Source organism: Marmota flaviventris, chromosome 9 (assembly GCF_047511675.1).
Source record: "Marmota flaviventris isolate mMarFla1 chromosome 9, mMarFla1.hap1, whole genome shotgun sequence".
Lineage (NCBI taxonomy): Eukaryota > Metazoa > Chordata > Mammalia > Rodentia > Sciuridae > Marmota > Marmota flaviventris.
In genome coordinates, this window is record NC_092506.1 from 104,340 (window position 1) to 237,731 (window position 133,392).

A 133,392-nucleotide genomic window follows, 5' to 3' on the forward strand; every position below is an offset into this window, starting at 1 on the left:
AGGCGAGCACACTACCACTTGAGCCATATCCCCAGCCCCTATAATGCTAATTTTTTTGGGGGGGTGCTGGGGATTGAACCCAAGGCCTTGTGCATGCAAAGCAAGCACTCTACCAACTGAGCTATATCCTCAGCCCGCATTCTGCATTTTCACAGCAGAGAATCTGAAGCCCCAACAGCTCTGTGCCCCAACCATCCACCCAGCTCCTCCTGGCAGGAACTGATGGAAGCTGCACCCACTACAGGGACACCAGTTGGGACTGGGAGGCAGCCTACCAGCTTTGATCACACAATGGACCAGATCAGGGGCTGTGCTGTCTCAAGGGGTCTATTGTGGCCTGGTGGGATGGCCCCTGGCCAGCCAAAGGCCATCATGCTTTCCAGAGTAAGAGCTTCAAGGCAGGACACAAGATATAGGTCAGGGCTATTAAGGCTCCAGTGACATCTGTGGTCCCTGGAGGTAAGGGAGACAAGCCTAAACCCTCAGGGATCTTGCCCCTCATCTGCCTAGGGGCTAAGTTCTGAGGAAACCTACAAACCAGAATTGTAGAGGGGAAGCTGAGTGCTGTAAAAACAAGGTCACTAACTGGAGCTCAGAGGCTGAGGGGAGAGCGTAGGTCTCCAGTGGGGACATTGAAATACACAGGTCCACATTGTTTTTGAATGAGGAATCTCATTGCACTGGCTCAGAAATTCCAGACAAGCTTGCAATCAGCCAGCACCCTGGACAATTGGCCTGTTTACTCTCACAACAGCCAGTGTGCACACAGGGCTGGCACCACCAAAATGATCAGACATCACCAGGGAGAGTAGTCAGATATCAGGGTGATTGGACTTCCACTCAACAGTTCTCCCAGAGGAGATAGACTCTGCTGTGCACCCCAATGGGGATATCCTGTGGGTATGATGACAGAATACTGTGCACTATGACAGAATACTGGAGAATCCTGGACATATCTGGCTGGGTACACACTGTCTACTGTGACTAAGAGTCCTGGACACAGGAATGGGATAATGTTGTCCACTGCAGCAGAGTCCTGGATATAGGATTGGGTGGAGCCCCCCATTGTGAGTGAAAGTCCAGAACATAAAGGACTAGGTGCATACTGTCCATTGTGACTGAAATCCTGGACACAAAGGACAGAGTACACACTGCCCGCTGTGTCTAAGAATCTCAGACACATGGGGCAGGATTCACACTTTGACTAAGGGTCCTGGACTCATGGATCTGGGTGCACACAAACCTGTGACTTACAGTCCTGGACACAAAAGGCTGGGTGCACACTACTCACTGGGACTGAGAAACCTAGGCATGAAAGGCAGCATGCACACTATTTGCAATGTCTGAGAATCCTGAACACCTGACCACTGTACTGGACATATGGGGTCAGGTGCACATAGTCCACTATAACTGAGAGTCTTAGCCAGATAGGACTGAGTGCTCACTCTCCACTGTGACTGACAATCCTGAACACACAGGATGCCCATGTTTAACATGATTGAGATTCCTGAACACAAATCTGGGTGCACATGGTCCTCTGTGACTGAGAGCCCTGGATACACAGGGCTGGTGCATACTGTGCACTGTGGATGAGAATCCTGAGCACTGGACCAGGTATTCACAGTCCACTATGACTGAGAATCTTGTACACTTTGGGAGGGGTGCACAATGTCCACTGTGACTGGGTTCTGAATGCAGGAACAGGTGCACACTTTTCACTGTTACTAAGTCCTGAACACAGAATCAAGAGGACACTGTCCACTATCACAGAATCCTAGACCAGGGCTGAATGGAGATCATCCACTCTGACAGTCCTTGACACAGGCCTTGGTACAGTGAAATCTCTGGACCCACAGGCCTGAAGCAGTCATTACTTGCTATAAGTTGGTCCATGCTCACAGTAGCACTGCCCTCCAATTCAGTGGACTGAGGGTACCTTCCTGAAGGTAAACAGAGTGGAGGAGTGCCTCAGAGATCTCTGGAAGCAGGATCCTGGGCAGTGACTGTTGTCCTCCCTCCATCGTCCTGGCCTGTTATTCTTCTGCACCTGAATTTCAGACCTCAAGCTACTACCTACCTGTGCCTGCAGTTGCCATGCTGCAGCCATTCTCAAGATTTAGCTATGGTTCTGTAGGGCCCCAGCCTGTAGAGCACAAGTGTCCTAGAGAAGCCAGAGGAAGGACACACCCTCAGCAAGGACAGGCAATGCCTGCTTTCTGCAGGTGTGACGTGTACCTCCTTGTGCTCCAGGAGCCAGCTGATAGATTTAGGGGAAGATGCAGGTGACCAGAGTGAGTTGAGACAGGAAAAGGAAGGCTGGCAGTTGGGCTCTCATTTTTCTCTTGAATTTACAAAAGTTTGCAGGAAGGCACTTTGATAGAAAAACAGGAGAAAAGCCATACACTTAGAGGTTCTGAAGTTTGTGACACAACCCACACCCCTGAGTATAGCATGTGGTATTTGTTATAATGTAATAAGAGAGATCAAATAGGACAGACACAGGAGCCAAAGCAGGTTGATACTGCACAAGGTGGACGCACATAGGGTCCCCGCAACATCTCTGCTCTGGTGACCCTGCGTCTTCCCTTCTGGAGTGCCCCAAGGCCCATGAAGACAAGGGCTTCAGCGGTCACATGTGTGCTCCCCACCTGCACCAGAAAGAAGAGACAGCACTAGGGACTGTGGCCGCCTTCTGTCTCCTCCCTAGAAATCTCTCGCCCTTTACTCAAAACTCACTTGGGAGACCACACCAGAACCATGTCTTAGATGGGAACAGCTAAGGAGGTTATACCCAGCACATTGCAGATATCTTACAGAAAAGGAGGGAGTGAGACTTGAGCTGACAAGTTGCTGTCTCAGCCACAAACCCATGAGGACCAGAACCATCTGTTGATGAACTCCTGGTCCACAGGCCAGTTCACTTGTTCAGGGAATTATGCTTTCCTACCTTAGGGATCCACCTGTATGTCCAACTTGCTTGCACAGTAATAGCCACAAAAAGTACCCTGAGCCGTGTTATTTAAAAATTCATCTTGGGTATGTTACAGTTTAGATATAAGGTGTCCCCCAAAAGCTCATGTGTGAGGCAAGGCCAGAAGTTTCAGGTGTGAAATGATTAGATTATGAGAGCTTTGACCAATTAGTGGACTGACCTACTGATGGATTAACTGGGTGATAACTGTAGGCAGGAGGTAGGAGGAGGTAGGTCACTGGGTGTGTGTCTTGGGGGTTTATATTTTGTCCCTGGCAAGCAGAACTCTCTCTCTGCTTCCTGTTGTCATGTCCTGAGATGCTTTCCTCCACCATGCCTTTCCACCATGATATTGTGTTTTACCTGAGGCTCAGAGCTATGGAGCATGCTAACCATGGACTGAACCTCTGAAACCATGCGCCAAAATAAACCATTCCTCCATTAACTGTTCTTTTCAGGTCTTTTGGTCACAGTGCGGCAAAAGCTGACAGAAACATACTCATATGGGTAAAGGGTTATTCTCAGCCAGCCATTACCACCCCCAGGTTATGCAGTCCCTGGCCTGATCCCTGATGGAAGTCCTTCCTTACACGGAATCTCACTACCCAATCCCCATCCATTCCCAGCTTCATCTGAAACTCACCCACCCTTGACTTGGTCCCCATTATCTATATGGGTCCAGGTCATCAGACGGGGTATCAGAGGGGAGATAAACCCAGGATCTGAGGGTCTTTGCGTCACCAAGGAAATCCCAGGATGGGACTTTGAGGGCCTGGGCGTGTAACTAGAGAGCCTTCCCCAGCTCCGGTTCTTTTGTGCCAGGTCCCCAGGAGAGAGTTCCTGGGTCTGTGCCTGAGACTGCCCCATAGATAATCTGGATATGCTCATGTCCAACCCCACACTCAAATTTTTCAAATGCAAAATGTCTCAGGGATAGAGGAGAAGGCGGCAGGAACTATAGGAAAATGAAAAGCCATTGACAGATTCCCCTGGACAGAGATTCAGGAGGGGTAGCTTGAGGGGGCCCAAGGATGGATTAATTGATGTTAATGCTTCAGAGAACTCAATGTCACCTTTCTGGAGCCAGGGGACAGGAGATGGGATGTTCAGGGCTGGGTGTGGGAGAGGGAACATTGTTTCTCCTGCTTCCTGGAGAAAAACTAGGTCCCAACATAGGCTGCAATGTATCTTGGATAGAAGAGGGTCAGCGGGAGGAGCTGATCCTGCACCCGGGCTCAGCATCAGGGATCACAGATCAGCAGGGGCCCACCATGCTTGAGTCCCTGTCAGACACAGGTCAGCTTGATGTGGGAGCAACTGGGTTCCAGGACCTTGCCTGGCAGCATGACTGTTCTGTCAGTGTGATGTGGGATCTGATCCCTCTGGTCCACTTCTCTTCAGAGAGAGACAAGGAGAGTGAGAGTGAGAGCAGGAGAGAGAGAGAGAGAGAGAGGGAGGGAGGGAGGGATTGGGTAGAGGGAGAGGGAGGGAGAGGGAGGGGGAGGGAGAGGAAGAGAGAGAGAGAGAGAGAGAGAGAGAGAGAGAGAGAGAGAGAGAGAAACCACAAAAAGCAAAACCAGGTGAACACTGAGTTGGCAAAGGCATCAAAACAATGTAGTAAGTAGGTGACATTTTTTAACACCTAAAAACTATAGACTTACAAAAGTAGTCTTTACATCATCTGGGGAAAGTACTAAGAATCAACCCTGAAGAAGTAAGCATCTTGGCCTTTTGACTGTACTCAAAACACAAATGAAGAAAATCAAAAGTCATTGTGAATATTGCAACTGAGTATCACAACAGCCTTGTACTGGGAGAGTTTTTTTACACTCTTAATGACATTAAAACAGGCTCTGAGCATTAAGATGGCTTCCCTGGGGCACATGCTGATAAGTGGCACAATCCCAAACCCCATTCTCAGCTCCCCCACCACCTTTACCACATCTAAGACAAGGAAGGAGGGGTCTCAGTCCTTGACAGGGACAGTGTTCTCTGAGGCAGATGTTGCTTCTGGGGATGGGATACTGCCCCAGGAGCGGCTGAAGGGTAACGAAGCAGGGTGAGGGGGCATTCACCCAGCTGCACCTAGTCTTCATCCTTAGCCTGGACCCCAAACCCATCTCAACCTCTATGAACTCTGATCACAGACTTCTGGCCTGGAATGGGTTTGAGGCCAGGGTGCATCCTCCTCAGACAATGGAGTCTGGGTTTTCCCCAAGAGCATTTGCTAACTTAAAACTCATTTTCCAGCATCCTGGGAGCTAGAAGTGGCCTTCATCGGACCCTCAAGGTGTTTTCTGGTTCATCCCAGGCTCCAAACGTGGCTTCTTTTAAGCCCAGAGGGACCTCTGTCCAACCTGACCCTTCATCCATGCAGGCCTGAATAGGAGTCACCCTTTCCAGACCAGACAAGGGTGTTGCTGAAGGCTGTTGGTATCATTTATAGCAGTCTCCCAGGAAGAGACCAGCTCTGTTGGTCCACTAGAGCTGCTGGAACCCCACTTGGACAAATGGGCAAACACGTTGCTCTTTCAGCAAGGCTCTTTGAACCTGTAGACCTGGCCCAAAGCTTCACAGAGCACAAAAGTGAAACCAAAATTTGGAACAGGACTCAGAACATAGTGGGTATTTTGCCAGGTCCAGAGACTCTCAGGACACTTGGAGATTTACCTTTGTAGCTAGAAGTCAGTCTCCACTCCTTTCCTTATTTCTCTCATCTGGACTGCTGATATTCTTGGTAGCAAAGGAGAGAAAAACTCAGGTTTTCATTTTTTCCATGACTCTCCATTCCTCTCAACCTTCTTTTTCTCTTCAGGATCCCAACTGTGTTCAACCAGACTAGGCCAGAATGTGTGCTCACAAGACCCACCAGCCTCAGCGTCTGAATCACTGGTACCTCAGGCCTCCACACCTGCCTGTTTCTAATTTAGGAAGGTCTGAATTATCTTCTAATTTGCTCATCCTGATCCCACATAGAATCTCTCTTCACATATCTGACTTGTGGCCTTCAACACAATTTGATGTGTCTTCTGCCAGCAGCAGCGGTTAACTTCTCAGCCTAAAGACACATTTTAGACATTATTCGCATCCCATAAATGCCTGCTTTCTCTGATGTTATTTCTTTGATTATCATTAACTCACTTCCCCTGTCTTCTCTCTTCCACTCTTTCCTTCTTTTCTCTCTCAATGAAGAAAGGCAGTGTGAGAGAAACTTGACTTATCCTCCTGTTTCTTCCATGACTTTCCATTCCTCACAAACCCCCTTTGTCTCTGAGGTGTCCTGGCTGTGCTGCCAGAAGCTGGGCCAAAACACCTGCACTAAGGCCAAACCCCAGCCTCAGCCTCTGAAACACAATGTCCCTCAGACTTCCTCACCTACTGTCTCTGACTGGGAAGATGTGAATTATCCACCACCTTGTTCCTCCTGATCCTGCATGAAAATTCTCATTGAAGGTTTGACTTCTGACCCCTGAACATACTGAGGTTTCTTTGGACACCAACTGTAGTTAACTTCTCATCTAGAAAAACAATTTGACAGGCTACTACCATCACATAAACATTTTAGTTTCGCCTAATCTTGTTTCTTGCTTGTTATCCACTCATGTGTGTCACAGTCCTGGGAATCCAACCCCAGGCATCACACATGGCAGGGAGAGGTTCCACCGCTGAACTCATTCACCGCCCCGGGAGGTAAGCAGCTCAAGGATCAGAAGGCTGCCTTCCCCAGCACCACTAAGACCAGGAGAGACGGCCTGAGGCAGGCAGAATTCATTTAGACAGCCTAAGAGGAAGCCCAGGCTTCCTGTGTGCCTGGGCGTGTTTTCTTCTCATGGATAACTCAAAGGATACTCTGGCCAGTGGGGAGTATCTCAGTGGAAGCTGAGAATGGAGAATGGGAGGATGGCAGGCTGCAAGGGATCCTAGACAGCCTCATGAGACTATCTCATAAAGAGCTCACTACAGCCAGGGCCAAGAGTGGCCAAGAGGCAGTGCAACAACCTTTAGTGTCCTTGTGGACACAGTGCTGTGGGTTGCGCAAAGCATGGGAGCCTCAGTCCTGATGGCTGTGCATGGGACCCAGTCTGCCTTTGATGCACCAGTTCACAGAAATACATAAGTGGATAACAATAGAAGATGGCAATAGAACAGTGGGAATCAACAATTGTGCACAGGAATCTCTGGGAGATGTTTACTGTAGACCACCTGAACTTGGGACAAAATTGAAAAAAACACCAGGGAAAGTGTGAAAACTGCCAGTGAACCCTATTCCCCTCTAACAGAAGAAGTAACTGAAATTAAAGAGGCACTTTCAGGAAACCCAGGACTGTGAACAAACCTTTTTATGAAGATTATCGGCTGATGAAGATAAAACCAAGTGACCCTTCAGAACTGGATGACTTAAAGAGTAAAGAGGCATTTGAAAAATATGCAAAAATCTATTGAGGAGTGAAAATGGCACTATAAGTAAACTAGTGTGGAATAGCTTCAGCATATGTGTCTTAAGTTAGTGGGGGAGAAAAGACTTAAAGAGGAATGATTCTCAACACTGCTACTGGAGGAAGATACCCTTAACTTCTCAGTAATTGCAGATAAACACAATGTGCACCTTTTACAATTCCTTATGATTTTTAGAGTAGGCTTTAGGCTCTGGTATTCAGAATTCATAAAATCATCATGGTAAAAACTACTTATAAAATTATGTAATTCAAGGACAATCTTGTTATAAGTCTATATAGTATTGTAACTTGCTTACATCCATCACTGGATTTGGGTCAATATACTTAAAGATCTTCCCATTATAAAAAACTGGGAATGGAGAAAAGTGTTCTTTGTACAGTGTTAGAAGAATAATACTGTCTTGGTTTTATAATATACTGCATTTGCTGGTGTTGTTTTTATGAACTGAAGCCACAGTTTTGTAGTAAAATAAAAAACAAAATATTCAGCTTCAAAAAAAGCAAAAGGAGACTGGCGCTGTGAGGTAGCATGCCCCTGGTTTCCATCCTCATGTCCACAAAAAAAATGTCTTGTGCTCTTTGTCCTTCTTTTACTCTTTCATTATTCATCTTTCTTGAAAGGCAGCATGAAAGAGAAAAACTTGACTCTCCCCTTCTTTTTCTTCTCAGTTTCTCCACTGGGTTGGCTGATCATAGGCCTTTACACCTGCACTCACATGACTCTCAGCCTCAGCTTCTGGCAAAGCTGGAACCACAGGCCACCACTCCTGCTGCAGGTACCACAGGTTGCCACATCTGTTGCTGGTATCACAGGCTGTCACACAGACCTTTCTTCCAGTACCAACTCTAGCTCAATTCTCCACAAGCAAAAAGTTGTATAGGTTACTAGCATCCCATAAATGTTTTTTTTCTTTGCTTTATATTTTTTTCTGATCATTATCCATCCATTCACTAATTTATACTGCAGTCCTGAGAATCCATTTCTAGGCATCCCAGAGAACGGCTCTACACTGAGTTTAATACCCAGCCATGGGAGTTACCACCTCAAGGTAGAGGAGGCTCCATGTTCCCCAACAATTTAAAGATTCCAGAAAGAGAGGCAGAATAAGAGAGAGACACTTGACTTTTCATCCATGGTTTCTTTCATGACTTTCCATTACTTTCAGCCTTTCTTTTTCTCTTCAGACTCATGGCTGTGTTCCCCGAGCTAGGTTTCTACACCTGCCTTAATGCACGCCCTGGTACCACCTTCTGGAATTGCTGGTTTCACCACCAACCACCAATACTTGATTCTGATCATGAAAGGTCCAAATTATCTTCTAATTTATTCATCCTGATCATGCACAAAATTTCTCCACAAAGATCTGACTCATGTCTTCTTGAACACACTTTGATACATCTGACACCAACCACGGTTAACCTCTCTGCTAGAAAAAAAATCTGCCGGTTATGAGCATCACATAAACATTTTTGTTGTGCCTCATTTTGATTTTTGATTTGGTTTTGTTTTTGGTTCCCATTTATTCAGTCATTTATATTGCATCCTGGGAATCTAATCCCAGGCATCACATTCCAATGATAGGCTCTACCCCTGAGTCCTCTGCAAATCCCTGGGATGTTAGCACTTTGAGGTACAGAGGACCCTGTGTTTCCCTACAATGCTAATCTCATAATTGACAACCAGAGGCATGCTGAATTTGTTTGTTTCACTTAAATATGAAGCCCAGATTTCTTTGATAACTATGTTTGTATTTAAAAAAAAAAAAATGGCCCAGCGACTAGGAAGGCCGAAGCTGGAGAATATGAGAATGACAGATTCAAAGTGATCATGGGCAGCAATGACAGAACCTGTCTCAAAATAAAACATAAAAGAGGAAGGAGCTGTGAACTATCATGCACCTCTGTTCAATCCTCATATATGAAAAAATCATTTGTTCTCTTTTTTATTCCTCTTCCACCCCTCACTTTCCTTATTTCTTTCTTTTCTGCAACTTTTCTTTTCTGAAAGAAAGGCAACACAAAAGAGAAAAACTCAACTTTTCTGTTTCTTTGGTGATTTCTCATTCCTCTCAGCCCTTCTTTTTCTCCTCATGGTCCCACTTTGTTTGCTCAGGGCAGGCTGGTACACCCACACTTATGTGTTCACCCAGCCTCTGCTTCTGGAATTGCTGTTAACCCAGGCTTCTAAAGCTACTCATTTTCGATTTTGTAAGGTCAACATCATCTTCTGATTAGCTTATCCTAATCAAAACCTAAACCTAACCTAAACTCTGACCCCAACCCTCTAACACTTTCACTAACCCCAGCCCCAACCCCTTCCCCAACTGCAACCCCTGACCCAATTCTAATATCAACTCCAACACTACCTACCCACAGATGGCAGCAGTTCTCAGATCCACAAGACAGACTCCTTCAGATGCCAGTTGAAAGCAGCAGGTTCCCAAGTGACCTAAACTCCTGTTCAACTTGGATACAAATGAGAGGTTCCATGACTTCCTTCTGTTTGAGTCACTTGCTGAAGTGGCTCACAGCAGCCAGGAAAGCAGTGTACTTAGTTTTGCCAATTCACCATTAAGTATATCTTTCAAATATCTCTTAAATAATATGCTTCAACAGGCAGATGATAACGCACACAGGGAAAGGTAAGTGGTAAAAGGCATGTAGCTTTCACGGCCTCTCCAGACAGCACCCTCCCCGCACCTTCAGCAACAGAGTGCCCTTCAATCATGTCCTTTTGCTTTGTACGGATGCTTCATGAAATAGCCATGATTCATTAAATCATTGTGATCAGCTGAACCTTCAGCTCCTCAATCCTCTCCAAATGAGTGGGAATTCTCAAGTTCCAACCCTCTAATCTTAGGCTTGGTTCCACTGCACCCAGACATCCTGGGCACCCAGGAGCCCTAGACCATCATCCGCCTCACGGGCATCCAACAGACACTCTGCTTCATAGATTTTAGGATCAGGAGCTAACTGCAAGGAAACCGGAGCAGAGACCAAATGTGTATTTCTCATTAGGGCATGACAACCAAAAAAATTGAAGAAAATTTTTGCTATATGTTTATAGATACCTGTAATAATATAAAATGTGCAGCCTGTGTGTGGAATAGTTTGCTGTTTCCTCAAAGAGTTGAAAATAGAATTATCATACCATTCAACAAATCTGCTCATGATATTTATTGTCCCCCGCAACGAACTGAAAGGAGGTGTTCAAACAAAAATGTGTGCATGTGCTTTCCATCTATTGAAGTCATGAAAATGAGGGACAGGCTTAGAAAGAGTTCCAGGGAAAGAACATAGGTCTGAGTGGAAAGGAGAATTTCCCTCAGTTGGGGCAGGTGGTGAGAGTGAGGGCTGATCACCATGGAGAAACCTGCTGATGTCCCGAGTTACAGGTCATGGGGTGGTCACCTAGGAGTGGCCCTGCATTGAATACAATATACTGCAGTGTTTCATGTGGAGGTGCAAATCTGGTAGAGAAATTACCACTGGGGAATGTGAAAGAAAAGATATAGAGCACTTTGTACCACCACTGCAGGGTTTCTGTAAGCCTAGCACTATCAGGAAGTCAACTGCTTTCAAACAACCATGTTGATACTATGCCAGAAACCAGACGCATCAAATGTCATTAGAGAGGCTGACCCTCAAAAACCCAGTTCAGTCAAAGCTGTGACATCATTGCACTTGTAAGAAAGTCTGTCAAGAGGTGCAACTGTGAGGGCACGTTAGTATTAGAGGTTACTTTTTAGAAGTTATATTAGCAATAGGAGGCCACTGAATGATTATTACACTTATATGAGAGAACAGAGTATGGATATTATGTAAGTGAATGAAGGCCACTGTCTGAATGTTATTATTATCAAGTGGTCCTGGTAAATAATATCACTATTAGAGGCCACTCTGTGAATATTATAATAGTATTTTGGGAAACAGTATGCATACTATGTTAGTACTAGAGGCCACAGTGAAGATATTGTATTAGTATTAGAAGCCACATGGGCACATTAAGACCACAGGAGAGATATTAGTAATTGAGGCCAAAGTAAAGACATTAAATTAGTGTCAGAGCCCTCACTGAGGATAACATGTTGCAAAAGCAATGGGAAGGATATTATATTAGTGAGAGAGGGGCTATTAAATGAGTTCCAGAATCCTCATTCAGAATGAGTGTCAGAGAACAAAATGGAGATGTTATATGAGGGTCAGAGGCCACAAGCATGATATTATGTGAGTGTCAGAAGCCACAGTGGGGAAATTATGTGAGTTTCAGAGGTTTTAGTTATAAGAGACAGCAGCCTCAGTGAGTATGTTATTTAAGTATCAGAGGTCACAGTGAAGGTAGTATATGAATACACAGTGATGATGTTATGTGAGTGTCAGCGGCCACAGTGAGGATATTGTGTCAGAGGTCACAGTAGGGATATTATGTGACTGTCAGAGATCACAATATATTATATGTGAGTGTCAGTGGCCAAAGTGAGCATATTATAGAAGTGTCAGAGCCCACAGTGTGAATTTATTAATATTAAAGGCATGTGCAGCTATTATATTCATTTTGGATGCTATATAGTATGGATAGCAAACTCATATTAATAAGAATACAGGGCAGCTATTATATTAGTTTTAGATGCTATAGTGTGGACAATATATTAATATTAAAGACCACAGTGTTCTCTCTCTCTCTCTCTCTCTCTCTCTCTCTCTCTCTCTCTCTCTATATATATATATATATATATATATATATATATATAATATATATTCATTCTATGCTATTGATATCCCATGGATATTAAAGTCCAAAAGGCAATTTTTTAATATTTATTTTTCAGCTGTAGTTGGACACAATACCTTTATTTTATTTATTTTTATGTGGTGCTGAGGATCAAACCCAGGGCCTTGCAGATGCTAGGAGTGTACTCTACCACTGAACCACAACCCCAGCTCAGAAAGGCAATTATTTATTAGTTTTATATGTGGTATTATGGAAATTACATTAATATTAAAGGAACAGGAAACTATGATATTAATTTTAGATGCTGTTGTGGATCACAAATTAATATTAAAGCATACAGGGCAGCTATGATGTTAGATTTATCTGCTATAATATTGATATAAAATTAATATTGAAGGCAAAAGGACAGTTATTAGTTTCAGACACAATAAAACAGATGTTATAAGAGCATTAAAGGCTACAAGTCACCTATCATATGAGTTTTAGACATTATTATGATATTTTGTTATTAATAAAGGCCACAGGGCAGCTATTATATCAGGTTTGGAAGCCAAAGATTGGATATCATATTAATTAAAAATCACATTAAAAACCACAAGACAAATATTTTATTTTTTCTGGAAGCCACAGTATGAATATTATATCTAAAATGAAGGCCAAATGGCAACTATAAAATTAGTTTTAGATACAAGTATATGAATTTCATATCATTAAAAGCCACAGGGAAGCTATTAGTGTCAGATATTACATACTAATATCATATTAGTACACAGAACCTATTTATTTGATTTTAGTTGCAATATTATGTATATTATATTAGTGTTAAAGGCCACAGGGAAGTTGTTATATTAAATGCTATAATATGGATATAAAATGAAGATTAAAGTCCATAGGGCAGCTACTCTATTAGTTTTGGGTGCTATGCTATGGCTATTATGTTATATTACAGGCCATTGGGCAGTTTTATATCAGTTTCAGCTGCAATAGTATGAATATATTATTAGTAATAATCCCACAGGGGAGCTATTAGTTTTACTTGCTAAAATATAGATGTCATATTAATATTAAAGGCAAAAGGAAAACTATTACATCCTTTCTAGAGGACACACTCTGAATATGATGTTAATATTAAGGGGCAAACAGCCACTTTGGATTAGTTTTGGATGCTATAGTATGGATATTATATTAATAACAAAACCCACAGGCAGCTATTATATTACTTTGAGATGGTATAGTATTGATATTATATTAGTATTAAGGGCCACAAGAATCAATTTTATTAGTATAAGATACTATAGTATGGGCACAAATTATTTAAAGGTCACACCACAGCTATTATAGTTTTAGATGTCATATATAGACATAACATTAATATTTTAATTAATTAACATTAATATTAAAAGCCATAAGACAGATATTATATCAGTTTTTGATGCTATAATATGGCTATCATAGTAAAGGCTAGGAAACAACCATTATAACAGTTTTATGTTGTAGAGTTATATTAATATTAAAAGCCTTGGGGAAACTATTATATCCATTTTAGAGGCCACAGTATGGGTATTAAGAGAAAATTATAGGCCACATGGCAGCATAAAATTCGTTTTAGATGCTATAGTTTGGATATCACAATAGTATTAAAGGCCAGAGGGAAGTTATTATATTACTTTAAGATGCTAGAATATGTATATTATATTATTTTTAAGGCCAGAGGGCAGAGCTACAGTATCAATTTTTTTTATTAATATCAAAGGCAATGGAAAAGGTATTGTTTCAGTTTAAGGTGCTATAGTATGACTATTACATGAATATTAAATGTCATAATACAGCTATTATATTAGCTTTAGATGCTATAGTACAGATATCATGTTGCAATTAAAGGCCACAGGGCAACTATTATACTAGTTGAGGAGGCCACATTATGGATGTTATGTTAATATTAAAGGCAAAATGGGGGAATGGGGTTGTAGTACAGTGGTAGGAGTGCTTGCCAATACTAATATCATATCCATAATAAAATAAAGGCCTATCAACAAATAAAAATAATTTTTTAAAAAAGATCTCAAGGACAATGTCATATTAGTTTTAGATAATATAATAAGAATATATATAAGTATGAAGGCCACAGGGCAGCTATTATATTAGTATTAGGTACTACACTGTTGATATTAGCACTAAAGGCCACATTACAGCTATTGTATTAGTTATGGATGCTGTAGTATAGATACTATATTAGTATTAAAGTCCACAGGGCAGCTCTTATGTCAGTTTTATATGCTATCATAGGGATATCCTATTAGTAATAAAGGCCAAATGCAGCTATTTTATTAGTTTCACATGCTATAATGTGGATATTACATTAGTAATAAAATCCAGAAGTCAGCTGGCATCAGTTTCAGATGCAACAGTATGGATATTATATTATATTAGTATGGAAGGCCATGGGGACGCTATTACATTAGTTTAAGATACTATACTGTGGATATTATATAAGTATTAAAGCCACAGGGCAGATACAGTTTTAATAATAGATGCTTCACTGTGAAACTCATATTAGTACTAAAGACCAGAGTTCAGCTATTGTATTAGTTTTACATATTATAATATGGAGATAATATTTACATTAAGGGCAGCTATTATTATATACATATATATACAGTTTTATATATATATATCTAGTTTTAGATGCTAGAGTATGGATATCTTTTTAATATTACAGACCACAGGGCAGCCACTGAACTAATATAAGATACTATAGTATGGGTATTATTACATCAATAGTAAAGGCCAAATTGCAGATATTATATACTTTTAGATGCTAGAATATTGATGTGATATAGTATTAAATGTCACAAGTAGATATTATATTAGTTTCAGATGATATAATATGGATGTGGTATTAATATTAATCACCACAGGGTGGCTAGTATATTAGTTTCAGATGCTATAGTATCAATATTATTTCAGAGTTAAAAGCCACAGGGAATGTGTTATATTAATTTTAGATTTTATATTATTCATATTTTATTAGTGTCAAAGATCATAGGGCAGCTATTATATTATTTTTAGATGCTACTATGTGGATATTATTTAGTATTAAAGGCAAGAAGGCAGCTAATAAGCTAATTTTTGATGTTATGATACAAATATCCTATATTATTAAAGGCCACAGGATAGTTATTACATTAGTTTTAGATGTCACAGCATGGTCATTATATTATTATTTATCACCTACAATATTAGTTTTATGTGTTATGTTATGGATGTCATAATAATATTAAAGGCCACAGTTTTAGATGCTATACTGTGGATATTAGGAAAAGACATAGGACAGCTATGATATTAATTTTAAATGTTATATTATGAATACCATATCAGTACTAAAGGCTACACAGTAGCTATTACATTAGTTTTAAATGGTATAATACAGATAAGGGATTAATATAAAATGCCATAGGGGAGCTATGATATTAGATACATTTGCCACAATATGGATATAATTTAATATTAAATTCCATATTTTAGCTATTATACTAGTTTTAAATGCTATGATATGGAGATCATATTATTGACAAATGATTACAGGACAACTATTATATCCATTTTACAATGTATAGTATAAATATCATATTAGTATTCAAGGCCTACAGAGCAGCTATTATTTTAGTTTTACAATATATAGTAGAATATTATATTAGAATAAAAGGCCATAAGGCAGCTGTTATTTCTGTATCAGAAGCCAGATTATTAATATTATATTAATATTAAACATGCAGAACACCTATTATATTAGCTTTAGTTGCTATAGCATGGATATCACAGTAGTATTAAAGACCACAGTGCAAGTATTATACTAGTTTTGGATGCTATAGTATTAACATCATCTTAGTATTTAAGGTCACAGGGTTGCTATTATATTAGTGAATAAAATCCGTTCCCACCCCTTTAACTGATGTCAGCTGAATTTATCTTTGACATCACCAGAAGTGGAAATTCAGGAAAAAAAGAAAAAGGAGTCAAGGAAACCACTTTCCAAAGATTACAATACATACATTCATCTAAGCAAGCACTGCTGCAGCCCAGGAACCAGGCATGGAGGATCTATGAACACTCCAGTCTCTGATGGCCATATGTCCCCCCACACTCCACACATAACACCTGACATGTCACCTATATGCCTAGGGGCTGGGACACAGGCCAGAAATGGAGGCAACTGCAGAAGATTCTGGGAAGCGTAGTCTTTGAGACAAAGTGACTTTGCCAGGGACTGGCTCTGTTTAAAAAAACAAGTCAAGGGGCTGGGGTTATAGCTCAGCAGTACAGCGCTTGCCTCACACATGTGAAGCACTGGGTTTGATCCTCAGTACCACATAAAATGAATAAAATAAATAAAGATATTGTGTCCATCTTTAAAAAAAAAAAAGTCAAACTGTGCATGGTATCAACACCTGTAATCCCAGCTACATAGGAGTCTGAGGTAGGAGGCCAATTTGGGCAATTTAGCAAAACCCTGTCTCAAAATAAAAAAATAAAGGGCCATGGATGTAGCTCAGTAATAAAGCACCCTGGGTTCAATCCCAAGTATTGGGGGGAGGAAGAAATGAAGTTGAAGTGGCCACCATCAAAGTGAGGAGAACCTGCAGTGCAGAAGTGACAACCCCAGTAGAAACTGCAAGCTGCAGGCCACCTTTCCCAACATTGCACAGGGGGATTCTGGTAATGCAGTCCATCCTACCAGTGCCTCTCATGTTGCAGGCACTCCTGGGATCTCGGACCTCAAGGATTCTCGATAGTGCAGTTTGATGTTCTGTCCACACAGCCCCCACCCCAGAGGCCCGGGGTGCAGGGAATGCACTGGGGATTCTGAGTAGTCTTATTCTGTCATTCTACCAATGCAGCCCTTGCTGCAGAGGCTCATGGGAGTTGCTGGCCCCTGTGGATTCTGAGTAAAGCAGTCCAGTCTTTTGCCACACAGCCCTCACAGTAGAGGACCATGGGAACTGCAGGGCACTCCTGAAGATTCTGGGCAGTGGAATCTGGCATCCTGCCTGAACAGTCCTTATCACAAGGACTTTGGAGCTGCAGGTCCCCAAGGATCATGGGTACATAGTTTGGCATTCTGCCCAACCAACCCTCACCACTGAGAACAAATGGGGTCCTTGGTGTACCTGATGGGAAAGAATTTTAGCCGACACTAGTCAGAGACACAGAGATTTATTTAGGGAAGCAGATGCACATTCAAGGGAGAATACAGGCCGTCTTGAGAGGGGAAAGCTTTGGGGTAAAGCAAGGAATACACATTTGAGAGGGAGTTTAGGACATCTCCAGAGAAAGACAGCAACCCCTTGGATTGGGGTTAGCAGCAATTGGGGATTGGACTAGAATTACTTTTTGGCAGGCAAGGACAAGGGCTAAGGCCCTGGTCTGGGCTGCAGGAGTCCCTTACTTTGCATTCTAAAGGCTCATGGGCATCTCCTGCATTTCCAAGGTAATGGGTGCTTTTCTATTGAGATTCAGCATATCTTTCTTTTTCTGTATCCCCAAATTCCTATTTTATATCCACCCAACCCTCCTCAAATAGGCCTCAGGGAGCTGCAGGATCCTGAGGACTCTAGATAGCAGAATCCAAACTGGAACCCCAAAACTGACCCTAATCTTAATTCAAATCTGAGTTTGAACTTTACCTTCCCCTTGAACTTGACCATGGACTTGACACTGAGATTCACCTTGACTTTTGACCTTGAATTGCAGCCTAAGCTTGATGTTTAACTTGGCCTTAAACTAAGCCTGAACTTGACTTTGAACTCAAGTTTTGACTTCTGTCTTAAACTCTGGCCTGAACTTGACCTTGAACGTGAACTTGACCCCAAAGTGAAACACAATCCTGACCTTAAGTGCCCTCGTCTTTTTCCAGGTCTGAGGACTGTCAGAGGTGTGATGGGTTATAGGTGAGCAGTGTGATGGCCTTCCAGACACTGGACTCCAAGGCTCCTTTTGGAGTGTTGACCCAGTCCTGTGGTGGCTGCCTATTGATTCTGCAGACCCTCCAGCAGGGCACACTCCAAGGTAAACTTTCAATTAAAGCACATCCCCTCCCAGCACCTGACACCCCTCCCTATTCTCTCTCACCCCCACCCCCACATGCGGGCACCCACCATCCTGCCCACAGGCCCCACCCCCTTGCATACCTGCAGCCTCAGAAGCTCTGTGCCTTGGGTCACTGCCCAGCTGCTCCTAGTGGACACTGGGGTGGACTGCATAGGGAGATGCCAGCAGGACAGAGTGCCAGGCTGACTTGAGGGGCCTGTTGAAGCCACATAGGGTGATCTCCACCCTCATGGCCCTGGTGGCCCAGGGGCATCCCACAGTCCAGGAGTCGAGAGCTACTACTCCACTCCAGCAGTACACCCAGACTGGGTGTTGCCCTCTAGCAGTGCACCCAAACTCCCCTGAGGTAAGGAGAACAGCCCTGTACCCTCTAGGGCTCTTGCTCCTCCATCTGCCCAGTGGTCTAAACTCTGAGACCCACCCCCTTACAATAAACCAGGGATGCAAATGGAGAGCTTGGTTCTGGGAGAACAAGGCCACTGATAGACTGGAACTGAGAAGCCAGGGAAGGGAGAGTGGGGGTCCACCATGTGGGGGACACAGGCCAGCCTGGTTTACAACCTGGCCCCCTGTCCTGCAATTTAGCAATTCTAATGGCCCTTGTACTCAGCCTTCCCTCAGTGCAGTTGGGCTGTTTACCCTCCTCACAGAGGTGTGTATACAGGGTTGGGCCTGACTGCACAAGTCTTTGTGAGCTCACCCTGCCCCTCTTATGATCCAGAGCAGTGGTCTGGAGCCTGAGGGCAGTCCATGGACCATACACAGGCTGGACGCTGCCTTTGGGCTCCTGGCGCACTGCCTCTGCCTCCATTCTTCGCAGCTTGAAAACATCAGCCAGCAGTAGACAGAGCTGAGGAAAAGGTAGGAGGCAGGTCCTGGGGCCAGTACAGACCCCAGCGCATCTGCTCCCCCAGCACCAGTCCTTGCTGAGTTCCACTCTGAGAAAGATCCCTGCAGCCAAGGAGGGCAGACACTGAGAGCTGGAGGGCAGAGCTGACTGCTGTCCACCTGCACTCACCAGCCCCTGAGGCCCCCAGATTCCAGCCTGGCCCCACCCTGCTGACTCTGAGCCTCAGTTTCCTCATGTGAAAACACAGGACAGTCAAAGTACCTGTCTTAGCAGTTGTGAGCATCCCAGTGAAGCCAGATTTAAAGTTAGGTAGTCAGTGTAGTTAGGTATCGGGTCTAATATCGAGTGAAATCTAAAATGGAGGCCGTGCGGAGAATGACTCAGGGAAAACACAGGACAACTCATGGAATGTTAATGAAGTCCCGAAAAGGCCCTAGGCCAAAGTCCACCTCAAAGAAAGGTTAATGAACAGCCCCCAGCAAAAAGGTGCTGACTCAGAAGTCCTTCCTGACCAGATTACTTCTTTGGCCCACCTGTGTCCCACCCCTGGGTCCTTCCCACCTACATTCCATCACTGAAAGAACTATAAAAAGGGGAGACAACATCCCTTCCACGGATTCCACCTCTTGGGTCCCCTTCTTCCTCCGGGAGAAGTCTTTTCTGCTATCCGTTAATAAACTTCTAATTTCTACTCTGACCTTGCCTCAGCGTGCTTCTTTGGTGTTATTCTTCAACATTGGGGAAGCAAGGACTCATCACCGGTCAACAGTGGTATCACCAGGATAGTGCCATGGGATGTGTCAGGTCAGAGTATGCTGAGGCCTGTGGGGGCAGGAGCAGCGTTTCTCCTTGCCTCCATGCCATGGCCTGAGAGGGCTGGTGAGGGAAGACCTGATGTGGCATCTAAAGGCTCATGGTCTCCCCGGCTCTGGCAGCACAGTGAGCACTTAATTTCTGCTCTTTTTATCCATACATCGTGTGGGCAGGAACCACATTCCCCCTCCAGCCAGGCTTGACCCTCTGTAGGTGGTGTAGGACCACAGGCTCAGCAGCAGAGGCACATGGAGCTTCTGGGTCTCCTTTGTGATGGTGAAAACAACCTGAGAGAAGCAGAGAAGGCACCAGGAGAGAGTGAGGGTCCGCACAGGAGCTGCCTGGCCCTAGGGCTCCCTGGGAAAGCAGCTCGGACAGTGGAGCAGGGTCTGCTGGAGCCCAGTGGTAGACCGCGATTTGGGGAGCCACTCTAAATGACCCACGCCTTCCAGTCCTGAAGCAAGAGGCTGTGACCAATCACTACATTTTGCGGTGACTTGGGTGTTGTCCCAGCCCAGGAAGTAGAAGTGTCTTCAGGCGTAGGCGTGTCACCTGTGAGGTTGAGCTACACTCACCTATTCTTTCGTAATACTACCCCTTTGCTCTGTTTGGAATAGAATGTTCCATGGAAATATCCTTTGGTGTCCCCTTCTCTTGCTCTGCCTTTGGGTGTGGCCTTCCTTGATGTCAGTCAAGCTGACAGCAGATGTCAAGAAACTAGACTCAACCCCCTGAAACCTGACCCCTTGCCTCATTTAAATGGCTTCTCCTCAATTAAAGGGTTCAGCACATGCGCTCGCTCTCTCTCTCTCTCTCTATTTCTGACCCTTAAGGTCAGAGAAGCCATCACAGGACCCAAAGAAAAAGGTGTCTCTGTCTCTTGTGTGATTATTTCGTGCAGCCCAGTTCCCCTGGAGTGACCCTGAATGGTTTACTCGTGAGAAATGTGACACTGCAACCTTCCTGAGGGCTGAGGATGGGGATGAATCCTTCCCTGGCATGCTGGATATGAAGGTGAGGTGCCTTAACTAGCTCCAGGTGAACAGGGGGACAGGAAGGCAAGGCCCAGTGAGCTGGAATCTGGCCATATGAAAACCAGTCTTTAAAAAGGGGATGAGTCAGCCCCAGCCCACCTCCCCCAAGCCCTGACCTGAGGCAGCTATGCAGTCTCATGATGCCTTAGGTCGTAGGACCCCTTTCTTGTGGGAGCTCAAAGCAGCCCTGAGAGGTGGGACCAGTCTGCTTTGAGGCCTGGTCAAGGACCTGGCCTGCAGGTCAGTGAGTCAGGGGCTTCACACTCTCCAACAGCCACAGCACTCACCTCTACATATGGGTAGCTTTCCTGCCTCCTCTTCTTCCAGTAGCCCTTGGTGTCAAAGGACAGCTTATAGGTACCTGGTTTCACCAGGCCTGCCTCAAGAGCCCAGGGCAGTGGCCACCCGGGTCTGTGTAGCTGAGGAGAAGATGGGTTGCCGAGATCCGATGCACAGCCACCCTTCCCCAGCCCTCCTGGGTCTGTCTGACCCTCATGGCCTCAGACACAGCCTGATGCATATGTGGCTGAGCAGATATTGAGGCAGTTTCTAGGGACACTGCTGCACTGCCTATTTAGAAAATCAATACAGAAATAAAAAGGGGAAAATCTCCCATCGTTCACTGATAATCACTTTGTATTTGACATATTTTTCTAGATTTTCTCTATGCTTAAATGTTTATTCACAAGCTTCTTTTATACAAAATGTAAAATAGACAATACTACTCATGCTTTTTTCTAACTTGTGTTTTTCATACATTATACTGCACATGGCTTTCTGGGTCAATAGCTGTATTTCTACATGGTAGCCTATTTCCAACCAGATAGAAGGACCACAAGGTGTGGGCCAATCCTTCATCAAGCTTCCTGAAGTTTTGCCTCATCACCTCAAAACACTTGCATTCTTCATACCATCCCACAGCAATTAGGCAGGAAAGTGCATACACCTAATTGCGGGGTGAAAACGGTGCTATATAACCCACCAGAGGAATGCTGGCCAGAGCAGCACTGTGTTCACTCATACAGGACTGGGCCCCTCATTCCCCAGCTTCTATGAAGGGCTGAACAGGGAAGGAATAGCCCCCCACCCAGACCCTGAACCTTTGGACCTCACGTTTACTCAACTGCAACTCACAAAGTCAACATCATTAGTAGTCCATCTGCAGAGCTGCTCCCAATGGGCACAGCATCCTACAACTCCCAGGAACTCTGTATCTTCATCAGGGGAAGAGCCTGTCTGAGAAAGGGTCCTGGTCACCCTTGCTCTGTCCCAAGAGACAAAGTCCAGGAGACAGTGCTGGCGGGGCCAACACAAACAAGTACCTTCCCAGCACCCATGCCAGGGGTCTCTGCTTCCTGCTCTAGAAAATGCACATTTTTAAAAGGTTCATATCTCACTGGGTGGTTATAAAAGCTCAATGAATTGATGTGTGTGACACGCTTCAGACCTTGCCTGACTCAGCAAATGCTCAAAAGGGCAGCTATCCTCACTATGGCCCAGGGTGCAGGTATCAGAGTCTGCTGATGGGACATTCAGCATGGAACATGCACCTTTCATCAAGTTCAAAGAAGTCAGTAAAGATTAGACCCCTGGCGTCCCATGCCAAGGGCAATGGCCATTAATCTGGGAGAGCAGAGAGGACCCTCCGACTGCCTGAGAGGCCAGGTCAGCACCTTGGGATGAGAGTGAGAGACAGATGAGGAAACAGCAGGGGCAGAGCCCCAGGAAGCCTATAAGGGATTCCAGGGCAGTGGCCAGCAATGTGCCCCAGACCACATGGCAGGGCAAGCAATCCTGGGCAGGTGCAGATTCCCTTATGCCATATCTGCCTCCTCACATGGGGACAGTCTACCTGCCTCATTTGATGGGGTATGACTAGGAAACTAGTGGGTCCTCAGAGACAGCTGTCAGTTAGGCTGTCTACAGGCTGAAGCCAGATGCCAGGGTGTGGCCTGTGTTGGGACCTTTTACCTCCCTTGGAACCACGGCCATTATTGGGTGTTGGCTGAGGCAGCCTCATGGGTTAGCATTTCTGTCTACGTGACCTGGCTGGATTGGCGTTCGCGGGCTTTTGACCTTAGTCCCGCCTAATGGTTTAATCTGAAATCTGCCTAGGCCCCTTAGTGACAGTGACCGTAACTGCTCCTTATCGGTTTTCGCTACTGTCTCTTCTTACTCCTTCTATTGCCACAGTCTGGCTGGGCACACAATCACGAGCCACCACACAGCTTGTAGATTCAAACAGCAACTCTTTATTCCCGAACTCACACCAGCCGTCTACAATCACGTTCTGGGGAAATCCACGTTCTCTCCCAAATCCACGTTCTCTGCCCAAATCCCCCTCCACTGGGCTTCTATCTCCAAAATATACTGTCTGAATCCCGTGAGAACTCAAGGGGAACTCAGGCAGCAGGATACGCCCTATTCCCAGCAGGAATAATCTTAAACCTTAAACCTGGAACCTAAACTGGGAACGCCCTAAACACGATTATCTTAAAACCGGGAACACCCTAATCTGCCTTGGTCCTTGAGCAAGGTCACCTACATTCAATGTCGCTGCAACATGTCAGCAACATGGGGTACGCTGGCAAGGAAATTGTCATACCTACTTGGCTAATGGCTCCCAGCATCTCCCCCCTTCTGATTAATTAAACAACAAGCAATGTGGCTTAAGGACCGTGCCTGGTAGGTTGTCCAATTCAACATATGGTTCTTACCCGTCATCGGAAAACTGACCTTTAGGCGTCAGCCTCCTGTCTTAGGTTGATACCACTGCAATTGAATCATACCCGTCACTGACTACCGGTCCAGCATACAGCCATACTTGTGGATAGGTCTATGCACCAGTGGGGGGGTGAGGTTCTTTGCCTCACCTCTGTTGGCCCCCAAATTTGGCCTTGGTGCCAGTGGGGGAGTGAGGTTAATGTGGCTTATGGACCGTGCCTGGTAGGTTGTCCAATTCAACATATGGTTCTTACCCGTCATCGGAAAACTGACCTTTAGGCGTCAGCCTCCTGTCTTAGGTTGATACCACTGCAATTGGATCATACCCGTCACTGACTACCGGTCCAGCATAAGCCATTGGCCCCCAAATTTTAGACCATCACTAGCAGAAGGGAGGAGGATACAGAAATGCCACGACACCAAGCCAATTGACGGCTCCTTGGGAAAAAATTGCATCACTGGTGACACCATCAGCAAAGATATGTCAGCACTACCACAATTAACATGGGGTGCGCTGGCAAGGAAATAAAAATTGCATCACTAGTGACACCATCAGCAAAGATATGCCAGCATTACCACAATTCGCTGCACCAAACGATAGTTACATAGTCCAGGCAAGTTCTGCAAGCAGTTCAAAGCGGAGGAATCTATCAATATGTCCATTTCCTCCCAAAGTAAGTTTCCTCCCAAAGTAAGTTGACTCTTTGATTGAGCATTACTTGTTGAGTTCTTCACCGGCACTGGGATGGAGATAGGAATTCTGGCAATGATGCTAAAGAGACATTATCCTGAAAAGAATTATTAAATATAATGAAAAGGAAAGGTGAAAGTAAACAAACAGATCTGTTAACCTACTTTAAAAACAATCCTTAACAGCCTTTTACCTAATTTAAACTAGTAAACAAACAGATCTGTTAACCACCTTTAAAAACAATCCTTAACAGCTGTTTACCTAATTTAAATTAAACCATTTAAATCACGTGAATAAAAATAATAATAATTCGGATCCATTTTTTCATGAGCGCTCCTCATATAAGAAATATGGACATACGCACATACAGACATACAACACAAAACACAAGAGTGTACACAAACGTACAACACATAAGAAAATAGTAAAGGCCTTGTAGCTTTATCTAGGTGAAATCTCCATTGCAATGTTTAAAAACTCCACAGTCAAAAAATAAAACTGATCAGAAAAACATTAACCTAGGTTTGTATGAGCTCAAAAAATAAAAATAGAACCTTATGATGTGGAAAAATGCAATAATAAAATAGCTATTGAAAAAAGCATCCTGGTTAATCACTGTCGCAGATGTAAGAATGGCCAAGCTGGAGTTCTGGATATCAGCTGTTATGGATTTGAGTCAAATCATCTTCTTTTCGATCTGTAGAGACTGTTTTAGTTAATCTCTCTGGAATCCAAATGGGCTGCTGTTCTCCCTGTGGAAAAACACAAACAGACCCCCGACTCCAGACAATCACTGGGTCAGGACCTTTCCATTGTCCTGTTAGAATATCTTTCCAAAGTACTTTAGGCTTATGTACATTTTTTGGATACATATGTCTTTCTGCAGCACTAAGTCCTGATGAATCCAAATTTAAAAAGTTTAGAGTAAAAAGGGTTATTTTAAGTTTATCTTTGGGGGATATATACCCCTTTCCAATTCCCTCTTTTTGCTTTAATAAGTATGTCTGTATCTAATAGTTGTCTTAGCTTTTTGCATTTTCTATCTGTAATACCTTACTTGACATTTTTCAACCATTTTCTCTTATTTCTATCTTTTAGTTTAGTTTTTTTTTTTTCCCCCTAAGGTTTGTATATTTACCCTTAGTTGCTTATTTTTTTCCTATTTTGTGGGTTTAAAATTCTTGTCTTCCTACATTTTTTTATCTTTCTACATCTTCTTTATCTTTTTTCTTTTTAACTTTCTATACTTCTGTCTTTAAAGTTTTTCACTTTAAATTTTTAATCTTCTTTATCTAAATATCTTTTATCCTATTATCTTCCCATTTTTTTAAAGTAATGCCTTTAAGATTAAGCTTCTTTCCTCCATCATGAAGGCATTTTAACCACCTTTAATTTAACCTTTTAAAGCCTTTTAATTATCATCTATACTGTACTTTTAAATGTACTTTTTCACCACCTACAACTTCACTCTTTTAAACGAGACTTAGATTCTGTATAAATCGCTTTAATGTTAGTTTACATGGCTGCCCTTCAACCAAAGGCTTTTTTTTTTTTTTTAACTCCATTGAGAAGCTTTGTCTCAATCTGCCATGTACAAATGCCTTTTTCTTTTTTCTTCCTTCTCAAGCGTTTAAAGTAAGTCTAGTTTCCTCAAAATCTTTTTAAACGGCATTTTACAACTTTTTACTTTACCACACAGAGATTATCTCATCTAGAAACATTTCTTTTTCCTTTAACCTTTTATATTAAAATATATTTTCACATCTTGAATCTTTTTCTCTCTTTTTTAACCGTTAACCCTTTTTATAAATTCACATTTTGAAACAACTCTTATAAAATTTCTGATTTAGACAAATTACTCCACTTTAATAAGATGAGACTTTCATGTTTTTTATGATACTATAATACTATAATTGAAACCCAACTGAAAATTTTTCTACTCTTTGTATATAAATTACACATGATAGAATCTTAACACTTAGTAACCTTGTTTTAGCAAAGACACAGACACAAAGCAATATTAAACATTTTTCCATTTACCAAATTATGAAAACACACATAATGATTAAATATATTACCTTATGGAACTTAATAAGTAAAGAGTACTTGATTTCATATTTAGTGGTTGATATTTTAACACTTTAGCTTTGTAAATTAATCAGATGTCTGTAAAAACCAAGATCTTAGACAAATGTAGTAAACAGAATTAGCCATCTCTTTCTTGTTGAAGAAAAATCCTTCTATAGGATACCATGATGGTCCCATTGATATACTTAATAACTCGTCTTTAAAAAGCCATGGGCTACATTTTTGTATTGTATCAACATATGCCTTAACTGTTCTTGGTCTTACTGGGGTGCCTCTTTCCTCTAACAATTTCTCTTCCTCGGAGGCGAACAACTTCAAACCTTGAGTCAACCATTTTCCCCAGTTTGCCTGAGAAAGTTCTAGGAACAGGCAACTTGAAATAAAAACAAAATAAATCAAAACGAGAACACATTGTTTTTTGAATTGGTCACCCATTCTTTCTCCCTTCCTCAAGGGTGAGAAATTTCACTTACCTCTAAGCTTCAGAAGTTCCCCGTACGGGCCACCAAATGCCACAGTCTGGCTGGGCACACAATCACGAGCCACCACACAGCTTGTAGATTCAAACAGCAACTCTTTATTCCCGAACTCACACCAGCCGTCTACAATCACGTTCTGGGGAAATCCACGTTCTCTCCCAAATCCACGTTCTCTGCCCAAATCCCCCTCCACTGGGCTTCTATCTCCAAAATATACTGTCTGAATCCCGTGAGAACTCAAGGGGAACTCAGGCAGCAGGATACGCCCTATTCCCAGCAGGAATAATCTTAAACCTTAAACCTGGAACCTAAACTGGGAACGCCCTAAACACGATTATCTTAAAACCGGGAACACCCTAATCTGCCTTGGTCCTTGAGCAAGGTCACCTACATTCAATGTCGCTGCAACATGTCAGCAACATGGGGTACGCTGGCAAGGAAATTGTCATACCTACTTGGCTAATGGCTCCCAGCATTCTATCACTATATAACCTTGTCCCTGACACAGTAAAGTTGAGATTGTTGCACCTTCATGGTTGACTCATCTCCCGACTCAGTGTGATTGTGGGCCAGGTTGGGTGGCAGGCCTCGTCGCAATACTTACCCTCTCGCTCAGCCCAGGAGACACTAGCTGGTCTAGTGTGCTTCACTACCTCTGTCTGAGGGCGGTTCCGACAGCTGGTGCCTTGGAGACGACCGGCTGGTCTCCCACGTAACCTTGTCACAGGGGGTGACAGCCCTGATCGAGGGAGGCAGGGTCCATACCTGGCAGAACCAGGCCAGCTCATACTGTAGGTCCTTGATGGCACTACTTGTCAATTCCAGAACATCCTGAGGGAACAGGCCGAGTTTGTGACAGGTCTTTTGGCTGAGGTGACAGGGGTGGAGGTGGTCTGAGGCTCCCTCTGGGGTCCTGTGAGTGGACACAGATGAGCCTCCATCCCAGAGCCATGCGACTGCCAGCCCTGACAAGTCCCCTCCTGTGTGCCTGCACCATCCCAGGTGCAAGATCAGGCCTATCCCAGGTGACCCAGTCCCACAGGTACCAGAGCCCACTACTCCCCAGTGAGTGAACACCTGTTCTACTTGGCCAGTAGTGTGCACAGGTCATGTTGGACCCTCCTAGCCCCTCCTCAATCGGGTATGTGTCCTGTATAGTTGGCCTCTTGGACCAACTATACTTGGACCTAGCTCATGCACCCTCTGCTCCTCTCATTCTGCACCAACCCTTCTAGCTCTCTCTGGCCATTCTTCACCTGTGGCATCTGAGCTCTCTCTGATCTGGTCCTCCATGCCAGCATCCCTTCATGGTTCCAACCATCCCTATAACACACCAGGCTTCAGTGCCTGTTGCACTCAGGCCTGCAACTCCAACACCTGGGTGCTTCCCACGCACTTCAGAGGGGCCCCTACAATGCTCAGAGCTTTAGCCTCAGGTCAGGATAGGTGGTGAAGCACACCAGGCTGGAATGTTTTAAATAGAGATTAGGTGCCTTGACACAAAGCTAATCCTTTGGGCCTAAAGTTTTTGTGGTAGGCAGAAGGTATTAATATTCAGTCAAACTTAGAAAAGCTGCGGTACTTCCCAGGATGAAGTACCACAGACAGCCCCTGCCCCATGTGTGCCTCTATAGTCAGCTGGGCATCAGCAGTACAGCCAGGAGCCCCTGCACTGGAAGGATGTTTCCCTGGATCAAGTGGCCTCCCCTTGCTGTCCTGCCATGGACTTCAGGAACAGTATTCATGTCTGGGAGGCAATGCTGTGTCTATCTTCAAGGGCCCCAGGGCAGCCACACCTGGGCTGCTAGGGTCCAGCCATGGGCCTAGAAGTCACCAGTCACCCTGGCTGGCCAGGATTCCTGTGTTAGCCAAACACCGCTTGTCCTGTATCAGCCATTACTGATTCCACCAGCCAGGTGGAGGGGGCAGAGGGACCTGCCCAGTGCCAGAAGCCTTATAGGCAAGTGACAGAGGAGCCGGGAGGTTCTGTTGCAGGCTCCAGCCTCCTGATTCTTCAGCTGACTCACTGTCTTCTGCTTCCCAGTTGGCCCATGGGTACCAAGGACTCATTTACTTTATTTACTACTGTCTCCATCCACATCCGAGACAGTCCTAGCAGAGCACTGCTACATGAATGAGTGGATGTTTCAAGCTTGTTATGGTTTCAAGTTCCCCCAAAAGCTCACACATAGGGCTGGGGTAGAGCGCTCAGCAGTAGAGCGCTAGCCTAGCACATGTGAGGCCCTGGGTTCGATCCTCAGCACCACATATAAATAAATAAAATAAAGATATTATGTCCAATTACAACTCATAAATAAATATTTTTTAAAAAGCACACACGTGAGACAATGCAAGGTTTGGAGAAGAAATGATTGGGTTATAGCCTTAATCTAATCAGTGAATTAATCCCCAATGGGATTAAACTAAGTGGTCACTGGAGGGAGTGGTTTATTGGGGGCATGGCTATGGGGTATATATATTTTGTATCTGGAGCGTGCAGTCTCTCTCTGCTTCCTGATCACCATGATGTGAGCTATTTCCTTCCGCCACCCTCTCCCACCATGTTGTTCAGCTTCACTTCAAGCCCTGAGGAACCGGCCTTCTATGGACTAAGATCTCTGAAACCATATGCTTCCAAATAAATCTTTCTTTCTTTACACTTGTGCTGGTAGGGTCCTTTAGTCATAGCAGCAAAAAAGCTGACCAAAACAGAGCTCTGTTCGGATCTCAATCCTGTGACACCCACAAAGGCCAGACATGTCCCTGGCATCCACAGCCCTACATGTTCCCCATCACTGACTGTCCAGCCCTAAACCACACATAGGGGGCCTCCAAGTACTGCAACCATCCCCCAGGCCTGTGTCTGGGTCTGTCACCAAGTGACAGAGACAGGCCTACAGGTTCCACTCCCCATCAAAGAGCCTGCTCCCCACGAAGCCCTGGGCCTCCTAAATAATGCACCACAGGTTTCTCCTTATAAAAGCTGCATGGACTGAGGAACAGGAGGACCTCGGATTCCAAACCCAGAGGCTAGCCAGGGCCTCAATCCTCGCTCACCTTGATGAACCACTGCTTCAGCACCTCACGTGCCCACTGGCAGGCCTCACAGCTCTCTGGTAACCTTTAAATGTGCTGTTGTGCACTGAAGAGAGCACAGAGAGTGGGAGACAGAACACATGCACCCACGTATCACAGGACCCTTGGCCAGAAACAACTGGCTTGAAGACTCCAGCAGCTGGGCCCACCCAGGCCAGTCGATGGGATACATGGAAGACGAGGGCCTCATCTTCCTCAGAACCCACCCACAGCCTCAGAATAGTAAAAGGAAGGAGACTCCAGCCTCCCCACACCTCTTTGCCTGCCCTAAGGGCTGAGCCCCACTTGGGAGGAAAGAGGAACTCAACAGGAACTCACAACAGGACTCGTTTTTCCTTTTTGCAGTTTCCAAACTTCGCCTGCATCTTGCTCATCTCCTGCACCTTCTGTGGAGAGTCTTGCCAGGTGTCTGTTTTGCACAGACACTGCTGCCATCTCCCAAGTCAGTGCTCTTTCTTCCTCCCCATGTCCTCAAGTGCTCCTGTGGGCACAGACTCAGAGTTCAGCAGGGCTAGGCCTGTATGGCTGCGGCACAGGTTGGGTGTTCTGACCACAAACTGATCTTGCCAGCCTCATATATGCTGAGGACTTAGGCTCATTTTATGTATAAACAGCAAATCTGCAATCTTGACTTATTCTGGACTTTCTAGGAATGCAGCTTTCATGCAAACTGAGAGGTGGGTATTTTGTTCAGGATTCCACCAGGGCTGCTCTCCACCCTGGAAACCCTGCCAGTGCCATTATCTGAGAGACAATGACAACCACCCACTGTGGCCACACTGTGGCCATGGTGCAGTACACACTGCAGCTCTGCCTGGGTGTTTGCATGTCAGAACACTCTCTGTTACTACTTCCCTTCACAGCAGTTTGGAAAGTGTCCTGATTGTTTTCAATTATGGATTCAGATTATATTACTTTTGGATTTCAGTGGAGAGTAGCAGAGGGGCATTGTTAAGGATTATAGAAAGAGATGTTAGGTCTGGGGGACAATAATAGCTGGGGTCTGCAGCCCCACACTGAGGTCAGGCACACTACCAGGTCAGTGCCTTGAGGGAGTTGATGAGGGCCAGATTTCTGAGCATGTCCCTGCAGTCATTCCTGATGTCAGGGAAGGGCTCCCTGAAATGCTGCACCATGTACCAATGTGGTTGTTCTTCCTGTCTTCCACCTTGTGAATGTCAGTCTTGCTCTGCAGGTCAAGCCTGTCTTCATCAGATATTGGCCTCAATATCTGAAAGGCAGCAGCACACACAGCATCTAGGCAGAGGAAGAACAAATGCTCTGTGGCTCTAAAAACAGGTGAAAAATCCAAGAACTCCCATCATGGAGAACAAAGGCTGTGCAAACAAACAAGCTCCAAAAACAGGATGGGCTCATGTGAAGCTTTTCCTACGATGACACATTCACCCTTTTTCCTTTTTCTTTTTTTGGAATGAGGATTGAACCAAGGGGTGCCTACCAGTAAGCTACATCCTCTGTCCTTTATATTTTTTTAGAGAGTTTTTGCTAGATTGCCAAGAGTCTTACTAAGTTGCTGAGGCTGGCCTTGAACTTGTGATCCTCCTGCTTCAGCCTCCCAAGTCACTGGAATTACAGGTGTACACCACCACACCCGGCTATGGGTGACAAACTCAGTACATGGGCCACTGCTGGTCTTCCTTTGCAAGTGACAGGCATGGCTGATCTATGCCTGCACTGGGACTCCCAAGACTTACTGTCAGCAGATCCCGTGGGTGTTAACCATCGCCTGTGTGGCCATCCATCCTCAGATGACAGGACCTGATTAGAAAACCACAGACTCCTAGAGCTAGGTACGGTGGCACATGCCTATAATCCCAGTAGCTTGGGAAACTAAGGCAGGATGATCACGAGTTCTAAGCCAGCCTCAGCAAAAGTGAGGGGCTAAGCAACTCAGTGAGACCCTATCTCTAAATAAAATACAAAAGTAGTAGAAGATCCAGAATCAGACAGAAAGAATCCGCTCTCTTGAAGCCAATCCTATTCCACACACCTGGGAAAAGTCCAGCTCAATAACCCTGTGCTGCTGCTGCTGCTGGTTCCCTTCCCTTCCAGACTCATTAAACATACACAGAATAACACAGTTCTGGGAATCCTCACATGCCATAACTCACTTCCCTCAGTGAGGATGCCTCTGGGCCTGGGAGGCAGTGACAGATCTGGCACTCCGCGCAGCTCGGCTTCCTTGTGCCTCCTTCCCACAAGTTGGAGGGCAGCAGCCACATCTGCACAGAGGGATGAGCCCTCCGGGAGCCACAGGTAGCTGTCTCCTGCCTCTACCTGGCCTTGCAGATGAGCCCTCCGGGAGCCACGGGTAGCTATTCCCTCCACGTGGCCCTGAGTATCTCCTAGCCAGGCAAAGGCCCCAGAATCTTGCTCAGTATCCCTGGAGGCTCCATCTTGATGTTAAAGTCCTCACTCGCTTTGACCCGTTTATAATGAAGAGCAGGATGCCACAGTGACAGGCCCAAACAAGGACGTGGGCACAAAGGGCTTTGCTCTGACAATACAATGTGTGTGGGTGGGGGGTGGAGTTAGGTTCTGAAAGAGGGGTCTGCAGGGGCTGGGCAGGCTTTGAAACCAGCGCTCCTGCAGGGGAGTGTGCAGGGTTCCAGAAGGAGCCATGAACCACCAGGTGGCAGCAGGGGACAGGAGGAGAGGCGCCAGGCCACAGTGGGAGTGTCTGGACTCTCATCTGAAGAATGACTGCCCTGGGACAGTTCAGCTCGTGGCCCGGGAGCTGAGCCCCTTCCCACAGTGGCAGGTGCTGGGACTATCTGCCCTGGCTGACCTGGCCATAGAGGGAAGACATGTTACCAGACTACAGCTCTTCCTCATTTCCTGCTCTGACCAGCCCCTACTGGTGGCTCCTTGTCACTTCTCAGGCCACCTTCCTTTCCCTGGACTCTATGGCCAGGTCCCCTCATTGCAGGAAGCCCCCCAACCCTGTGTCCTCACATGCCAGGACTTTCTCCTGCCTGCCACTCCATTTGAATAGTAGGGAGGTCCCGGCCCCTGCCCTTCCCCAAGTACGGAAGGGGCCACACAGCACATTGAGTAGAGGGGTCAAGGGAATCACAACTCTCAAGAAAGGTCTGGGCCCCACCACCAGCATCCTCACGACCACTTGGGCATCCGGCTCCACTGCCCCTCCTCACTGACCCCCACACAGGGCCTCCCTCACCTAGGCTCACCCCCTCCCTTCACCAATTACCCAGGCTGGTGCTGCTTAGCACCTGGTGGAGGATGAGGACATGCCTGGCCCAAGCTTACCTGCCAGGTCCTGATGGACAGGTCGGCCAACCCCTGGGCAAGGTGCCACCAGCTAAGGCATAAAAACCTGGAATCTACCAAGGCAGCTCCGGAGACTGTGGCCATGAAGGGGAGCAGCACACTCCTGCTGGTGGTCCTCACCTTGTCCTTCATCTGCGGTGAGTGTGGCCACACTTCCAGCACATTTGGGGGGCGGGGTGCCTGGGAAGCTAAAATCCCAACATCAGGTCCCTCACCATGGATAGTGCCTGCCTCCAGCACAGACCACCCACAGAAGTTTCCTGCTGAAACCAAGCCTCCATTCAGACCACCCCAGCTCATGTCACCATCATGCCCAATGTCACCCCCTGCAGCCCAATCCAACCTGACCCTGACCTGCTGAGCACCAGTTCAGACCAGCTGTACAGCAGGCGACCCCTATGTCGACCCCTATGTCGGGTGTTGACTTTCCTTCCCGGGAGTGGAAATAGGAGAAGCTGAGATGGGGGGGGGGCGCATCTGTGGCGGGTGGGGCTGGGGGCATCATGGAGGAAGATATACGGAAGGGCAGAAGACACAGAACTTGTAGGCTCTGTCCTGGCATCGTCTCCCTTCGCAACACAGGGCTGACGACAGGGGAGGACAGCAGTGAGTTTTTCATGGACTTCCTGCAAACCCTGCTGGTGGGAACCGCAGAGGAGCTCTATGAGGGGCCCCTGGGCAAGTACAACGTCAACGAGGATGCCAAAGAAGCACTGACAGAGCTCAAGTCCTGCATTGACAACCTACAGCCCATGCACAAGGCGGAGCTGGTCAAGCTACTGGTACTGGGGCCGGGGGTATCCCATTCTCTAAACATCTGCAGTCCCAAAACCCACCCAAGGCATGGCCTGTGATTGCCAGCCCACCCCCACAGATACCCTAACCTGCCTCAGCTGAGGTGGACGTCCCATACTCCCCAGCCCACAGAGAAACCCCTAGGTCCCTTGGACCTGCTCCCTCACAACCTGTGGGATAAGCCCCCCAATGGCTTGTGCACATACATGCTCAGACACACAGGTGCACACACACAATGCACACGCACAACCTGCATGCACACAACACCTCCCAGCTGCAGGGAGGGGTGGGCTGCAATGTGCCAGAGCCCTTCTCCCCCAGAGATGGGTCTGTCTGCTGCAGAGAGCTCTGGCTCTGCAGTCACTAGTCAGTGGCTTTCCAGTCCATACTCATCTGCCTTCCAGGTACAAGTGCTGGGCAGCCAGGATGACGCCTAAGTGGACCTCAGACAGGGCTCCTGACAGCCACAGGACCAGCCACAAAAGTAGCCACATGCATGCTGCCTCACTGCTTCTTTACCATGAATAAATTTACCCTTGAACCACTAAATCAATAAAGCCTCCTGCAGCCCAAGCTCTGGTTCCTCGTCTCTCCCCCCACTCAGGGACATACGAAAGGGCACATCAAGAGTATACTCGGGCCAGGCACAGTGGCACATGCCTGTAATCCCTGAGATTTGGGAACCTGAGGTAGTATAATCACAAGTTCAAGGCCCTAGGCCACTTAGCAAGATCCTATCTCAAAACGAAAAATAAAAAGGGCTATAGATGTAGCTCAGTGGTATAGTGCCCCTGGGCTCAATTCCCAGTAACAAAATAAAAATGTCCACTTGGGGACCTGGCCAACATAGACAAGAGCAGTCACCCGCAGGAGCACAGACATGAAAGGAACCCCATCCAGAGGGATGCACGAGAGCAAGGGCACAGGGCTGAGACTTGACCCAGGTAGACACCACCTAGGCAGGAAACAGCACAGAACACAGGCAGGCAGTCATGTGGACACAAGTGGCCTGCAGAAGGGAGATGCTCTGCAGTGGAAGGCCAGGGCAGGAACAGAGAAAGCACTCAGGGCTACTCTGAGCTTGAGACCCTGGATGGCAGCCACATGCACACTAGTGGAATGCAACAAGGGCTACAGGCCAGCAGGGTCTGAAGGTCAGCCTGCAGAACAGCAGTGTACTAGCTCTTGCCCACTATGATCAACACAGATCCTAAGCTTAGATCCAGGACCCCCAACAGCCAGAACCTTCCAGCACCTTTTCCATAGCTCAGTGGATTCTAGTGGGGGCGATGCTGAGTGGGATCATCAAGCTGGCTCCTTGGCCACCCAGGCTGTGGACCATGTGATCTCACTTGCTCTGTTCCACCCCCATGCACCTGTCCCAGATACCGGAGTCCAGGCCTGGAGAGGGTGAGGTCCCTAGTAAGGGTGGAGCCTGGCAAAGGTGGGGTCTTATGAAGGTGCTGGGATCCCAGGGAGGGAAAGGTGGGGTCTGGCAAGGGTAGGACCATGGGGTTCCAGGGGAGGCTTGGGCCTGGTTGGGGAATCCAGGGTGAGGATGGGGCCTTTTGAAGGTTGAGGGTCCCTGGCAAGGATGGGGTCCCTGGTAAGGACGGGGCCTGGGGAGGGTGGGGTTCCTGGGGAGGTAGGGGCTAACAAGGGGCCCGGGTAAAGGCCATTGTCTCCATCACATACATTGTGACCTAGAACACCCCATCCCACAGAGCCGCATTCCAGAGCTCAAGAGCTCGGACCTTCCCCAATTCTTGAAGCCTGTGGAAGAGAGGGAGGTCCTTCTCTCCATGCCCCTTTCTGGGAACGGCCTGGCATTGAGGCCAGGGGGACAGGACTACCTGTGAGGAGGCTGGGTCACAGGTTGCTCTGAGCCTGCTCCTGCAAAGAGGTGAGGTCTCCCAAGCAGGCCCCTCCCTGCCCACTGCACAGCGTCAGCCAGAAAGCTGCCCACCAGTGTCCACAGCTCATGTTGTGTCCCACCCAGGATCCTCTGAGTAGGAAGAACTTGCCCAGGCCCCCTTAGAGTCCGTCATGGGACAGAATAGATAGCTCCTCTGGGCTTGCACCAGAGTCCAAAACTCCTTACCTTGGAGGTGTGAGCTCACTACACTACACCAAGCAGAAAGCTCCCACTGCCCATAATTGCTCAAAACCCTACAGAGGAGGCCTGTGGTTCTGTCCCATTAGTGACAGCAAGCCCAGAAGTGGGGACATAGGAAGCTAGGGTGAGATGGGCCAGGGCCTCCCCAGCACCTGGTCACCCTCTTATCCATGGACAGAGGCAGCTATGACAGAGGAGGTATGGGTAGGCACCTGGAGACCCCATCGCCCCAGGGGGCCCATCATGGCCCTCTACAGCAGCCCTGGACCCAAGTACCTGATTCCACCCACCACGGGTAAGAATCTGAGAGCTTTGGGGGGGGGGAGGGCAGGGGGAAGAGCCAGGAGCAAGGCCTGGGATGGCCTGGGGTGGGCTTGGGTGACCTCAGTGGCCCAGGGCTTAGTCCCTGACTCCCAGTGGGGAGGAGGGGTCTGTGGCTCCAGGCTGTTCAGAGCCACTGTGCCCACAGGCTTCATGAAGCACACACCCACCAAGCAGCGTGCTCCGGCCTACAGCTTCCGTGGGGCCCCCATGCTCCTGGCAGAGAACTGTTCCCCAGGGCCCCGCTACAGTGTGAACCCTAAGATGCTGAGGACTGGCAAGGACCTTGGCCCTGCCTACTCCATCCTGGGGCGCTACCACAGCAAAACAATGCTAACACCTGGCCCAGGTGAGTGACCCCACCTTGGACTCCTGACCTGAGCCCTTACCTTCCCTGCTGGGTGGCCAATGTTGGTAGCCTAGTGTTGAGGCCAGGGTATGCACTAACTCAGTGGGCCTCACCTTTCCTGTGCCCTTTCTGCAGTGGGCCAGGCACCATCTGGTGTGAGGAAACAAAAACCTCCAGTTTGGCCCTCATTTGGAGTCTTGGGGCCAGGTCCACATCAGACCTTACTCCCCCGGCTCAAAAACAACCCCAAAGTCAGTATTTTCATCCTGGACACTCCTGACCACCCTCATTCATCACCCACATGGGGGCCCAAAGACCTCATGCCTGGAATGTTGGGGCACACTCCTTGAGTGCCACAGCTGGGGGTATCCACATCCTTTTTGTTCGTGTACCTCCTTCCACTGCCCGCCAGGTGACTACTTTCCAGAGAAATCTACCAAGCATGTGTTCGACTCAGCACCCAGCCACTCCATCTCTGCCCGAACCAAGACCTTCCGAGTGGACAGCACCCCAGGTCTGCAGCAGCCCCCACAATAACCTGTCTGACTGGAGTTGGGTCCCAGAAGGGGGCAAACGAACAGCCCAAGAGCTGCTCTCTTAGGGTGGAGAAGGCCCGGAAAGGAGCTAGTAGGCCACATTCTGGTCTGAGGCTTCTCCTCATCCATCCCACAGGCCCTGCTGCATACATGCTGCCTGTGGTGATGGGGCCACGCACGGTGGGCAAGGTCTCCCAGCCCTCCTATTCCATCAAGGGCCGGAGCAAGCTGGGCAGCTTCAGCGACGATCTGCACAAGGCAAGGGTCACACCAGCTGAGGGCAGAACACAGACCCCGTGAACTGCCTGGTCCTTCCTCTCAACACCCAGGGCCCACCAGTGGAGCTCTGCTGAGGCCCCATGCCCCCTTTGCCCTCTATGGCTTGTCACATGCTGGGGCTACACTTAGTAGTGAGGAGGGACCAGGGCCCCAGCATGGGAGGTTGTGGCACCACTGAACACAGAAGGGGTTTATGGGATGTTGCCCAGAGGAAGGAAGGAGAAAAACAAGCATGAGCTATTTTGGGGGAAGAGGTTCCAGCTGTGGAAATAGCTGGCAGGGTGGGCATGTGAAGCAGCATCAGGAGCACACACCAGGCCAAGGCCACTGCTCTCAAGCTCAAGAGGACAGCATCCCACCTGAGAAGGGGCCTCATACACACGACAGTGGTGTGCCCAGGGTTGGCACACAGTGGGAGATTACCATAGTGAAGCTAAAATTGAGGGGGTGACATCATACAGTGGTGTTCCATGAGCAGTAGGGTGTTGTTCCAATAGTGATAGACAGCTAGGAGCTGTCCCTGGTGACTCAGGGCCTGACACCTGTCCCTGCCCTCTGGGGCCATGTGCCTAGGGCCGGCCAAACCTGTCTAAGCCCTCTTCTTCTCCCAGACCCCAGGTCCTGCGGCATACCGCCAGACTGACGTGCAGGTGACCAAGTTCAAGGCTCCACAGTACACCATGGCTGCCCGGGTGGAACCCCCAGGGGACAAGACCCTCAAGCCAGGACCTGGAGCCCACAGCCCTGAGAAGGTCCTGGACAAGCAGACTAGAGGGGGTTGGGTGAGGGTCAGGGGACCCAGTCCAGAGTGGGGGGGGGGGGAAGGGCCTGTACCCTGCAGGGGCTGCTGAGGCCATGTACCCTCAGGACCCTGTAAATTTCCACTATTCACCCAAAGGCAAACCTCCAGGCACAAGGACCCCATGCCCTAGCCCTTTCCTCCAGCTGGCTGGCTCTGCGTCCCAATGCTGTGCCAGTCAATGCTGAGCACTGTGTTTACAGACAATGTGGCCTTGAGCCTTGAGCTATCTTGGCCCCAGGTTCAGGAAGAACAGCAGCCCAGCCCCAGTCAGGGTTTAGGATCCTCCTCACAGCCTTTCTTCTCCTAGGTGATCCTTACCAAGCCTTGTGCCCCGATTGTCACCTTCGGCATCAAACACTCTGACTACATGACACCCCTGGTTGTTGACGTGGAATAGCCCCAGCCACCCCTGTCAGCCTGTACATATCACCTCCCACAAGAGATCTGCAGGGCTGACAGTGAACTGAAAGCTCCATCAGTTGGGCCATGGCTGGCCTGGACCTGTGGGGCAGAGCATGCTTGTTTGGACAGTTGCGAAAGTGGTATTTTTCTATGCTAACTTCCCATTTGCTAATCTTGTTTCCTGCTGTGCCTGAATTACTTAATAAATCACGGATTCCACTTGTAAGGTTCTACCTTGGAGGAAGGATCAAGCTCATCCAGAAAGGGGCAACTAGGGGCTATCATTGCTGGCCCACACAGGGCCCATCTGGCTTCCTGACCAGTAGTCTTCCCAGGGAAATAGGAAGGCCCAGGAGCCTTAAACCTTGCCCAACACCTGTGCTACCCTCCCATGAGCTTTATCCCTCAGTACAGCCCTCCCTCTGAGAAGTGGGGTCTGAGCCCCTACCCTTGAATCTGGACTACCCTGAATTATAATAAGGCACAGCAGAAGTGGTATTGCCTGACTACCCCTCATGGGTAGTCAAGCAGACTAGAGGGGGCTGGGTGAGGGTCAGGAAGAAGGAAGAGAGGAAGCTTAATGTATACAATGCCACATGCAGCATCTAGGGCAAGCAGTCCAACCAGGTCCTCAGTTCACACCAGCTGAGAGAGCATTCAGGGGATACAGCCCCAGCCCCATATCTACCAGCTGAGGCCTTATCATGGCAGAATGGAGAAAGCCATGCCATGATGCCACAAATTCTGACCACAGTGGCAGTGAGAAATGTAGACTATTATTGCAATTTTAAGATGCTAAGTCTCAGGGCATCTATTAGGCATTAACAGCTAACATGAGGAGAATGTGAACAGATCACTGGCATCTCAGCTGGGCTCCAAGAGAGGGATCTGCAGAGGCTTCCAGCAGCCTGAGGCCAGGCCTCAGGAAGCAAGGTCTGGAATTCCCTTGGGCTTTGGGGAAGGTCAGTGCTGGGCAAGTGGCCCTACCCAATGCACCTGTGATACCACCACCTGTACAACATAAAGCACAATACAGTTGCTGACTGTCACTCAGCTGAGTCCATGCCAGGCTGCATATTACAAGCATTTCATGCGCATCCCCTTATCCCTTAAAAGGTAGCACTAACATCTTCCCTACTGGAAAGGCAGAATCTTGGACAGAGAAGGGACACAGTGCAGGAGGTGGTAGGTCTATGTCTGTACTGCCGCAGGTGGTCCTGCAGGAGCAAATTAGGAGGACAAGGGGTTCCCCGAAGTCAGGGAAGGGAGAGCCTGTGGACCAGGGTAAACTCGAAGACTCTCTTGGATCCGCAGGAAATAAGAACAACAAAGAATATGTGCTTCCTTCTTCACAAAGCTATTTATTCCACATTTTTATTGTTGAGATGTGCTTGAATTGTGGCATAGCCTGGCAGCTTGTTCTCACACTGGGCCCCCATACTGGGCTCTCACCCCTCACATTGGACCCCCAAGACTGTTTCTGGAATACTGGTATTGGAGACCAAGTCAGCAAAACCCACTTACCCATAGGGTCAGGTGCCAGGTACACAGGGCTGAGCTGGAGGACCATGGTTAGAACCCTTCAGGAAACTGGCCTGACCCAGTGGCAGTAGGGCTGCCATCCCATTTCATAAAATTCATAGAATGCAAGGAGAAGAACAAGGAGCAGACAAGTAAACTAGAAAGGAACTACAAAACAGACCTGAAAACTACTGGAAGAACTGTAAGAGCTGTGGAGATAGAGGAAGACCTGAGGCAGAAACCCAACTGGGGGGTCTCGGAGACAGCAAAAGCACTTCTCCAGGGGAAGGTCATCATGAAATACAGGTCTAAATCCTTAGTATCACAGGCAAGATAAGTGGGCCCTGACCATGGCAAGTGTGTCCTGGCATCTGGTGGTTCCCATGGTTCGGCCATGTTCTCAGCAGTGCATGACCCAGGACGACGGGGATGTAGAGCTGGCATATGGATGTGCCCTCTACAGTGCCTGTAGTGACCAGGTGGCGACACAACACAGGTAACTGCTACCATGTTTGGTGATGAACCAAGGGCTAAACCAAAGTTGTGGAGGGTGACAAGGGTGACAGGGCCTATGAAGAGATGCCCAAGAAGGAAGCAAAAGCCAGAACAGCCCAGCTGGGAGAGTGTCAGGGAATTAACAAAGACACAGAGAAAGGAGGCAGTGAGAACTGACTTTGTGCTGGAAAAGAAAAAACCAAAGGCAGCAGATCCTCCCCCTCTAGAGGCTTAGGGGCTCAGCCAGGTGCAATGGAAGGGCCAGGAGATGAAAAAAGGGGACTGTGGTGAGGACCTGCTAAATAGAGAAGGAGGAAGTGACAGGTGCCTGGGACTGTGGCCAGAGTAAGGCAGGGCCAGGACACTGAGAGGACAGGCTACGGCTGTTCTGTGTCAACATGGAGCTCAGAGACGGTTGGATGGACAGGCCTCACGATGTGGCACACTAGTGGGGGACAGTGAGCCAACAGTCCTGGGGAAGAGAGGGAATGACTGGGAGACAAACTAGAATGAAGACAAAAAATGACACTGAGCTGCAGGGCTAATTCCTTAAAGATACTTTTCATGTGAAGACAAAGGTGCGGACCCTCAGTAGCTGCTGGCTTGGCCAGCCCCATAGTTCAGTTTGTATTGGCCTAGAGCTGGCCAAGTGAGTGGTGAGGGTCAAGGAAAGACAGGAGGAAAGGGCAGTCTACAGAGTCAGGGACAAAGATGATAGCTCAGAGCAGCCCCACAGCAAGTTATGGGAGGGAGGGCGACTGGCTGTGGGAGGCAAGGTAGGGCAGAGCAAGCGGAGGGGTAAAGTTCTCACTACAAATAGCACAAGGTCTCTCAACAGGTGATCTCCACCCCTATAAGGAGGGTGCTTACAGGGAAGACCTCCCCAAGGAACTGCCTGACTTTGTAAAGCCACACTGGCCTGTTTCTTGATTATTTTCCAGGGGATACATCTTAGGCACTAGGGAGCTCCTAAATCCTGAAGACGTCATTTATGCTCCTAGACATACAACTATGTGACCCAGAAGGCTCCCAGCCCAGTGCCTCCAGGTAAGGTTATGATGCACTCCTGCATCCACAGCCCCTGATCTTCATGGGGAACTGATCTCATCCAGGAACTTGAGAGCAAAGTCCTTAGAACAGGGCTCTTGGCCCACACTGGTCTAAATAAGTACTATATCCAGGCTTAGGACCCTTCATTGGAGGAGACAGCTCAAATGGGGTTCTCAGCCATACCAGCTCCCTGTGTCAGCCTCGGGCTGTTCAGATCACAGACACAGCCTCATCCAGGCATAGACAACACAGGACAGAAAAGCCTTAAGATATCAGACCCCTGAGGACTGGGAGGCTCAGAAAAGAGCGGCTGGCCATGAGTAGACTCATTCAGGACTCAGAGCTGCTCTGCTCAGAATGGGTGTCTCTGGCATCCAGGAGTAGGGATGGGGGCTGGGCCTTGGTTTCCCCTAGGCAAGGAAAGGGTCCCCTTCACAAATGGAACCAGGCAAAACAAGTTCATCAGGTCAGAGGCAGTCACAGTTCCCACCACAAAGGAAGAAGATTCCTGATCATGATGATAATTTCAAAGGAATATTTTGTAGATTTAAGTCCTGAAGAGCCCAGGATACCAGGTGAAGAAAACCCTGGCTGCCCTTGGCTCCCACTGGTTCACGTCCTTGCCCTTGACAAGAGGTAGGAGAGGATGAAGAAGGCCACGATCAGACCCAGAGCCATACCACACAGAAGCTTCCGGTTGTCTCGCCCAGACCGTGCCATCGTGGAAAAGCGCTTCATGCTTCCAGTGAGCAGGCCAGTCATGCTTGTGAAATCCGAGTCCTGGGGAAGGGGATCCAGCAGGATCACATAGAGGCGGTACCTTGACCACCCACCCACACCAGCACTGGAGAACAGAGATTGTGTAGAACACGATGTGGAAACAGAGCTGGCTGTGACTCGTGCATACTGTAGACCCTTACCATGCCGTCCAGGTACCGGTTCTGGTCTTCTGCATCCCTATCGATGTCTAGGGCCAGCTGGTCAAAGAACACAAAGGGAAGGATCAGGCCAAGGCAGACACAGAATGTAGCACTCACCCTCCCTTAAAACCAGCCAGAACTCTGCCCACACTCTGCTAGATAAGGTACCACCAACAAAGACTGGAAAAGTCCAGGTATCACCTTGAGCCTCACTCAGGTGAGCCAAGCCAGGGACAGATGGAACAAAGAGTGTGGATGACTGCCCCCCAATCCCTCTGGGCTCATCTATCCACCCTCTGAGGCCTACTCTTCCACCAGGTGGAGGGGAAAAAGGGCCACCACTGACCGATTTGAGTCTGGTAACCTTGGAGGCCAGGCTGTCAGCCATCCGCTTGTTCTCCCGGTCTAGAATCTCCTCCACAGCACCAGGGTTCTGAGCTGAAAGAAGAGAAAGGCTGAGGAGCTGTATCCACTCATGAGTGTAGTCTCTGATCCCTCTACTCTAATTGATGCTGGCCTAATCAGACACTTGGGGGACTGGGACAACTTAGTCTGCTGAGAAAGTCCAACCCTAACCCAAGTTCCAGTAGTTGAACCATGTATGTGTGAGACTGGCTGTTAAGCACATGTCACGAAAGCACACATCCTGCATGCACACCCAGGTGAGGGTGGGCAGGCACCCCCAACACACTCGGTCCAACAGTCCTTTGCTGATACTGAGCAGGAACCTGAGTTAATCCCAGAAATGCTAGGAAGTTGCAACACTTGCCTCCATGGATATCGCCATCTTTGAATGTCAGACCCGTTCTCAAAGAAAAATCTGGTAGAAGCACAGAAAAGAAAGAAAGAGCGCCCAGAAAGGTGGCAGGAAGACCCTGCAGGGATGCGCTCCAAACTACACTCGGAGGAAATGACAAGTAACCAGACCAGAATATCTGGAAGGACCTTTACCCCTGAGAAAACGAATGAAGCCCCTAGCTCCAAAATGTGAGCAGATGTGAGCCCACCTTGCGTCCCACACAGGGCCTCCTGCAAACCCAAAGCACAGTGGGTGCAGGAACCTGACTGTGATGGGTAGGACCAGATGATGCAAAAGGGTGAGAACCGCCTTCCCCCAAACAGAGTACAAATTCCCGCTGGTCCAATGGACAAGAAGAACCGACATGAATCGCAGCCCCAGGAATCACTGGGGTGTACAGACTCCAAATAAAGGGGTGTCAAGGCCCGGCCAAGCACTTCATGTTCATTACTCCCTTTAGTTGACACAACAGCCCAGGCATCACCATCTCCTTTGGGAGAATAAGAGCTCTGAGAGGGGACCACAGGAGGTGCCCTAGGCCCCTAGTCCACGGAAGCTTGCCTGGCCCTTTCCCGCCACAGCTTCTGCCCCTAAGGACTGGCCCAGCCAAGACCCCTCCAGCCTCCAGCTCACCCACATGACACAAAGCACCTCCGGCTTCCGTCCCCAAGCCGCCTGAAAGGCCCAGCCTCCAAGTCCCCGCGCAGAGTCCTTCCACCGAGGGCGGCAGACAGAGACTCGGCCCCCGGCCCGCTCTAGTGCGCTCACCTCGAGTCCAGTCCGCCATGGCGCCCCGCTCCAGTCTCGAAGCTAGTCCCCAAGACCACCACCCGTGCCCAGGACGTGGCTCCGACACCTAAAGAGGCTTCCGGCTCCGCCCCTCGTAGGCCACGCCCCTTTGACTCCAGCTCTTCCGGTTTATGGGTGGTGTCGCGTGGGAACGGAAATGACGAAGGGGGGCGTCCGCTCTCACGACCTCCGGTGGGTGGATGCTGTTAGTGCTCGGATGAGGTCTGTCAGCGGGGTCCTTCCGGCCAGAAGCTCACAGGTAGGCACTGGACGGAGGGACGGCCCGGGCCCGCGTTCTAGCAGGTGGGTTAGAGTGGGACTCAGGTGCGAGCGTGGCGCCACCGAGCCCGGTACCGTCTCTGTCAAGTGGAGATGGGTGCCGAAGACACGGCGTAATACGCAGCGGTGAGAAGTACGCAAAGAAACGAAGGAAGGACCGGTGCGGGGCGTAGGAGCCTTGGAAGCGGCGCTCGCGAGAGCCTGGCACAAAGCCGGTGCTCGGTGACCTCTCGCTAAGAGTGAGGGGCTGTGCCCCAAATGGAGCACAGCCTGTGTGTCACTTAATGCTCAGAGCAGCCCCTAAACCGGGCGCTTCTAGCAGTGTGCCTGGGTGCCGCCCACGGCAGCCTTGGCTTTCGCCTTGACCGCCCCTCCCGCTCCCGCCTTCTCTCGGCCTACCAAGGCCATCGCACGTCGCACCTGCCGCTCCTTCGGCTTGGCCGGGCCTTCCTCCAGACCTTTCCTGGCCGTCCTGGCTCCTCAAAAATGGCACTTCCTCGGGCCCTCTGCAGCCCACCGGACACCCCTTTAAAAACAGTCCTAGTCCCCTGAGCGCCTCACGCCGTCTGGTTCGCTTTCCCCCGTCTTCCCCTCTGGAACGCGAGCTCCACGGCGGCAGGGACCGACGGGTCCCGCCCTCCTGCGGCCCCAGCGTCTCTCACGCGGGAGGCGCGCTGCAGACTCCAGTCTGAGCGGGGAGCGGCCCGGGACTGCCAAGTCCCGCCTACGCCCCGCTTGATAGCCTGCGGGGCGGGGTCTCAGGGCCTCTCCGTCTGCACCCTCGCACCCAAGACGCCGGGGCACAGAGGAGGGGTCGCTGTTCGGCTCCGGGGCCACGCGGACCTGGGTCGGCTGGTCACCGGGCCGGGCTGCGTTGGAGGCCAAACCTGGCGGTCTCGGGTGCCTCCGGCCGCACCTGCGGGGCCCAGCCACCTGAAGCCGCGCCGCCGGAGGCCCCGCCCCACGCAGCCGGTCCCGGCGTCCGTCGCGCGCGGACGCTGAGCTTCCGGGCTAGGGTGGGGCCGGCGGGTTCGGCGGTTGGCCTCTGCCTGGCCCGCGCTTTGCGGGGCAGGTTCTGGGGACCATGGAGCCCCGGGCGGTTGCGGATGCCCTAGAGACGGGAAAGGAAGACGTGATTACGGAAGCTCTACGAACGTACAACCGGGAGGTGAGCGGGCGCCGGCGGAGAGGGGCGTTCCGGGGAGGGATCCCGTTGCCTGTGCGCGGTGGCAGGGAGTGTCTAGGTGCGGAAGGGAACCCTTGGCAGTGCGGCGGTGGAGTGGGAGCCCGGTCTGGGGTGCTGTGGCCGAGGGGCGTTCCGGGGAGGGATCCCGTTGCCTGTGCGCGGTGGCAGGGAGTGTCTAGGTGCGGAAGGGAACCCTTGGCAGTGCGGCGGTGGAGTGGGAGCCCGGTCTGGGGTGCTGTGGCCGAGGGGCGTGTGGGTGGACCCTGCCATCGGTTCAGAGTGGTGTTTGCTGCCTCAGAATTAGAGGCAGGGAGGCCAGCCCTAGAAACACAGGCCCTACCTGCGTGTGGATCTGACTTCACTGGGTCTCTCTGCAGCACTCCCAGAGCTTCACCTTCGACGAGGCCCAACAGGAGGACAGGAAGGTGGGTGCCGGCCCAAGGGGAAACGGTGCAGGGATGGGCTGCCCAGGAAGAGGGCCTAGTGGAGTCGCTCTTCTTCCTGCCCACAGAGACTTGCAGAGTTGTTGGTCACTGTCCTGGAGCAGGGGTTGCCACCCTCGCACCGTGTCACCTGGCTACAGACTGTCCGTATCCTGTCCCGGGACCGCAGCTGCCTGGACCCATTCACCAGTCGCCAGAGCTTACATGCACTAGCTTGCTATGCTGGCATCTCTGCCTCTGAGGGGTCTGTCCCAGAGTCCCCAGATATGGACGTCATACTAGAGTCCCTGAAGTGCCTCTGCAACCTCGTGCTCAGCAGTCCAGTGGCACAGACACTGGCAGCAGAGGCCCATCTGGTGGTGCGGCTAGCAGAGCGTGTGGGGATGTACAGCAAGAAGAACTTCCCACATGATGTCCAGTTCTTTGATTTAAGGCTCCTCTTCCTACTAACAGCACTCCGCACTGATGTGCGCCAGCAGCTGTTTCAGGAGCTGCATGGCGTGCACCTGCTGACCCACACACTGGAGCTGACACTGGGGATGACCCCAGAAGAGAGCCCACCTGATCTCCTTCCTCCCCAAGAGACTGAGCGGGCTATGGAGATCCTCAAGGTGCTATTTAATATCACCTTTGACTCCATCAAGAGGGAAGTGGACGAGGTGAGTGGTGGCCTGAACCCATGGGTGGTTGCTAACTCAGCTGGGACATTTTGTGGACCTGCCTTCCACAGTACCTTCAAGTTCCTGGGTGTCAGGCATGGTGTGGACCAGGTGTGCAGCTGAGAAGGTACAATGGTTAGTGCCGTAGTCCTGGAGTGCAGCAGTTGGGACAAGTGGGGCTTTCTCTCACAGAAGCCACTTTCTGTCTTTGTCAGGAAGACACTGCCCTTTACCAGTACCTGGGAACCCTTCTGCGGCACTGTGTGATGGTTGCTGCTGCTGGAGACCGCACGGAGGAGTTCCACGGGTGAGGACAGGGCCAATCCTGGTAGGAGGGACATGCTCTGATGTCTGGATTGCGACCCCCCACCATGGCACTGGACCAGAACCACGTGGGAGCCCAGACCCTACCTTAGAGTCTGTATGGGCAGGACGGTATCCTTGTGTTTACATGGAGCCTTGGGTGCTTCTGTTGTGTGAGTAGGATAAGAGCCATGAATTTAGGGCCAGGGTGTTGGGCAGTGGCCAAGGTTGGCATGGTATTAGGGCAGTCTTGGTGAACTGTGCCTGGATTGGCCTGTGTTTCCAGAGATCAATCAGTACTTCAGCACACAAATGTTGGGGCAGATTGCCACTCTGGGGACCACCATACACTTGGGCATACCCCTGAGATCAGTCCCTACCCTTGGCTGTGATCCCTAGAACTGCTCTTCAGGCTCCCGGACTATGGCTCACATCTGTGGCCCCTCCAGAGATTGTACCTGCACTTAGGATTAGCCCTGTCAAGGCCTCTCTCCATCTGTCCCCAGCCACACAGTGAATCTCCTGGGGAACTTGCCTCTCAAGTGTTTGGACGTCCTCCTCGCCCTAGAGCTGCATGAAGGCTCCTTGGAGTTCATGGGAGTGAACATGGATGTGATTGGTGTCCTCCTCGCCTTCCTAGAGAAGCGTTTGCACCAGGTAGGCAGGGTACCTGCTGGGCAGTCCTCTGCAGTGGCTCTGACCTTGGCTGTTTGCACAGCTGTGGTCATTGTTTCTACATGTGGACAACCTTATTCATTCAAGGCTTCATTTCTGCCCACTGCTACAAGGAGTCGAGAGTCTCTCAGGTTCTAGCAAGATGCTAGCAGTCACACTTTGTGGTTCCCTCTTTAGTAATCTTGAGAAGCCCCTGCTTGTGACCCTCAGCCTCCTCATATCCCTGTGCATGGGCAGCCCCCTTGGTCATAAGCATAGCTGTCCCTCTTAAGGAGATTCACCAGGGATTTCCTGGTGAGCCCACAGGACATCCAGACAGCTGGAACTCTAGTCCTACCAGAGCTTACAGACATTAAGCCAGCAAAAGAGCCACAGACCAAGATTGCCAGATCTCTGGGAGCCATGTTGCTGCGGTGGAGTATGCTTGCATGCATGTGGACTGAGTGAGGAGGGTGGCTGCCTGTCCTTACTGCTGCAGCTGCTGGTGTTATGCTCTGGGAGAGAACAAGGGAGGCCGGCAGTGATAGGAGCTCCCTGCTCGCTGTCCAGGAGGCACAGAGAGTAAAGGTTCTGTTGTTTCTTTTTGCTGTCATTTTCTGAGAGCAGGATGCCAGTGGTGTGTAGACAAATTGGAATACTTTGTGTTCTGCTTACAACCCTGGTTTATAGATGGTAAAGTTAGACTTAAAGCATTGAGTTGTTGGCTCCAACTCATAAAGCTTTCAACTAACTTCCTGAGTTTGGGCCTATTCCCATCCCTTTCGAAACTGACAGACACCTACCACCAGCTCCTGGCCCTTGGGGACTCCCAAGCCTCTGCTTCCAGGACTAGCCAGGGCATGTGTAGCTGCCACCCTTCACCCCAAGTCAGATGGAGTACTGCCCAGTGACGGGTCCCTCTGCAGACCCACAGGCTAAAGGAGAGTGTGGCTCCTGTGCTGAGTGTGCTGACAGAGTGTGCCCGCATGCACCGTCCAGTCAGGAAATTCCTGAAGGCCCAGGTACTTGGCAGAGAAGCCAGAGCTTGTGTGTGTGTGTGTGGGGGGGGGGGGTGCGCGTGGCGGGACCCTGGTCACAGACTTCAGGTTGCTCCAAGCCTAGGCTGAGTGCCAGCCACTTCCCCAGGTGCTGCCACCTCTGCGGGACGTGAGGACCCGGCCTGAGGTTGGGGAGCTACTGCGGAACAAGCTTGTCCGCCTCATGACACACCTGGACACGGATGTGAAGAGGGTAGCTGCTGAATTCCTCTTTGTGCTGTGTTCTGAGAGTGGTGAGTGTGGGAAGCCCAAGCCCCAGGCCTGCCCTGCCCCAGCCATATTCACCCACTGACCTGTATCCTGGCCCCCAGTGCCCCGATTCATCAAGTATACAGGCTACGGGAACGCCGCAGGCCTCTTGGCTGCCAGGGGCCTCATGGCAGGGGGGCGGCCTGAGGGCCAGTATTCAGAGGACGAGGATACGGACACTGAGGAGTACAAGGAAGCCAAGGCCAGGTGTGTACCCCAACACACTTGGGATTCCCTTCACCCCCGCCTCCATTCCTGCTCCCCACCCATCTAGACTCCTGTGGTTGGTGGGACAGGATGAGGAACGGAAAGACCCTCCGGAATCTGATACCTGTTCCCAAGGGATGTTGTCCTGAGCATGCAGGGAGGGCTTGGGCACCGGGAGCGGGCAAGGCAGGAGCTTCTCCTCCTGGAGGGAGTTTTCTCCTGTGGTTGCATGCTCCCCTCCCTCCACCAGGTAAACCTGTATCTTGCCACTCTAGGCCTGAGCAGGAAGGTGGGCGTCCACCTACCCATGTAGCCCCTCTTGTCCTGGAGAGTTACTAACACATTGTCCATTCCCCCTCTGGGATGCAGCATCAACCCTGTGACAGGGAGGGTGGAGGAGAAGCCACCCAATCCTATGGAGGGCATGACAGAGGAGCAGAAGGAGCATGAGGCCATGAAGCTGGTGAACATGTTTGACAAGCTCTCCAGGTGTGTTGGGAGGAGGAAGAATGGACCCACATCCCAATGTGAGACCAGAGGAGGGCTTAGGGTCCTGAAAGGCTGCGTGACTCATGTTGGAAATCCTTGAGCAAAGTTGAGGTTAGACTGATATTGTGCCAGTGTTCAGGTGATGAGAATGAGGCCAGGAAAGGAAGGGACTGCTCAGGGTCTTGAAGCCAGGGCAGCAGCTGAGATCTGAGCCCAGTCAACACAGGGTTCTACGCGGGTGGCCCCGGCCTTCCAGCACACCAGGCCTCTTCCCCAGCCCTACTCACCTTTCCCCAACAGGCACAGAGTCATACAACCCATGGGGATGAGTCCCCGGGGTCACCTCACATCTCTGCAAGACGCCATGTGCGAGACCATGGAGGGACAGCTCTCCTCAGACCCCGACTCGGACCCTGACTGAGGACAACAGCTCTTCTCCCCCGCAGAACTGGTGCTGCTTCCAGAGGCATCCTTAGGGCCCCAGCCTGGGGAAGCCACACCCACCTCTCCAGCATGGAGACACTTTTCTACCCAAGCTCTGCTAGTGCTTCGCCTGTGGTCTGATTTCTTATCTTTAGGATCTCAGTGGTCTTGTCCTGCTGTAAACCTGGGAACTCAGTCTTGACTTTCACAGATGAAACCATGTCTTTGATAAGTGCTGAGGATGCAGGGGTGGTGGCCGAGGACAGGGCCTGTCTTGACACACAGGCCAGCATGCCTTGGGAGGTGGGGCTCAGCAGGGGAGCACACAAGGCAGCTGTCTGAACAAGCTGGTGTGTGGGGCATGTGCTGCCTTTCACAAGGGAAACAGTCTGCTAGAACATGTAAATGTGTCAGGAACACTGAGCACCCAGGTAAGCGCTGTAAGCTCTGCTGTCTGTCCTCGCTATGGCCTCTTCTACTTTCTTCTTGGCCCTGGCTCAGTCACCCGCTACAGTATCCACACATCTGAGCTCTCACTGGTTGTGACAACTGACTCAATGCTATCCACTGACTTAGATGATAAATACTTATGTGGAGGCAGATGCCCCTCATAAGGCTGTAAGTTGAAATCTCAAGATTTCTAAGAGCCACAAAAACATCACAGAATAAAGAAGTATTTCGGGTGAGACTGTGTGTGAGAGAAAGAGAATATGTGTAAAATATCAAAGGACCATCAAACAAACCACCTTTGTCCTTTTCAGAAGTAAATACTTTTCCTAGATCACCATGCATATTTTGTCATCACTAAGGAATAAGGTCACGGGACCCCCTTACGTGTTTAGTTAAGTCTGTCCCTGTCAGCTCCAGCCCAGGGCAGGTACAGCTCAGGGACAGGAAGTACTGCCCTGGAAACACAGAGCCTCCAGAAGGGAGACAGGTGCTGGGTGGGAGAGGGGGCTGAGGTCCCCTCAGGATGAATCCAGGAATAGGTGAGAACAGTGCTGTCCCCTGCCCAGAGAGGGAGACGCCCACACCCCAAGGTTTATTTTCCACGGTCATGTCAACACTTGCTGTTCCTTTGAGGGAAACAAAAAAGGAAGATGCCATTGTTTAAATACTAAAATTTATTTCATGCTCCAGACTTTCTCTAATTAAAAATAACCCTACTGCAAATACCAGCATGCTACAAGACCCGGTACACCACCAGGGCCCCGGGAGGGCTGCTAAGCTCTAGGCACTGTAAAAGCAAATCAGGTCTGAGATTCCAGTTGTCTGTCAGTTCAAGAAGGTCACCATCAGAAGAAAGCTTTCTGTATTAAGAGCTTCTACCGGTGAAGAACTGGACACAGCAAACAGGCCATGCAGTTCCTTTCCATCTGTGACTGGGTGTTCCTGAGTATAAACACCACCCTACCTGCAATACAGTCTGAGGGCAGCCTCAGATGTCCACTGTGTCTGCAGGTCACATGTCCTGGTTTGGCCAAATTTTGTGAACCTACCAAGGTGTCTGCAAGCATATGGTCTCACTAGAAATGAGGTGTGAGTCTCTCCTGTTGCCATTGCTCATGCATGCGGCAACCATCACCCTCCTATCTGTCCCGTCCATCCAGCTAGAAGAGAAGAGAGGAGATCAATTAAGTGTATATACCCAGGCAAGCCAGCACATCTCAAGCCTGGGTTGAACACCTTGCTGAAAGCAAGCAAAATATTTCATGAAATGCGCTTTTCTCTGCAAAAAAATTAGGTCCCAGCAGGCTTGGCAGAACAAGGCAGATAAAAGGAGACCCATTCTGAGGATTTTAAAGTTCCCAGTTGAGGTGTACTGATGCTTACATGCTCAAAAACATTACTATCTGACTCCTTGGGTAGCAATTAAAAAATAAATCCCTGAAATCATGACCTATTTTTCATAACTTTCCGTGAAACCAAGAAATCACACAGATTAAGTCTTGTAGGGCCATTTCCAAAAATCAGTAAGGGCTATTAGTCTCCTTTTATATGGGAACGGGACTCAAACCAGGAAGAGGCTTCAGGACAAGCCTGTCAGGCTGACATGACCAGCTCTCCACTGCCCTGCAAGATGGCCAGGGGAGCACCTGCCTCAATGACATTTTTTGCTGAGTTCTCTGCTTCTTGAATGGAGTGGCCAGTGTGATTATAACATTGGTGGTCTTTACTCCTATCTATAGTGAGATGAGAAATGGCACCAGCCTACATCAGCCCTCAGACCCAAACTGGAATGAATGGCCATAAATAACAGTGGTAATGATGTCTAATGTGTGTGGAAAGAGCAAGTGCTAAGTCTCATCCTTAACAAGTCTCAGACTGCAACCAGAGGCTGGGGCTTTTGCCAGTGGAGGCAAGAAGAAGGTGCTTGCCCTTGGGCAGTGTCAGACCTGTCTGTAACCTTAAACCTGGGCTTTAAATGCTATTGACTCCTCTAGAAGTTACATGGTTTTCCTAGGAACCATCTAGAAAGCATCAACACTCTGGCTGTCTACCCTTGGAAGGCTATACGGATAACAACTCACATGGACCACTTCTTAAAAGCATCCCAGGTGGGGCTGAGGTTGTAGCTCAGAGGTAGAGCACCTGCCTAGCATGTGTGAGGCACTGGGTTCAATTCTCATCACTGTATATAAAAAAATAAAAATAATAATAAAATAAAGGTTCATTGACAACTAAAAAAAAAAAAGTATTTTAAAAATCCCAGTTTGAGCACCATCCCACAGAAAGGGCAGAGAACTTCAGCTTCTCAAAGTCCTTATACATGGGTCATCTCAGTCATCCCAAGCCTCAGAGGGGAATATGGCTGCTTTGTTTTAGGAAGGAAAGGCAACAGACTAGAATGAGCAGAACTACCATCCCTCCTTAGCCACCATTAGCTCTGAGGCCTCAGGAGCATGTACTTGGCATCATTTGTTCCTCTCAGTGGAGGTGGTGGACCCAGGTTAGTGCCCAGTATAAGACCAACAGTAGCATTGTGGTCTGTACCTTCCCAGTCTCCCGCTGGACAAGGTCCTGCATTTCTTCTGTCCAGCCCAGAAGTTCCACCAGCCTTTCTACACTGTGAATCACATCCCCCAGCTGAGCCACATCCCTTCTGCGAGGTCGCCAAGTAAAGGGTCCCACCAAGTCCCGGTTGATGAGCAGCCGGGGCACTGAGCTCCCCACAGCCTCAGACAAGCTGGCAAAAGGCTCCACCTGAAAAATAACCCAAACATGAGGAGCACAGTATCCATCCCACAAGCCCATCAAGTCACCACACCATGGCCATGAGACCTAGAGGGACAGGAGAGATCACCATGCACCAAGCTCAAGCAGCCTCCCATGCTTGATCTGGATGATCCTGTCCTCCCAGGCCTCCCTCACCTCTTGCTATCCCCACCTTCCTCCTTCCTGCCAACTGTGTGGTGCGCATCTTCCTTCCACCTGTCCACCTCTCTACTCGCCCTGCTGCAACACTGTCCTGCAAATCTTCTCATCTGGCAGCAGAGGCCTGGAGCTGAGTTACGACCCCTCCTCAGCCTTCACCATCTGACTCTAGAGAGACGTAAACCATCCAGCTTCTGCATGTGGTTCTCAAACGGAATTCAATCTCAAGAGTAACAACATAAAAAACAGATACATACATAAATGGTAACAAGGGTGGTTTAGTATCTAGGAGGGAAATGCTCAATTCCTGCCTTTCATTGGGAAGGTTTCAAATGAATTAAAGATTTAAATGTAAACAAAAGCAGTTCATGAAGAAAATTGAGGATCTATAGGTAAGGATGGGAAAGGACTTTTTAGGAATGGTAACTGAAGTAAGATAAGACAAATGAAAATGACAGACTGTATAAATGCTATCACAGTGGTATCTCCATAAAGCCACTATGTAGAAAAATATTAAACTCATCATCGTAAACAAACTGCAATATATACAACATGACAATTTATACTTCTACTTGCTAATTTAAAAACATGTAATTTAGGAACTTATTTATTTTGCTAATTTATAACCCAGTGAAAGATGGGCAAGAGATAGAGGAACTGCACTATTACAGAAGTGCAAGACCTCTTTTAACTGATCAGACTGGCAAAAAATTAAAGATAGGAAATTTTAGTATTGGTGAGGATATGTGCATATGGCCCCTTGCACCCTGTTAAGGCACTGTATTGGTACTTCCTGGAAACTGAGTCTTGAATATGCATCAACATTTACCCTTTAGAAGTATTTCTGTGAGTGTAAAAATGTATACACTTGGATATTCACTATAGGCACTTTCACTATAAAATTATATATGGATATGTTTCAGAATTCAGAATATTTAAGATTCTGAAAAAAGATCTTATGGTTTATGTACCATATATTGTGTCATAGCTCAAGAAGATCCAAAGCAGTGCTCCATAAGCCAACACATCAATATTTCTTCACATAGCAGACAAGGAAAAGCCTGTGCCTTCCGCTGGAGGATCCAGCTCACACTGGCACGCACTGGCAGGCTAGCTTCAGCTGGAACCTTGCCCTTCCAGGGCAGCTGCAGCACCTACCACACAGCTCCACGTGCTCACACCAACATGGACAAGCCAGTCAAAGAGCGGGATGTACAGCACTGTACAGAACAGCAGCACACGAGGACAGACCAAAACACACACAGTTGGGATGGAAATACAGCTCAGTTGGTAGAGTGCTTGCCTTGCAAGCACAAGGCCCTGGGTTCAATCCCTGGCACCACAAAACAAACAAACAAAAAACACTAACAGTTGTTGATGGGATTAAAGATGACACTTGGCTTTTTATACCTTTATATAATGTATGGATAGTGCTTTTATAACCAGAAAAAAAAAAAAAAACACACAACTATTTTCATTTTGCTTCAAATAGAAAGATGGCTAGTGGCCCCAGTGTCCACACCTTACAGCTGGCTCAGCCCATATGCCAACTACCATGGCTCCCACAGCCCAGTCTTTGGCACCTCTGAGTGGCTTTCCTATGTCCATCCTCCATCCCAGCTCACATCTGTTTGCACCTCAGGCTTTCCTGTCCATTCACTCCAAACCCCAGCTCCTACCTCAGTCTCTGCTAGACTCCACCCCCATGCATACATCTCCTGAGGATCCTCAAACCTGCCTACCAAAAAATACAAGCCATAACCCTGAAGCCCTGTGGGAGTCCAGGCTCTCCCACAACTCCCATTCTGGCCTGCCTTCTGCCTTCACATCCAGACTCCAAGGGCTCCTGATGGCTTTACCTGTCTATCTGCCAGTGCCAGCCAATCACCACCTGCAAGAGCCTCTGCTGGGTCTGTCCCCTGTGCCAATTCACAGCAAAGCAGCCACAGGAATCATCCTGTGCAATAACCCTGCCAGATCCCTCAGCTGACACCTTCACAAGCAACCAGGCCACTCCTCCAACCTTCCTGCCTCACCTGGTATTTTTCCCATTGCACATAACAAGCTGCAGAATTTCCTCAATTTATGCTGTGACTGTCCACAGGGCTGGGACAGGGCCTGGTTCTGCAGGTAGCAACAGTGATGCCCACAGCATACACTGGGCCTCTGGCCACTGGGGAGCCCCTGGTGGTGTACCCAGTCAGGCACTAGCTTAGTTCATAGTCTCATTTCTTGCTCCACATCTTTTAGAAATTTCTTATCATTCAAACTGAGATGGAGGACAGTTTCTTGGATGTGTCTAGCAGGCATCTCCCAGGCACCTCACCACAGGTACACAGCACCCCATGCAGCATCCTCACTCCCAACTGCCCCAACCAACAAAACCCTGATGCAGGCTGAGCCAGGAGCCTCTCCACCTCAGGCCACAGTCCTCCCACCCCGCAGGTGCCCATCCCTCTGCCATCTTCAGGACTGGCATCATCCCTCACTGTACCCTGACCAGCCACATCCCTTGGAATCCCCACACCACATGCCCTCCCATTCTCCCCATCCTCTCACACAGCTACTCCCCAGGCCTACAACATTAGCTGGATCCCATCGCCTTTAGCACCCTGGGCTGACCCCTCTGCACCGACCTCCTCCCTATCCTCCAGCCCATGCCCCCAAAGCCCCTTCACAAACCTCCAGGGAGGTGCCTAGGATGAGCAGCAGATCTGCCATGGGGAAATCAACCACATGCAGCAAGAACCTCTGGGGTAGTGGCTCCCCAAAGAACACAATATCAGGCTTCACAATGCCAGTGCAGACTGGGCAGCAGGGCACCCTGTCGGCCATCACGTCGGCCTGGGGACACAGAAAGAAGGCAGGACCAAGGAAGATGCCTTTTAGGAGGGAATAAACTCAAGAAATTTCAAACAAGCACAGAAATTGAGAATAGTGCAACAGACCCCAAGTGACCAGTTTTAGCAATTACCAACAGTTTTTATGTAATCCTCCAAAATGTTGGAGTGGTCTGGCATATATACACAATGGAATATTACTCAGCGATAAAAGAGAATAAAATCATGGCATTTGCAGGTAAATGGATGGAGTTAGAAAAGATAATGCTAAGCGAAGTTAGCCAATCCCCCCCCCCAAAAAAACAAATGCCAAATGCTTTCTCTGATATAAGAAGGCTGATTCATAGTGGGGTAGGAAGAGGGAGCATGGGAGGAAGAGACGAACTCTAGATAGGGCAGAGGGGTGGGAGGGGAAGGCAGGAGGCATAAGGTTAAAAATGAGGGTGGAATGTTATGGACATTATTATCCAAAGTACATGTATGAAGACACAAATTAGTGTGAATATACTTTGTATACAAAAATTGTGAAAAATTGTGCTCTATATGTGTAATAAGAATTGTAATGCATTCCTCTGTCACATATAAATAATAAAGAAATAAGTACATAGATAAATAAATACATACAAATCCTGGACCTCACCTGGTTTCATCCACAAATCCCCTCACAGGCTGAATGTCTAATCCTGCTCTGCACCTGAGCTGGTGCCAAGAAAACACCTGGTGGACCCCAGGCCTTGGACAGTGCTCTGTGGGCATCTGCCCCACAATGGGAAGGCAGTAGGATGCTTAACCCTGGTCAGAGCTGAAGTGACCAAGGCAGACCTCAGCCCTGCAGGTGTCAGGCTTCCTGCACTGGCCCCCCAGGACACCTCCCAGAGGACCTGGGACCCCTTCCATGCCTTTCTACACACACATATATATTGGGGTTCCATAAAGAAACATGCGGGGGTTGGGGAGGTTGGGATGCTGACAGCACTATGGCTAGTCTGAAGTTTACAACACCTACCAGAGCTTCTCTCCCTCTTACAGAACGGCTTCATCTGGTCTCTGTTACCTGCAGTACTATGGTTCTCAAGTCTGTGGTTTCCACCCACACCTCCTTCCTGCGCCTCCTTGGACTCGGGCCCAGGACATCTTCCTAGACCCCTCCATCTCCACCTCCAAACAGCCCTGCCTCCTGTAGCTATCTCATTCTGTTCACTGTGTCTGCTCGACCCATGGCTTCCCTATCTCTTACCCACATTACCCACCTCCCCATAGTAGGCTCCTGACCCAAGAAATTCAACTTGCTGCCCACCTAATCTAAGATGCGAACCTTTCACATCCCTTTCCTGCTTTAAAATTCTTCAGTATCTATCCAGTGCTAATGTACATGCTTTAATCCCAGCGACTCAAGAGGCTGAGATAGGAGGATCGCCAGGTCAAGGCCATCCTCAGCAACTTAGCATGACCATCTTAAAATAAAAATATAAAAGGGCTGGTGGGTGTGGCTCATTGGTCAAGCACCTCTGGGTTTAATCCCTAGTAACCCCCCACACACAAAAAAAGAAAACACCCTGGCTTGCCACACTCCAGTTCTCCTCTGCCAGGAAGGGCCCCAGTCACTCTCTTCCCATAGCTGTGCAAGAGCTTCTTCCTGCACCTGGCACTCCGTTTGTTTTTGCATCCACAGCACCCCCCCCCCCAAATGCCTGGCACTTAGTAGACTAAACTGATGAAGAAACCAGTCATTCAATGGATGTGTTGATGAAAAGATTAAACATGCACCTACAGTTTCCACTATGTGCTAGACTCCCATTTCCTGATTTTAAAACTTACCACTGGGCTGGGGCTGTGGTTCAGTGGTAGAGCGCTTGTCTCATAAGCATGAGGCACTGGGTTCAATCCTCAGCACCACATAAAAATAAATAAAATTAAGATATTGTGTCCATCTACCACTAAAAAAAAATATTTAAAAAAAAAAAAAACTTACCACAAAGATACAGTAACCAATACAGTGTGGTACTGGCCTAAGGATGTACAAATATACCAATGGAATAGAACTGAGAATTCAAAAAAAATCCACACATTTATGGGCAACTAGTTTTCAACAAGAGTGAAAACCATTCAATGGGGAAAGACAGTCTCTTTAACAAATGGTGCTAAACAACCTCACACTATCTATAAAAATTAACTCAAAATGGATCAAAGGCCTAAATGTAAGAGCTAAAAACCAGAAAACAGGCAAAACTTCATGAACTTGGAACTAGCAATATTTGTTTTAGATACAACATCAAAAGCATGCACAAAAAAGAAAAATAGATAAACTAGAACCCACTGAAATTAAAAATATTTGAATAGCTGTGCATGGTGACACATGCCTGTAATCCCAGCAGCTTGGGAGGCTGAGGCAGGAGGACGGCAAGTTCAAAACTAGCCTCAGCAATTTAGTGAGACCCTAAGCAACTCAGTGAGACCTTGTCTCAAAATAAAAAATAAAAAAGGCTGAGGATGTGGCTCAGTGGTTAAGCACCCTTGGGTTCAATCCCTGGTGCCAAGAAAAAAAAAAAACAATCAAAACATCAGTATATTGTAAGATATTACCAAGAAAGGGAAAAAGACAACCAACCCATAGACTTGCAAATCATGTATCTGATAAGGATCCAGTTTCTAGAACATAAAAAGAACTCTTACAACCCAAAATAAAACAACAAATTCCACAAAAGCACAGGTGCTGTGGAGAAGAGTATGGCAGTTCCTCCAACAGTTACCCAGAGTTCACATGGCACTCAGCAGTTGCACTCCTGGGTGAAAACCAGGAACCTGAGCGAGACAGCACGTGAAAGTGTTCACACAGCATGGGATTTATCTTCTACTTATTTACTGTTGCCGAGGTGAGATCCAGTAACAGACAGCTGCCTCTTCAAGTGCATGGTTCACCTGCACTTCGTACTTTCGCTGAGCTGCTGTGCTCATATTCCCCACTCTACCCTATTCTCTAAGGAATCCTAAGAGGTCTAACACAGGTATCACTGTTGCTTCATGCTCAATAGTGAAAATTACGAACATCAAAAGATATCCTGTAATAGCTGAGTGGCTAAACCTAACACTCTACAGTTAATACGAAGACCAAAAAGAGCAGGCAGAACTGCAGACACTGACAAAAAACATGTGTGCTCATGTATGCACATCTCTCTAAAGCCCTAGAACAGTTAGGTACAGTGGTACACGCCTGTAATCCAGCAATTCAGGAGGCTGAGGCAGGAGGAAGGCAAGTTCAAAGCCAGCCCCAGCAATTTAGTGAGGTCCTAAGCAACTTAGTGAAACCGTATCTCAAAATTTAAAAATAAAATGAAGTCCTAGGACATTATATACTATTATGATTTTCCCCCAAAAGCTCATGTGTGAGACAATGCAAGAATGCTCAGGGGTAAAATGATTAGATTATTATAAGAGGTGTGAGCTAATCTGCAGATTAAATCATTAATATGGATTAACTGGGTGGTAAACTAGGCAGGTAGGGTGTGGCTGGAAGACGTAGATCACTTCAGTTATGCCTTAGGGGTTTATATATTGCCCTTTCTGCTTCCTGGTTGTCAAGTCCTGAGCTGTTTTCCTCCACCATGCTCTTCTACCATGATGATCTGCCTCACCTCGTCCCAGAGCTATGGAGTTAGCCAACCATGGACCCACTCTTTAAAATCATAAGCCAAAATAAACTTTTCCTTCTGTGTTGTTGCTGTCAAGTCCTTTGGTTACAATAACAAGACAGTTAACTAAAACATACACCAAATTGTTAAAGGTGGGCAGTAGGAACTAGTTGAAAGGAGATTCATTCTGTGCTGTCTTAGTTGTTTATAAGCATGTATTATTTTTCTAAATTAAAAGTAAAGAAAAGGGCAAGTGAAGTGGAGCACACCTGTAATCCCAATGACTTGGGAGGCTGAGGCAGAAAGATCACAAATTCAAAGCCAGCCTCAGCAAATGAGCGAGTCCCTAAGCATCTTAGTGAGACCTCTCACTAAGCACCCTTGGGCTAAATCCCTGGTACCAAAAGAAAGAAAAAATATTTTCATGCTATTATACCACTTTTCCAGATCACCTCCACTCCCATGAATTGCAGAAGAGAGAGACTATCAGTGGAACAACTCACCCAGAAGTCCTCCCCGGGGCAGGATCTTCCGCAGACTGTGCAGGTGGCTGAAGCAAAGGTCCCATGAGCTTCAACTAGCTTCGCGGTGGGGATGCCAGACACTGAAATCCAACCAAAGCAAGCATTGCAGCCTTGGGCTGGCATGAGCACCAAGTCACAAGCATGACTTTTGGATGTGGCAGCATCCTGGAAGGGATCTCAGCCCTCAGGAAAGCCTGGTGTCCCTGCCTATATTGCCAATAGTGATTCTCCACCAACAGAGTAAGGCACAGGGGCTCCCAGCTGGAGCCAAGCCACATTTAAACAAAGCCTTCACTGGGCACAGTGGCACACGCCTGCAATCCCAGCGGCTCGGGAGGCTGAGTCAGGAGGATTATGAGTTCAAAGCCAGCCTCAGCAATTTAGCAAGGCCCTAAGTACTCAGTGAGACCATGTCTCTAAATAAAATGCAATAAAAAGGGCTGGGGATGTGGTTCAGTGATTAAGTGACCCTGAGTTCAATCCCTGGTACCAAAAAAAAAAAAAAAAAAATTCAGTACAAAGGCCTGGGGTATTGCTCAGTGGTAAAACACTGGGCTAGCATGCATAAGGTCATGGGTTCCATCCCCAATACCAAAACGAAACAAACTCAGAACAAAATCCATCAGATATAAATTCAGATAAAATTATGTCTGATATTGCTGGGCACAGTGGTGCATTCCTATGATCCCAATGACTTAGGATGTTGAGGCGGGAGTTTCACAAGTTCAAAACCAGCCTCGGAACTTAGAAAGACCCTCAAAATTTAGCAGGACCTTATCCCAAAATAAAAAAGAAAAGGGACTGAGGATGTAGCTCAATGGTAGAGTACCCCTGATATTCTACAAAACAAACTAATATATATGTGTGTATGCGTGTGTGTTTCTAATATCTAGCAATACTCATCCTATTCTAGAGACATCAAGTAAAAATGAGGGTATAGATACATTTCCAGAAATTTGCTTGGTGAAAAAATAGACAAAAAGTAATGCCTTAGGAATTTCTCTGTTCCTGGTATCAAGGTCCAGGCAAAAGGCCAGTCAGTGTAGACAATGACAATGAATGATTTGGTGTGGCTGATTCAAAAGGAAATAAAATGCTAATACCTCCAGAGTACTTCCCCTCCTCCAACCTGTTGCCAAAGTTACCTGCCTCCAGGGAACTGTTCCTCCCAGCAAGGAGCTGTTAATTGCCGGAAAAGGCTCAGGGCAAGGAACAGGTGAGCGGGAGTGGAGCTTCACCCATGGGGCTGTGGCAAGACACACCCATGCAAGAGACACTGACCCTCGCACCCAGGAAGGGTGAGGAAAGCTCTGCCACATTTCTGCAACTAAGCGCCTCAGCACCCAGCCGACTGAGCGCCTCAGCACCCAACTGGGGAGTGTGACTCAGTCACGGGTAAGGTTGGTCTCCCACAGTTAATAAATACCCACTGGATATTGCCCTTCCTGCCTGTACCCCTGGGCAGCTTGATACCTGCTACTGGATCACTCCACCTTTTGATCAGGTAAGCAAGATGGGAGAAGGGGGCATGAAAACAAAGGAAATCTAAAATCTTTAGAAGAGGCAGGACACCCTCACTCCTTGGGTACCAGCTTTGGACACCCTCTCTACGGAGGAGCTCCCATCTCTCTCTTCTATCCTTTAAATAAAACTTTGTATTCTTGCCTCAGTGTTTCTCAGGTGTTCAATCTTCCACCTGCAGGTGGCTTCCTACATCCCCATCACTGTCCTAACTGCAGTGCTGAAACTCATGGCCAGGCGGCTCCCACCTTCCCACAAGGCCAGCTCTCCTGACCCTGGGTAGCAAAGCCTCCACAGTGTAGCCGCTGCTGCCTCTGTGAGTCCAAGCCAGAGATTTCATCTCACATGAAACAGCTCCTGAGCAAGGAGACACCTCTTGGGATCAGGCAGCTTGATGCTGGCTCACTGACTGCCCTGCAGCTGCCCCCACTACACCTAACCCAGGTCCCCCCAGATGCTTCCCTGAGATGCATGGCCTGACCTGTCCCCTCTTGTGAATCACTGCTGTCCTGACCCAGACAACACTGAGGGGCCATTAGTGGTTCGAGAGAGTACCAGTTATTTTTTACAGTCTGTATCTTCTAGAGATACTCATTGATTTGCTTCTAGATTGTTTCTAGATAAAATTTACAATGTGATGGACTTGCTTGAAAACATCCTGGAGGTGAGAAAGAAGGTGGGGAAACAGACAAACAAGGACTGGGCCATGTGTCAGATATGGAAACTGAGTGGGAGGACAGAGGATTTCTTATACTTTTTATTTCTGTATGTTCTACAGATTTCTTCTCCCCGCCCCCCCCCCACCCCACCCCCTATTGGGGATTGAACCCAGGGGCCCTGACCAATGAACCACACCCCAAGCCCCTTTTTTTTTTTTTTGAGACAGAGTTTCACTAAGTTGCTTAAGGCCTCACTAAGTTGCTGAAGCTGACTTTGAATTTGCAATACTGTCTCAAGTTTCCTGAACTGCTGGGATTACAGACCTAACCACCATGCCCAGCTCCGCGTATTTCTTAAAACAGAAAAAAATGAAAGAAATATTCATACCAGATTAGCAAAACAATGTCAACTTAAGTTCTGTCCAAAACTCACAACTCTGCAGGAAGACAGGCCCACAGGGAGGTCCCAACAGAGGTCTAGTTGGCTCAAAACAGCACCAAAAATGAGGTATTGGCAATGGCCGGAGCCCCACCTGGAAACAGGCACAGATGTGACGTGGAGAGGAAACAGAGGCTCACCTCTCTCAAGTCCATCGATGTTCTGTGTGTAGAGACGCAGAAGCAGTCCCTTGTCATGAAGCAATCGGAGAAAGTAGTGAGTGGCATTGGGCCTATAGTTTCCAGGGTACAGCTCCTTGGCTAAAGTGAAAAAGGGCTTGGGGTTGTGGAAAAAAAATTCCAGTTCAAAAATGGCTTCGGGGTATGGGATGTTGTACTGCTGGAGGTTGCTATAGAGGCCGCTCCCTGGAGATCTGCAGAGTGAGAAGGAAGAGGTTCTGAGCCCACCAGGAGAGGGTGGGGAAGCCTCGGCAAGGGTTACCGGGTTACCGTGGTACCTGAAATCTGGAATGCCGCTGGGTGTGCTGATGCCAGCCCCCACCATGACCACCACCTTCTGACACGCTCGCACCCGGATCAGCTCAGCGATGTCCTGCAGGGACAGTTTCTCTTTCTCACTGTTGCCTCCACTTCCAAAGATGCCTGAAGCACCCACAGACAGTGAGATGGCCCTTCGTCCACTTGTAATACTGAGAGCAAATGCAGAATAGAAAGACAACCAGCTTCACGCTAGCAAGAACGAGCACACTCTACCCTTCCCACCGTCAAAAAGGTCATGCACATCACTTCAGTCTCCCCAAAACAACCAACTTTCTCACCATGGATGACCACTGGCTAAAACAGAAAGCAGTCACAAATCAGAAATCAAGACTATTTGGCAGCAAAAACTTTCAGTTAATAGGCACTGTGTAATCAGGAAAGCATCATTTGTGAGTGCGGCTATCAAAGCAGTGCTAAGAACAGAAGTCCTCATAGAAACTCAAGCCAGGGCCAAAAGTATTCTTTGTGAAGGCTCTGGGGCACATGTTCCACAGAGCTACACACCTTAAGGTACATGGAAAGTGATGAAAATACAGTGAGTTTAAAGTAATTCTCAGGTTTTGCATCAAAATATTATTGGGATAAAAGCTGGTCTCTCTAAAGACTATTCCAGAAACATCCATGCCCTGACAGGGGTTCAGAGTGCTGCACAGAGTTCATCTTTAATGTCTGCAGATGGGGGCAGCTCAGATTAGCAGCTAAAATTACACAATCAGGCAAGGCAGAAGGTATACTGCAGCTCAGGGTTCTCATTGCAAAGCTCTAGAAAGTTCTTAAGTCACCTCCAGAAGCCAAGAGCCAAGATTGGGAGTATGGAATGGTCTTTCATAGTAAAGGGCACAAAACACACAGAAAAACAAGTCACAGGCTTCAATGAGGCCACAGGACTTTGTAAATGACTCTACATCTGAGCAGACAAGAAAACAAAGCAATACAAATGACACAGAGCCTGTAGCAGCACCTGAAGGTCAGGGCAAGAGGCACTGCAGCTGCAGAAACCCTGGAGGCCTCCTGAGACAACAGTCTTGGCTTCTAGAGCCTTCTGGACAACTCACCAAGAATCTAAAATCTAGTGGCAAAAGAAATTCCCAACTGCAAGTCTGGGCAAATAGTCTGCTTCTCATAGGAAGCCCTACAGCTTCTGTGTTAAAACCCATGGTGGCAAAGGTTGGTTTAATGGCAGCCAGTCTTGCAGATAATCTCTGTAATAAGAACTGGCTCTACAGAAGCAAGTGTCTGTCCTGGTACCTGCTCTATCCCCAGCACCAGAATAGGGCCTGTACAGAACAAGAGCTCAGTAACGTTATCCTTGATGAAAATCTCTTTATTAACCTTTCAATATGTATCACATGAATTTACCATTATTTACTTGAATATCCCCCCATTACAAAGCACCTAAGTTTATATCCTAACAACTACGGACCTAAAGATTTTTCCATATGTAAGCTCAATTCCCCATGTAAGGATCAGAGTGCCTGCCTAGCATGTGCAGGGCCCTGGGATGGATTGAGTGGCATTCCAAAAAGGGCAGTTACTGGGTGTAGTCACCTACACGGCAGTTCTAACTGCACGACCTTACGCAAAGAAGGCCATTAAAACGTTACATGCACATACTTTTAGACCTAAAGTCCCAATACTAGGAATTTATCCAAAAAACAAGGTACCAGCCAAGTAATTCGGCACAGCGTCATTCGTAAAAGCTACAGATGAGACACTGTTTCAACACGTGAATGATCAAAGCAGTTATGAAATATCCACGTGAAGGACTTCCACAGACCAGTATAAGGGCCGAACTGCCGCGGACGGAACCACTAGACGCGGTCAAGAACGGAAGAGGCCCTGCGCGCGACCCGGGCCCCGGAGGCGCACCTGCCTGGCTCCCGCAGGCCACGAGCACAGACGCTATCCGCCCCGGCACACACCGGCCGCCAGGCGCGGGACTGTGGGGCCCGCGCGGGGCCAGGCCGCCCACCTCCCGGGCCCCACAGTCTGAGAGAGGCCAGCCACGGTCGGCCCCACAGCGCCATGATGTTCCTTCCGCAGGCGTCCGCAGGTCACGTGCCCGCGCCCCGCCCCGAGCGCCATCCCGGTGAGCTCCGGCCCCGCGAGCTCGAGTCCCGCCCCGTGCCGAGCGCCTAGCTGTGCGCCGGAGCCCCACCGCGCACACGACCCCTGCGAGTTCTTGTCATGGCCCAAGTCCCATCCCCGTGACGCGCTTCCCTGTCCCTGCGAGCTCCTGCCCCACCCAAAGAGACAACCCCGTGTGAGCTCATCCCCCGCCCCAGCCCCATCCCCGTGAGCTCGTTCCCCGCCTAGAGCACCCTCCTCCTGAGCTCCCGCTCCTCCTCCACTCCAAGATTCATGCCCGCCCTGCCCCTGCGCGCTAGGGTGGAGGTGGACGGAGGGTGCGGTTGTTTCCCGGGTCTGCTGGGCTCTGGCCTCTGGCCCGAGCCGCGACAAGACATTCAGCCGCCACGGAGATGATAACTCATCCTTGTCCCCGCCAGACACTCCCAGGAAGGTGCCAGTACCATCCGCACGGCCAGTCGGGGCCGGTTGGCCGCTGGCACCCGTTCTCTTTAATGTCTCAAGAGCAAGGCCTGGTGCCGGAAGCCGGGACAGACCCCGGAGAGAATTTTGCCCCAAACGCGTCAGAGCGTGGTTACCCTGGCGACAGCGCGCCGCTGGAGCCAGCAGCGACGCTCCCGGCACGCCCCGCGCCACCCGGGCCGGAAGTGAGTGAGCACTTCCGGCCGCCATCCCCGCGGCCCTGACACCTCGGCGCTTTCCCTGTCCCGACTTCTTGCTGCCATCATGAAGGATGTACCGGGCTTCTTACAGCAGAGCCAGAGCTCCGGGCCCGGCCAGGCAGCCGTGTGGCACCGTCTGGAGGAGCTCTACACGAAGAAGTGAGCACCGAAACGAGGGGCCAGGGCCTGTCCGAGACAGGCTGTGGGCGCTGGGACCCGAGGCGGGGAGGCCCGAGGAAGCGGGACGTGTGGGGAGAGTGGACGGGCTGTGCCAGGGAAGGTCGGTGCAGTCCTGAGGGTGGCGGCCTGGGACGAAGAGGGACGACAGCCCACCAGGACTAAGGGCCAGAGCTGTAGGGGTCTGGGATCTAGGGTTCACTGCTTTCCTGCCCTCGGCGCTGTGACTGGGGCTTCTGAACTCTCCCTTCTTCTGGTGGCACGACAGGGGTTCGGTGCTGGCCTGTGCTTTTGCTCTTGATTCAGTCACAAGCACACTTTCAGAGCCAGAGTGCCACCCTTGTGGGGAAACAGCTCTTGGAGACTTGCATTTGGCCAAGCCCTAGTGTGAGTGAATCTACAGTTAGTTTTCTTATGGTCTGAAACCAATGAGCCGAGGTTTTCCTTTGATTCTACAGCTGATCACACAGGGTGCAACCACTGCCGCTCTCCCATTGTTTCTACTTTCTATAATATTTCACACTGGGCTTTGTGCCTCCAGAGATCTCAGAGTTTGAATTCCTTCAGAAACAGGGTGAGCTTCAGAACAATTTTCTGTTGCTAAGCACCAACCTCTATTTAGATGAGTAGAGTAAATCGTTAGTTTTGGCCTAGACCTTGCTCAGGGGAAACACATCTGCTGTAGGAACCTTCCTGATGGATATTTAGCATAGAATCTTTCACAGCATGTCTTGTTTGTTATTAATGGTGTTGGGCATTGAACTTAGGGTTTCACACATGCCAGGCAAGGGCTCTGCCACTGAGCCACATCCCAGCCCATGCACAGCATGTTTTGATGCTGTTCAGTAGCCTGCTAATAGCAGTTTTTTGGAGAAAAGTATTAGTATTTGGCAAAAAATTGCTTTGTGGGTAGTATTTGTATTTATATATATTTATATTTTTTAGTTGTTGAACCTTTATTTTATTCATTTATTTATATGTGGTGCTGAGAATCAAACCCACTGCCTTACACATGCTGAGCAAGTGCTTTACCACTGAGCCACAACCCCAGCCCAAAGTACTTTTTATTTTTTAAAGCATTTTATCTGTACTGTTAAATATTGGCCTTTTTTTTTTTTTTTTTAAGAAATGTGTCAATGTCCTGCAAGTATATTATTAGCTTATTTCTTCCTTCATGTCCCATTCATGAATGAGGAAATTGAAACTTGGTTTCCTCAACTTCTTTGAGATACCCACCTAATGAATAAGAGAGACTAGATTTCAGTTTAGCTGTCTGATTCCAAAACTCTTGTTTCCAGTTGAACCTCCTGATTTTTTTGAAGTAGTCTAAACAGAAATTCTCTGTTTCATAGCTGGGAAACCTGTGTTTTAGAGTAAGTCAGCTCTATGTGACATAAACATTGAGTGAAAAGAACTGAGGTCTATTACCATCTGTACTAGCGTTCTTCTGTGCAGTCAGGACTGGTGAGCTTTGTTATCTGCTGGAACACTGAGGTTCCAGAGGTCTCATCAACCTTGGTTGATTATCTGAAGGGCCTTGTGTTTTCCAGGTTATGGCATCAGCTGACACTTCAGGTGCTTGATTTTGTGCAGGATCCATGCTTTGCCCAAGGAGATGGTCTCATTAAAGTAAGTGATTTGTGTCATATGAATATTATAAGAATATACTCAAGGACTTTTCACAATAATAGATGATAATGATAATGAACTACACATATTCAGAAATAACTTTGTCTCCAGGAATGTTGTGAGGAGTTTGCATATTTATTCCTACTCTTCACATCAATGTTGAAAGACAAGTAGTATTCTTATCTCCTTTTCTTTTTTATTGTGGAAGCAGGCATAAGGGGTTAAGTAATTTTCCATAGGTCACAGCTAATAAGCCACAGAAGAGCATTCAGTTTCTAAAATTCTAAACCAGGGCTGGTGTAGCCCAATGCATGAAGTATGTGCTTTCCATCCCCAGCACCACCAAACCAAAAAAAAAAAAAAAGGAAGAAGCAGCAGCAGCAGGCACAATGGCATACGCCTATAAACTCAGGAGGATAAGATCAAAAAAGATCCTGAATTCAAGGCCAGCCTGGGCAACACAGCAAGACCCTGTCTCAAAAAGTAAATAAATTTCAAAAAATAAATAGAATTCTAGCGTAAAATACTGTCTTATAGTGTGCCCTGGTAAAAAAGAAATTTTTTAATTGCCACTTTTGGAAAACTTTCTCAAAAATGGAAAATAAAAACCAGTTAGGGGACACAGTAGGAAACAGAAGAGAGATATTGCAGTAGGTCATTTTCTAGGTAACCCCTTTACTCCTCTCCCTCACCCGTGTCTGACTCTGCTTACACAGACATCTGTCCTGAGTAATGTAGAAGACAGGGCACCTTTTGTACGTTAGTTGAGAATGGGTAGTTGGAGGGGGGACTGCACAATATCATGCTGCCTCAATAATAGAGCACTTTTAGAATTTTTTCAACAGGAGGAATAAAGAGGATACACACTATTCCTAGCCCTCTTCAGATCCCTAACAAATCCCCATGGGTGTGTTCACACATGAAGCCTCCTCTTTGAGGTCTTTCCTGACAGCTTACTCTTTGATGACTTTCTCTGATTTTGAGTTAGATATTGTTATATTATAGCTAGCTTATAATTATAGCTTATTTCTCCTGAATGTTACTTTATAGTGCACATAGTAAAGGTTACCACCTACCTTATCATCATTTTTTTCTTTTTTTTTTAGTTGTAAGTGGACACAATGCCTTTATTTTTATTTATTTTTATGTGGTGCTGAGGATCGAACCCAGTGCCTCACCCGCCCCAGGCAAGCGCTCTACCATTGAGCCACAACCCCAGCCCCACTATCAATTTTTATACCCATCAATTTGACATTTTTCTACCCAAGGAATTTTCAGTTATCTGTGAGCCTGAAGATTTTGCTGAGCATTTCATCTTCTGAATCATGTGGAAAATGAAAAAAGAGCTGGGAGTGCTTGTACTTGTCTGTAATTCCAGCAGCTCCAGAGGCTGAAATAGGAGGATCATAAGTTTGAAGCCTGCCTTAGCAACTTAACTGAGACCCTATCTTCAAAATAAAAAGGACTAGGGATATAGCTTAGTGGTAAAGTGCACCTGCATTAAATCCCCAATCCAAAAAACAAGTCCTAAGACAGATCTCAATACTTGCACTCCATGATTTTACATTATAAAGACATATAGTTCATAATTATTGCTATGCTTTGCTTTCTTATCTTTTTTGTTATTTTTCTTTTTAGTTATGCATGACAGGTGGATGTATTTTGACATACGCATACATGGAGTATTACTTCCCACTTGAGTGGTTATACATGATTTGGAGTTAAACTGGTTGTGTTTTCATGTATGAACATAGGAAAGTTATATCCAATTCATTCTATTGAATTTCCCATTCCCATCCCTCTCCCGTTACTTTCTTATCTTTAAATCACTTTTACACACATGACAAAGAATTTGTTCAACCTCAGGTAATGTGACATTCAGGTCAACAGACTTGTTTTCTTTTTTTCATGGATAAAATAGTCCTCAAAAATTGTTCAGAACCAGCCCACATAATTGTAACATGAATGGTGTTCATGAATTTTTAGTCACCAGAAGAAATTTTGAGTTCCTGGACTTGGTAGACTTCTTTGTTTAAATAACTCCAAAAATTATTAGAGGTGTTAGAAAATTAAAACAGTGACAACTGGGCTTCAAGGAATGAAGAGGTGGATGTTTGGTGTGGAAGAGAACATTCCAGATAGGAACAAATTACACCGTGTTTCAAGACTACTTCTGAAGGACACAGAGTGGGAGGCACTGAAGACTGGCCTCTGTCCTAAATTTTTAATGTAAATGAGGATGATGTCTTTGAAATTGTTCCTGTAGTACACGGGTTACTTTGTTTAGCTGGATGTGTTCCAGATGTAAATATCTAACTGCCACAGGGACATTTCCATCTTTCTCCCTGCATATCCAACAGGAAGTTCAGGTTCTTCTTATCCAAACTGAAGCTTCCTTCTCCCTACTTGGCCCACACCAGGCATTCCCTTTTCCTGCTTCTCTGGTCACTAGCCCAGGGGACACTTCTCTGACCAGCTGACGTCTGATCAAGTCTGATTCAACTTACTGACAAACGTCTCTCAGACCCTTTATCCATCCTCACAGCTGTTGCTCCCCTCTCTGCCCTGAACTGGTATCACTTGTCATCTTCCTTGCAGTCCTCTCTGTCCTCAGTCCTGCTTCCCTCCCTGGTTCAACCTTGCCTTTAGAACCGAGACCAATCCTCAGTGCCTCCCACTCTGTGTCCTTCAGAAGTACTCTTGAAACTCGGTGTAATTTGTTCCTATCTGGAATGTTCTCTGCCTCACCAAACATCCACCTCTGCAACTGCTCTTCATTCCTTGAAGCCCAATTGTCACCATGTGGGAATAGCCTTTGGATCCTCACATTTGGCTGACCTTCTTATATGCCTTTTTCCATTTCTCTTAAACTCATGTTATTGTCATTCATTCATTCTCCACTATCCCAGGAGACCCCTGAAAGCTCAGGATTTACCTCATTCTGTGTCTGCAGGCCTAGCCAGGGTTTGAGGATGTAACCCAGTGTATGTGAGTGGCTACGAAATTTAGTAATGAGACATAACTAGCCTATAGCCTTTTAAAATCTGAAAGAACTCTGTTCTGTTGGATTAGTGGACATTCCAGGTGGACAGTTTTTTGTACTTGGAGTACCTTGGAGAAAGAATATAGGAATTGGTCTTTAGAACAGTGTCCTCATTTCCAAAGCCAGAAGGAAACCCTGCTCGTGGGTTTTGTTTTGTTTTGTTTTTAATAATACATTGGTAGTCATGTATATGAGGTTAAGTTCTAAGGTGGGTGTCCTGCCATCAGCAAACATGTACGCAGCACTTATTCTGTGAGTAAGTACATGTGGTGAGCATTGTGGTTTGGAAACCCAAAACTTAATAAGAATGGTGTTTAGAGTCTGATTTTGCCCAATGAAAGACATCCTGTACTTACTCTCCACGATTGGTTCCACAGCTTTATGAAAACTTCATCAGTGAATTTGAACACAGGTAAACTCTTTTTGTCACTTTTTTACTTTGCAAATGAGTCCACTGATACTCCTTGACACTCAGAAATGGGGTATTTTATATTTTAGGGTGAACCCTTTGTCCCTGGTAGAAATAATTCTTCATGTGGTGAGACAAATGACTGGTAAGCCTCGCTTTATTTCATAATGGAGTAGATTCAAATGGTAAAGTTCCTTCAACTATAATTTAATTGAAGTATAATCGGATAGACATTATCAAGCCCTAAAGACTGTCCTGCCTAAATGTGTCTCAGCTGCTAGAAACATACTATTGATGATCTTCTGACTTAGTTCTTTTTCTTCTAGATCCTAATGTGGCTCTTACATTTCTGGAAAAGACTCGTGAGAAGGTGAATGTGGGATCTGAACAGTACTTTCTGGACTATTTGTGACTCACAGTTTGTGTCCATATTCTTAGAAAGCGTTTGTCTTCCAGCTTGTGGGTTGGGTTACTGCACAGGTAGGGGCTCGCCTTGTGGTTGGTTAGCTGTCCTGGTTTTTGAGACTCCACTGTGCTTCAACATCTTCAGGTGAAAAGCAGCGATGAGGCAGTGATCCTGTGTAAAACAGCAATCGGAGCTTTGAAGTTAAACATTGGGGACCTGCAGGTCACCAAGGTGAGATTCTGTAAGAGATGTCTCTGACTTAAGAATGTCTACTTAAAAATGCTTTTGAGGTTACAGAAAAGTTGGGAAAGTAGCACCGAAAGCTCTCATGCCTTTGGCCCAATTCCCCACTGCTTTTTACTGCCTTTGCCTCATCTTTCTGTGAGTGCATGCATACTTTTTCCAAATCATTTACAAGTAAGTTGCTGATATGATGCTCCTACTCGTCATCAAAAGAGCACTCCCTGTGCCCCTATTTGTCCCTCTTCTTAGGACTCCCAGGGCCTCAGCTGGGTTCACTGTGACCAACGGCAGCATCCCCGCCACTGCAGGTCATGTGCTGCTCCCCCATTCTCTCTCTGCCCCCTAGATTGTTGTTGAAGTCTCCTGTCTGGATTTAAGCCTTTCTTATTTTCACTTTTATGCAATTTGGAGGACAAGTGTCAATAAGAGTGGCAGCAAAAACCACACATGTGGTTAGTCCACCTTATTTAACCAGAGCCTGGGTGTATTTTTTGTTTTGTTTTGGTAATGATAACATTAAAGAAAATTTAGCAATAATAATTAAAGTGTTCATGTTCTCATTGTTCTCATTGCTTCCCAGTCCTAGCCCATATGCATACTTGTTACACTTTGTTCTAAAGCACTTAAGACACACCAGAAGCTATAGAGAACTGTAAGGAATACTGTAATGGGCACTCTCCTGCCCCAGCCAGCTCAGGACTAAAGCAGCACACATGCTCCTCCCCAACCTGACACTTTCAGTCCTGCTACTTCATCCTCTCTTAGTGGGTAGATGAGTGTCACTGAGTCAGAGTTGAGTCACTGTGTTGATACGTGTAACCAGTTCATTTTTACTCGTATGTAGTGGTTCATTGTCTAAGAGTTTCACAACATACATATCTGGTCTCCTGTGAAGGGATTGGTTACTGATGGCTTATCAGCCATTCCATTCATGCCTTTACTTCTGTAAAATTGCCTCTGTCTTTTGTCCATTTTTCTATTGTGTTCTACCAACCAATTTGTAAGAGTTCTTTATATTTCCCTGGTCATAATTCCTGTGGGATTACGCATGCTATAATTGTCTTTTCCTAGTAATAAGTTGTCTTGGGGGCGTCATGGTAACTGAGACAGGAGAAAAGGCAAGTTCTGGGAAACGTAGTAAGACCGTGTCTCAAGACATATAGGATTTGGGGGGTAATTCAGTGGTAGAAGCACTTACCTAGGCCTGTGTTCAGTCCTCAGTACTACCAAAGAAAAATACACACATACAATAAATATATACGAATATTTATATATCACCTATGTACTTTTTGCTGTGTTTTGTATAAATTGAAGGTTTACATTTCTCCATGTTTGCCTTGGTGGCTTGTGCTTTTCATTTTTATATGACATTAAAAATCTTTAAAGTCAGAAGACAACTTTACTACTTGTGTGTAGGAAACAATTGAAGATGTTGAAGAAATGCTCAACAACCTGCCTGGTGTGACATCAGTTCACAGTCGTTTCTACGATCTCTCAAGTAAATACTATCAAACAATCGGAAACCATGCATCCTACTACAAAGATGCCCTGCGGTTTCTGGGCTGTGTCGATATCAAGGATCTGCCAGGTACGTGGCCTCTATGGTTCATGTCACACTGGAGCACGTTCTCATGTAGCAGCTGTAAGATGGCAGGGAAGCTTGCCCACATGGATTCATCCCTTTGGGAAGAATAGGTGGAAAGATTTCTTTATGCTTTAGTTTCCACATCATATTTGCCTGCAGCATTTAATTCAGATGACAAGGCTGGTTCCTCCCAACCCCTGTGCTCCTCCTCCTCCTCCAAGTGTGTTGTTGTCCAAGTCAGAAATCTTATAGGAAGTACAGCAGTGTAAGTACTTCCTCATCCCCTGCAGGATGACGACTGCCTCAACTCCCTGACGCTGAGACCCTTGTTCTGAAATTGAATCTCAGATCCATGGGAATGAATTATAGTCGTTAAAGGGACTGAGTGTGGAAATAAGTAACCAGAGAATTTAGAAAGACAACTTTTACATAATTTAGATGTTTCCCACATTGTATAGAAACCACCACTTCTTAAATGCGTTGATGAAGTTTTGATTGTTGTATCTCGAAGTGTATTGAAGAAGCAACTAATGCAGTCAAGAGGTATAGGACTGGGCTGCATGGGGCAGCAAGCAAATGAATCATAATTTGGAGGAGAGGGGCTGCCTGACTGGGATGTGAGACAGTGGAGTGGCAGTGTGACTCCACAGCAGGCGAAGTGTTGGAGGAACTCATTACTTCAGGAGGTTGTACACACTGAAGAGCAAAGAGATGCATATATTTAGGGGAAAAGTAATAAATGAACATTCTTTCCACAAAACTTGTAATTGTGATCCCTGATGTAATCAGGTCAGTCCAGCACTTTAGAAGAATCAACCATACGAATGCTTTGTGAGGTTACCATTACCAAGAATGGCTTCTTTACTTTTTGTTATATGTGCTTTTTAATGCCGAACTGGACTAGTGTTTGTTGACTTGGGTTTGTTGCCATAGTGTCTGAGCAGCAGGAGAGAGCCTTCACACTGGGACTTGCAGGACTTCTTGGAGAGGGGGTTTTTAACTTTGGAGAGCTCGTAAGTTGATCCAGGCACTGATTCCTTGGCATGGGTTGGGAAGGGGCGCAGGGAGGAACTGGCCTTCTACCACCTGTACTGTCTGTCCCCACAGCTCATGCACCCTGTGCTGGAGTCCCTGAGGAGCACAGACCGGCAGTGGCTGATTGACACTCTCTATGCCTTTAACAGTGGTGATGTAGACAGGTTCCAGACTCTGAAGACTGCCTGGGGCCAGCAGGTGGGTCCATAGGCTTCTGGCCCTGCTTGTCCTCTCACATGCCCACTGTCCAAGAGTGTTGGGCTAGCATCTTCCCCACACACTGCAGGCACCCAGGCGACCCTGGGCATGGAGGAACCGTGGCAGGCCTGGCCTCACACAGAACAAGGCGTCTCATGGGCAGTGACTGCACTAAGGAAAGGTAGAGGGTGTGTGGGGGAACAGAACACAATGCACTTTTCATCTCTGCTGAGTGGAGTGGGTGTCAGAACCCTCCCAGCAGAAGTGCTGTGCTCTTTGTGACCTTGGGGTGGGTGGAAAGACATAGGAAGAACTGAGCACTTTGCTGACAGATGAAGTGTGAGCAGACAGGTGATGGAGTAGGAGGAGGTGTGCTGGTGGGGAGAAGAGCTCCAGGAGTGGGCATCTAGGTGGTAGGGATGGGCTCTGGGTGGTGGGGACTCTAATGTTAGACGTAGATATTACTAAAATGTTAACTGTCATGGGAATCATAGTTGTCTTGTTTTTGTACTTTTCTGAAACTTTAAATTTTCGCAAAGTTTACAACAACTTACACCAGTTGTATGCAATGGGGTAGGGTTGTTAAGGTGCTATGAAGAGGCAGAAGCGTCAGGCCCGGCTGTTCCTGGTGACACATCACTGTCTCAGCAAAAAATGTACCACTCAGAAAGGGAGCCATAGCCAGGCATGGTGGGCTGAGGCAGGGGGATCACTTGAGCCCAGGTCTTTGAGACCAGCCTGGGCAACATAACAAGAACTTCTCTTTAAAAAAGTGAGGAGGGAGGAAGCTGGCTAGCCATAGCAATTTAGAAGAAGAAAAGATACTCAGAGGTGCACGCTCCCTATGCCTGTCCAGTTCCTGTGCCAGGGTGTGAGCTGCCACTCATGTGGTTTAAGCCACCTGTCCACTCTCCCTGGCTGGCTTCACCTTCGCTTCACCTCTGTGGAGAGCCCACACACTGCATGGGTCTTGCAGAAAGTGTTCTCGGTTCCTTGCAAGCCAGTCTTTCATTATAAATTGATCACTTGCTCTTTGATCTGTGTGAACTCCAAGACTCGGGGTTCTCCTCAGACTGCACTTGCACTGTGCTCATAAGCAGGCAGTGCTACCAGGGCTGCCCAGGATAGGTCCTTTGTCCTCTACTAGCAGTGCCTTGTGCCATGAGTCTTGAAAGGCCTTCTAGTGTTGAAACATCAGTACATAACTCTTACAGATCACTTCTCTAGAGAAACAGCCTATCAGTCAGTCTTAAGATTTCATAAGAAAGGGAGACTTCAGGTCACTTGACTGTTAATGAGCCTCAGCAGTCTGCAGTGTACATGTTTGGATCTTCCCCGCAGCTTTTTTCCATCCACCGTGTAGAAAGAAAAAAATTGAGAACCCAGGTAAGGTCACTTGGTGAGCACAGACATGAGAGTCAGCTCCTCTTTCTGTGCTTCACAGCCTGACTTAGCAGCCAATGAGGCACAGCTTCTGAGGAAGATCCAGCTCTTGTGCCTGATGGAGGTAAGTGGCACCAAAGCCACTGTTGTGCTTCAACACCTCGGTCAGTGAGCAGTGAGTCTCCCATCTCCTGTGTGGTGTTTCTTCCTCATTGCCCCACTCCTCGTCTTCCCATAGCTGGGACAACCCCTCAGACAGGTCTCCCCTTCTGGGTAGTCTGAGCTGAAAGAGCTGCCCCTTCCTCCCGATGATATGGCACATCCTCTCGGGTCTAGTGCTTGTCTGTCCTTCCCCACCAGAACGTGAACTTCCTCAGGAGATGGAGGTTCTGTTTTTGGTGCCCCACAGTGTCCCCTGGTCTTGGGATACATGATGGCTTCAATTACCTGTTCAAGAAATAAGTAGTGGCTATTGTTGAAAATTCCTGCAAAGCTTATTTTCACCTTTAACCTTATTATTAAGCGCTGAAAGTTTGTTCCTAGTAGTAAGACATATGACACATTAAGAAAATTTTATTGTATGGGGTACTCAGAAGATGGTCTGTGTTTTTAAAATGTATGTACCTATCAGATCCTATCAGATCTCAGCCCATTTTTGTTTGGAAAAACAATTTTAAGTAGTTAATCAGCTTTTTTTTTTTTTTTTTTTTTCAGATGACTTTCACACGACCTGCCAACCACAGACAGCTCACTTTTGAAGAAATTGCCAAAAATGCTAAAATCACAGTGAACGAGGTACAGTTCTTAGGCTTGGGGTATCACAGCAGCAGAGCTGCTACCTGTCAGAGCAGGGCACTGGGTATCTGACAGGAGCCCTCCCACACAGGTGGAGCTGCTGGTGATGAAGGCACTCTCGGTGGGGCTGGTGAGGGGCAGCATAGACGAGGTGGACAAGCGAGTGCACATGACCTGGGTGCAACCCCGCGTGCTGGATTTGCAGCAGGTGAAGCCACTGAGCCCCTGGTTTGCCTTTGTTGGGTTGGGTTATGTCTGTGCTGTCTTGGTTTTATGGGGACGGAAGTCACTTAGGAAGAAGGCGTCACGGTACACATGGTTTGGGGAATGGATTATTGCTGTGGGGACTGAAGCCTTTTCTTAGAACCCAGTTGATGCAAGCCTAGGGTCTGACTCTACACTTAGAAGCTTATTGTGACAACGGTGTTGGTTGTACTGATAAAGCCTTTTAATCTTAAAAAAGTCTTTTAATCTTAAAATTGGTGCTCTGATCAAACATGTTCCTGGTTTCATGATCTGAGCACAAATCCATCTTATTCATATTTGCTGGAAGTTTAATCCTGTGGATTTCCTCTATTCTTGCCTGTTTTCTTTAATGCAAGTTTTTAAAATATTCTTGTGATAAGAATTGACCTGGGTGATCCCATTGCACACCCCCACCTCAGCTCTGATACCCTCAGTTCTGCCCCAAGAATGAGTTAGAGGTTAGACCTGCCCCATTTGGCCTGCGGGTCCTGCATATCTTAATGCTCATGTGGCCCTGATTTGCCCTCAGATCAAGGGAATGAAGGACCGCCTGGAATTCTGGTGCACAGATGTGAAGAGCATGGAGATGCTAGTGGAGCACCAGGCCCATGACATCCTCACCTAGCACCCTGGTGCCCTGTGGCCCCACCTCACCTGGGAGGCACTTCTGTGGCCCTGAAGCTGGCAACAAAGATCTGCATTGAATTGGGGTGTGGATTTGGATCCTGTTGGGAATAGGGACTACTCACTGTAAAAATGGTGGACTGTCATTTATGGGAGCCCAGCCACAGGGGAAGGCTCTTAGGTGGGGGTGTCTTAACCTGCAGTGGGGTAGGGGTCTCCAGGCCTCAGGAGGGAGGGCAAAAGTGAGTGGGAAAGCTCTCAAGTCTGCAAACACCCCAAGGTGGGTCTCTGTCCCATCCACCCATGTGTGCATTTTTTCCAGTGCGTTCAGGATGTTTCTGTAATAAACGCCTTCACTTTACCCTGCTTATGCTTCTGTTCTTGGTCTTACCTTCCAGGACAAGCCTGAGCAGAAACTAGGGAGGGCTTGGTGGGGGTGTGGTCTTGGCTCCCGTCCTGCCCCATACAGGGGACTGGGGCAGAGCCTTGCTCTTGGCTACCAAGCAAGTAAGTTCTCTTTATCATCGGGAGAGACACAAGGGTGTCCATTCCCTCCTCAAGCCCACTCAGGATTCCTCTCAGACATAGGTTTCCACACCAGTGCCACCTTTCCTCACTGGTAGCCGGCCACTTCTGTACCCCAGCATGCCCCATTGTTGACACTGAGCCAGCTCCCAGACAGTCCAGTGTTGGGTGTCTGCAGGAGTCTCCCTGCAGTGCCCGGGCTGGACATGGGTACATAGAAGAGTCAGTGTGAACAGAAGGTAGAAGAAGGAGTTTAATGTGCTTTTCTAGGACTGCCCAGGTGGCCACAGGGTCTTCATGCTACAGAGCTCTTCTTGTAACTCTCCAGATGGGACAAAACCCAGCCTGCTGGAGCCAGGAAGCTCACAAACATGGTCGAGATCCCCACAGCCTGCTCCTGGTGGAGGAAAGCACATGAGCCCATGAGGCCTGGTCACTGAAGGAGACTGTCTGCCTGCCAGTGCCCCGCCCCCTCCACTCCCTCTGACTTGGGCCAACTGGGTTTCTCCCACATGCCTTCAGGCTGTTCATGTGTACCCTGTACTGACCTCTGCTGTTGTCCCTGAGGGCAGCCTTGAAGACCAGGAGGAAAGCCCTGGGCTCTGGGCCCAAGACCCTGGCTGCTCTCCACAGAAGGACAGCAGTACACACTCCCCTCCAATACCTGTGGCCCCACATGCAGGGTGCCGTGCTGTATGGAATGGCAGAAACAACTGAGATTTAAACTGCTTGTAAATAAGTACAGGCCTTTCCATGAAGGATAATTCCGTTCAGAAGCCTGGTGGGGAGGTCAGCTTCCACCGGCTGCACCTGTGTGTCTGTGCATGCCTGTGCCCCATTTGTGCAGAGGGACCCCACCTGGAGCCACGCCTTCTCACTGGCTGAACTTAAGAGAGCCCCGACCAAATTTCACTTTCAGTTCCCCCCTGAAAAAGCCAGGGTCAGGCCTCCCACCCCTCTATCTTTCTAAAGCTAGATTGAGGGCGGGGTTAGAGTCCCTCCTGTCGACTCTCACCCCCAGAGGCTTAAAGGCATATGCAGCCTGGACTCAGGTCTTAGCTACATGACCTTGAGCAAGTGACCCTGTAAACCTTGATTTGTTTATTCTTAAAACACTGCTCTGGAGTCAAAAGTGTTAACGTACATTTTGGCTTTCACCTGTACTCTCCTTGAGCGTCAGCATCCCAGCTCTTCCCCTTTCACAGACAGCAAGGTCCGCACAGCATTGAGTGTCCTCTGACCACTGGCCTTTGCCAAAAAGTGAGAGGCCTGAGAAAGGGAGCCTGGCCCACCACTGAACTCGGCAGCCACTTTGGGAGGCTGTCCTGCAGGAAATGGCTTTAGGACCCCTTTCCTGGCATTCAAGACAATTGTCTTGACAGAAGCACTGACATCCAGCACCATGGTCGCCTCCCCATTAATAGCCTGGACTTGTGTTTTTGCCCCCAAACCTAGGAAATGGGCCAAGTCCTCAGAATGACCTACTGCTGTCTTAGAGGTCACTTACCATAGGAGAGGTAGGTGTTCTGGCCGGCTTGGCAGAGATGTGGGCCTTGGGAACTGCCCAGCATCTGAGGGGGGCTTGGAGCAGCTGTGTGATAGGGGGCAACCTCAGCATGGTTCTGGGGCCGAGTTCCTTCCCAAGTCAGCTAGGTGTCCCGAGGGCTGAACGTCCTCTGCTCACTTGGTGTCAGGTCTTTTTATAGCTGGAAGGAACTGCAGCTGTCCCCTCCTGTCACAGGACTTGGCAGAGAGTAGGACTGGGAGAGGCCGGGCCTGGTGTGCTGTCCCCGCATGACACCAAAAGGCTGTGAGCCCTTAACAGTGTGGATAGATGTAGACCTTTCTAGAGAGAACTGTCACTTATTTGAGGAAAAGGAGGACTTCAGTGATAGAGAAGGTCCAGAGGAGTCAGGCTTAAGAATGCAAGAAGGAGAAACTGATGGCTAAAGGTGAACCTTAGCTCTTAGGGTGCCAGCCCCTCAGTACCATGCAGAGTTTCTGTAAAATTCTCCAACCTGTGGATTCCTCATGCGGCCCAGCCTCCCCTTCTTATATTCCAGGAGAGCAGGCACTGACCGCACAGCAGAGGAACAGGGTGAGGAGTAGACACTTTCTGAGTGCCAGCTATGGGCCGGGACACTGTCTGACCCCAGACTGCTGTGCCCAGTTAAGGCACCCAGGGCTGAACATGCTGGGCTGTCCAGTCCCAGTGCACAGGCCACTGAGCAGGCTCCATAGCTTCCCAGGCTTGCTCCTTGCTTCTGCAGATAGTGGTTGTCCATTCCTTTGCACTGCAAACAGTATCGGTATATCACTGATACAGTCTCTGTCAGTTCTAACCCCACTGCTGCCCTGGGGGCCTGTCTACACTGCCTCCCCACAATTACCATGAAATGCAAGTTCAGTTCCCCAGCATAGTTCTTGGCTGCTGGTTTCCCTCCCTCCTCCAGCCCCTGCCCGACCTCCAGTGGCACCAGGCTTCTCCCAGTCTCTCTATCCACCTCTCCAACCTCACCTGGCCATAGTCCAGATAGCCTCAACACCCCCAGCTGCTCCTCATTAATCATGATGTCTGGAATCTGTTAGTACGTGCTCAAACCCCACTTTATGGTCCCATTTCTAAGGCCCTGCAGGGCACTCTCTCCTCCCTCACCCACTTCAACTGTGCAGACAAAATGTCTAAGCAGCAGCCTCAGTGCCCCCTGGAGCTTACACTCCAGGTCCTGCCTACCAGCAGCACCACAGCCCAGGGTACTGGTTCCTCACCCTCCCCAAGTCCCACTTCAAACATTTCTTCCACCCCAGCTCCTCCCCCAGCACCACGTCTTGTCACTGCCTCTGCTCCACATCCCCCAACGGGCTCCACTGCCATTTCCCACACAGCACACTTCCATCCCCATACTGGTGCATCGTGTTCTCATGTGTCTCAACAGATCATGAGACTTGGTTCAGATGACATCTCCTCAGATAACATCTTGCTCACTGTCTGCTTCCTACCTAGAGCAGAAGCCCTGTGAGGCTGTGTATCCACCACTGAATGTTTGGGGCCCAGAGCAGCAGAATATGGCTTAGCTGAGTTTTCAGTCAGTGTGGGACAGTTGGGGCATCGGGATAGATGGATAAGGGGATAGATGGAGTGGGTTGGTGGGTAAGTGGATAGACGGGTGGGTGGGCAGATAGATGGATGGATGAGTGAAATATGTGAATTGTGGATGGATGAGTGAATGTAGATGGATGAGTGGATGGATGAGTGAATGTGTAGATGGATGGATGAATGAATGTGTGGATGGATAGAAGGATTAGTGGATGGGTGGACAATTGGAAAAGTTGATATAAGGATGTATGATGTTTCCATCATGAGCCAGGCACTGTGCTAGATTCAGGAGATGCGAAGCTGAGTCAGGCATGAGAGAACGTGAAGGGAAGATGCTCCACCATCAATGGTGCAGGATATTGTCATGATGGTAATAAAGGCCACATCCCAGAGGGTGTGGGAGACCAACCTTACACGTGACTGGGTCACACTCCCCGGCTGGGTGCTGAGGCGCTCAGTCACAGAAATGTGGTCGGTGTCTCGTGCATGGGTGTATCTTGCTACAGCCCCATGGGTGAAGCTACACTCACCTGTTCCTTTGTAATATAACCCCTTGCCCTGGTTAGGATAGAATCTTCCATGGAAGTGCCTTGTGTGTGTCCCCTTCTCTTACTGTGCCCTTGGGTGTGGCCTACACAGGTGTCAGTCAACCTGCTGACAGTGGACATCATGAAGATACTCAGCCCCCTGAAACCTGACCCCTGGCCTCATTTGAATAGCTTCTCCTCAATAAAAGGGGTCAGCGCATGCTCTTGCTCTCTCTCTGCGGACCCTTAGGTCAGAGGAGCCGTCACAGTGACCCCAAAGAAAAAGGTATTGTGTCTCTTGTGTGGTTATTTCATGCAGCCCAGTTAGCCCAGTTTAACTGGAGTGACCTCTGAGCCCTTTAGTCGCGAGAACAGAAACCCGGCAAGAGGGTACTCTGGTTGTTTCCAGACCAGATTAGGGGACATCAGCCTCATCCATGGCCATCACCAGCTCCCCCAGACTTGGGCATGGTAACTACCCTTCCTGAAGACAGTCATGCCCTTGTCAGTTTATTTAGAATGATGGTGACAGGGAGCATTATTTTTGCTCCTCCCCAGAAATCACATCGCACTCTAAATGTGGGGCTCCTTCCAAGGCTCTCCTCCTGCCTCCCAGGACCCAAGCCAGATAGTCTTCCTGGGACTTTGCTTCTCAGGAAGGGACTAGTCCCTGGAGGCCAAGAAGGGGGAGTGTCCTGAATGTTATCTCTGGTAGCACTGGGCTTCTGATGCCAGCCTCAGGTGGTAGAGGGCTCTGCCCCTCCTCTGTGATAATCCCTTCCTCGTGAACCTTTAATTATAGTCTTGGGGTCCAGCGAAGGATAAGGCTCAGTACCTGAGCATTTGTGCAGAGGATCATTCTCCCAGCAGAGGTGTTTCTTCTTTCACAGATAAGGAGTGCCTCTGGGGGTAGGGGTGGGGTTCCATTTCTGCCCTCCTGGACCTCAGCTGGGTTGGGTGTGGGCAGTGGAGATGCTCACTGCACCCCGGGGCATCGTCAGCCCAGCCTTGTGTGGGTGAGGCCCCAGTGAGGGCCAGGCCAAGGGGCAGTGCAAGGAGAAGATGCTGCCAGGAGGGCTTCACAGGAAACTCCAGCCCCTTATCAGGCCTCCTGACCTCTATGAACTTCCAGAACTTTCCAGGCACTACCTGGCAGGCCTTCCTCACTCCTCTAGTCACTCAGCTCCTGGACCTTAGACCTATAGCTGTGAGCACTGGGCCTCACCCTAACCTGCTTTTAGAGCCCAGTTTGAGCCACTTGTGCTAACCCAACACCCAGACCCCTGCTGCCCTCTGCTCAGGGCTGCCACAGATGGGGATCATGTCGCAGCTTCTCCCTCCTTCACCCCAAGACCTGGACCCCCTCCTTTCCCAGGCCTACCTTTTACTTGAAGGAAAACAATGTGTCCAGGAGAAGGGGAAGTCAGCCAAGTAGGCTACAGGGTGAGGATGAAGGTCCCGTGTAGCAGCCAGGGAAGCTGAGGTGGGGAGAAGGCACACAGCCGACCAGGCCCATCCAGCTGGTCCTGGGGTTCTCAAGGTGTCTGCTGGGCAGAGTGGCCCTGCTGCTGGGATCTGTCTCCCCTCCTTCATCCAGGCACACTCAGCATGTACCTGTGGAACCTGCCCTGGACATGCCCCTGGTGCAGAGGGGACCACCACCTTGCACATGTTCCCTGGCAAAACTGTGAGGCCCCCTCAACCTGCAGAAAACCCTGGGAGATCTGAGTGGACATCATGAGCACAGGGCACCACCCTGTGTCCAAACTGGGAACCACAAAGCAGCTGGAGAAAGCTGCTGCAGAAGGTGGGGGCGTGGCCCTTGGTGGGGGTGTGGCCCTTGCAGCAGGGGCCCCAGAAAGGATGCACATGCACTGAGCACTTGCAGGGTCTCCTTTGTATACTCACAGGCATTCTCACTCATGCATACCCATCCTCTCACACACGCACATGCACATGCACATACGCACACACTCACGCACACAGTCTGCTGGTTTGCTTCTCTGAAAACTCCTGACACAGTAGGCAAAACCCAGCCATCAAAGAAGACAAGCTCTTCTGACTTTTCACCTTTGCAATAGAAATAGCATCTACTATGCTTCCTCTTCACTGGATGTCTATCTTCAACAGAATGCCGGTTCTCAGAGTGTGGGCACTGGAGCAGCACAGGGAAACGCTTTTCTTTTCTTTTCTGCCACGCCCCCACCTTCTGCAGCAGCTTTCTCCAGCTGCTTTGTGGTTCCCAGTTTGGACACAGGGTGGTGCCCTGTGCTCATGATGTCCACTCAGATCTCCCAGGGTTTTCTGCAGGTTGAGGGGGCCTCACAGTTTTGCCAGGGAACATGTGCAAGGTGGTGGTCCCCTCTGCACCAGGGGCACCCAGGGCAGGTTCCACAGGTACATGCTGAGTGTGCCTGGATGAAGGAGGGCAGACAGATCCCAGCAGCAGGGCCACTCTGCCCAGCAGACACCTTGAGAACCCCAGGACCAGCTGGATGGGCCTGGTCGGCTGTGTGCCTTCTCCCCACCTCAGAGTTCTTTTCTCTGACATCTGCTGTGTTAGGTGATGCCTACTGCGACCCAGACATATCTCTGTGATCAAAGGCACATTCCCTGGTGTCTACCAGAGAACCCAGGCCCACCACCGCTCCTGGTCTGCTGTGTGACAAGGCATCACACACTCAGCAGCCAGGAGCAGCACATTCATTATCCCAGTGTTTCTGCTGGTCAGAGTCTTGGTACCCACCAGCTGGGTCCCATGCTCAGGTTTCACCAGCTGACTGCAAGGCATTGGTCGGGCCACACTTCCCTTCAGGCTCAGGTCCTCTTCCAAGGTCTGCCTGATGGAAGAATCTCTAGGGTTGAAAGACTGAGGTGCTATGGCTGCTGTTGGTGGGACTCTCCTGCTCCTGGGGGCCACCCAGAAAATTGCCCCATGGTCCTGTCAGAGAGGCTTCACGTACTATTGGCTAACTCAAGACAAGCAAGAGAGTCTCCATTCTGCCTCAAACTCTCTGGGTTTTTCAAAAACATTTTCTTTTCCTTTAGAAAAGTTGTGAAGACAGGACAGTGTTTCCACACAGCCCACCCTGTGCCCTTCTGGAACTGTGCTCTTGGGAGGGAATTGCTGTGCAGGTGAGAGGGAATAGCTCTCACCCGAGGTGCAGATCTGTGTGGTGCCTCCTTGCAGGGATGTCTGCACGGTTCATGTGGGTTCCTGTGCAAGGAGACGGTATGTCTCCCTCATTATCATTATTTATTCATTCATTTGTGTTGCATGGACTCTTGGCACTTATTGCATACTTAATTGGGCTATAATCAGCTCGGCCTTATTTTGTCGCTCAAATTGTCCTGGCTCTGGGTGTTGGAAGCTCTTCCTTTCAGATCTGCACCCCTTGGTGTATCCTCATATCTGTAGAGTGTTTTTAACTTGTTTATTTTGAACTCTTTCTTACTTTCTGGCATATAAAACACTCCAAACTTGCCTTATATATTTCCTGCCCCAGACCTGATCCCTCTTATTGGTGAAAGTACAAGAAACACAAATCTGGACACTAGGTGGGTAAAGACATTGTGCGCCTGACAGCTTCACAGAGTAAAATGTTGCTGAGGACAGGGAATCCTAGGGTGGAATGCAACACAATGAAAGGATCTGACAGAGTTACACGTGTATGAGACCATCTCACTGAAGGGACAGCAGTGATCTGGGACCACTCAGTCTCTGCAGCTAAGTGACTTGGGAAATGGTGGAGTCCGAGTGACCAAAGGCGAAAGAGCTGCAGACCCCCTTTGGTGAAGTGGTTTCCTGGAGCAGTGTGTGTGTGTCTATGTACCTACCTACCTACCTGCCTATCATACATCTGTTTATCATCTATCGATAGCATCTCTCTATTGTTTATCTATCCATTCATCTATTATCTATTCATCATCTGTTCTCTATTTTTGTATTTTTCCGTCATCTATCAACCTACCATCAACCATCTATCTTCCTATCACCTGTCTCTGTAATGTCTACCTGTCTTATTCATCATCTATCATTTATCTACCATGCAAATTCGTAGCAGAAAGATAACTAGTGGGAAATGTGAATGAGTGGCAGAGACTGCCACTGTCTTCCCAGGCACACAGCTGGGCTCAGTCCACGCTCTCCTACTGTCAGGTTAGCTGTCTGACTGTGACTGAAGTGAAGTGGGTGACTTCCTTCTGCCACATCAACCTTCGCACTCTACAGTAGAGTGGGAGGAGCAGTGCCTTTGTCATAGACAGGAAGCCAGTCGAGTGACCTGTAGCAGAGCTCTGCCACAGGCATCTATAGGGAAGTGAACAGGAGGAGATCTACTATGTACTCCAGAGTAAAAAGACATCACACACTGGTTATTAAGTGGGCAAAGCATGTTCAAGCACAGAAGCAGGTCACAGTCAGGTGGGCTACACAGAGGGCTGGCCTTAGCAAGGCAGTTCACTGCATCTTCTGCAAGGCTTCTGGCACCTGTAGCCATATTGAGAAGGGTCATTCTGTCTGAGTCCACACTGCTGGGGGCCAGAAGGCCCTGCCTGTTTTCACTCTGGGCCACAGAGGACATGCCACTGCCTACCTAAGTGGGTGGCTGCCTCACAGGACGGTTTAGCCTCGAGGAGTTACTGATGGGAGCTGTGGAAGCTCTGTGCTATGGGGAACAGCGCTGCGATGTGGAGGAGAGCAGAAGCGCTGCCCTCGGTTGGCAAACAGGATCTGCCCCTGAGGCTGGGTGTGGCCACATGCGTCAGGTCTGGCTGGGTGCTAGGATTGAGGAAACCAGTCCAGGACTACAGATCCCACCACCCCCTCCAAGTAAAGAACTTTGTGGTTCCCTTGCTCCCCAGATGTGGCTGGGGACCTTTTCAGTGCCAGCTTGCACCCAAACCCAGGGCACAGCCTGAAAAGCTCCAGAGGGAGATCTATGCCTGGCCCCACCATGCCCCATGCCAGCTCACTCCTCTGACCTCTGCACCTGCAGGTGCTCCCTGAACACCTGCAGCACCAGTGCCGAAGGGTGGGGTAAAAACTCCCAGCAACCGCCAGAGACCAGAGAGGAGCTTTGCTCAGTGGAGAAGCTGGGGGTGGGGGGAGGAAGAGTTTTAGTTTTGTTTTTTTCTTTATTTTGTTCTGTTGAGGTTTTTTTAATTATACTATTTTTATCCTTTTTCATTTTCTTTTTTACATTTATTTTATTTCTAATTTACTCTTTTCCCCTTTTGTTGTGGTGGTTGTTTTGATTCAGTGTTCTCGTGTTTTTTTTGTTTTGTTAGTATGAGAAAGAAACCAGGGGTGCTCTGCCACTGAGCTACACCCTGGGTCTTGCTGGTCTTTAACTTGAAATCCTCCTCCCTCGGTGAAAGGCCAAGATTTGCACACACACAGCAGTGACAAAGATGAAGCAGTTTATTGCAAACGGCTGCTAGCTTAGATAGAAAGTGAGAGTCAGTTATCTTAAACCAGGAAGCTCCCGGGACCAATCATAGTAAAGGTCAGGTCATCACCTATGGTGCACACGTCCGCCCTGCATAAGATTCATGGGGGGCATGAACTGTCCACGAGTACAGAAGACGGGGAGGGCCTATTAGAAGGTTTTCAAAACAACTTGTTATCCGCCCACTGGCAACTTGCCCACCGCCATGTTTGAAAGGCCCAGGGAGTTCTCAGGGAGACTCCCAACACTCGGCCTCCCAAGCTTCTGGGATCATAGATGTGCACCACCACACTCAACTTGTATTTGTTTTTGTTTGTGGGGTTTTAAAATTTTTTTGCTTATTTCACTGCGCTGGGGACCAGGCCCAGGGCCTCATGCACACTGGGTGGGTGTTCTGCTTCTGACCTTGTCTGCAGCTCAGCTGAGAGTAACTGTGCCCAGATCCAGCCATGGCCCAGTGCCACTTGAACCTTGGCAGACACTTACTAGGGGGACAAAATCTCCCATCCATCAACTCATGCCCTAGGTGGGCACAGCTAGAGGCAGGGGCTGAGGTCCTGGGCTGCAGTCATGTGGACTACACAGAGGGCTGGCCTTAGCAAGGCAGTTCACTGCAACCCCTGCAAGGCTTCTGGCACCTGTAGTCATCTTGAGAAGAGTCATTCTGTCTGAGTCCACACTGCTGGGGGCCAGAAGCCCTGCCTGTTTTCACTCTGGGCCACGGAGGACCTGCCACTGCCCGCCTAAGTGGATGGCTGAAAGGAATGACAACTTTTGCTAACATCACACTACACGAGTATGCTACATTGGTTACTCACACCTGTTCCATCACTCATTTCTGACAAGACTGGATATGAGGGTCACAGAGGAGGCTGTGATTCCCAGCCTCCATGTCTCCCCCCAAATCTGCACCAGTATCTAGTTAAAATATAAGAGCTTAAGCCCTTTGCCACAACTGGACAATAAGCATCAGAATTGCTTTTAAGTAACAGACCCAAAGTCAACATAGCCCCTGGAAATCCCATTACCTGGTAGAGACCACCACTCACATTGTAGGAACAACCACAGAGGGTGAACTCTTCACATTATGCCATCTATACTACACCTGCCTGAATTAACAGTGACCCAACTCATGACATCTGCAGAAGCAGTGGGTCTCTCGAAATCCAATATGGTATACACTGTGTCCAAATCCACAAATCATGGTCAGAGAAGCCATAAGGAGATTACACTGCAGTGTCTAGCTGGAAATAAGTTCAATATTACACAACAAAACTAACCCAGGATATGTAGTCAGGAGAAAGGCACTTACCAAGAAGGCCATCACATACAGGCAGAAAAGAATTCCTCCTAACAGATGCACAAATATCAACAGAGAAACACAAGAAACAAGAAAAACAAAGGTCATATGATACTATATGATGATCATAACTTGCCAGCAACAGATTCTAAAGGCATCAAAGTGGATGGAAAGCCTGATAAAGAACTCAAAACAATGATTTTTAAAAAGCTCAATGAAACCCAAGAGAATACAGATAAACAGTTGAATGAAAGATGATGCAAGATGTGAAAGAGAAATTCAGCAAAAAGACAGAGGTAATAAAAAAGAACCAAACAGAAATCTTGGAAATGAAAAGTTTAATAGGTCAGATTTAAAAATTCAGTTGAAATCCTCAACAATATTCTAGAATAAGTGGAAGAAAGAATATTGGAACTTGGATAAGTCTTTGAGAGAATACATTAAGAGAGAAATAAAGGGGAAAATCAGAAAGAATGAAAGGAACTTTCGAACTCCCTGGGACCGCATTAAAAGATCAAATATCTGTAAAAGCAGCATACCTAAAGAAGGATAATTAAATGTCAAGGCATGGAAACACTATTCAATTAAATAATAATGGAAAATTTCCCAAATTTGGGGAAATACATGAATAGTCAGATATAGGAGGCCCCAAACAGACATGACCAGAAAAGAACATTTCTATAACATAATCAAAGTATCAAAAGTACACAACAAAGAGAGAATGTTAAAATCTGCAAGAGAGAAGTGCCAAATTACATTTAAAGTAAACAAATCAGATTAATGTAAGATTTTTACCTGCCCCCCCAAAGGCCAAGAGGGTATGGAATGATGTTTTTCAAGTTTTGAAAGAAAACTGCCAACGAAGATTATTATACTCAGTAAGCCTACCCTTCAGAATTGAAGAAAAGACAAAAAGACTTTCCCAGATAAGCATAAATAAGTGAATTTATGACCACTAACCACCATTACAAAAGATGCTTAAGGAAATTCTACACCTAGAAGAGGAAAAAGTAATCACAGACTTCACAAAAGACTAAGTTTTGCTAGAAGAGTGAAATGAGATATAGGGAAAAAATAAGATTATCATATAGTAAACCATCAAACCTACAAAGATGAATTCAAGAGAGAAAGAAACAAAGAATATTCAAAGAAACAAAGAAGGATTTTTTTAAGAATCAACAAAATTGCAGAAACAAGTTTATACCTTTCCATAATAACTCTGAATACCAATGGTCTTAATTCTCCAAATAAAAAACACAAACTGGCTGAATGGATTATAAAACAAAACCCAACAATTTGTTGTGTCTAAGAAACTACCTCACCAATAAAGACACACAGAGACTGGAAGCAAAAGCAAAATGATGTTGCAAGCACATGGAATCCAAAAGCAATCAGAAGTAGCTACACTGCTATCCTACAAAATAGACCTGAAGGCAAAAATAGTAAAAAGAGACAAAGAAAGTCACTATGTGATGATGCAGGGATCAATTCCCCAGAAGTTGCAACAATTACATGTCTGTATTTATTGAACGCTGACAAACCCAATTTCATAACACAAACACCACTAGACCTAAAGAGAGAGATAGGCCTTTATACAAATATCACAGCGGACTTCAACATCCCAGTGTCTTTAAGATAGATCATTCAGTCAAAAACAAAGAAGCACCAGAGTTAAATTCACTATTGATCATGGATATCTCCAGAATATTACACCCAACATCTGCAGAATACAGTTTCATCAGGACAAGGAATTTTTTTCTAGAATAGAGCAAATATTAGGTCACAAAATCATTCTTAACAAATTTTTAAAAATTGAAATAATTTCTTGTATCTTTCCTGATCACAATGGAATAACTCTAGAATCAACTAGAGAAACTGTAGGAATTCTTCAAATACACAAAGACTGAACAATGGATGTTGGAATGAGCAGCAGGTCAGAAGGTAAATTTTAAAACTCCTTAAGGGCTGAGGTTTAGCTCAGTGGCAGAGCACTTGCCCTGTGCATTTGATCCCTGGCATTGCCAAAATATAAGAATAATAATCCTTGAATTGAAATGGAAGCACAGGGGCTGGGGATGTGGCTCAAGTGGTAGCACACTCACCTGAAATGGAAACACAGTATACCAAAATCTGTGGCACCCAGCAAAAGCAGCACTTATCAGGAAGTTCATAGCAATAAACACTGCATTAAAATAAAAATATCTCAAATAAATAGCCTAGTAATGTATCCCAAGGTTTTAGAAGAGCAAGGCAAAACCAAACCCAAAATCAGTAGAAGGAAAGAAAGAATAAAGGTCAGATCAGAAGAAAAATGAAATAGAGACAATGCTGGCTACTCTGAGGCTGTACCCAAATCTTTGCAATCCTCCTGAATGGTTTTCTAGATAGGACTCCATAAACACAGGAAACAAGCAAACATTGACAAACAGAATCACATCAAACCAAAGAGCTTCTGCACAGCCAAAGAAACAATCAGTGGAGTGAAGAGACAGTCCCAGAATGGGAGAGATTATTGTTCAGCTCTTCATCTGACAGATTAATATTCAGAATATAGGAAGAGCTCCAGAACTTAACAATAAAAACCAAATAATCCAATTTTTTAAATGGGGGAATGACCTGAATAGACATTTCTCAAAATAAGAAATATAAATAGGCAATACATATTTGGAAAAAAAATACTATCATTAGTAATCAAGAAAAATGCAAATCAAAATTGCAATGAGAGGGGCTGAGTTGTGGCTTAGTGATAAGAGTGCTCACTAGTGCTTGCCTAGCATGCACTGAGTTTGATCCTCAGCACCACGTAAAAATAAAATAAAGATATTTTGTCCACCTAAAACTAAAAAATAAAGTTTTTTAAAAATTGCAATGAGATAGCATCCCACCCCAATTGGAGTGGCCACTACCACAGAAACAAAAACCAACCAATTCTGGTGAGGATGTAAGAAAGAGAACTCTTACACCCTTGGTGGAAATGTAAATTAGCCTGCTATCATGCAAAGCAGCACCAAGTGTCACAGGAAACTAAAAGTAGAACAGCCATGTAATTCAAGGATCCATCTACCAGGCCTAGGTATAAGTGTTCTGTGTTTGGGATTGGGGTCTCTGATGACTTTATGACTGGGGCATGCTTGGTGGCTGGGGAAGTTTCTGTGCAAAGACACAGGCTGCCTGGCTGCTGTAGCAATGCCTTCCATGAGGAGGCTCTGTGCTAGAGTCTTATCAGCCTTCACCTCATCTCAGGCATACAGCTTCTAGGAATAAAGGAACTTGCTTTCTAGATAACTTCAATGTTTCACCAAGCTGGCTGTGCCTGAACATGCCCCATAACAGTAACTTAAAAAAGCAGACTTTCTTGAGAGCTACACAAAGCTTCTAACTTTACACATTGCAACTGAAAAATAAGCTGCATAATGTTGCTAACTCTGTAACCTGCCTAATGACACAATGAACACTAATGTACTACTGATGCCAGTGACCTCATGTAACTTACTGTATAAAGCTGGCAGCTTGAAGGAGAGCCATTCTACCTCTGTACCTTGCTACTGTCTCCTTGTTTTCTTTACACCTAGGCACGCTCAGTGCCATCATCTCTGGTGTGGATGGACATGCTGTCTGCAAAGCTAGGTGGGACTGAGGACATCACACCCAGTGGAGTAAGTCAGTCACAGGGAGACAAATATCCCTTGTTTCCTCTCACACATGGAAGCTGAAAACAAAACAAAACTAAAACAGCGAAGCCAAGCAAAAGCACTACAAAGACCACTGTAACTGGAGGGGGAATGTCACCTGCATGAGGGTGGGACGCGTGTGCTGTACGACTGCATCAGGGAATCCAGCCAATTTGTGCAATTAGTGCAATAAATAATTACAATTCAAAAAAAAAGGAAAGATGGATGGTCCCAGCTAGAAAGCAGGGTACTTACTCCTCAGCCACATAATGCCTCCCATGCCCTCAAGGTCCGGGCTGGGAGGCTGCGAGGAGCTGGGAATCAGAGACAACCCACATCTGACTTCTGTAGCTGGGGTGTGCAGAATGGCTTTTACAAATTTAAAGAGTTTAGTTTTAAAAAAAATATATAAGAATATGTGAAAATTTTAAAAATAAAAATATGGCATACCCAGGCTCTAGCTAGAGTTTCAAGGATGAAGTTGAATAGAAGTGCTAAAAGAGGACATCCTTGTCTTGTTCCAGTTTTTAGAGGGAATGTTTTCAATTTTTCTCCATTTATTTTTTTTAATATTTATTTTTTAGGTATATATGGACACAACACAATGCCTTTATTTTTATGTGATGCTGAGGATCGAACCTGGGACCCAGCCCATGCTAGGCAAGCACTCTACCACTGAGCCATGATCCCCAGACCAATTTTTCTCCATTTAGAATGATGCTGGGCTTGGGTTTAGCATATACAGCTTTTACAATGTTGAGGTATGTTCCGACTTTCTGCAGCTTTTCTAGTGTGTTGAACATGAAGGGGTGCTGCTGTATTTTGTCAAATGCTTTTTCTGTGTCTATTGAGATGATCATATGATTCTTATCTTTAAGTCTATTAATATGATGAATTATGTTTATTGATTTCCATATGTTGAACAAACCCTGCATCCCTGGGATGGACCCTACTTGATTGTGGTACACTATCTTTTTAATGTGTTTTTGTATGTGATTTGCTAGAATATTATTGAGGATTTTTGATCTATGTTCATCAGGGATATTGATCTGAAGTTTTCTTTCCTTGATGTGTCTTTGTCTGATATTAGCCTCATAGAATGAGTTTGGAGGGGTTCCCTCCTTTTCTATTTCATGGAATACTTTGAGGAGGATTGGTGTTTGTTCTTCTTTGAAGGTCTTGTAGAACTCGGCTGAGAATCCATCTGGTCCTGGGCTTTTCTTGGTTGGTAGGCTTTCAACCGCATTTTCTATTTCATTACTGGAAATTGATGTGTTTAAGTCATGTATGACTTCCTCATTCAGTTTGGGTAGGTCATATATCTCTAGAAATTTGTTGATGTCTTCAAGATTTTCTATTTTATTAGAGTATAAGTTTTCAAAATAGCTTCTAAATATCTTCTGTATTTCAGATATATCCATTGTGATATTTCATTCTTCATCTTGTATTTTAGTAATTTGAGTTTTCTCTCTTTCTCTTCATTAGCATGGCCAGGGGTTTATCTTTTTTATTTATTTATTTTTTAAAAACCAAATCTTTGTTTTGTCAATATTTTCAGTAGTTTCTTTTGTTTCAATTTCATTAATTTCAGCTCTGATTTTAATTATTTCCTGTCTTCTGCTTTTGGTGTCGATTTCTTCTTCTTTTTCTAGGGCTTTGAGTGTAGTGTTAGGTCATTTACTTGATGACTTTTTATTCTTTTAATGAATATGCTGAGTGCAATAAACTTTCCTATTTGTAATGCCTTCATAGTGTCCCAGAAATTTTGATATGTTATGTCAGTGTTCTCATTTATGTCTAAGAATTTTTAATTTCATCTACTATTCATTCATCATTAAATTGTGTATTATTTAGTCTCCATTTGATACTGTAGCTTCCATTTTTTATTTTATCATTGATTTCTAATTTTATTTCATTGAGGTATGATAGAAATGCAAGATATTATCTAATAATTGCTTTGTAGCATGATATGATCTATTTTAGAGAAGGAGCCATGTGCTGCTGACAAGAAAATATATTTGTTCATGATGAATGAAATATTCTATATATGTCTGTTGAGTTTAAATTATTAATTGTATTATTTAATTTTATAGCTTTATTATTTAGTTTTTGTTGGAAGATCTGTTTAGTACTGAGAGTGATGTGTTAAAGTCACCCAATATTATTGTATTGTGGTCTATTTGACTCTTGAAATTGAGAAGAGTTTGTTTGATGTACATAGATGCTCCATTGTTTGGGGCATAAATATTTATATTGTTTTGTCCTGCTTATATATACTTCCCTAAATAAGTATGAAATGACCTTTTTTTTTCTCTTCTGATTAACTTTGGTTTGAAGTCTACTTCATCTGAAGCGAGAATGAAAAACCTGATTGTTTATGCAATCCATATGAGTAATGAGTTTTTTCCCATCCTTTCACCTTCAGCCTGTGGATGACTTTGCCCACAAGGTGAGTCTCTTGATGACAGCATATTGTTGGGTCTTGCTTTTTAATCCAATCTGCCAGTCTATGTCTTTTGATTGATGAGTTTAGGTCATTAACATTCAAGTTTATTATTGAGATATGATTTGCATTCCCTGTCATTTTGACTTATTTCTGGCTTTTGATTTGTCTTAATTTCTCATTTGATTGAATGTCCCTTTAGTGTAGATCCTCCTTTGCTGGTCTTCACCTTTTTTTCACTTTATCCTCATGGAATATTTTGTTGAGAATGCTCTGTTGTGTAGGTTTTCTAGTTGTGAATTATTATTTTTTTATCATGGAAAATTTTAATTTCATCTTCAAATCTGAAACTTAATTTTGCTGGATATAAAATTCTTGATTGGCATCCATTTTCTTCAGAGCTTGAAATATATTATTCTAGGATCTCCTAGCTTTGAGGGTCTGGGCTGAGAAATCAGTTGAGATCCAAACTGGTTTTCCTTTATGTGTAATTTGATTTTTTTTCTCTCACAGCCTTTAATATTTTATCTTTATTTTGTGTGTTAGTCATTCTCATTATGTTTTGTTGTGGGTCTGCTGTAATTTTGTACATTTGGGGTTCTGTTAGCCTCTTATATTTGATTTTCCATTCCACTCTTTAGGTTTGGGAAATTTTCTCTGCTACTACATCATTGAAAAGATTATGCGTTCCTTTGGTTTGTATCTCTGCTCCTTTATCTATTCTGATAACTCTTAAATTTGGCTTTTTCATGTTATCCCATAATTCTTGGATGCTCTGTTCATGTTTTCTTTTCATCTTCTCCACATGTTTAACTCTACTTTCAAGATTAATATTTTGTCTTCATTGTATGAGGTTTTGTCTTCCAAGTGGTCTAGTCTGTTGGTGATGCTTTCTATTGAATTTATAATGTGGTTTACTGATTCCTTCATTTCAAGGATTTCTGCTTATTTTTTTTCACAATTTCTAACTCTTTATTAAAGTGGTCTTTTACATCCTGTATTTTTTTCTTTTTCTTTTTTTAAAATTTTTTAGTTGTAGTTAGACACAATACCTTTATTTTACCCATCCATTTTTATGTGGTGCTGAGGATTGAACCCAGAGCTCTGTACATGCTAGGTGAGCACTCCACCACTGAGCCACAACCCCAGCCCTGTATTTTTTCTTTGATTTCACTCCTTATGCTATCCTTTACTTCACATATCAATTTAACTATATACAACATGAACTCCTTCTTGGACATTTATTCCACTGTGTTATCAGTGGCTTCTGTTGTTGAAGCATCTTGGTTTGTTTGGGGTGCTTTATTCCCTTGACTTTTCATGTTGTTAGTATGTTTTCCCATCTAAAAGTATGAATCTAAAGCAGGCTAAATTCTACCCTGTAGACCTATAGCTTCCCTGAAGGTTTCTAGAGCTTCACCTTTACTGGTGAGACCAATATTAAAAGTACCCAATGTACACAATATATAGCCTTAAACCTAATAGCTCCCACTAAGGTGTCTACTGTTTTATTCACATTAAACCAAAATGATGAGTTCAATAACTATCTATAGTACAAACAGAATATTTGTTAAAATAATATACAACTTCAAGTGTTGGATGAGAGAGCAGAGGTAGTATAGTATGAAACACTCATGAGGGAGGAAGAGAGAAGCTAGAAGTAAAAATTCACAGGAAGAGTGGAAGAGGAGCCGACAGAGATTGGCTGTTGGTTGGAGAAAAGTTGGAAAGAAAATAGACAAAAGAAAAGAAGAATACAAAGAGAAAAAATTAAAGACATAAGAATACAAGAAAACACCATTCATATATCATTGTCCTCCACACACTGATGCATAAAAGACATCCTGTTCTACATATGGTAGAGAGATTAGTGAATCAAAAAGTAAAATAAATCTTTCTGGAAAGTTGAACTGTCTCTGTTAGTGTTCAACAGTTTCTCAGTTCTGTCTCTGACATCTCTTGGCATCACCAAACCCAGACCAGCCCTCACAAACCCAGTCTTTATCCCACCAATCTGGGCTTCAGACATCTCAGGATCAGCCATGCTGCAGTCCCAAGATCTCAGTGCTGCTCCTGCTTGCAGAGAGACCACCAGGGATACATTCATGCAAAGGAGCAACCCCGAGATGCAGCATCAAGACAAGGGTCACCAGCACTCTCAGCAGGAAGACCTCAGTCTCCTCCAAACCTGTAGGCACCCCCACACTGGGCCTGCAGGTCCCAGCTGAAGTCCCCAGACAGAGGCTCTTGTGGTGGGAAACCTGCTAGCACCCAGGCCCCAGTCCTAACTGTTGTCCCAAAATGGGTGCAGCCATGTGCAACCAAACCTGGAGATTCCCCTAGAGCAGTTCTCTAGGCCAAAGTAGCAGCCATAGTAGCAGTGGTTGTTGGCAGCAGGCAGTGGGTCAGCAGCATCAGTGGCTGCAGTGACAGCTACAACTGCAGCTGTGAGGGTAGCTTCACCAGGCGATCTCTAGGAGTCAGCAGAAGTGTTGGCTTCAGTTACATCCAGGGAGCTGTTTCTTCTGTGGCAGCAGCTCCCAGAAAGAAAACCTCTAGGTGATCTTAGGCTGACAGAAGTGTAATCAGAGGCAGCAACAATGGTGGTAGTGATACATGCAGTAATTGATTGAACTGAGATCTGTTTTCACTGGATGAAATGGGGTCAGAAGTTAGTATCTGGGAAAGGGTTTGTCAGAGATGACATTCTATGTTTGGTGGGTATCTCTTCCCCAGGGATTGTTTTGTCACTGGGAAAGAATGTACTGGGAAAGGATCAATGTTATCAATGTGTTTCTTTCTTTCTCACTCCCTCTTATCAGGTCACACTATTTGGGGGTTTGTCATATCTAATACTAGGAATTAAGAGAAATGCAAATGAAAACTACACTGAGGTTCCATCTCACTCCAGTCAGAATGACAATTATCAAGAATATGATCAACAATAAATGTTGGTAAGGATGTGGGGGAAAAGTTATACTCATACAATATTGGTGGGACTGCAAATTGGTGCCAACCACTATGGAAATCAGTATGGAGATTCCTAAGAAAACTTGAAATGGAACCACCATTGGCCCAGCTATCTCACTCATTGGTTTATACCCAAAGGACTTAAAATCAGCATACTACAGTGATGCAGCTACATCAATGTTTATAGCAGTTCTGTACACAGTAGCTAAGCTATGGAACCAACCTAGGTGCCCTTCAGCAGATGAATGGATAAAGAAAATGTGGTATGTATACACAATGGAATATTACTCAGCTTTAAAGAAGAATGAAATTATGGCATTTGCAGGTAAATGGATGGAGCTGGAGAATATCATGCTAAGCAAAATAAGCCAATCTCAAAAAACCAAAGGCCAAATGTTTTCTCTGCTATGCAAATGCTAATTCACAATGTGGGGGGACTAGGGGAAAACAGGGGTACTTTGCATTAGGCAGAGGGGAGTGAAGGGAGGGGAAGGGGTTGGAGATAGGAAGGAGTGTCAGGGACTAGAAGGAAATTCTCCTTCAAAGATTAGCCTGACAGCCCCCTGGGAGACATCCTGCCTGGGAGGCATCCTGCAGCTACCTATCTCCCTGGAACATCCTGCGGTTATCAGGATCATCAGACATCTTGCACCTGGCAGTTTTACCACCCACATCCAGCAATTGTTGATTAGAGAGCTTCCCCATCCCCAGCATATAAATACCCCTGTGTGAAAAATAAAAGTTGGCAGCTTGATCAGAATTTTTGTCTTGCTGTCACCTTCCGTGTCTCTTGTCCCTTCATTCCTCCCCATCTAGGTTCGCTGCCCAAGTTGATGTGTCCTGCCGGACGGGACATTTGGCGCCCAACGTTGTGTGCCCGAGCCTTTGACTGAGGGGGAACGCCGTCCTCCGGGAAGACTTGGCCAAGCGGGAGCGCGCGATCGCCTCGATCGCCTCGGCAGACACGACCGAGAGACAGATCCAGGAGGAGAGTGAGGACGACGCAAGGTGAGTGACCCACCATGGGACAAGCAGTTTCGTCACATGAGTTGTTTTTGTCAGGCCTCAAGGAGGCCTTCAAGACACGGGGGACGCGTGTTAAGAAAAAGGACTTAAAATTATTCTTTTCATACATAGGAGAATTGTGTCCATGGTTTCCCCTTGAAGGGACCATTCATGGTAAAAGATGGCTTAGAGTAGGAGACTGATTATTATAAAGATTATTATTATTATTATTATTATTAAGATTATTAAGATTATTATGAATGCTTTGGCCCAGAAAAGGTGCCTGTTCCCACCTTTTCTTACTGGAACCTAATTAATTAAAAAAAAAAAAAAGCTTAAAAAAAAATAAAAGAGATATTTTTTGTTTGGCCTTTATGTTCTAGAAGTTTGTGCTAAGAGAGTGAAAAAAAAGGAGAGAAAATGTGATGTTTACCTGGAGAGAAATAAGTTTCAATTTTCTATTGTTTTTGTCAATACTCAGAAAGTATGTCCGGACCTTTTTACTACATGATTGTCCTATGAATCAGAATGGCTGTAACTCAGCCGCTGGGGACAAGAGACTTTAGCCGCTGCTGCTCGCTATGGGGTCCTAGCCCCTGCGGCCAGCAGTGCTTTTAATCCTTGAATTACTTGACCTAAATGCCAAACACAGACTAACTTAAGATCTGATGGTAATGCTAGCGTTTGCTGCTAAAAAACCTTTGGAGCACCCACGTGCCACAGAAAAAAGTGCAGGATGTACATGAGCTGCAACCGCAGGCCGCAGAGACAGAACAAGCTGCTACCACAGTAGGATCTTGGCCAGGCGGGGGGAAAAGGCAGACAAAATCAATCAAAATGCAATCGGCTAGGAAAACTTTTGCCCCAAAAATGGGCAGCGGACTCCATGTTGTTTGCATCACCATGGTAACCATGGGGTGACTGGCCAGAAGAGCAGTCTTCCTGGTCCCACCTCCCACACTTCTGATTGGTTCTTCCACAGTCACTCAGACAGGACTTCTAGTTCCGCCTTCCAGCCACTAATCTGTACTACTGTGTTTCTGATTTCTACCAGAGCTGTTCAGAGCCTGTATTTTTAAGAATGCCTACCTGTAAATGCTAACGAAAGATATCTTTTTCAGACAAAATTTAATTCCACAGCTTTCTATGTTGCAGCCCTAAATTTAAGTTAGTTCTGAGTTAAATAACCTGACTTTTCTCTATAGTTGTGTTACTAAATAATGTTCTATTGATGAGAGATATCAAACATGCTTCTTTATATTTTACTTTTAATTTTGGAGGTTATGAGGATGCATTTGCTCGCCACAGGAACAAAGCCGGCAATGTTCCTGTGATGACCAAAAAATCCTTATTCTCATTCCTAACTATAAAAAATAAATATGTATACTCAACAAGGATTTTATTTCAGTTACATCAAGTGACGTCACATAGAAGAGTGCACTCCTAGTTAAAAATAAATTAAAATGGATCCAAATATTTTAAGACCACGTGATTACATAAAATTAATACAATTATAAGTTATGTTCTTAGTCTTAATATATATTTTTAAGATTTAGATAACCTATATTTGTTAATCTATAAAATAATTAGCACATGCCTAATTGATTAGTTAATATATATTTGCCTAATTGTTTTTCTTCAACAGAAAACCCATAGTTTATGTTTTATATTTACATTTATCAAATACTCTGCCTTTTCAGTTACAGGTATTTGAGTTAAATGTGTTTACTATAAATTTGCTTTTAAGTGAAAATACAATCTTCAAGTAGTTTCTAATTCTCAAAGTTACTGTTCAAACTCATAAGATGATAAATAATTTTAATTATGTCTACAAAATATCTAAGGATTTTAACTATATTTTCATTGATATCTCTCAAAGCTCTCCAAAATTGTTCTGCAACTTGTACGCATACCCAGGCAATGCATGTCTCTTGTTATGCGTCAGCCTCAATTTGTGTTAACAAGCAGGGAGAACAATTTTTTGAAGCCACCCTAACTAAAACTCATGCAGCAGAGGGGACCACTATTCATTATACCCCCCTCCTCTTTGACCGGGGAGGAGAAGGCATATATACCAAGTTACAGTCAGCTGGGTGCCAAGGCACTGTTGGTAAACCCTCCTGCTGGCCCATTAAGGCCCCTACAGGGGTCTCTGATGGTGGAGGACCCACTGATGCTGTCAAGCATCTTCAGATAATCAAACTTTTGAAACCCCAAATCCCTGAGCTCACATATCATCCCTTAATGCTGCCTAAATCCCAGCTCCCAGATTTAGATACCAATACATTAGATATTTTGGAAACTACCTTCTCCTTGCTTAATAATTCCAACCCCACCCTTGCTAGTGATTGCTGGCTTTGCATGACAACAGGGGCAATCATGCCTATGGCAGTTCCTATTAATTCTATCATAGACAATGATAATACATGCCAACCTGGATTTCCTTGTAAAGTACAGCCTATAGGCACTTTTACATCATGTCTTTTAGGGGCGATGCAGAATAATACCTATGATATTGATGTTGGAGTTACTTCCTTTGGAAATTGCTCAACAGTACAAAATTATTCCTCACCCACCCCATCTCTTTGTCTCCCCAATGGCACAGTTTTTATGTGTGGAGGAAACTCAGCCTTCCCCAGGCTTCCAGCGAATTGGACCGGTGGCTGTGTTCTTGCCTTATTACTCCCTGATATAACTATTGTCCCAGGAGATGAACCTCTACCCATTCCTAGCCTAGACACCGTAGTCAAAAGACACAGGCGGGCAATACAGGCCTTACCACTCCTTGCCAGCCTTGGAATAACAGCTGCTGTGGGCACAGGTACAGCTGGCTTAGGCACGGCTATACACTCTTACCGTCGCCTATCTCAGCAACTTATAGATGATGTACAAACTCTATCAGGAACTATTAAAGATTTACAGGACCAAATAGACAACCTGGCAGAAGTGGTCCTTCAAAACAGACGAGGCTTAGATTTGCTGACAGCTAACCAGGGAGGTATTTGCTTGGCCTTAGGGGAAAGATGCTGCTTTTATGCCAATAAATCAGGCATAGTATGGACTAAAATTAAGCAGCTTCAAGAAGATCTAGAAAAGAGAAGAAGAGAACTATTTGAAAATCCCCTCTGGACTGGGCTTAATGGATTTTTACCCTACCTTCTTCCCTTATTAGGCCCTTTGTTGGGTTTGCTTTTAATGGTGTCCATAGGACCCTGCATTATAAACAGGCTGGTACAATTTATTAAAGAACATATTAATATTTTGGCCTCTAAGCCCATACAGGTCCACTATCATCATCTGGAGATGGAAGACCACGCTGCCAACATTTAAAAGGATGTTCTACCCTTCTTTCAGGCTTATTTCTTAAGTTTACATCCCCACAGATCTCTCTTTCTTATATAAAAGTATAAGTAACAGCTCTGACCAACCATCTTCTGCCCTTGCCATAAGGGTTCGCTCCTCCATGGGCCCCTCCGCTTGGGGGAGGACGCACCCATGGAGTGAGGACATTAGGCCATAATAACAGAGGGTGCAGGAAGGACTGCAGGAGGATGGATCCACGGATCCCAAAACCCAAGACCTCTGAGTGACACGCTCTGGTGCATGGCGGTTGGCATGCTCCCCCCTCAAAGCCGTCTCCTCCAAAAACATACCAAGGCCACCACGAAATCTCCTAGTGAAGACGCTCGCTCAGATCAGGAGATATTCTAAGGCCTTCTAGAGGAACAGAGCCTCTATCATCCCCTAAAAACATGGCCGGTAAAGTATGGTCAAATATTGTATATAAGAAAGGGGGAGATGTCAGGGACTAGAAGGAAATTCTCCTTCAAAGATTAGCCTGACAGCCCCCTGGGAGACATCCTGCCTGGGAGGCATCCTGCAGCTACCTATCTCCCTGGAACATCCTGCGGTTATCAGGATCATCAGACATCTTGCACCTGGCAGTTTTACCACCCACATCCAGCAATTGTTGATTAGAGAGCTTCCCCATCCCCAGCATATAAATACCTCTGTGTGAAAAATAAAAGTTGGCAGCTTGATCAGAATTTTTGTCTTGCTGTCACCTTCCGTGGCTCTTGTCCCTTCATTCCTCCCCATCTAGGTTCGCTGCCCAAGTTGATGTGTCCTGCCGGATGGGACAAAGGAGAGTAGCATGAATCAGACATTATTACTCTATGTGCATGTATGACTACATGACGGATGTGATTCTACACCATGTACAACCAGAAGAATGAGAAGTTATACCACACTTATGTATGATGTGTCAAAATGCATGTATCACTATTGCCATGTATAACTAATTAAAACAAAATTTTAAAAAGAAATATCAAGCATAAGATGTACACATTTTTATGAAAAACCTGAACATTCTGGACAGAAGGTGGAGAGGTCGCTGGAGAATGAGTCATGCCCAACAAAGGACAGGTACACAGCAGTGCGAGCTCCAGGCTGACCCCAGCTGCAGAGCAACAGCAACCACAATTCCAAAAGGTTCTTCAGTTAGGGAATCCAAAAGCTGATTCTCAGACAAAGACAAATGCAAAGGATGAGGATAACCAAGTCCAACATGGAAAGAATGATGTTGGGCCGGGGCCAGGGTTTCATGGTAGGGCACTTGCCTTGTGAGGCCCTGTGTTCTGTTCACAATATTCCCAAAATTGATATATAAAAATAGTTTAAGAAAGAATCAAATTGGAGAACTGCTCTTTTAGATTTGCAAAACTGTGCAGCTGGATAGCATGGCCACCACACAAGACAAACAGACCTGCCTCAAAACAGAAAATTGGAAATTGATGAGACTCCATTTTTGAGAAACCAGCTTCAACCTTAAGGGCTCTCCAGAGGGTGGGGGCATGACCCTTGCCCTTGGAAAAACCCATAGAGCATTCCTAGGCAGTAGCCACTCTGCTGAGTTGTTTGTTTGTAAATAACAGGAGATATTTGCAGAGCCAGGTGTCCCTGATTCAGTGATGCTAGTTCCTGGAAACACCAAAGAATGTTTGGGGGCCTAATGCCTGACCCTGAAGACCCATAGCAACCCCCTAGCAACCACCAATCAGAGTGAGACAGGGAAGATACCTGAAATACCAGGTGACCCTCACAGTAGTTTTGATGATTGATAACATGATAAGGCAACCCTGCAAGTTTAGCATATACACTCTTATAACCCCTGTGGCCTAAACCAATCAGTTCAAACTATCCACCACTTGAACTAACCAATCACTCTTACCCGACTTGTTCCCACCAATGAATGTGCTAACCAATGTTAAGAGTTGTTGTTTGATTTTCCTGTGGTGTGAAATGATTTGCTGTGTGATGTTGTGACGCATAGAGTATCCCCCCAAAAAACTATAAATCCTCACTGAACTAAGGGTCAGGACTCACCCTCAGGACTGCTGCATTGGAAATGGTTGTGAGTCTAGGCTTGAGGTTGCAATAAAGACCCTTGTGTGATTGCATCGGATTTGACTCCTGGAGGTCTACTGGGGTCCCATGAATCTGGCATTTCAAAAACATGTTGCGAGAGGCAGCCCCAGGGAGTGCGGCTTTCCTGGCAGGGAGCTGGGTTTGCTAGTTGAAGGTCTACCTCCCACTTTGTGCAAACACCAGCTGCATGTGGAAATCCAAGGCAATGAGGCATCTAGAAAATAAAGTAACAGTGCTCCACTGAGACTTTTTTTTTTGTACCAGGGATTGAACCAGGGGCACTTAACAACTGAGCCATATCCTCAGCATTTTTTATGTTTTATTTTGAGACAGGGTCTCACTAAGTTGCTGACAGCCTCACTACATTGCCAAGGCTGGCTTTGAACTCAGGATCCTTCTGCTGTAGACTCCCTAGCCACTGGGACTACAGGCATGCACCACCATGCCAGCATTGCTATTTATTCTTAAAAGGATGCATTTCTTTCTCTTCCTCTCTCCCAGCTCCTCCCTAACCTCTCCCCCTCCCTAATCTCAGGGAAAACAGGATTACCTTTCTTCTACATCCTATAAAGAGTTGTCTGTCCTTGAACACACACCCATCATAGGAACCAAGTAATCCAGACTTTGGGGATGGCATCAGAAGATCTCAGCAATGACTATCTCCCAGATTAACAAGTGAATCACAACTCCAACAGAGAACCCAGCCTTTGAGTCACATCTTTAAATGCAGACTTTGAGTCACCTCTTTAAAAGCCCCCCATCCCCCCATTCCCCTCACCCCCCCACCTCCATTCCTGCTGATGGGCAGAATCATAGCCTCTGGGACTGGAGTCCCCTGTGTTTCTCCTTTGCCAGCAAAGCAAAAAATCTTTTTCCTTTTTCTCAAAACCATGTCCTTCTTATTGGATTGGCATCAGGGACAAGAACCAAGCTTTCTAAAGCAGTAGGGCCTTGTCTTCATGGCCTTGGGATAGAGAAAAAAAATTAAACAAGATGAGAAAGGCAAAGATTGATACATTGCATTTCATTCATCTAGAAGCATCTACTTTCTAAACTTCTCCAGCAAGAGAATGCCAGGAAAAACCCAGGTAAGAGAAAATATTCTCAATATTTACTAATGAAAAATAAATCATTCCAATAAATAGGTAAGAAAAAAAAGGTGTATGGCACACTAGGTGGTGGGTGAGTTTCAGATAACCCAGGCATCAAAGGACTGGGTCTCAGGTTTGCTGAAGTCTCAGGTTTGCTCTTGTATTGAGCTTGTGTTGATGGTTTCTGGCCACCTAGTCCTTTGATGCCTGGGGTTAAGCTGGAAAACCCAGAGGGGTTAAGCTGGAAAACCCAGCTGCTGACAGGAGCCTGCAGTGAGGAACAGAGCAGCTTTGTGGGGAAGCTGAGCCATGCCTGGGACAGCCAGACTCTCAGCCCAGGACCATACTCAGATGACAAGGTCAAGACCATCCCTAGCCACAGAGTTGCCACAACTGGGACAAATGTCCACTGTCCATTGAAACAGAGTGGATGAATGACATGTGCATTTCTACATCAAAGCACAGGTTGACCCAGATCTCATGGTCAGGTGCCAAAAGGAAGAGCTAGACCCAAGAGGACACACCCCGGGTAAGTCCACAAGGTGGAGTCCAAACAACAGAGCCAGGCCATGAGTGTTGGAGGTCAGGCAGTGGGCAGTTCACAGTGGGCCTCAACTGCACTTGAAAGACCTAAGCAACCTCATTCTACTTGGGACCTCATTTTGCTCTGAAACTTAACCCCTGACCTACTGCAGTCCCAAAGTCAGGAAAATACCACAGAAAAGCTCTGTGGAAACAGTTCTCAGGAAAGCCACAGATGGTGATCACCTAAGATAGGCCAAGATATCAAAATATCTGAAATTCCAGATGGCCCCTGTAGAGAAGGGTGGAAAAAGCTCCGTAAACTCAACAAGCCAAAACAACCATTTTCCTGTCCGAGATTTTATTAGCAGGACCATAGGGGCCAGTTGCAGAAGAGAAGGGCAGGGGGAGAGAGAAAGAGAGAGAGAGAGAGAGAGAGAAGAAGAAGAAGAAGAAGAAGAAGAAGAAGAAGAAGAAGAAGAAGAAGAAGAAGAAGAAGAAGAAGAAGAAGAAGAAAAGAAGAGAGAGAAGAGAGGGGGTGGAGAGAGAGAGGAGAGGAGGAGAGTAAGAGAGGTAAAGTAAGAGAGAGAGAGGGAGCACGAACAGGGTGTTAATATTTATGCGCTTAACACAGGATGAGGAGGAGCAAGGCGAGTGAGCTGTTACTTCTTCATTGGCCGAGAGTTCCTGCCACTTCAGGGATTGGAGGTGTGCTAATCATGTTTTAGAGTTGTTTTATGATTTTCCCGCAGTGTGTGATGATTTGCTAAGAAATGCTATGATGTATGTGGGGGTCCCTGCCTTCTCCAAAGAATGTATAAAACTGCTGCAAACCCTGGGCTTGGGGCCTCTCAGTGTCACCAGTTGCTGTGTGTGAGCACGGAGGACCGAGCTAGCTCGCAATAAACACCTCTTTGCTGCTTACATCGATCTTGGTCTCTGGTAGTCTTTTGGGGGTCTTGAATTCGAGCATAACATAGGTAAATTGGGTCTAATATTGAGTTAAATCAAGAATGTGGGCCATTATAGAAAATGGAGTCCAGGAAACCAGAGCAGCACTTTGGGGAATTGAAAATGTCCCCATGGCCTGGAGCCCATCCCAAGGAAATGTTACTGAAGCAGCTTGCAGCAAACATGGAGATGCTAATCCAAAAGCCCTTCCTGCCCAGATTACTCCTTCAGCCCACCTGTCTCCCACCCTTTGGGCCTTCCCATCTACATTCCATCACTGCAAGATAACAGAGTGCCACAGTCCGGCTGCAGCAAAATAACGGGGGGGGGACGGGGACGGGGACGAACAACTTGTGTACGTAGATACAGCAGGAGTGGGAGCCTTTTATTGTAGGACAGGAGCGGTATTTATACATTCCACACAGCTTATCTAATTAACATAAACTAGATACATCAGTCAACCAATCAGGAATCTCCACACTTAATGGCTTGCTTTTGTTACTTCTCAAACCACTCCCTCTGGCATTTTGCCAGGCACCATCCAGACTTGTTTACAAACTCTAACATTCCCCTGGCAAAATGCCAGGTGTTATTTTGACTTGTTTACAGACTCTTAACAACAGAGAACAAAGGACAGGAATGCGGGAAAGCTGAAAGTAGACCTTAGCTATAAAAGAGGGTAGACCTCGCCCTTCCATGGATTCCATCTCTTGGGTCCCCTTCTTCCTCCAGGGAGAAGTCTTTTCTGCTATCCTTTAATAAAGCTTCTACTTTCCACTCTAAATTTGCCTCGGTGTGCTTCTTTGGTGTTATAATTCAGCATTCAGGGAAGCAAGGACTCGTCACCTGTAAACAGTTGTAACCATGTCATACCACATTATTATTTTTGTCATGTTTTTGTGGTGCCAGGGTAGAACCCAGGGTCCTACTCATGACAGACAAGTGCTTATAAGGTCCTTGCTTAGCATCTGGATGTCCATCTTAAGTGAGAAAGGCTCACCACCCCCTCATACCAACCCAACACTTCACAGTCTGCATTCTTTCCTGCCCAAAGGTATATCACCACTCCCTCATACCAACCCCACCCTTAACCACCCACATTTAGGACCCGCCTAGCTCTAATCTCTGAGCCTGCCCCACAAAAGTCATGGAACCCAAACCTGTATTGCCTCTATTTGTCAGCTCTCACAAATAAACTCTCATATGTTTCTCTGCCTGGTTTCCGTCTTTCATTTCTCATCTTCTGGTTCCTTGCTTTCCTTTCAGTGCTAACCACTGAGCAACATCCCGGCCTCACAGCAAGTTAGTAACTGATAGACCCAACCTGTTTTTCTCTTAAAATTGGGAGGCATCTTGCCACAAAGCCATGAAAAGCTAATTTTGGCTTTACTTTAAATTACTGCAAATTCTGAACTAGCTTGGAATGCCTGCCCAAGCCTTGAATTCACTCATGCCTGGCTCTCTGACCAGATAGCAGCCCTCTCTGAAACTGTAGTGACACCTCACAAATCTTGGCCTTCCCTGGCCAGATAAGGACCCTTTCTGAGGCTCTAATGACCTTCATAAATTCTGATGTTAGGGCCAGCAAAAATGTAAACTGCCATTTGTGTTATGCTCATCAGAGTTTTGTTATCTGTAACCCCCCTTTGTGTAAATTTATGGGCTATAAAGCTGGGCTGCAGGAAAGCTGCGGCTGCTGTCTTGTTCCCATGGTTTTGGGTGGGAGAGGCAGCCCAGCCGGTTGAAATAATAAGCTTGCTTTAATTTGATTTTAATTGGAGTCAGTGGTCTTTTCTTGCATCCTGGTCTAACAGTAACAATGGTAATTTGTTGAAAGAATAATAGCTGAAAGAGGAATGGACCGCTTTCATTTTTATTTCATATGTATTTGTATTATTAGGATTTCTTTAAATCAACACATTCAACTATTGCTTATAAGATTGAAAATAATGCTTCCATTCCTCATCCCTTCCTATTGAGTACCCCTAGTCCATGCAAAAGCAGGCACCATATGCCCATCGAGTGTCAGGCACTCTGCTAGAGGCAGTTAAGTCTCAGCTCCTGGAATTCCACAGAGGGCTGCAGACATGAAGCACAGAATTGCAGTACTGTAATACCAGATTCATGGGACCCCAATAGACCTCCAGGTGTTGAATCTGATGCAATCACACAAGAGTCTTTACTGCAAGCTCGAGCGAGCCTGGACTCAACCGTTTCTGACACAGCAGTCCCAGGGAGTGAGTCCCAGTCCTTTGTTCAGTGAGAATTTATAGGTTGTGGGGGGGATGCTTTATGCATCACACAACATCACACAGCAAATCATTCCATACTGCAGGAAAGTCAAACAAGAACTCTTAACATTGATTAGCACATTCACTGGCAGGAACAAGTTGGGTAGGGTGATTGGTTAGTACAAGAGGGGGATTCCTTTGAACTGATTGGTTTAAGCCCCGAGGGGTGTACGTGCTGAACTACATGGTTTTCCAACATGTTATCAACCACCATAAACTACTAGGGGGTCATCTGGAATCCCAAGTATTTTCCCTGTCTCATGATGATTGGTGGTTGCTAGGGGGTTGCTATGGGTCCTTGTTATGCTCGAATTCAGGACCCCCAAAGACCACCAGAGACCCAAGATCCATGTAAGCAGCAAAGAGGTGTTTATTGCGAGCTAGCTCGGTCCTCCGCACACACACACAGCAACTGGTGATGCTGAGAGGCCCCGAGCCCAGGGTTTGCAGCAATTTTATACATTCTTTGGAGAGGGCAGGGACTTCACATACATCATAGCAAATCATCACACACCGTGGGAAAATCAAATAACAACTCTAAAACATGATTAGCACATTCACTGGCGGGAACAAGTTGGGTAGGGGTGATTGGTCAGTACAAAAGGGGTATTCATTTGAACTGATTGGTTTAAGCCAAGAGGGGTGTTCGTGCTGAACTACAAGGCTTCCCAACATGTTATCAATCACCATAAACTACTGGGAGGGTCATCTGGCATCTCAGGTATTTCCCTGTCTCATGCTGATTGGTGACTGCTAGGGGGCTGCTATGGATCCCCACCTAGCCTGACTGAGTCAGGGACACCTGGCGCAGCAGATCTCTCCTGTCTTTTGTAGATAAACAATGTAGCAGGGTGGGAATGTGCTTAGGAGTGCTCTGTGGGTTTTTCCAAGGACTAAGGTCATGTCCCTTCCTTGGACAGGCTTTGCTCTGAGGTAGAGGCTGGTTTTTCATCCTCACCTAGCCTAACTGAGTCAGGCGACACCTGGTGCTACAGGTCTCTCCTGTTATTTGCAGACACAACTCAGCAGGGGGGTGGGGTATGTGCTTAGGAGTGCTCTGTGGGTTTTTCCAAGGACAAGGGTCATGCCCCCTTCCTTAGGACAGGCTTTGAGGGAGAAGCTGCTGTTATTTATTTATTTTCAAAAATGGACGTCACATCAGTTTCTCATTCCCCCCTTTGTCTGGAAACTTGGGGACCAATCATGGTTCCCTCAGTTGGAGGTTTATCTGGGCAGGCCCTACGACTTGGTAGAATTTTCCTTCTGGGTCTAGGGCTTGATAGTGGGTATGCAGAACCATCATCTGAACTGTGTTTACTCTGTCCTTGACGGAAGCCACTAGCTTGTTCATGAGTGGTCCTATTAAGGTTGACACTAGGGTAATTTTAGAGTAAACAGTAACCCTCAGGGGACAGTTTTCAACTTCCCTACTCACTCAAAATTGGCCTCCTGACTCGATTTACCTATCTACACTGTCTATCTATTTCTGGCTTCATTCCCCCCTCTAATTTTAGGAACTCCTTATTGCTTTAAGAAGAAGGGGCAATGGTTCATTCTGGCTACTTCAGAGCTGAAAGGGGGTGTTGAACTTGAGGGGGCTCAAGGACGTAGGGGACGACGTGGGGGATGTGAGTTCCCTTTTAGAAGTCAGTTTGGTTTGAAATCTGGTTGGGGAAGAACAGGTTGTAAAGTCATCTGGGGATGGGTGTTTCTATGAGAGAAACAAAACCATGAGTACTGAATAAATGTTGCAGTAGCTGGACATGTCACTATATAGAAGTTCCCTCACCAGGCTTTAACATCCCCAGTTATCAGGAATGTAAACATAACATTTAACTTTTAGTGTTACAGATGTCCTTCCCCATAAAATACAGTTTAATAATTTAATGTCATCTGATCTTGCAAAATCCTTTTACTAGTATGACCTCTGTGTCTAATAGAGAAACCTTTAATTCTGTTATTCAGGACTGGAAAATCACACTAGTAAACACCATGCCTACCTGTGTAGGTTAGGAATATCTGTAGGCCTTAAACTAAAAACTTACTCTGGCAGTTCCTCTTGATAGTTTCTTTTGATAGTTATCAGGCATTCTTGCCTAAGAATCTCTTTTGTAGCCTCTAGTCTTATTGGGGGGGGGGGGCTAACACAAGGTGTAAAACTTAAGTTAATTTAACTATTATTATTATTATTTAAAATGCCCAGGAACAGCTGTGTTTTGGTTTTAACTATCTTTGCTAAGTGTTTAAGATGAAGCAGTCAAACTGACTTTTGTTTCTATCTATTGTTAACAGTCAGCCGAGTTTCCATGGGAATCCTGGGGGAACTTGAGAGCAGCTTCTCAGTTCTGCTAGTGCCATTTGTGCTAGGATGGGTCCAGGTCTTGCTTGACCATGTGGCTTCCCTCGGAAGCATCAGGGATGTCTCCCTTCTCTGATGACCCTCCTCTTCATAGCAAATGCAATGATTGGCTTTCTGTTCTCCAGTGGCCTCATTAATCTCCCTGATCAGGAGGTTATGTGGCCCAGAGTTGCAAAGCTCTTTACAGAAGTCCCCTGTTCCCTGGATTCAGACTGATTCAGAGGTCAAGAGCCAAATATTGATTTTCTTGGCCCTTTTAATTTAACTTTAATTTTAAATCTTAACCTTAAATATCCAGCAAATCAATCTCACCAGAGTACTGGGCTTTAATGACTATCTCTCTATCCTGTAGGTGATAACTTATTATCTTAAATTAACCCAGGTTTTGTGTTCTTAAAGCAGTACCTCTGCAAAACATTAACAGGCAATCTTTAGACCATTTATAAGAAAGCTACAAAATAAAATTAACAAGAGTAAAAACATATTTAGTTCATGTAATATATACCTTGATCTTTGGCAGAGTTGTACATTATATCCCCTGTTTGAGATCCTAGTAATCTTGACAAAAACCAACTTTTGGACACAACTTTAAATGTACTGAAATCTGGCCTATTTCTTTCATAGTCATTCTCACATGTAGTAAGATGGGACACAGAGCCTTATCTCAGGTAAGGTGGGGCTCTTCATAAATCTTAAGTAAAGTGCTGTAGTTCTGAAGCTGATCTTTGTTTTTTAAATATTATTTTACAAAGTTTACATAAATTGTTACTCAATTCACATGAATATTAGCTAACACAATATGATCACATCTAAAACATGAATTAAAGAAAGGCTGAAAGCTTTTAACATTTTGTGAAAAGCAGCAAAGTACTTTTGTGTTTTACAATATTAACCTTTATACAGATTAGGCTCTCATTAACTTAAAAATACATTTAAATTGTACCCCCAGTTTATAAAGTAACATAAAACTTTACATATCTTATTGATAACAGGTCCAGTTACAGAACATCAAATGGTATAAATAAATCTCCAATATGTTTTTCTTTTAAGCCTAAAATTACCATACAACTTTAGAACACCAGCTTGATATAATGCTCTTTTAAAGCTTCTACCTTACAGACTTGTATACCTGGAAGATATGAACACATTAATAGCACCACAATTACATAGATTTTTTAATGTTTATTTTATACTTGGATACAATACCTTTATTTCACTCAATTATTTTTTACGTGGTGCTGAGGATTGAACCAAGGGTCCCACACATGCAAGATGAGCACTCTAGGGGCTGGGGATGTGGCTCAAGTGGTAGCGCGCTCGCCTGGCATGCGTGCAGCCCCAGGTTCGATCCTCAGCACCATATACAAACAAGGATGTTGTGTCTGCCGAAAACTAGAAAATAAATATTAAAAAAGGTTCTCTCTCTCTCTCTCAAAAAAAAAAAAAAATTAGCACTCTACCGCTGAGCCACAACCCCAGCCCCCTCATTGATGTTTTTATATTAACCAAGTTTAGTTTTTAAAGACATAACATAGCACAATTCTCTAAAATAACAGTTCTTGTTTAACCAGCTGTTTAATTCCTTTAAGATTACTTGCTCTAGAAACAAGAAACAAAACTTAATAAAACACAATGTTATGGGTAAACTAATGTTTTAAGAAATCTTTGTCCTTTTAACATATGACTGATTGTAAAGACAAACTTACACAGACCCTTTTTTATCACTTACTTAAACCTTCTAATTTCCTTTAAGACTTTCTTATCCAGGAACACTTTTTTTCTCTTTTATTAAATATGATTTCCTTACCTAGAATCTTCTGATTTCTCCTTTCCATCTGTTAACCTCCTTTTCTCTTCACATTTTGAAACAGTCCTTGATAACTTCTGAATTTAGGCAGATTATTTCATTTAATAAAAAGAAATACTTGATTTTACTTACAGTACTCTTAATTGGAACAGTTGAAACTTTTGGGCCTTTGTATATAGAAATCTTCTACAAACCCTTGTATATAGAATCACATCAGTTTACCATTTCATGAAAACACAACATCTAAGTATCAGTGATGACAAAGCAAATTTAAACCTTTTTTCTTCATTTATCAACTTACGAAAACATCAATAATGTTACCCAACGAAATTCAAGGAGTTGAGAGTACTTAACAGTATATTTAACATTTAGCATTTTAACCTTGTAAATCAATCAGATATCTAACAAAAGTACTCATAAATGAGTAATCCCATATCAAATCTACAAATCAATCAGATATCTAACAAAAGTACTCATAAATGAGTAATCCCATGTCAAATTTACTTTACTTATTTTATCAAAACATCAGACAAGTGTATTTAACAGTGTTAGCCATTTTTTCCTTGTTGAAGAAAAGTCCTAGAACCAAAGCATATAAGACATTTCATATTTTATTAGGTTTTTTTTTTTGAACACTTAGAAAAACTTGTAAGCTTAATTTTAAAGACATCTTTATTTTCATCTGTTTACCCAATTTAAATTGAACCATTTAAATCACGTGAATCAAAGATATTTGGATCCATTTTTTAAAAAATTTCATGAGCATTCCTCATATATCTGCCAATTTTCATATCATGTGCATGATATATGGACATACGCACATACAGACATACAACACATAACACAAGTGTGCACACATAACATAATAGTAAAGGCCTTGTGGCTTTCTCAGGTGAAATCTCCATTGCAATGTTTAAAAACTCCACAGTTGAGCAAAAATAGAACTGATCAGAAAAACATTAACCTAGGTCTGTAGGATCAAAATCATGAGCTCAAAAAATGCAGAATCTAAGAAAAAGCAAGAGTCCTAGAAAAAATGACCAGCCAGTAATTAGTAAATATCATACAATTTACTTTTTGGTTTAATCTAGTTTGGTTTTAAAAAGTTTGAGTATCTGAAATCATAAACTAAACAATTACCTAAACCCACCTTTACTCTTTTTTTTTTTTTTTCTCCTTGGGCCTCAGATCAGTCTCCTACTGAGCTCACAGGCTTCTTCCATTTTAATTTCTTTTTTTTTTTTTTTAAGAGAGAGTGAGAGAGAGAATTTTTTAATGTTTTTTGTTTGTTTGTTTGTTTTAGTTTTCAGCAGACACAACATCTTTGTTTGTATGTGGTGCTGAGGACCGAACCCGGGCCGCACACATGCCAGGTGAGCACGCTACCACTTGAGCCACATCCCCAGCCCCTAAAGATTTTTGTGTGTGTGTGTGTGGTGCTGGGGATTGAACCCAGGGTCTTGTGCATGCTAGGCAAGCACTCTACCAGCTGAGCTATGTCCCCAGCCCCCATTTTAATTTCAACGTAAATCCTGGCTGAGGTCTGGAAGGAGCAGGAAAAGCTGCTGTTCTGAGCAGAAACCTCATGCCTAAAGCATTTTAAACTTAAGTCATAATTTTCAGGTTTGGATGTTGAAAATTATGATACAAGTTTAAGATACAATTCACAAAATTTCATACCTTTACGTCTTGTTTTGCCAAAGGAAAAATTTTTTCCTACACTAGAAAAACTTGTTCACACAAAACTGAAAATAGGATCTTACTTGATAATATAAAAGCTACCATCAGAAGAAATCCCTTCAGGATCATTAAGCCACTTCCTTTGCTCTGAAGTTTCTATAGTAGTATTAAGTTCCAAAGAGAACCACACACCACCATCTATATCCAAAATTAAGCTTTAAAAATTTCTAAGACTGTTGCTATTCAATGTTATTCCAATAATCCAGACCAACTCCCAATCCAACACTTTTCTTTCCCAAGCCCTATACACTGAGGAGAGCAGATACCATATTATGATTTACTATCCTTGTCCAAATTAATGCACTGGTACCCACAGTGACATCTTCCCAGGCTACCCAATTCAAAAATTGGTGAAAAACTGAATGATTGGGAGTTACTTGCCAACTTGGAAGTAGAGTTCTTTAGTTTTCCATCCTAAGTATTTAAGTTCTCTGGCATGAATTATCTGAAATCATAAACTAAACAATTACCTAAACCCAATTTTTAACTGCAAGATTGTGCAATGCTTCAAAAACCCATTCAGATACCAGATTGTTACAATAAAACATCATCTTTTAGACACACATTCAGCAAAGATCATTCCCAAGAAACAACCTATAATATCAACGTATTATTGCCCATGCCCTAAAGGGCCAGAAACAGATACAAACAAATACACAATGACAGACAGACAGAAAGGAGCTCCAAACTATGGCCGACAGACAGGAACCTTTAAAACAGAGCAGATAAGAGAAAAATCTCCCCAAGTTTCCAACTCCCATTTAATTATGACTCCTACACCAGTGGCACCATAGATGTCCCTACGAATAGACCAGATGTTCTCATAGAGGGGCAACCAGAAGTGTAAAATCAAGGGTCTTGGAGTGGTGACTTTACTGCATTAAGTGTCCCCCACCCTTTTTTTTTTAAGTAGACAGAGGTAGCATAATCCTTACAGTGCAGGGAAGGAAGGCAGGAGTTCCCTGAAGAAAAAGGGCTTTGGCAGCTGCTGGGAGTCCCTCAGTCCCTCCTTTTACTTACAGGATTAGCTCCTCTGGTTTGGTCCAACCCCAGGCACTAGGCATGTTCCATATTCTCCCAACTTTCCAGTAGTTAGCTCTCAAAAAGTTAATCTTCTGCATGCAGTTGTTTGGAGTGCTAGGCTTCCCCAAGAAAGCAGAGCAGGGCTCCTCTAGAGTCCCATCTGGGTGTCAAAATTTGTGACTGAAAGTTCTGTTCCTGTGCTTGAAGCCAATTAATGCCAATTTAATAATGAGGACAGGGTTTTGAGAAAAAGAAAAAGGGAGATATCAGCAGGCATTTCCCTCTACAGTGGGTGCAATCAAGTCAGCCAACTAGGGGAAGAAAACATTGCTTTCCTAATCCCATTTAACAAAGGGGAGTAAAGTTTATCAAAGTTCTTTAAAACGCAGCTCATAAGGGTGCAAGAGGTGAGAACAGAAAATCTGGTGGTTCTATTGACTTTTGATCCCTTACAGAGAAGCAGGAGAAGCATACTAGGCAGCAGCGGGAGCGACCTGTCTTCCCCTAAAATTGGATGAACAGATTGGGGAAGTAATCCCCTCAGATTGGGGTCTGGGATGTCTCCCAGGAGCCCAGCTGGTGACCCTATGGCAAGGCCAGTAGCCAGCCCAGAATACAGATTCTATGGGCCATAGTCAGAACAAAGCATACAATAGACACACAAATAACAAACAAGACTCACCTGTGTTAGACTCTTCAGTTCAGGGGCCTGGGGTCTTGGGGATCCCGGACGAGCCCCCAGATGTAATGCCAGATTCATGGGACCCCAATAGACCTCCAGGTGCCGAATCTGATGCAATCACACAAGAGTCTTTACTGCAAGCTCGAGCCTGGAGTCACAACTCTTTCTGACACAGAGGTCCCAGGGAGTGAGTCCCGGTCCTTTGTTCAGTGAGAATTTATAGGTTTTGGGGGGATACTCTACGCACCACAACATCACACAGCAAATCATTCCATACCATGGGAAAGTCAAACAACAACTCTTAACATTGATTAGCACATTCACTGGTGGGAACAAGTTGGGTAGGGGTGATTAGTTAGTACAAGAGAGGGATTCTTTTGAACTGATTGGTTTAGGCCATGAGGGGTGTACGTGCTGAACTACATGGTTTTCCAACATGTTATCAACCACCATAAACTACTGAGGGGTCATCTGGCATCCCAGGTATTTTCCCTGTCTCATGCTGATTGGGGATTGCTATGGTCCTCACCTAGCCTAACTTAGTCAGGGACACCTGGCACCAGGTGTTATTTGCAGACAAACAACTCAGCAGGGTGGGTATGTGCTGAGGAGTGCACTGTGGGTTTTTCCAAGGACAAGGGTCATGCCCCCTTCCTTAGGACAGGCCTTGAAGTAGAAGCTGCTCTTATTTATTTATTTTCAAAAATGGAGTTACATCAGTTTCTCAGTACCTTCTGTGGGGACTGGGACAGCAGCAAGTTTACAGGTGGCCACCCTCCTCAATGCCCAGGTGGCACTGAGCAAAGCTTTGAAGGAAAAGAGGCAAGAGCCATGTGTCACCTGGGAGGAGAATCAGGTGGAAAGTCAAGAGCAGAAGAAGAACAGAAGGGACCCATGGCTCTCCTAGGTCACAACTGAGCAGGCTCAGGAGAAGCAGTGTGGCTGAGCTCCACCAGCCTTCTTAGGCCCTATGAGTTAGTCTGCACACCTGCAGGCTCTGGGGTTGGGCTGAGTTAGTCTGCACACCTGCAGGCTCTTGGGCTGGGATGGGCTAGTTTGCACATCAGCAAGCTATGGGGCTGGGCTAGGTTAGTCTGCACACCTGCAGCCTCTGTTGCCACCATGTACCTGCAGAGACCACTGTAAGCATCAGGTGAAGCAGCTACAATTTGGGACTTGGACCAGGGCCATACTGTGAAAGTAATGTGATTTCAGATCTTTAGAGGATAGAACAAATAGAATGCTGTGACAGAGTGGATTTTGTGGGGAGAGGAGAAACTCAAGGTGATGCTACAGTTTTGGGCCCAAGCAACTGAAAGGCCTAAGCTGCCAGTCTGAGATGGGAAAGGCTGCTGGTGAAGCACACCTGAGGGAGAAAGACCAGGACTTTGCCTCTGTACCAGCAGATGGAGCTGTGGGGCCGGTGGCTGCCCACAGGAGGGTGGAAGTCAGGTGGAAACCGGAACCTGGAAGTCAGCAGTGTAGAGGCAGAATTCAGAGCCAGAGTCGAGTGTGATGGTGAGGGGTGCGGTAGGGAGAGGTGGGAGCCTGGAGGAGCGAGATGGGAAGACCCTGCTAGAGTCGGTCAGACACACGAGAGACAAGAGAGGTGGATCCTGGAAGCCTCAGGGTACAAGCCATGGGCAGTAGCAGTGCAGGTCAGGGGTGCCAGTGATAAGAACATTCGGTGGTGAGGAGGGAAGGAAGTAGGAGAGAACAGGGAGTGGAGTAGTGTCAGGAGCTGCCACATAGGAAGCTTAGCCTTGAGCAATGAGAATGTGGAGATGTGGCGAGCCAGCCATGGGCTGTGTGTGTGTGTGAACTATGAGCACTGAGTGCACAGGGTGGACTGAACTGACATGGCATCTCTGTTTGGGTGGGCAACATAAGCGTTTTTTCCCTTGCTCTGCCTATGGTCCCCACAAAGGCCATGAGATGGGTGTACCTTCCTAGATGTCAGTCAACTTGCTGACAGTAGATTCAACCCCCAGAAACCTGACCCCTTGCCTCATTTGAATGGCTTCTCCCCAATAAATGGGTTCAGCACATGCTCCTCACTCTCTTTCTTGCCTGCCTTGCTCCCCCCCTTTGGGAGCTGCACTGAAGAGTGGTCATTGAACCCAAAGAAAGGGTACTTTCTGTGTCTGTGTCTTTATTTAGTCCCCAAATTCACTTGGAGTTACCCTGATTGGTTGAGTCAAGTGACACAACAGAGTGAAAGCTGGCGAGGTGTCTGCAGAGGTAGGATGTGTGGGCAGGGCAGGGCAGGAGCATCTTCACTCGGCTGCCCTGGGCACTGGTCATGCCTGGGCTGGTGAGGGATTTCCCCTGAGGGAGGGTGTTTCCACCTTGTGCAGGTGATGCTGCTGGGGTTGGCATAGCAAGCCACTCCCCTGTGAATGGCAGTGAAAGGTCAAGCTGGCTTTGTCCATCCACATCCCCTCACCTCAGATTCTATGAGGACATCAGAGGTGTGACCCACTGAAGTTCTCACCTGTCCCCCTTCTGGCTGGAGTGGTTGAGGGAAAAGGGGCAATATTCCCCATCCCCATCTTACTGGTGAGTAGGCTGTGCAGGCTCAGGCTGGGTGCAAAGGTTTGCTGCAAAGCCCGCTCCCCACCTTCCCCTCCCCTGGCCTCAACCCTCTCCCCTCTTACCTGTCACATCTGACCCACCACCCACATGCATGCTGTGTCTCCCCTCAGAACACCTCTCTCCTCCTGATCCACTCCAGACTCCCAGGGGCTCAGACTGTCCTCAGCTCTCTCTCCAGCTCCTGCACCTGCAACCACCCTGGCCCATCAAGAGGCAGGCCCCTTGCTGGCCTCTCCCTCTAACAGGGGTTCACTTGATGCTTTGACTTTGTCTCTTGTGGCTTTGAAACTTATGTTTTCTTCTTTTTCCCAACCTTCTCTCTGATCTTCTTTTTCCCTGACCTTCTCCTCCCTGTTCTTTCCTTCCTAATCTTATTTTCTCCAAATCACTTCTCTAAAACACCCCTGTTCCTCCTGATGGGTAGAATCACAGCCTTTGGGACATGATTCCCCTATGTTTCTCCTTTGCTAGCAAAGCAATAACCATTTTTCCCTTTTCTCAAGACCTTGTCTTCATTATTGGATTGGTATCAAGGATGAGGACCAAGCTTCCAGTTACATCCCCAGAAAGCCTGTCCTGAGTGACTGCCATCCCCGTCTGCTCCCTCTCTGTTCTGCTTTGTTTTAGACACTGTGCATTCCATGTGTGGTTCACTGATGTGTCACATCTACCTTCTGCCTCCCCGGCTCTGCGTGCTCTGCTGTGAGGCTCAATTCACTTGGCATGTGGTCTTCAAGCTCCCTCTGGGCTGTGGCATGTACCAGAACTATCTTCCTTTTGTGGCTGAACATGTTCCATATGCATGGAGCCCACACTGGTTGATTTGTGGGTGGGCATGTGACCCTGTGCATCCCAGCTCCCCTGCTGTGAGCAGCACTGAGGATGCACAGGGCCTGCCTGGCCCCTAGTTCCAGTTCTGCTTTCTACAGAGGCTGCATTATTCCATGTTCTCACCAGCAGAATGGGAGCATTTGTCATCATTGCTTTTTCTATTTTTGCTGTTGGTTGACTATTTACTTATTTTTCTACCTGTTGTGGTGCTGGGATGGAACCCAGGGCCTCACACATGCTAGGCAAGTACCTCCTACAGAACCACATCCCAGCCCTTTTTATTTTTCACCTTGAAACAGGGTCTTGCTAGGTTTCCCAGGCTGGCCTTAAATGTGTGATCCTCCTTCCTGGGCCTCCCACACGCCCAGTCACAGGTAGCCAAGTCTCTAGCCATCCTTGTGGGGATGGTGTCTTCATCTGCATTCCCTCCTGACTAAGAACAGCCATGCTTCTCATGTACTCTTGGGTGGTTCATAAATTTTCTTTACAGAAGTGTCTTCAAATCCTTTGCCTGTTTTTAAACTGGTTGTTTGTGGTTTTTTGTTTTAAATTGAGCAGTTCTTCACGTAGGTTAGATATTCATCACTCATCTGATATGTGACCTGTGAATGTTTCTCCCAGTCTGTGGTTGCCTTTCAAAATTCTTGACAGTGTCCTTGATACACAAAGGGTCTTGACTCTTGGAGTGCAACAGATCTTTTTGCTTTTGTTATTCATGCTGTTGATATGAGGAAAGGTCAGACAATCAGCATAGGTAAGAATGATGAGGGTCAGTAATGAGAAAATGGGCTGTGAGCAGGAATGACATGAGTCTGGAGGCACTGAGAAGAAATGAGCCAACATCTGCTTTTGAAGTTTAAAAAAAAGCAGGTGTGCATCCTGAGAGGGAGGAGAAGAAATGGTGGAGAATGGGAAACTGACAAATGTTTGAATTCAACTTATAACTGAAAGCTCAGTCTTCATCCTTGACACCGATCCAAAAATGAAGACAAAGTTTTAAGAAAAAGGAAGGAATTTTATTGCTTTTCTAGCAAAAGAGAAACACAGGGAACTCCTGTCCGAGTCTGTGATTCTGCCCATCAAGGGGAGCAGGAAGCAGGATTGTAGAAATGATTCAGAGAAATAAGATTAGGGAAAGGGATCAGGAAGAATATCAGAGAAAAGAAGATCAGGGAGGAGAAGGTTGGGGGAAAAAAAAACATGTAAGTTTTAAAATGACAAGGGATACAGTCAAAGCATTCAGTGAATCCATTACATTTTTATCAAACTTAGAAAGATAACTGCTGAAGATAATTTTATCCAGAAGTAAAAACAGTAAGTTTTGGTGGTTTTTCTACCAGGTGTGAAGAAGGAGTAAAGACAGTGATTGATGAACAGGAAAGCACTGAGGGCTGTAAAAAGGCCAGTCATGCCCTTTCCATGGGCTTTGGGGAGTCCATCCTCTATTGCTTACTTAAACAAATCTTGCTTGTTATGCTTCCTTACCTCAGCTATTAGTGGGTTTGTTACCAAAAGCTTGGTCCTTGTTGTAAGGTCAGGTGCTGGTGATCAAAAGGAGGCAGCTGAACAAGGCTTTATTGAGATTCACTCCCAGGCGAGACCCTCCAGTCCAACAGAGCAGGTCCAAGGGAATTGGTCCCAGGCTCAGCCTAATTGGAATTTTATTGGGTTTAGGGCAGGAAGGGAGGGCTTGGGACAGGAAAGGGAGGTTTTTAGAGTATCTTGTCCTTCTGGGACTGGTTGGGGATCTTGCTGAGACCTGTGTCCTTCCAGGATTTGTCAGGAGACCCTGCTCATTGAGAGGTGGTTATGAGGCACCATCACTGCTTGTCTGTCAGTGCCTGATTGGTTGTTCTCTCGCATGCCCAGATTGCCTGGTGCTTTGTTCCCTTAGCCACCTCAAATTGACCTAACTAACACTTGTCCCCAATGCCAATCCAATAATGAGGACACCGTTTTTGAGAAAAAGGGGAAAGGGGTTTATTGCTTTGCTAGCAAAGGAGAAATACAGAGGACTAGTGTCCCAAAGATTGTGATTCTGCCAATCAGCAGGAAGGGGGTGGCATTTTAAAGAGGTGATTCAGAGAAAACGAGATTAGGGAAAAGAAGATCAGAGAAGATCAGGGAAAAGGTTAGGAAAATGAAGATGGGGAAGAGAAGTTCAGGGAGAAGAAGGTTGGGAAAAAGAAAACATGTTTGTTTCAGAACCACAAGGGATATAGCATCAAGTGAACCCCTGTTACATTTCCCCATTGTCAACTTCTAGCTTCCATTTGTATGGAAAAATGGACAATGACATCTTCAAACTGCTTCCTACTGAAAGGGGGCAAAGTTGGGAGAAGTGACCCAAAGTCCTTGTTCTCTATTTGGTGGAGTGTGGACAGTTAAGGGCATTCAGCATCAGAGCAGTCCAGAGGTCCACAGTGGCAGATGGCAAGTGACTGGACAAGGCATATATAGTGCATAGATCATGCTAAGAGAATAAACACAGCAAAGCATTACTTTTTTGTAAACGGTTAGCACAAAAACAATTAGTATTTCAGCCTCTCTGAAAACCATGAGGACAGTAAAACAATCTTATTAGTAACAAACAGATCAAGTTCATCAATGTAAAAGGTTAGGAAAATTTGTAGGTCTATGAAATCAGATTCAAATTAACTCAGGACAAATTTGCAACTCTTGTGATCATTATTATTAGTCACTCTCACACAAGAATCCTTCCTTTTTAACCTTCAGCTTTACTTTTGGTAGGGCTGACACAAGTGTACATCTTAAGTTACATTTTTTTAAAAAAAACATTGTTTTTCCTTTTAAATGTCCATGTAGTACTGTGATTCTAGACTATACTCTTCTGCCAGCTGTTTAAGACCAAGGTTGTTCAAAACCAACCTTGTTCCTATCTACTCTTAAGAATCAGCTGAGATTCCTCAGAGATCACTCTTGGGAACATGTGTGAAGCTTCTTGGCTCTTTTACCATTCCTCTATCAGTGGTTCCACTTGTCAGAATGGGTTATGGCCTGCCTGACCATTACATGGCTTCCCCTGGAAACATCAGGACATTTCCATCACCAATGCAGAATGTGCACTGGCCAGCTTCCTGTTCCCTAGGGTCCTCTTGATCTCCCCGATCAACAGATGAGGTGACTCCCCAGAGTTTCAGGGCCCTGAGAGGAGTCCTGCCATTCCCCAGGTCCCAGCTGACCTTATAGGGCAAGAGCCAAAATTTTGGTTGCTTTTTTCTTGGCCCTTTTACTTCTTTGACTTTGGTCTCCAAGTTCTTGGTTTTAAACACCCAACAGGCAGTTTCACCAGTCTTAAAGAGGGAGTAACAGGTTATAACTTATCAATATCTACAATTTTATAGTTATCCCTTTCTTTTAATTGGGGTTAGTAATAATAGTGGAAGTCAGCATAATATACTCTCTGACCTGTAGTTGATGGCTTATTATCTAAAAATAACACAGAGTTGTTTGGTTTGTTTTTGTTGTTGCTATTGTTTTTTAGAAGCAGTACCTCTGCAAAACACTAACAGGCAACAGTTATAAAGTTTACAAGAAAAATTTAAAAATGAAATTAACAGAGCAAAAACATATTTAGTTTGTGTATTAGCTATGAACTAAGAAAAATGACTTTTATAATCTTGAACCTTTACTTAATTTTATATAATATATATATTCCCTGTTTGAGATCACAGTAATCTTTACAACAAAAATCAATCTTCTGAACACAACTTTAAAGGAGCTGAAGTCCATCCTATTTTGGAGCCATTGTAACATGAAGTAAGGTAGGAGGCAGAGTCTTATCTCAGGTAAGACAGGACTCTTCACAAATAACACAATACAACATTACAACTGAAACATGAATCAAAGAAAGGCTAAGAGTATTTTTAACTTGCTTTTGGTGGAAAAAGCATCAGAATGCTTCCATATTTTTACAATGTCACTTTTAAATATATCAGGCTCTCCTTAATACCTTCCAAAAATACATTTAAATTCCAATTCCAGTGTGAAGAGTAACACAATATTGTATGTATAACATATTGACAGCACATTATTTTATCCAGCTATAAAACACCAAATACACAAATAAATACCAACCAAATTTGTTATTTTCATACAAACCTGAGACTTTTGCTACACTTAATTTTAGTCTGGAGAACACCAACGTGGTGCTCTCTGAAGCTCTACATTTAAGTTTAGCTTTTAAAGTACAATTTAGAAAATCATAGAATTTGCAGGGAAATGGATGGCATTAGAGCAGATTATGCTAAGTGAAGCTAGCCAATCCCTAAAAAACAAATGCCAAATGTCTTCTTTGATATAAGAACAGAATAGGGACGAAGAGCATGAGAAGAAGATTAACATTAAACAGGGATGAGAGGTGGGAGGGAAAGGGAGAGAGAAGGGAAATTGCATGGAAATGGAAGGAGACCCTCAGGGTTATACAAAAGTACATACAAGAGGAAGTGAGGGGAAAGGGAAAAATAATACAAGGGGGAGAAATGAATGACAGTAGAGGGGGTAGAGAGAGAAGAGGGGAGGGGAGGGGAGGGGAGGGGGGATAGTAGAGGATAGGAAAGGCAGCAGAACACAACAGACACTAGTATGGCAATATGTAAATCAATGGATGTGTAACTGATGTGATTCTGCAATCTGTATATGGGGTAAAAATGGGAGTTCATAACCCACTTGAATCAAAGTGTGAAATATGATATATCAAGAACTATGTAATGTTTTGAACAACCAACAATAAAAAAATAAAAAAAAAAGTACAATTTAGAATCCAGAGTGTATGGTAACAATAATCAGATCTGCATGGATTAACAAAAATCAAAGGATAGCTTTAAATCTCTTATAACTTTTAACAAACATTGCTAATCATCAGAAATTGACTTAGTCAAAGCAAACAGTTATAAGACAGGTCTTCATATGACATTGTGGCCATTGTATGTCAGATACAATGTATAAAAGAGCACTTACTGGTTATTCTGCCAGTAAACTCAGAAAAACTTTCATTTCATAACTTTTACATAACACTTAGACAAGGTTTAAACAGATATAGTTCTCAGATGCATACACTTGCCTAGTCACATGTATTTTGGCTGTCAACAATATTGTTATGTAAATAACAGTTGTTTGTTTAACCAGTTACAAAGTCATCATTTAAGACTTTAGAACAGGTACAAACCCTAATTCCTTTAAGACTTAACTTCCCCAAGTAATAAAACCTAACAAATACAAGATAATTATCCATAGATAGATAAGAGCAGATCAATATTTCAGACTTTGTTTTACATCAGTACATTAAAGTTTAAATAACTTTAACTGACTGTGCTAATTATAGCCAACTTAATTAAACACAAACTTTTAAAAATTTATCTTCCACAAACCTTCTGTGACTTACTTAGACATTCACAACTTTACATTCTTAGTTTTGTCCTTTTTCATCCTGGAATTTAGCCCAAGAATATTACTTTACTAGACAAAATATCTTCTCATCCAGAAACATTTCTTTTACCTTCTAATATTCTGTACTAAAATATATTTCTATACCTGTAACTTTCCTTTATCTTTTCTAGTTTTGGACCCTTTCTTAAATTCATATTCTGAAACAGACCCTGTGAATGTTATCTGTGCATTTAATTCACACAATAAATTTCATCCCTGGAGAGGGTTGGACAATCCAACGTATACAAAAACTGTACCTTAATCTTTTATCTCCCAGGTTGCATTTAAGAGGTTGGAGCACAGTACATTTTTGAGCCTGAGCTGTCTCTATTATCATTATTACAATGCCATCAACTTCAGGTGAGTTCTCCCCTGTCAACTGTACCCAGGGACTCCTTTGGGGCCTTTTTCTTATGCTAGGTATATTGATATGCAATGGAGGAGTCTCTTTCCACCCTCTTCTTTCGACTTCCTTAAAGATCCCTTTGAAGAAGCTGCCTACAGAACACAGGTTGGCCTTAGTTTCTGTCTTTTATTTTCTGGGTGCAGTTATTTATTTTGCCAGTCTCCCCAGATATTTAGTTTGATGGGATACTATTATAGCAAGAATATTCCCTAACCAAATGGTATGTCCTGTCAGATCTTAAAAGGAGAGATTCTTGTCCCTAGGTCATACACTGACTGTGCTGGAACATATGGCCATATCATTTGTAGCCAAAGCCTCCACCCTCCCCGGGGTCAAAAGGGGCTGGAAGACAGGGGAGAGGCCAGATTCTCTTTGGGCATTTTTCTACAACCCAGGCAGCTTTTCTAGGTTTTTTTTCCAGCTTATGGCTGGTGTCCTTGGCCACAGTGAGATGATCTGTGTCTCTCTAGAGCCAGGCAGAGAAACTTCTGGGAGTGCCAGCACTGGATTTGAAAGATTTAAATCTTTTTAACCCTTTCTTCTGGTGTTCTGCTATCTTTGTACACCAGAGACAGTGCCTTTTGGCACCTTCAACTTATTTCCTGACAGTTCAGACCCCTTATCATGAAACTGCATAAATGCCTATACATACAGAATCTCTTTCACATACTTTAACCCTGACAGACCAACTTCAACTTCAAGATTGTATAATAATCCAGAAAAAACATTTAAAGGCCATATTGTCTTATAGAAAACCCTTTCTCTTAGACAGGCTTATCCCTATAGATGGCTCCTGCAGCCAGGATCTCTTTGCTCAGTAAGATTAAAGCAGCATGGCCATCTTAAAGGGCCAGTAACATTTTTTAAAAAAAAACAGACAAGAGAGGATCACTGAAACCAAGGCTGACAGGAACCTTCAACACAGACAGTCCTGATTATACTAATTTCTTCCACTTACTTTACCTTTAACAGACCAATTACAACTGCAACATGGTACAATAATCTAGAAAGCTATTTAAAAGCCAGAACATTATGGTAAAACATTATCTTAGACAGGCTTGTACCTATAGGTGGCCCTTTCTTCAACTCACTTTACCTCTGCCAAGCCAACTCCAATTGCAAAATTGTACAAAAAAGAAACAAAGAAACAAGAAGACAGGAGCCCCAAAATCATGGTAAACAGATGGGAACCCTTAAATTGACCAGCCAAGATCTTTCCTAAAAAAATACCTACCCATAGAATCAATGCAGAACTGTCCATATACAAACAAAACAGACAACCAGAGAGAACTCCCAAACCATGGCCAATAAAATCTTTAAAACAGAACAGAACAGATAGGGGGAAATCCCAAGTTCCCAACTTCTGCTTAACCATGACTCATACACCAATAGCACCATAGATGTCCCCACTAAAAGGGACTAGATGTTCCCACAAAGGGGAACCAGATGTGTAGAATCTAGTGTGCGCACCAGGGGAGCTTACCAAATGGCCAGAGTTGTGACTTTCCTGGTTTGATTCTCTTTTTCTCAAAGTAGAGCAATTGATGGAGCAACATGTGCAGTTCAAGGAGAGAAGACAGGAGTTCCCTGAAGCAAAAGGGCTTCAGCATCTGCTGGGACAGTCCCTTGGTCCCTCCCTTTACTCACAGAAACAGCTCCTCTGGTTGGACCCAAGACACACACGCTCATCTCCTAACACTCCTGCAGTTGGCTCTAGAAAAGTTTGCCAGAAACATGAATCCTCAGCATGAAAGTGGGGTTCCTTGGAAAGCCAGGTCTGCCCCAGAAAGTTGAAGAAGATGCTGCTGTCAGGTTTCATCTGGGCACCAAATTTGTTCCCAAAAGCTTGGTCCTGTGTGGGGAGCCACATTGAGTTACCATGCCTTTCAGTCCTGATGCACCATGGCAACATGAAAGGTCACTGTAGTCTGTCAGGTAGTGCCATGAATTGTGACTCAGTCTTTTCCCCAACTCAGATAGCAAGGCCAGCCTTCTGAGTAGGCACACCCCTGGGGTTGAGCTACACTCACCTCTTCTTTTGTAATCTCACCCCTTTGCCCTGTTTGGGATAGAATGTTCCATGGAAACTCCCTTTGTGTGTCCCCTTCTCTGGTTCTGCCTTGGGGCGTGACCTTCATAGATGTCAGTCAACCTGGTGACAGCAGACATCACAAAGCTAAACTCAACCCTCCCCCGAAACCTGACCCCTGGCCTCATTTGAATGGCTTCTCCCCAATAAAAGGGTTCAGCACGTGCTCTCTTCTTTCCCTCTTTCCACAGACCCCCTAAGGTCAGAGAAGCCATCACAGGACCCAAAGAAAAAGGTGTCTCTGTCTCTGGTGTGATTGTTTCTTGCAGCCCAGTTCCCCTGGAGTGACCTTGAGTGTCAAAGAACATGACAGTCCTTGTCCCCAGTACCAATCCAATCGCGAGGACATGTTTTTGAGAAAAAGGAAAAAGAAGGCTTGTGCTTTGCTAGCAAAGGAGAAACAAAAGGGACTCCTGTCCCAAAGGCTGTGATTCTGCCCATCAGCAGGAAGGGGTGGGGGCTTTTAAAGTGGTGATTCATAGAAACTGAGATTAGGGAGGAGAGAGCAGAAGGAGAAATTCATGGAAAAGATCAGGGAGGAGAAGGTTAGGGAAAAGAAGATCAGAGAAAAAGATGAAGGAAAAGAAGATCAAGGAAGAGAAGGCCAGGGAGAAGAAGTTTGGAAAAAAGAAAAAAACATGTAAGTTTCAAAGCCACAAGGGATATAGTCAAAGCATCAAATGAACACCTGTTACGTCACTATGAATATCATATTTAAGAATTCACGGCAAAATCCAGGGTTCTGAAGATCTTTGTATTTTACTAAGAGCTTTATAATTCTGGTATTGAATGAAGGTCTTGGTGAAGGGAAAGCGAGGAACGTGAGACCGACAAGTGAGAAATGAAAGGCAGAGACCAGGCAGAGATGCACATGAGAGTGTATTTGTCGGAGCTCTGATAGGCCATCTCTCTATAGGAGAGAGAGGAAAAACAGGCTCGAGTTCTGGGACTTGTGTGGGGGAGGCTCAGGGATCAGCAGAGCAGGTCCTGATGCAGGCCATTAAGGGATGCTGTGAGGGAGTGGTGAGCCTCTCTCAGAAATGCCCTGGACAGGAGAGTGAGACTTTTCCCTTAAATTGGTGGCTGCCACTTAAGATGGCCATCCAGATGATAACCAAGGACCTTATACTTGGTCCACTTCAAGTTGATTTATGTGGTGTGCAGTAGGGGGTCCAAGTTCATTCAGGCACAGCCTTAAGTATCCCAGTATTACATCCTCCAAGCTCACAGCCACTGGGGGAAACATGAGCTCTCCACACACCGATGAAGAGACTCAGGCTCAGGGAGGCCATAAGCCTGTCCTGGTCAAAGTGGTCAGTGAGTGGCAGAGCCAGGACCCAGACCCCAGCACCCATTCAGCAGCTGCTAAGAGGAGGGTCACAGGTCGTGGGCAGGTGCCAGAGACCTCTGAAGAGGTCAAGTGTGAACAGAGGAGGGGGCACTGCAGCTGGGGACTGGCCACCCATGCCTGCCCAGAGCTGGAGGACCTACAGGTGGGTGCACTGAGTGTGGAGTGCCCACAGGCAAGGGCAGCTGCTCTCCACTGCTGGATGGGGGCTGCTGGGCCCAGGGGGAGGTGGGTCTGAGGAGGGAGCAGCAAGGGCCTGGCCTCAGGCTTTTGTGGGCAAAGAAGGCTGGAGCCAGGCCCAGGCAGGGCCCTGAGCACGGCATGAATGTCCCAGCCTCTAGCATCTAGCACTCTCCCCACAGTCTCAGCAGCAGGCAGAGCTCCCACCTGCAGGACAACAGGGAGGGCTCCATGTGCCCCAAAGGCCACTCTGCCTCAGGTGCCACCTGGCTCTTTACTCCTACTTTGTCCTGGGCTGTGAAGGGGACCAATCTGGGCTTCTTCAGGGGGATCCATCCCCTGAGGCTTCAGGTCAGACCCTCTCAGGAAATCCCTACTCATAACCCTCCACTGAGCCCCACCCAGGAGGCCACACAGGGTCCAGGGCAGGAGGCCAAGGGCTGGTGGATGGTGCCCCACTGGGGGAATGACTAATTCACCCTTGAGCAGGTTTCAGGGTTCTGGCCACCTAGCTCTGAGAGCAAGATGGGCGTGGGGCAGGCCCTTGCTCTCTGGGGGTAGCAAGGGTTAGTGGTATCGTGATCCTGATAACACTTTATGGGTCCTGATCTCCTAGGAGAGCCAGGTGATTGCTGCCTGCAAGGTCCTGCCAAGGCCTTCCTGGAGAAGTGGGCAGAGGCTTTGGGGAGGAACTAGGGCTAATGATTAATCAGACCATGGACGCATTGCTTCCTTTGTCCAACTCATTCCCATGCTGGGAATCAGACTCGGTGCTGTGCCTTGTGGAGTAGCCCACTCTCCACCCCTAGGCCTGACCCTTTCTGTTTCTCAGTTGTGATATAATGCATATGACATAAGATGTCCCATCTCAACCATGCTCAGGGCACAGGGACATGGGGCAGGTTCCCCTGCTCTGTAGCCTCACCACCTCCATACCCAGGACCACACTAGGCAAGGTTCCACTGCTGAGCTGACCCCCAGCTCTAGGTGCCTGACTGTCAAGACCAGTCTGGACTTTTCTCTCTGTAGCACTCACCCAGAGTTTGGGAGAGCAGGCGCCCATCCAGCCGAGCATGAGTGGCTGGCTTCGATGTGGAGGCACTTCCTTCTGGACACACAGGGGATGGGAGAGGAACTCCCTAAGGCTGATGGATCCAGGCCACTGAGTGAGGGTCAGCAGGTTTTAGAGGGGCTGTGGCAGCAGACAGGCTTCATGGGGAGGGTTTCAGACTGGGCCTTTTGCAGATAGCCTCCGAGACCATTGGTGGTAGTTGTTGGGACTGTCCTAGCCCAGGCGACAGACAAGCCCAGTAGTTCTCAGATAATCAGGACTGAGAAAGGCTCCTCTCCTGCCCTGGCCACAATTCCCATTCTCTTGGCATTGTTCCTGAACCCCAGGCCTGTGTCCACATTCAAGCAGGACAGAGACCAGAAAAGCAGAGAGCAAGGGGCTGTGCCTGCCTTCTCTATCAGGCCTACACCCCAGCTTCCTCTCCCTCTCCTTTCCCAGACTGAACAAATATACTTTCTTTTCAGCAGCACATGGCTCCTTCTCTAAAATAGATCATATCATGCTACAAAGCAATTATTAGATAATATCTTGCATTTCTATCAGACCTCAATGGAATAAAATTAGAAATCAATGATAACATAAAAAATGGAAGCTATTGTAACAAATGGAGACTAAATAATACACAATTTAATGATGAATGAATAGTAGATGAAATTTAAAAATTCTTAGACATAAATGAGAACACTGACATAACATATCAAAATTTCTGGGACACTATGAAGGCATTACAAATAGGAAAGTTTATTGCACTCAGCATATTCATTAAAAGAATAAAAAGTCATCAAGTAAATGACCTAACACTACACTCAAAGCCCTAGAAAAAGAAGAAGAAATCGACACCAAAAGCAGAAGACAGGAAATAATTAAAATCAGAGCTGAAATTAATGAAATTGAAACAAAAGAAACTACTGACAATATTGACAAAACAAAGATTTGGTTTTTAAAAAATAAATAAATAAAAAAGATAAACCCCTGGCCATGCTAATGAAGAGAAAGAGAGAAAACTCAAATTACTAAAATACAAGATGAAGAATGAAATATCACAATGGATATATCTGAAATACAGAAGATATTTAGAAGCTATTTTGAAAACTTATACTCTAATAAAATAGAAAATCTTGAAGACATCAGCAAATTTCTAGAGATATATGACCTACCCAAACTGAATGAGGAAGTCATACATGACTTAAACACATCAATTTCCAGTAATGAAATAGAAAATGCGGTTGAAAGCCTACCAACCAAGAAAAGCCCAGGACCAGATGGATTCTCAGCCGAGTTCTACAAGACCTTCAAAGAAGAACAAACACCAATCCTCCTCAAAGTATTCCATGAAATAGAAAAGGAGGGAACCCCTCCAAACTCATTCTATGAGGCTAATATCAGACAAAGACACATCAAGGAAAGAAAACTTCAGATCAATATCCCTGATGAACATAGATCAAAAATCCTCAATAATATTCTAGCAAATCACATACAAAAACACATTAAAAAGATAGTGTACCACAATCAAGTAGGGTCCATCCCAGGGATGCAGGGTTTGTTCAACATATGGAAATCAATAAACATAATTCATCATATTAATAGACTTAAAGATAAGAATCATATGATCATCTCAATAGACACAGAAAAAGCATTTGACAAAATACAGCAGCACCCCTTCATGTTCAACACACTAGAAAAGCTGCAGAAAGTCGGAACATACCTCAACATTGTAAAAGCTGTATATGCTAAACCCAAGCCCAGCATCATTCTAAATGGAGAAAAAATGAGAACATTCCCTCTAAAAACTGGAACAAGGCAAGGATGTCCTCTTTCAACACTTCTATTCAACTTCATCCTTGAAACTCTAGCTAGAACAATTAGAAGAAAGAAATTAAAGAAATACAAATAGGTAAAAAAGAATTCAAACTATCACCATTTGCTGAGGACGTGATTCTATATCTAGAAGACCTAAAAAATTCCACCAGAAAACTTCTAGAACTAATAGATAAATTCTACATTTCCTCTTTGGAAAGGTGTCTGTTCAGGTCTGTGACCCAGGTCTTGACTG

At 46.2% G+C, this 133,392-nt stretch overlaps 6 protein-coding genes across 10 annotated transcripts; 4 read left to right on the forward strand and 2 right to left on the reverse strand.

Moving 5' to 3' along the window:
• Positions 1-29,248: 29,248 nt before the first annotated feature.
• Bet1l (Bet1 golgi vesicular membrane trafficking protein like) lies at positions 29,249-45,751 on the reverse strand. Of its 3 annotated transcripts, XM_027953500.3 has the most exons (6): positions 44,509-45,745; positions 43,288-43,379; positions 42,942-42,998; positions 42,702-42,801; positions 33,476-33,543; positions 31,181-31,300 (listed from the first exon to the last, which is right to left on the reverse strand). In XM_027953500.3, the coding sequence occupies exons 1-6, from the start codon at positions 44,525-44,527 to the stop codon at positions 31,268-31,270; spliced, it is 369 nt and encodes a 122-aa protein (XP_027809301.2). In that variant the 5' UTR covers positions 44,528-45,745; the 3' UTR covers positions 31,181-31,267. The 3 variants fall into 3 exon arrangements, with proteins under 3 accessions (XP_027809300.3, XP_027809301.2, XP_027809302.1); XM_027953499.3 differs by lacking the exon at positions 33,476-33,543 and having other exon boundaries at positions 29,249-31,300; positions 44,509-45,751; XM_027953501.3 differs by lacking the exons at positions 31,181-31,300; positions 33,476-33,543 and having other exon boundaries at positions 40,292-42,801; positions 44,509-45,730.
• Scgb1c1 (secretoglobin family 1C member 1) lies at positions 33,341-34,587 on the forward strand. Its single transcript, XM_027953502.3, has 3 exons — positions 33,341-33,492; positions 33,938-34,137; positions 34,555-34,587. The coding sequence occupies exons 1-3, from the start codon at positions 33,348-33,350 to the stop codon at positions 34,585-34,587; spliced, it is 378 nt and encodes a 125-aa protein (XP_027809303.3). The 5' UTR covers positions 33,341-33,347.
• On the forward strand, positions 36,453-38,950 carry Cimap1a (ciliary microtubule associated protein 1A). Of its 2 annotated transcripts, XM_071617012.1 has the most exons (6): positions 36,453-36,561; positions 36,736-36,936; positions 37,349-37,450; positions 37,609-37,730; positions 38,363-38,503; positions 38,861-38,950. In XM_071617012.1, exons 1-6 carry the CDS (start codon positions 36,453-36,455, stop codon positions 38,948-38,950), a joined length of 765 nt encoding a protein of 254 aa, XP_071473113.1. The 2 variants fall into 2 exon arrangements, with proteins under 2 accessions (XP_071473113.1, XP_027809299.3); XM_027953498.3 differs by lacking the exon at positions 38,363-38,503.
• Positions 45,752-45,785: 34 nt separating the features above from the next.
• Positions 45,786-51,165, forward strand: Ric8a (RIC8 guanine nucleotide exchange factor A). Its single transcript, XM_027953503.3, has 10 exons — positions 45,786-45,976; positions 46,372-46,419; positions 46,506-47,096; positions 47,312-47,403; positions 47,906-48,056; positions 48,980-49,075; positions 49,200-49,344; positions 49,423-49,567; positions 49,937-50,056; positions 50,357-51,165. The coding sequence occupies exons 1-10, from the start codon at positions 45,893-45,895 to the stop codon at positions 50,475-50,477; spliced, it is 1,593 nt and encodes a 530-aa protein (XP_027809304.3). The 5' UTR covers positions 45,786-45,892; the 3' UTR covers positions 50,478-51,165.
• Positions 51,166-51,585: 420 nt separating this feature from the next.
• Positions 51,586-66,619, reverse strand: Sirt3 (sirtuin 3). 2 transcript variants are annotated; one of them, XM_027953495.3, is made up of 7 exons: positions 66,498-66,619; positions 63,924-64,115; positions 63,607-63,839; positions 60,827-60,927; positions 56,537-56,698; positions 53,474-53,683; positions 51,586-52,089 (listed from the first exon to the last, which is right to left on the reverse strand). In XM_027953495.3, the coding sequence occupies exons 2-7, from the start codon at positions 63,968-63,970 to the stop codon at positions 52,069-52,071; spliced, it is 774 nt and encodes a 257-aa protein (XP_027809296.1). In that variant the 5' UTR covers positions 63,971-64,115; positions 66,498-66,619; the 3' UTR covers positions 51,586-52,068. The 2 variants fall into 2 exon arrangements, with proteins under 2 accessions (XP_027809296.1, XP_027809297.2); XM_027953496.3 differs by lacking the exon at positions 66,498-66,619 and adding an exon at positions 65,836-66,019.
• An 81-nt stretch (positions 66,620-66,700) lies between these two features.
• Psmd13 (proteasome 26S subunit, non-ATPase 13) lies at positions 66,701-78,850 on the forward strand. The gene is made up of 13 exons (XM_027953547.3): positions 66,701-66,875; positions 68,444-68,522; positions 71,943-71,977; positions 72,064-72,119; positions 72,301-72,344; positions 72,525-72,611; positions 74,040-74,211; positions 75,142-75,221; positions 75,316-75,441; positions 76,886-76,948; positions 77,539-77,619; positions 77,711-77,827; positions 78,395-78,850. Exons 1-13 carry the CDS (start codon positions 66,781-66,783, stop codon positions 78,488-78,490), a joined length of 1,131 nt encoding a protein of 376 aa, XP_027809348.1. The 5' UTR covers positions 66,701-66,780; the 3' UTR covers positions 78,491-78,850.
• Positions 78,851-133,392: the final 54,542 nt, after the last annotated feature.

Excerpts from the sequence above, each read along its gene's own strand:
- Sirt3 (XM_027953496.3), bottom strand. The coding sequence starts at position 65,993 with ATGGCGCTGTGGGGCCGACCGTGGCTGGCCTCTCTCAGACTGTGGGGC. Across the intron at positions 60,928-63,606 it reads CATCGATGGACTTGAGAGAG|TGTCTGGCATCCCCACCGCG; the intron begins GTGAGCCTCTGT and ends GTTGGATTTCAG. Across the intron at positions 52,090-53,473 it reads TCCAGCGGGAGACTGGGAAG|CTGGATGGACGGGACAGATA; the intron begins GTACAGACCACA and ends CTTCTCTTCTAG.
- Psmd13 (XM_027953547.3), top strand. The coding sequence starts at position 66,781 with ATGAAGGATGTACCGGGCTTCTTACAGCAGAGCCAGAGCTCCGGGCCC. Across the intron at positions 72,345-72,524 it reads TGGAAAAGACTCGTGAGAAG|GTGAAAAGCAGCGATGAGGC; the intron begins GTGAATGTGGGA and ends CAACATCTTCAG. Across the intron at positions 72,612-74,039 it reads GGGACCTGCAGGTCACCAAG|GAAACAATTGAAGATGTTGA; the intron begins GTGAGATTCTGT and ends ACTTGTGTGTAG.
- Bet1l (XM_027953499.3), bottom strand. Across the intron at positions 42,802-42,941 it reads ACCGGTACCTGGACGGCATG|GACTCGGATTTCACAAGCAT; the intron begins GTAAGGGTCTAC and ends CCCCTTCCCCAG. Across the intron at positions 31,301-42,701 it reads CAACCGGAAGCTTCTGTGTG|ATGCTGTGTGTGCTGCTGCC; the intron begins GTATGGCTCTGG and ends TCCTCTGCCTAG.
- Ric8a (XM_027953503.3), top strand. The coding sequence starts at position 45,893 with ATGGAGCCCCGGGCGGTTGCGGATGCCCTAGAGACGGGAAAGGAAGAC. Across the intron at positions 45,977-46,371 it reads TACGAACGTACAACCGGGAG|CACTCCCAGAGCTTCACCTT; the intron begins GTGAGCGGGCGC and ends GTCTCTCTGCAG. Across the intron at positions 49,345-49,422 it reads TGTGCTGTGTTCTGAGAGTG|TGCCCCGATTCATCAAGTAT; the intron begins GTGAGTGTGGGA and ends CCTGGCCCCCAG.
- Cimap1a (XM_071617012.1), top strand. The coding sequence starts at position 36,453 with ATGACAGAGGAGGTATGGGTAGGCACCTGGAGACCCCATCGCCCCAGG. Across the intron at positions 36,562-36,735 it reads CCTGATTCCACCCACCACGG|GCTTCATGAAGCACACACCC; the intron begins GTAAGAATCTGA and ends CTGTGCCCACAG. Across the intron at positions 37,451-37,608 it reads CCGAGTGGACAGCACCCCAG|GCCCTGCTGCATACATGCTG; the intron begins GTCTGCAGCAGC and ends TCCATCCCACAG.
- Scgb1c1 (XM_027953502.3), top strand. The coding sequence starts at position 33,348 with ATGGACAGGTCGGCCAACCCCTGGGCAAGGTGCCACCAGCTAAGGCAT. Across the intron at positions 33,493-33,937 it reads CACCTTGTCCTTCATCTGCG|GGCTGACGACAGGGGAGGAC; the intron begins GTGAGTGTGGCC and ends TTCGCAACACAG. Across the intron at positions 34,138-34,554 it reads CGGAGCTGGTCAAGCTACTG|GTACAAGTGCTGGGCAGCCA; the intron begins GTACTGGGGCCG and ends TCTGCCTTCCAG.